The sequence below is a fragment of the Danio rerio genome, chromosome 14, assembly GCF_052040795.2.
Source record: "Danio rerio strain M-AB ecotype USA chromosome 14, GRCz13ab, whole genome shotgun sequence".
NCBI classification, from domain to species: Eukaryota; Metazoa; Chordata; class Actinopteri; order Cypriniformes; family Danionidae; genus Danio; species Danio rerio.
In genome coordinates, this window is record NC_141034.1 from 30,735,384 (window position 1) to 30,865,788 (window position 130,405).

General features: G+C 35.0%; 3 protein-coding genes and 1 long non-coding RNA gene across 7 annotated transcripts; 3 read left to right on the plus strand and 1 right to left on the minus strand.

Moving 5' to 3' along the window:
- Nucleotides 1-4,756: 4,756 nt before the first annotated feature.
- polr2g (RNA polymerase II subunit G) lies at nt 4,757-91,887 on the plus strand. Of its 4 annotated transcripts, XR_015506628.1 has the most exons (12): nt 4,757-5,053; nt 5,649-5,732; nt 7,907-7,984; nt 9,777-9,906; nt 88,711-88,820; nt 88,900-89,059; nt 90,397-90,447; nt 90,548-90,613; nt 90,695-90,766; nt 90,876-90,909; nt 91,045-91,296; nt 91,427-91,887. XR_015506628.1 is itself a non-coding variant. In XM_087280177.1 (11 exons), the coding sequence occupies exons 4-11, from the start codon at nt 9,877-9,879 to the stop codon at nt 91,056-91,058; spliced, it is 537 nt and encodes a 178-aa protein (XP_087136303.1). In that variant the 5' UTR covers nt 4,757-5,053; nt 5,649-5,732; nt 7,907-7,984; nt 9,777-9,876; the 3' UTR covers nt 91,059-91,887.
- Nucleotides 61,874-63,674, plus strand: LOC147833967 (uncharacterized). The gene is made up of 2 exons (XR_015507533.1): nt 61,874-62,986; nt 63,269-63,674. It is a non-coding gene; the product is annotated as an uncharacterized LOC147833967 (long non-coding RNA).
- neurog1 (neurogenin 1) lies at nt 76,168-77,656 on the minus strand. The gene is given in 2 exon segments (NM_131041.1): nt 76,168-77,447; nt 77,554-77,656. A coding segment is annotated over 1 exon segment (627 nt). The 5' UTR covers nt 77,438-77,447; nt 77,554-77,656; the 3' UTR covers nt 76,168-76,810.
- Nucleotides 91,888-92,572: 685 nt separating the features above from the next.
- Nucleotides 92,573-102,122, plus strand: eef1g (eukaryotic translation elongation factor 1 gamma). Its single transcript, NM_173263.1, is given in 10 exon segments — nt 92,573-92,593; nt 93,395-93,553; nt 93,640-93,703; nt 95,651-95,793; nt 95,883-96,026; nt 97,771-97,900; nt 99,335-99,554; nt 99,635-99,807; nt 99,980-100,104; nt 101,831-102,122. Coding segments are annotated over 10 exon segments (1,329 nt in total). The 5' UTR covers nt 92,573-92,581; the 3' UTR covers nt 101,990-102,122.
- Nucleotides 102,123-130,405: the final 28,283 nt, after the last annotated feature.

Genomic DNA, 130,405 nt, shown 5'->3' on the forward strand with positions numbered 1-130,405 from the left:
TTAATTCAGAAAAGGAAGATACTTTATAGAATGTTAGAAACTGCTTGCTATTGATTTCCTTAATGTTTTTTTTTTTCTGCTATGCGAGTCAATGAATGTCTGTCTCCAACATTTTTAGAAAAGATGATGACTTAGAGAATACAGGAAACCACTCAATGCTCTTAACAGGTATTGTGAAAAGTAAAATGTATTTGGTTTCATAATAATAAGATAAAAATGGGTAATAAAAACAATAATAACACATTATGTTTTCAGAAGAGTCATGCGATTAAGGCTAGAATAATGAGACAGAAATAAATGCACAAAGCAGTTATTCTAAATAGAAGACTCACAATATTAATGTTATATTAACATTAGTATATTAATTAAATGTAATATATTTATATGAAAAATATCTATATTAACTCTATATGAATCAAATAAAGAATAAAAATAACGTTTCGAAACTTTTGACTGGCAGTGTATATAATACAACAGTACTGTATACATTGCTGCTGTTTATTAGCCCCCTTTTCATTTTTTATTTATTTTATTTTTTTTACATTTTTGCCTAATGGTGTTTAAGAGAAAAGAAATTTTCACAGTCTCTCTGATAATATTTTTTCTTCTGGAGGAAGTCCTATTTATTTGGCTAGAATAAAAGCAGTTTTGTTTTTTTTTTTAAGCTGTTTTAAGGTCAATATTATTAGCCTTTTTAAGCTATATTTATTTTTTTGATAGTCTACAGAACAAACCATTATTATACAATAACTTACCTAATTACCCTAACCTGCCTAGTTCACCTAATTAACCTAGTTAAGCCTTTAAATGTAACTTTAAGCTGTATAGAAGTGTCTAGAAAAATATCTAGTCAAATAATATTTACTGTCATCATGGCAAAGATAAAATAAATCACTTATTAGAAATGAGCTATTAAAATTATTATGTTTAGAAATGTGTTGAAAAAATCTCTCTCTGTTAAACAGAAATTGGAGGAAAAAATAAACGGGGGCTAATAATTCTGACTTCGACTGTAGATATCCTTGTTTTAATAATAAAATCTATTTCACATGTATAATATATTTGTTACAGTAGAAAGGTTGTGAATGTATTTCCTATTTTGATTCACCTCTTTGTAAGTTTAGTAAGTGTAAAAGTAAATGCAGAGGCATAAAAATCAAGATAACCTGTGTTAAACATCCGCTTCAGGAATGGTAACACAAGCAGTTTGAGCAAAAAAAGATTGTTTTGGTTATGAGTGCAAGAACGCAGGCCTGGCTGAGGATCAGTCAATCAAAAGTGTCCTCTGAGGAGAGTAATCTTATTATCCAGGCTTATAACAGGTCACCTCTGAGGTAACCTTGTCATGAAAAGGATGCCTCTCATTTCCTTTCACATAATCTCTCTCTTCATGTCCAAATCAGCCAAATATTGGCTTCAGTTGTTGCATTAACTACTTGTTTTTTTTCATGAGAAATGAAACAAAAGAACATTACTGTTATCATATACTGTATGAATTATAATGTATTGGAAATCTTTGAAACTTGTATAAATAGTTGACTAGATGACTATTTTTCTGCAGCTTAAAGTTAAAGCTGGATTTTTTTATGGGGTTGTAAGACATTGAAGTCTTTTATGAGAATATTAACAATTAAATGTCACCAGTTTCATAGAAAGTGCTTCTGATATTTGAATTTGGCTCGGTAAATCAAATGCTTGACCAAGATTTGGCACTATATGAAGCCCTTTCTATGACCCGTGTTTTTTTTTTTTTGTTTTGTTCATTTGCAGAAACATGGATGATTTGTTTCTTATGGGAACTGCTGGATATGCCTCTCATGTTAGCAACAATGACAGAATTTTTCATTCATGACAGAGTCTATTCATTTAGGCTTCATTTTCTCTGCCAACTCCAAATTTAACACACAATTACTGATTTAAATACTTATTAAATATTTGCAATTTTATAGCATATTTAAAATTATAAATGTTTGCAATTAAATTAAATTACTGGTGGCTACATGGTGGCTCAGTGGTTAGGACTGCCGATTCACAGCAAGATGTTCGCTGGTTCGAGTCCCAGGTAGGTCAGTTGGCATTTCTATATGGAGTTTGCATGTTCTCCACGTGTTCGCGTGGGTTTCCTCCAGGTGTTCTAGTTTCCCCCACAGTCCAAAAACATGCGTTATAGGCGAATTGGGTAAACTAAATTGTTTGTGCACTCTCAGAAATAAAGGTACTCGAGCTGTCACTGGGGTGGTACCTTTTCAAAAGGTACAAATTTGTACCTAAAATGTCCATATTAGTACCTCAAGGATACATATTAGTATCTTAAAAGTACAAAAGAGTTCCTCTTAAAATGTTTAGGTACTAATATATACTTTTAAGGGACCTATATGTACCCTTTAAGTACAAATTTGTACCTTTTGAAAAGGTACCACCCCAGTGACAGCTCGAGTACCTTTATTTCTGAGAGTGTAGCGTATGTGTGTGAATGCGTGTGCATGTTTCCCAGTAATGAAACATATGCTGGATAAGTTGGCGGTTCATTCCGCTGTGGCGACTTCTGATAAATAAAGGGACTAAGCGGAATAAAATGATTGAATTAATAAATTACTGATTTGATTGTGTTCTAAAAAGTTAAAAAACATGCATTGATTTCAATTTTGATTTGGGAACCATTTAATTATTTTACATCAAAAATGTTAGATTGCAAAGACATTGTACCTAATTATTGCAGTAAATTAATGAATTATTGGTCCATTATATTCATGTTATAGTCATGAAGATAAAAAAAAATTAAAAACTGACTGATAATATTGCTGTTTAACACACTGGTGGATCTCTACATCCTTTATTTTATGCCATTTATGTTTTGTATTTATTTTCAGAGACTTCGCTTCATTTATCTAAATTAACAGAATGTGCTGAGACAGATTTATGATCAAATTCTGTTTCATAAGATTGCATTAATGTATATGTTTTCAAATATATCTGTCTATTTCAATATTGCTTTATCACTATAATATAGTATAGACTGTAATATGGTATCAAAATCATCCAAATGAGTTTAATGATCTACTTTTGCTTTTAGATATAACAGCTGAAAAAAAAACATTGCATTCTTTATAAATTTTTCTGGCATTGCTTTTCTGACATTATCAATTCCAACTTTGACAGAAAAGTTGCAGCTGCTGGTTCATTCCCCTCACAGTTGGCACAAAGCAAAGATATGTACATGATTTTTTCCCCTCCTCTGTGTGCATTCAACAGGCTCAGAGTGGGAGCTCTTGTTTGAGTTGCTTTGTGAGTGCGGGGTCTTTTCTAGGGAAGAAGGGACAGCAAAGACAAGCCCCAACAAGAGCTTAGGGGATTAAGTTCATTCTCACTGCCAATTCGTCACCTTCCCTGTGCCCTCTGCTAGTGCTCTCAATGTGCTGCAGTGTTTTGTGGTGGCTGATTCACTTCAGTGAACAATTATAAGAAACATCAGCTCCTCCAAAAGCAGGAGGAAAAATATCCTCAGGGTTTTAGTCCTTCATCGAGTGCAAAGGGACAAAAAAGCTCTAAATCATGAAGTTGTACGCAAGCTGCTCGGGCTGTAGCTGAACAATGTTACGAGTCTAGAAGATCTTTAGCGAGCCTTTGTTCCAAAGAGGCACTTCTGTACTTTTTTCTGTACAATAAAGCAGATTATATGAGGATTTGATGTCAACTTTGTCAATCTGAAGGTGCGGAAATGTGGGCGAAATCCAAAATCCAAAGTCATGGGAATTTGTCTGATCAGGAGCATGAAAAAGTTCACCAGCCACATTTGTTTGAATACAAATAGAACATCATTAATCTCACAAGAAATCTGAATACGCTGAAATCTGCAGATTTCCACAGGTTATGTTGCCCATCATTGAGTCTTTTTATTTACCTATGTAAATGTCAACATATAGTTCTTCAGTTTTGATATTTATTTCAGTGATAATATGGTATTATTTTGCATAAAAAGTTTGGCCAGGGGAGAAATAGTCGTGCTCAACTGAGTTGAGTTTCTCTTAAGGCTTTTTTTCTGTCACTTTCGTCAATTGGTGAAGTTTTGTTTCTCACCACTGTCCTCAGGACTTGTAGAGCTGTGCATTGATGGACTTACTCTTTAGTGTTTGGTCTTTCAGCAGTGAAAATTAAACCACACTGAACTAAACTAAACTAAACTTCAACTCTGAAAACTGAACTGATAGTTTCAATTTACTAGTCTTCTATGTGAAGCTGCTTTGACACATTCTACATTGTAAAAGCGCTATAGAAATAAACATGAATTGAATTCAATGATTAAAGCACAATAAACTTTAGTGTTTTATATTAGTAGTTACCAAAGACTTATGTTCTTTACAAGACAAGTTCTAATTTGTTAACCTTAACTAAAAGTTTAAAAGTGATTTTTTTATACTATGATTTTTCTCTAAAGAAATAGAAGAAATGTCTACAGATTCTGTCTGGCCCTGGACATCATCATGCATGTTTTTTAAACATTACAAGGTCAACAGAAATGCTGAATAACGTACTGTAAGTAACTCATGTGTGAGGGAAATCTGAAATGTTGTTGTGACAGCACATTAGGTGATAATTCACCACAAAAATAAAAAATTATGGAAATATAACCTCAGCCTAATCCAAGACGTTTTTTTAGCCACATCACCGCTCCCCCATTATTTCTAAATATTTTTAGTTATGGTGACCTGTGACCATATTTCAGCTCTACTTTCAGTGTATAAATAAATAATTTTATATCAAAAAGAATAACGTTACTTTCAAAAATGGCTTTATTTCTGAGCACTGATAAATTAGTGTCCTTTTGCTTTGTCTAATCTGTCTGTAGTAGCCAATCACGTGATAGTGTTTTATGAAGTACAAACTTATTATCCAATCACGATTGAAGATTGAAGTCAGGGAAGGCGGGATCCAGAGTAGAGTATCTGGTTTCAGTTGAGAACACAGAGATCAAGTTCGACGAAAAAGCTATTCGTTTTTGTTATAAACAACAACAACAACAAAAAACAACAACAACAAATATGAACATTATAAGGTATGTTTAAAGTACAAATTTCTGAAATGTATTGTGTCTTATCTATTAATTGTCTCATCTAATCGCTAAAATACACTATCTCACGTAAGAACGGTTTCGTTTAACGTTACCTCACGAAAGCCATTCAGTTACCAAAACCACAAAAACAAACATAAAAATTAAGTTATGCAGAAAGTATTTACCTGAATTTATTGAATTCATACACAATTTGACATATCTATTTCTTATTGATTTACTGAATTGCTCTCATAACATTTCCTACAGCCATAAAAATAACGTTACTAAAACTAACGTTATACTAACGTTAGTTTTTGTAGTTAACGTTAAACCATGGTAGCCATAAATTATGCATATTTTCCCACTCTAACCACAGTTTAACCATGGTATTTGCAGTAAAATCGTAATTATACAACTAGTAATCAGTAGTCCAAAAATATGGTTACCACACATTTACTATAGTAATTCTATGGATTCTAATGGATGTACGTTAAGGTTGGCATTGTTTAATGAAATCTGTCTGTTTATGATAGCCTCCATTTCAGTTTGTGCAAGAAGCTGAACATAAATTTCAACATTATTGCCTTTTGTTTTACAGTCCTGGCACGCAAGCCTGAGCATGTTCACCAACTGGAGTGCCAACTTACTGCCACATGATGTATGAGTGGACACAATCTCACAAGTAAGCTGATGCTGTTTATTTACTTTGAGTTAGAGGATGCTTGTGTTGTAATGTTCATCAAAATGGTACTTGTGCTTATCATGAATATGAGCAAATGTAATATGCTTTTTTATATGGGTAGTTGACAAATAGACTGTAAAAATGTTTTTGTAAGTCTTTTTGAAGAACAAATTGTTATATTTATTTAATTTGAAATCTGATGTTTGAGAAAATATAAGGGGTCACTAACTTTATCGATTTTTTTGGGTGTTTTTGTTTTACGTAACAAGAGGTCCATAGAAGACAGAAGTGTTTAACCACTTGCTGCATTTTAAATGACAATTATGAGCAATTCCATGCAAATGTCAACCTTGCCATGAAAAAAAATAAAGTTTTCCCCAAATTAGCAAAACCGTTTCTGCATTTTGTGTAGGCTTGTATTTCACAGTGCTTTAAAAATACTCAAAAATGTCTCTGTCAGTGTTTTTAAACAATTATATTTGAATTACCCAAGTCACACAAGTTTCATGTCACATCCATAAACATTACATCCATAACAAAGTTTTTCCTCATAATTGCAATAAAATAAAATAAAATCAGTCATGTTTGTTCTATAGTGATCCTACTCCTATCCTTTTGATTAGCATTGTTTCTTTTGGGTTGTACAGTTTAATTCACAGAATTTCTACGAAGTATGTTGTGTACTGTACACTTGCTAACTTTTTTGGCACATCCACAACGCATGATTATTTTCCTCATTTAAAATATAAAAAATGTTTACATATTGGAATTTTTCTGCTCATACAACTCTGTGGCTAGTTGTTTTGAAAAATATAAAGAGATGTTTCAGTATAATGTTAACATATACTTCCTCTGTCAATTTATGTTTTAAGATTTTACTGCAAATGTCAAATCCTTTTCACTTGAATTGCTCTAATTAATATAAATTTTGTCACATGTGACAGTGTAAAAGCAATGTTATGTCAACATCTTGCATACAGTCTTAATCTGGGGTGCGTTTCCGAAAACCATCGTTAACCAACTAAGGTCGCAAACTCCGTCGTTACAAACATACTTCATTGATTAGACCAGGGGTGCTCAATCCTGTTCCTGGAGAGCCACCTTCCTGCAGATTTCAGTTGCTACCTATATCAAACACACCTGAGCCAATTAATTAGGACCTAAACACCACGTGATAATTACAGGCAGGTGTGTTTGATATGGGTAGCAACTGAAATCTGCAGGAAGGTAGATCTCCAGGAACAGGATTGAGCACCCCTGGATTAGACGTTTCCCAAATCCGTCTTTCCAACAAATGTTCACAAAAAACTGTTATGTTAAGTCTCCAAAGCTTGTATATTTTTAGTCATTGCTTCAAAGTTTGTGAAAACAAAAAAACATAGCATACGTTGATGCTTTTATTTTATAGTAGGATATTTATTAAGAAATGTAGCCTACTGTATATGACATGGGCCTATTGGTTAGAACAATTCTGGAGTGGTTTGCATGTGTCAATTTGTAAAAGTAGACTTAAAAAAATAAATAAATAAACAATATCCTACTTAATCATCATCATCATCATCATCATCATTATTATTTTTAATATTATTATTAAAGTAGTTTTTTTTATTTCCTAATAAATAATAAATATTACATTTAATTTCCTTATAAATCGCCTTATTTATTTATTTATTTATATGATTTATATATGAGATTAGAATACATGTTAGCTTTTGTAAGTGATTTTATGTTTTAGAATAGAATATGTAATGTTCTCAAAAATATTTGTAAAGAAAATATAGGCTCCATACATTGCCATTTACATTTATTTCAATTAATTTGAAAAACGAATGCATGGTTTTTACCAAAACTAATATTGTATTTTTTTAATGATTGTGCATGTAAAACTATATAATTTGCACAAAAAAATGATGGGGTTCTTCTCTAAAGAAGTAGTTAGTCCACCCCGTTTAGAGCATCATTATGGGTGTTTTACATTATAACTAACGTGGTTCAAATGATGGATCTGCGACTACCCGTTTTGGGAAACACTCGTCACTACATCGTTCTTTTCCCATACGATGCATAGTACTGTGATAGTTCAGCAGTGAGTTACATCATTGTTTGGGAAACGCACCCCTTCATATTTCACAGATTCCTAATCTTTGATATTATTTGATGTTATTATGTGACAGGGAGCTTCCTGTAGTGCTGCACTTTAGTGTACATGCTCCAGACCGAAAGAAGTCTCCTACGTTTTGGATGACCTAAGGGTAAGAAAATTGGCATTGAATTTTCTTTTTTTTTGTGAACTGTCAATTTATTTGCTAAAGTGACAAAACTCATGTCTAAGAAAGCGATATCTTAGTTCAGACCAACAATAGTTATTAAACCAATGCAACAAGTCATCATTTGAATGCTTCTATAGTCTTTAGTTGTTTCTTTCTCTTTTGGCCTGCGGAATCGCTTTGAAAGCAAGTGTTGAGATGATGGACAGTTGTGGAGTGATGACACTGCTCAGTCTTCTTGCACTGGGCACCCTCTTGTGAGCAAACACTTATTGTTGAGTCTGTCTGGGTATGAGTACCCTGCTCTGAAAGGCTTCATTGAGTCCATGGATGAGTAACCTCGGGCCGCTGGCTCTTCAAAAGGAGCCTCTAGTGTGTCTTTGAAAGCAGACTCCTTCAATGTGAATCTGAAGGGGGACTCTACACCCATTTAGCTGTGATTTTGGAGTAAGCCTCACACTCTGGGTGTCTGACCCAATGGAGAGATAGGAGCTACAAAAAAGGTAAAGAAACCGCAGGCTTACCACAGAACAGGATCTCGTTTCAGTCTTGAGGAGGCGCTGCCTGTTTCCGAGCCCCCATGACAATTGGGTGTAATTGGGACTTTTGTCTGAGTAGCATTTCTTCAAAGGCAAGGGAGCCTCTCGGATAACCACCATTATAGTTGTCCTTTGGCCTGGTAATTAGGATATGAATTGGATGGTCACAAACCAAACCCTTAACACTCGTTTAATATGACCCTGGATGGAGTACAGTCCGACTCGTTTTGGATGACAGTGATCATAACAGTAAAATACTACTACACATACATAAAGCAGCGTTCAAAAGTCTGTTGACAGAGTTGACAAAAATGACATACTAAATATATTTAAATAATGGAGTAAAATTTCTAATTAAAAATCTGATTAAAAATAAATTTTGAATCATAAATTTTCAGGGAAGACCAATGGTCAGGATGAATACCAGTTGTGTTGTTGGCTTACATTGTTTGGTCCAGTCTGGATCCAAAAACTGCCCATGAACACCCCAAATGGACAGCAGCAGACTGAAACAAGAGCACGTGTTCTGCACCTGCGTTAAAGGATGTGATTTTCTCCAACTGCATAGGAAAGTAGTTGTCCAATTTCTTGTTCCACAATGGGAAACTGGAACTTAATAATCCACATTGTTTGCAAATATTTGAGAAATTATAACCGGTTTTAGTGTGTTCCTTCTTAACTTGAATTGTTTTCTTGTGTATGACACTTGTATGACACTCTGTTGTAGTTTTTTTTTAAATCTTGATCTGTAATTCATTGCTGAATAACCAGCCAGATTCTACATGCTGAATCGGTCCAACATGTTCTGATGTTAACCCAACAAGAAGCGATGTGTGGAACTCACCAAACCCACTAGCCTGACTGGCACTGAGCGACGGCCTAGACTGTTCAATGGCTGGTCGTTGGCTCAGTGTGTCTCTCTGTTTTTTCCACTACTTTATATTTTTGCTCTTTTGTGTCCTGCATGAATATGATTGCATATATTTAATTCGACTGAAATATTTGTTGAATTATTTAGCTCATATTATTATATAAAAAAAAAACTAGATGATGAGTATTTTCATGAAGATTAACTCATGTTTATGCTGTTTACATCACTGTTTTAAAGATTACTTGTACATTGTAGAAATGGTGCACAATTAACATAAGCGTGAAATGTTTTAAGTTTTGATATTAGATTTAGATAGTCACCAGGCTAGTTGTGGGTAATTTCTAATTGCCCATTATGCATTTTTTAGCAAACCTGGCTACCTTGGTCTCAAATCATTGGATCATTCTGAATAATAGAGGACATGAGGAGCTTTTGGGCTGCTATGTGAGAGATCCAAAAAAAGAAACATGCTACTCTTTTTGTCAAGACATCATAAGGTATTCCTTTTGAGCATCAGTTGTCATTCAAAACATTATCTAACACTAATTTTTTTGAATACCAATGATAGTCTTTAAAGACTTTAAAGACTTTAATTGTATTTCAGAGGGATTGTGCCAAAATCTGCCTGATATCACATTGTTTAAACCAGCTTCGCAAATTTGTGGAGTAATATACTTTAGTCATTCAAATGAATACGTCATTAATTGTTTCAGTTAATTTTTCATACATTTTATCTTTGCTGCTATTTGATATGCTTTATGCAATTGAATTAAGGTTCAAAAGTTCATACAATGTAAGCTTTTGGACAGACATTTTAGAAAAATGAAGGTCATCTAGGATCTATACTAGAACATTTAGTACTGATGCCATTGTACAAGTGCAGCAGACATAAAAATTTAATTCTCTGATTAAATGTGGATTTAATGACAGGATGAGATTAAGTGAGTACTTTGTTCAACATTGACTAGTCCATACAGGTCATAACAAATATGACTAATCATGTCCAACAAAATATTTCATGTACTTTTCCTTGCAAAGCATGTTTAAACAAGTTTTGTTTTTGCACTGATAGTATAATAAACTCAGTTCAAAAAATTTTTTTAATGTAAATTCTTTATATATGCTTTATTAAACACTTTTTGTTATATTATTCTGCATTCTTATGCAGCATGCAAATTTTAGAGATCAGAAATGCACGCTTATGCATTTTGATGTGTTCCCAAAGTTCAAGTTTGGTGAACCCTGCAAATTTATATTGTGACCTTTTAGCTGAATTTAAAGCATGCAGACTTTTCAATAGCCTCATAGGCAGCAGTCCATCATATAGCTTTGTTGTGCTTTGGGTTTGAGTAAGTAACAGTTCCCAATACTGGTCTTAAGGCAAAAAAAAAACAAACAAAAAAAAAACAATATTAAGGCAAAAAAAAATTGTTTTAAGAAAATGTTCAGTTTTATGGCTCTTTAATGATTAAACAAGTTTATTAGTTGACTATTTTAAGGTGAACTTGAAAAAGTGCACCTGCGCATTTTTCATGATCGCGGCATGCCCACTCACTAATGAGAGTACGATTTGTCTTTAGTTAGACACAACGTCCCCCACAAAACAATTGCATCCTGTTAGATGCCCCAGTTATTTAAAACAACTTGAGCCTGTTTAGATGCGCTTGAGTTATGCAAATCTGCATGGCGATTGCATTGTTGCACACATATATCCCTGGAGGGATGAGCCTGTAAACACCATGGCGGCATTCTTCCCTCTGCCCGAGTTTCCCCCTCAGCACCCAGCCGACAAATAAAGGCAACGTTAAAGGGGTCTAATCCTGGGGATGACCCCGCTTTGTCACGTCACCTCTCCAGAGCTGAAGGGGGACGGGTGGGGAGAAAAATGGGGGAAAACGCTCCACATTAAATCCACAACAGTGCACGTCTAAGCTGTCACCTCTGTAAATGACCTCAGGCCTCGAATAGGGAAGACAGCAGAAAAGGACACACTTTATAACTCGGGCTCAATTCAGCCCTGAAGGCCCCACCTCTTATTTTGGCTGCACAAAGTGTTGTTGCCGGCTTCTCCGTACATTAATCTTCAACCCCCCGCTCGTCTCCCCATCTCCTCTTGGACGGCTCCCTCTATTGTAGCCCGGCTCATTGTAATGTGAGCCTGACTTCATCTCTATGCACCGGCAGGCAGGACTGTCTTTTCCTCTGTCCTGCGCTCCCCCCTCACTTCATACCCTGCCTTAATTGCCTCGGACCACCAGTATGTTGCGGCTGCAGATGTCTCTCTCCTTAATTTGCGTAGGGAGCACAATCAGCCCCATCTGCTGCAGTTTTTCCTTTCCACCGGCGCCCCCTCCCTCCCCGAAGAAATCACCTCTGCTCTCGCTTAAGTCTCTGCGGTAAGCCCCCCTACCCCAGAGCCAAAAAAAGCCACAACTCCTACTCCTCCTAAAGAAAACCTTGTCAGTGGGGCTGGGATTGAAAGCCTATCAAAAAGCTATAGAAGAGTGCTTTGCCTCGGAAGGGCACAATCGAGGGTTGGTGTGAAATGAGGGCCCCCTACCAGTTTACTTTTTTCCAGCGCTACTCCCTGTCAGGCCTCTGAAAGAGGCTCGGGCTACAGAATCGGGGACAGATGGGAGGACTTTAGGGAGGAATAATCAGAACGCACTGCGGCCGATAAAGGTAGTGCGTAGCGCCGTTGTTTATACAAAACAAAATAAAGTACACAAGCATAAATCCTCTCAATGGGCTGTGTGACACTCGGCCAAAGGCAGGCGACGGGCGGCCTCCCCCCAGACTTGCGCCGAGTCTAGCTATTTCCACATTGTAGCGGAGCAAATGCAGATGGCTTTTTTATTTTATTATTCCTTCAGAGATGATATATTCAGAAGTTCTCACAGAGAATGCCATTCAGTTACACTTTCTTTTGGTGCTTCCCTTCAGACATTTTGTTGATCTGTTAAGTATTTTACAACTACAAGACATCTAACTCTTAAAGGTTAGAGCTAGTAGAAATAAATGGTATGCAAAGTTGCTCAGAGTCAGTAAAATATCTGTTGATCAAACATTAGAATAAAGTGTTAGCAAATAAAAAGTTTACTATTATTCTAATGATTTTTGAAGTTGGAAAGAAGCCAACCACAAGAGGACCGTCCAATCAGAAGGTTACCTTTATTACATGCAAAAACAGACAGACAGGGCAATTACTCTTCAAGTGACAGATGAAGAGAACAGGCATTTTGACTGACATCTCCACTCCAAAATGCCCATAGACTGCATTGGAGTGGACACTGAGAGTTGGGAATGATTGATGGTGCATTGGAAGACAAGGGAACTCCCTTTTTTGTGCATTTTCATAATTTTGAGAGACGACTTTTGTTCCGTCAAACAAAGCTTTTTCAATTTTTTTTTTACTTTTTGTCTTTCTGCTAAAATGAGGGTGTGAGATGAGTGAAGCCACTGTCAGCCATGCAAACCCTTATTGTGGAGGGTTCAGTAGGCATTTGTGTCAGTTCATGGGTGCAGATGATCTTCTTTTCTTCGTTTTTATTTAAACTCTAATTTAAAATATATTGAGGATGTTTGCAAAAATTTGTGTTAATGACAGGTGGAATCGTGTCTGCGGTTACAGTCAGCTCTGCTTCTGGGTTTTTGTACAGCTCAGAGTTGGCAGTATGTGTGTAAAGCAAACCTGTTGCACAGCATTCTAGATCAAATGTATTATCTGATTAAATAAATCAGGATATATAAAATATCAGCAATATCACACGAGTAGCGATGTGGCTGCATATCGACACTGTGACGGATTTAAAGACACATCGCACTGGTATGAGTGTGATATTGTGTTTATACAACAGTTTTACGGCATAATCATAAATATAAAAAATAAAATCAAACACTAAGAGTCTCGAAATCCTTTTGTATGAGGAACTTTCTTTCGCCATTGCTTCACATCTGCTGCTAATGTCAGAACAGCAGAAACCTCTGGCTTTTTTCTTTTTTTGCTATATCGAAAACATACCGAACCGTGACACCACTGTGTCGTATCGAACCAAACCGTGATTTTTGTAAACCGTTACACTCCTAATATATATATATATATATATATATATGTGTGTGTGTGTGTGTGTGTGTGTGTGTGTAAATATATGTATATGTAAATGTTTTTAACCACGATCCACTCTTTAGAAACATTATAGCCCTAATTACACTTGGTATTAATAAACATTTTCATTAGTTTGATTACAAGTGGACCACATTGTACCAAAGTACATATTAACTTGAAACTTGCTTGCAGTGATAAATGTTAATGGTGAAAGTTTTGTTTTTTACCTTTTCATTTTTTTTTAATTTTGGTGAACGTTCACCGAGTTAACTTGCTTGGTGTGCAACTGAGACTTGACTTTTACTTGACTGATGGAGGCTGGAGAGAATTGGTTGAATGCTTTACTTGCTCCTACTTCAGGGTGTGATTGTTTTATAGCAAGTTTCTATATGATTGCTAGGGTTTTATCTGTAGGTTTTATCATGTCATTTACTTGGATAGGTCAAAACAGCAATAGTTCTGCCATATACACAAGTTTCCTGTCGCACACAAACTCGGCCCTTCGTCATGGTCCTTTCTAAATAAGGCACAGTTTGTTCTCAATTAAATGCCTTTGTATTAAACTGAATGCCTTTTTTGCAAACTGCATCTCTGCCATCTGTGGAGGGTTTGCATCAGGATAAAAGATGTGGCATTCATTTAATTACATCAATAATCTCCCTTTTTCCCAACTTTGTTCAAACTTTGGCAAATTATCTTTGCACTGGTTCAAAATGTGTTTACACCCTAAATTGGCTCATTAGCTGTTCTTAGCTGTTCTTCAAACATGGCTTTTCATCATGTGGCTCTTTTTTTTGGCATTCATATTTGTGATTTTAGCACTCTGGCACTAGCAGATGGCACAGTTTAATTCCTTGATTTTTATTGGATGATGTAATTGACAAATATAGGCTTCAAAACTACTGCAGCTTTAGTAAACCCCCACAGGTAGCATCATAATCCGTTTAAACAGGGATTTGATAGGACTGATATGATGAAGCTGCCTAAGGCTAGACTAATGATATTTTTGATGAATGCAGTTTTCTGGATGAATGGATGAATGCATATGTAATATACACCATGAAATGAATGCAGTTTGTGATGCTTTATACTTTCTAATAAAATAGCTTCACTGTAATCAGATTCTAGGATAGCACTGTCATATAATACTAACATTGGATAAACTTTGCAGCAGATCAGCTTGACCATATCTGCATGCCTAAATGCATTGAGCTGCTGCCATGGCTTATTTGAATTTTATGTTAACCAGCAGTTGGACAGGTGTACCTAATAAAGTGGCCGGTGAGTGTTTAATCTATAGTATAAGCATGTATAAAATGAATGTAAATGTCGAATGTACTATATCCACTATGTTGTTCTTACATGACCTACAGTATCACTTACAGTATGTTACTTCACTTCAATTTAAAACTCTTCTCCTTTGGTTGCATGGAATAGTAAATTTAGGGGTTAGGGCTGAATGAAAAATCCAAATAAAATTGCTTTTGGAATTTAAAAAACTGTTATTGTCAACTTTTAAGGGTTCTTAAAGACTTCTGTTTTTTATATTTATTTAACAGTATTTTGGGATTTTGGGATAGGACCACAAAGCGACATTCGGTGTAGAGTGCAGTATTCAGTGATTTGCTGGGCAAACACACCTGAGGTCAAGGATTCAGGTAAAGGGGTGCAGAGACAGTAGCTGTTTTGTAGGCAAATGACAGTGACTTAAATTTGATGTGAGCAGTGATTGGTAACCAGTGTAGATTAACAATTATGTGTGAAATGCACTATTTTGATAGACTTGATAGTATTGGATGGGAGGTCAGCCAAGAGTTCATTTTAAGTAGTTTAGCCTGAAGGACAATGGCTTGGAAGAGCAGCTGCGCAGCATGTTCTGGTAAGAGGGGTCTGATTTTCAAAATGTTACAGAGTGAATCTGTTAGATTTGGCAACTGCTGCAATGAGGTCAGTAAATTTCAACTAGTCATCAAGAACCAGTCCTAGGTTTCTTACATCCTGTCAGGAGTGATGGCTGAGGCCAGCTGCATGATTGCTGAGGCAACTCAGTAGCAAGATTTTGTGACTCAGTCCAACCTCTCCAAGACACCCTGAATAATTGATTAGAATTGATTATAAATTAGAAATGTTAGAATTCTAATGAAAAATGTGAATATAAAAAGAAACCTTGCGAAAACGGAAATGCTTGTAGTTTCTGCCAACCCGACTCTACACCATAACTTTTCAATCCAGATGGATGGGGCAACCATTACTGCATCCAAAATGGTGAAAAGCCTTGGAGTAACGATTGATGATCAAATAAACTTCTCTGACCACATTTCTAGAACTGCTTGATCGTGCAGATTTGCACTCTATAACATCAGAAAAGTCCGACTCTTCTTATCTGATCATGCAGCTCAACTCCTTGTTCAAGCTCTTGTTCTCTCCAGACTGGATTACTGCAACTCTCTGCTAGCGGGGCTTCCAGCTAACTCTATCAAGCTTCTTCAGCTGCTCCAGAACGCAGCAGCATGAGTGGTCTTTAATGAACCTAAAAGAGCACATGTCACTCCGCTGCTCATCCGTTTGCACTGGCTGCCAGTTGCTACTCGCTACAAATTCAAAGTTCTGATGTTTGCCTACAAAGCGACCTCTGGCTTTGCTCCTTCTTATCTGCTCTTACTTCTGCAGATTTATGTGCCCTCCAGAAACGTGCGTTCAGTGAATGAACTTCGCCTCATGGTTCCATCCCAAAGAGGGAAGAAATCACTCTCCCGAACTCTCTCATTCAATCTGCCCAGTTGGTGGAATGAACTCCCTAACTGCATCAGAACAGCAGAGTCACTCGCTGTTTTTAAGAAACGATTAAAAACTCAACTATTTAGTCTCCACTTCACTTCCTAATCTGCAATTGCCTCTCTGGTTCTACCACTAACTGTACCCAAAAAATAAAAAATTAAAAAATTACTAATACTTTCCTTCTTAGACTTTACAGACCTGAAACTTGCCTATAGAACTTATTCATTGTTGCTCTTATAGATGTGTAAATTGTTTCCTTATCCTCATTTGTAAGTCGCTTTGGATAAAAGCGTCTGCTAAATTAAAATATAAATATAAAGCCAAATCATTCATTTATCAATTTTCTTTTCGGTTTAGTCCCTTTACTAATCTGGGGTTGCCACAGCAGAATGAACCGCCAACTTATCCAGCATATGTTTTACACAATGGATGCCCTTCCAGCTGCAACCCATTCCTAAGAAAAAGCCAATTCAAAATCTGTATAAAAACTGTCCTTTTAAAATGATGCATTAAAATGTACACTGTAAAAAATATTTTAGCCTTAATTCATTTTTTTGTTGAATCAAATGAACTTTTCTAGTCATCTCAGCTTACATCAATTAAACTGACAAAAATATTAAGTAAAACTTTGTACAACTTGGAAAAATTTAGTTGAAACCTGATTAACGTTTTTAATTAAGTTAAACAATTTTTTTTACAGTGTATGTATTTTTTGTACCTTTTTGTGTTTTAGTAATTTAGTTTTTTTTCCATAAAAACTGTTAGTTTAAACTTGACCTTAAATAAGAACAAATTCAAAATAAACTAAACCTAAAACTAAAATCAAAGGTTCTAAATGTGAAAATTACAAATAGTTGTAATGAAAACTAAAAAACCAACACAGGCTAATTCTGAAAATGTTGTCCCGTTTCTGGAGACTGCGAATTACATAGCCGGAGGTATGTATGGCTGCATTTAATTTTTTTATGTGAACGATATGGGGCGATATGACGCCATGTCTTTTGCCGCTTATTGGCTGACCGCTTACCTCTGTGTGGAGGGCTTTCCCGCCGCAACCAGTTTATCCAGCTAGCTTGTTGTGTACCTCTGTGGATTGGAGGTGTAGAGAGGAGTTGACCACGAAGTTCGAGTCCATGGAAGAGGGGTTCTAGAAATCAGGTCAGACAAAAACAGAATCCAAAAATAAAACGAACGAGTGAACTACATGGTGAGAAAGTGGTAAAATACGAAAACATGGTAAAAATCAAACCAGAGCTTTTCTATTTCTGGACGGCTTTTGTTTAGGCAAGTAAGCAGGCGGGCGGGACAATCGGTGAAATTGGTTGGGTTTAGGGAAGGAGGAGGGTGGGTCAGTCGATTGGTTGGTCACCCAGTCAATCATTCAGTTGGTTGACAGCGGCCTCTTGTGGGTTTACGCAAGAACAGCGCGGGCACGAACAGCACTCACGAGGGGATTTGAGATGTGAAAAAATGCACACAAAGGCCTCTCGTGGATTCACGAAAACAAAAACTGCAAACAAACATACCTCTCGGGACGTATTTCGCGGTCTCCAGAAGCATCCACAGGACCAGTGGTTCCCAACCTTTTTCTTAGGGGCCCCCCCATGAGCAAATACAAACATTGGAGCCCCCCCACCATTAAAATACACACTCACGCACACACACACACACACACACACACACACACACATATATATATATATATACTGTATGTGTGTGTTTGTGTAATATTAATATATAATATGTATAGAAAATATAAATTAATCAGTTTTAACTTGTCTTCGCCTCTAATAAAACCAAAATTTAGGTAGGCTTTGTCATACTGTTTAATCTTTTTCTTCGCCTCTGAAGAATTACTGCATTTACGTCTCTCTGCCGATTTTGTTTTGATTTTGCCTTTACGACACGTTGACAAGCACATTGCGTGAGTGAGCAAAATTTAAATAATTATTTAAAGTTATTTATTTTAATTATTTTTACTATTATGTTGGAATTTTAAGCATGTGTTTTGATATATATATATATATATATATATATATATATATATATATATATATATATATATATATATATATATATATATATATATTTTTTTTTTTTTGGTACTTAAAAATACATATATAATAGTAGGGCTGCTCGATTTTGGAAAAAATCATAATCATGATTATTTTGGTCATAATTGTAATCACGATTATTCAAAATGATTATAAGTTAAAGTCAAAATTATTAGCGCTCCTGAGAATTTTTTTTTATATAAATATTTCCCAAATTATGTTTAACAGAGCATGGAATTTTAACAGTATTTCCTATAATATTTTTTCTTCTAGGCTAATTTGTTTTATTTTAGCTAGAATAAAAGCAGGTTTAAATATTTAATTTAAGGTCAATATTATTAGCCCCCTTAAGCAATAAATATTTTTGATTGTCTGCAGAAGAAACTACTGTTATACAATGACTTGCCTTATTACCCTAATTAAGCCTTTGAACTGCACTTTAATCAGAATGCTTGTATTTTAAAAAATATCTAGTAAAATATTATGTACTGTCATAATAGCAAAAATAAAAGAAATCCGTTATTAGAAATGAGATATTAAAACTATTATGTTCAGAAAAAAAAAACTTCTTTCCATGAAACAGAAATTGGGAGGAAAAGGGTTGCTAATATTTAGGAAGGCTAATAATTCTGACTTCAAGTGTATACATACAGTTATTTTCCACCCTGCACAGGAAAGAGAAATAAATACAATAGAATAAAAATATTAAACAAACTGTGCTTTAAGCATCTTCACTGTAAGAAAAACACTTTAGCTACAGCAGTCCTTCAGTCAAGACTAGTGAGGGATTTTCTAGTTGTTTGATTAATAATCATAGAAACAGGCGGCAGCAGGAATATTTCTCGCTGTCTCTTTGGTTTCTCTTTCACGTGTCTTTTGATTCTCAACTCGTTTGTTTATTACACAAATGAGGGTTAATATAAATAATCACTAAACACTGCGTTTTGACACCTATTTGACCATTAAAGTGCTCACGTTAATGACTTTAGATGTCTGCGCTCCTCTGTTCGTCTCAGAGTGCGAATGAACGAATGCTGACCGGCCGCATGATTCTGACTGAGTGTGCTTGCTGCACACACACATAAGCACGCGCTCGTTCGCGCTTTTAAGAGCAACACATGTACAACTAGAAAGGTGGCGGTATATAATGCAATAATCGTTTATCTCGATTAATGCTTCTTTATAGTCGTTTGAAATCGAAATCGGATTTTCGATTAATTGTACAGCCCTATATTATAGTGGAGCATTTTTATGCCTTTTTCTACCTCAACACTTATCCTCTCCCGCGCCCCCCTTGGTCCCCAGGTTGGGAACCACTGCACAGGACTACGTTTTCAGAATGAGCCTGGGTTGAAAACTACGATTAGGAAAAAAAAAACAGTTCAGCCACTTCTAATCAAACTGTAATAAAACATATAATATTTAAAATATATTTAATAACCACCCAGTTAAAAGACCAGTTTATTAGTAATGAACCACAGTTATCACTTGATATTGATTCTCAGATACAATAAAATGCTTAGATTTTAAACCATATGACTTAAAAACTTTACAATGCTTGTCCAATATGTTAAACAAACAAAAAGCGCTCATTACTGTAAAGTCTAAGGAGTACGACTAGCACATTTTAAGTCTGTATTCCTACAGGTGTTGTTATCGAGGGAGAGAGTAGTGCTAATTGTGCCACTTTCAGACCGGCAGGCGTCTGGCGAGGGACAAATGGGACATACAGCCGCCCTTATAGGTGCGAGTGGCACTGACACTCATAATGGTGGCCCAGTGAAGCCCCACAGAGCCCGCTTTACTGTGAAGCACCGCCTTTTGTTTGCCATTTATTTACCTTGCTTACTCAAGCCATAGTATTGAGAACAATGAGGTCTAGATCAACAGCTCCTTGAATGGCTGCGGCTTCTTTATCCTGCGCCTCTGAACACTGGTTACCTCCGAAAGCCAGTGATTAAGATCCCAACGGGCATCTTCAGTTCAAAAGCACAAAAGAGCTCCACTTATCCAATAAAGAGACCCACATTCTGTATCCGTAGCTTGTTGGAGGTAGATGTTGGTGGCATGAAGGGTCTTTGTACACTTGAAATGCAATTATGTTAAACTTTGATTTGTTTGTGTTTTTTTTTTTATTTGTATAGATTTTTTCCATGAAATATTCACAGAAATATTCAAGAAATTTTTGGAAAGTATGTTCTGAAAGAGTGCAATTATTTGATTTTAAATGCTGTAAAACACACACGCACACAGACACATACATATTAGCTTTTGTAACTTTTTTTTGTAACGTTTTTCTTTTTTATATTTGTTTATTTGTCTTAAACCTTTTACTATAGTTTGAAATGATGTGAAATATCAGAATTTGTTTTGTTAAATTAGCATTTTCCTCTCCCTCCTATATTTATGATCAGTTATTTCACCTTGAGACAAATGCTCATTGTAGAAGTAAGTTTCAGTGAGCACTTCAAGATTTTCACATCTGAACGAATATAGTTTTATGTATATGATTGTGTGTCAGTGCGCTTTTTTATTATTATATACTGGAAAACTGAAGGATAATAAATCATAATGCATTTAGTCTTTATGTTTGTTTCCTGTTTCTATTGATCTTTCTGAGGTTTTGTTAATGCGGTGTAAGTTTTCGTGTGATGTTGTTGGCTGAATATTGGAGGTTGCTTTGGCTGCATGGGGTGGAAGGAGGTTTGGGAACTGGCGGCCTCAACCAGCTGCATGGCAAAACGCCGCCCCTTCCCTGCTCCTCAACAAAAGATGAAAGCGTGTCCTGCTGGGTGGCAAAGACACCAGGTGACTCCAGCAACCTGTAGGTTGTAGCCCAGTGTTCTCCAGTGCTGAAAAAAGCAGGGTCCCATTCTATGGCCACTATTTAAGCAGTTCGCAAAGGGGAGTTGTTTCCCCAGCTTTTAAAACATGACCACATAATCCTTTCCCTCTCTGAACACACAATAGATTGGTAAGAAGGTGGCACCGCTGAAGCCTTGCAGAATAAAACCAAGCATTCTGGACCAATGCACACAGGTCAGGTTTCACTGGAAACCAGGATCACCAGAAATCAGCCAGGACGGCTAAGAAAACGAATGCTTTACAGTTTACATTTGATTAATGTGTTCTAGATATTGCAAGTGAAGCAAAACATAACAAAGCACAAAAAACATATCTAAAAAGAAATATCTAAAAATATTTCATATATCTAAATGTAAATATCATTTAGGGCTGGACGATATGGCAAAATTGTTTTTTTTTTATACAATTTTTTTTTTTTAACAAAAAATTATACTTTTTATTTGTATTAGCCTTTACAAACAAGATATGTGAAATAAACTGTCAAATAACTAAAACTCTTAGACTCAGCTTATTTATTTATATAAATAATATATAGTCATAGTTCATGGAGGTTAGCTTGACCAACAGAAACTTTTATCAGCCTTTTTATTTTTTGTATATGCTGAATATTTAACAATAAAAATAATACAAAAATCTTACAATTATGACATACACATAATAAAAAACATAAAAAATTAATAATTATAATAATAAAAAAATTAAAAAGAGTGTAGGCTACATTAATATTTGCAATAGAAAAGAGTTGTTTGAGTATATTCGTAGTTCTGGTCGGTTTTTATCTTGAACGTCTTTTAAGGGTTGAATCAGACTATTTATATTTGTGTGTAATTACCTAATTAAATTAAAATGTTTAACATAAAATATTTCTTATATTTTATAATCTATTTTTATTATTTTATATGACACATTTTTATTATTTAACAGATTTAATACTTCTATTAATCACATTCTTTCTATTTCATCAGCTTTGCAATAACCAGATTCCTGATAAATATGTTTGTGAATTTTATTTTGTAAGTTTGCACGAGTGCTATATGCCAACATGTAGCAAGTTTGTGTGTGTGTGTTAATTTGGCAGTTTATGCAAGGATCGAGCTATGTATGTGCGTGTATTAATGTGGGAGTTTATGCACAGATCAGGTTATGTATGTGCGTGTGTATGTGGATGTATGCAATATGCATCAAGTTTATATGTATATGCCCATCAAGCTTATATGTAAATGCGCAAGTTTCATACGTTTTGAACATTCAATAGTATAAGTTTATATGCAAGGAATTAATAGGTGTATATGCATGTGTTAAGCGAAGTTTGAGTTAAATCTTACATCGCGTTTTTAGCCATCTGTTTGCTTCATAGGCTTCTCTTCTGACTCCGCTAAATTCAGTGTCGGGAAGGTGGATGGTGGTGAGATGACAGGATGGCTTAAACTTTTATGATGCCTTATCTTCTGACTCCTAGTATGTTCTATCGGGTGGAACAGATTTGATCTGTTCCCACTGCTAGTCAACACTCTCCCGCACATTTTGCTGAGCACCGAAACTATACGTTTATCGAAACTTAAAAAGCCGAACCACTAAGACACCACTGCATTGGTCTTTCCCCTGTTATAAACTAATTCATCTGCATTCTTACTCATTGAAGCTTGTTCATTCACATCTGTATTTAGAGCACACTTGAGGGCAAACTTTCTGCTAAAGAGCTAACCAACTGCTGCGCTGAGGCTGAGCGCTGGCAGCGTGTCTGTTATGTCACTTGTGTGATGATGTACATCACACTCTCTCTGACGGCTGAATACTGACAGTCACTCAGTGACAAATGATACAATGTATAAGATCTTATAAATATAATAAAAAATATATATGCAAATTTATATCGAAATACTGGAAATGAGTTTAAAACTCATCACCGTTATTGAAAAAAAAAAATCTATCACGTTATATATTGAATTATTGTCCAGCCCTAATATCATTATTTTCAAACATTTGAATGATGTTCTTTCAACCTAACTTAGAGCAAAGTTAACTTTTAACCAATGAGATTAAGGCCCAATCCCAATTCTATTTTTGTTAACAACATTAACATTATATATTAAGAGAATTGGGACACCCCTACCCTTTCACAGGAATGCGCAAAACGAGGTATAGGGGTAAGTGGAAGGGCTAAGGGGTAGAATAAGGATTGGGCCTAAATCACTTTTATTTAAATCTAACTTGAAACAGCAGAACTTAATTTGGTCAACCAGAATATTCTGTTAGCTCTTGAAGTTCAAAATTAGCTACTACTTTTCTAATGTTCACATTTAAAGAAAACGCAGCGGTACCATTCACAAAAAAAATAAAATAAAATAAAATAAATGCTCAGCTCAAGAAAACACTTTGGTGGACACGCACCCTAAGTTTTGAATGCTTTTGCTCATCTATGTGTATAATTTCTCCAGGAGTCCCATAGGATTTAACTTAGAAACTTCTATGATTTCACACTCGGGAAATCATGATAATTGGCATCATGATAATTCTCCAATTTTGGTTATTACAACACATTAAAAAAAAAAATTGGAAGCATTTGCCACTTTGTATTTTTGCTATTCCTTTTCACACTTAAAAGATGTTCAGGGTCTGATGACCAAATGATGAAGTGTTTCAGGTGTTATTTTGTTTCATTCTTCCTGAAAAAAAGTCTTAAGTCTTTTTGTTTCCACTGTGTGATGGTCAATGCCAGATGCCTCCAAGGCCAGAGAAGTTGACAACGGTACTGGACACTGTTAACATAGGGCTTTCTTTTGGCATAGTACAGTTCTAACTGGCATTTTTGGATGTAACTATTTATTGTGGTACCTGACAAAGGTTTGGCAAAGTAGTCCTAAACCCATGTGGTGATATTGCTTATGGATGAATGATGATTCCTGATGCAGTGCTGCCTGATGGATCGGAGATCATGGTAGTTCAGCTTAGGCTTGCGCCATTGTCCTTTACGCACTAAAAAGTCCTCCAGATTCCTTGAATCTTTTAATTACGTTATGCGCTGTTGTAGGTGAAATATCCAAATGTCTACCTATCTTTCTTTGAGGAACATTGTTTTTAAACAATCCAATAATTTTCTCACGTATATATATTGGCAAACTGGCGATCCTCTGGACATTTTTGCACGAGATCTTTCTTGGGTGCTGCTTTTGTACCAAATCATAATTCCAATCACCTGTTGATATCACCTGTTTTTAATCACATCATTATTTAACCAATGAACCTGATTACTAGCCCTAAATGGCTCCTGGCTGTCAACTTTTTTTGGAATGTGTCACAGATCTGATTGACTGGAAAGGATGTATATTATCAAATGAAACGAACATATTTTATGTTTATATTGTCTGCAATGAAATACAAGTCAGAGTAAACTTGGAAATCAATACTTACTTTTTTATTGCAATTTCAAAATTGTCCCAACTTTTTCTAATTTAGGGTTGTAGTTGAAGAATAAATTATAGTTTAATTATAGTACTTGTATTGTCTTACACTACTAATTACAATGAATTATGTTGTAACACTTTATACAGTCCTTTTTTGCATTTACATAGTATATTTTTCATACTGTGTAACATTCGGTGACATTCCAGTTTTGAACATCTCATGCTACCGGTGTTGTAGAAATGAATTCAAAACCAAATGAATCAACTAAACCATTTTTAGACATTACATAATATTGGTGTCTCCATGGGATTAGAATAGTTTGTGCTTTGCGTTTACACAGTGGTCCAAATAAAGGGTTCAGAAGTTCAGGAAATAAACCTGACTCGCGAAGGCAGTCCACAATTGTTAGAGAGGGTAAAGGGGAATCATAAATATGACACTTTCCTTTTCTCTACTATATTTCTTTCATGCCGACATATTGACTTTGCCATTTCTGGGCTTTTATAATAAAGAGTATAAGATATAAAAGGATGCAGGCAAACTAAAAATAATTAATTAAATGAAACATTGATAAACTACAAAAGTGCCAGAAAAAAAAACCTAAACATTTTTTCACACTATATTTTTCTATATTGAATAAAGTCCAACTAAAATAAAATTGAAGTAATACAATTATGTGTTAAATATATTACAGTAGATTAGAACCATTAAATTCGGCCCTAAGGGGAAATTAGAACATAATAGATTATAATTAAATAAGCAAAGACACTGATCAGATATTCGTTCAATGCGTAAAGACATTTAATATTGTTATGTGATATTGCAGTCAACATAATAAGCACAACACATAAAAACAGTAATTATTTTATATGCAGTGCTTAGCATATATAAGTCAACCCCTCACAAATCTATCTTTTAAATTTATATTTTTAAAAGGAAGCTATACATTATATTTATGCATATTCATTAGATGAGTCAGTTCTGAAGCCAAACCTGGAGCTTATCTAACAAAGTAACTTACAATAACGGTCCAAAAACTAGTACAGAAAAATTTATATTTTATAGAAAAATATTAAATACAAATTTAAAAAAGGAAAAATCACAAGAAGCAAAAAATTTTTAATAAGGTTGTAAACATTTTTTGTAATATTTTGCTTGATTTTAATTGTATTATTTTTCAATTTGTAAACATGTTCGGTGACTAAAATATTATTTAAATGAATAAATCTGTTTAATAAATCAGTTTTGTTTAAATGCACCAAAATACATTGCCTATATTCACTGAGAAATTGATACAAATATTTATTTTTAAAATGGGGTGTACTCAATAATGCTGAGCACTGTACATGTGTATTTATCTATGTTGTGCTTAGAATACATACACCTTTTTATTGAGTGGAGACATGTACAATTTATTAAAACATAATGCTAAGGAAAAGGTAATGAAACGTTTAGACCCTCAGAATACATTTTCATTCAGATTAAAACAAAAAAAAATAAAGCCATTTACAGAGTTCATCTGGTCATGGAAAACCTGGAAAAGTCATGGTATTTTAACAGCATTTCCAGGCCTGGAACAATTTTGGAAAAACTTACAAAGTTTTAGAAAAGTCATGGAAACTAAACTATATTAAACTATATATATCTCAACATTGCATTTCCTTCAAAGTGACTATTGCGGATGCACACATTGCGATATCGATGCTAAAAACGATATATTGTGCAGCCCTAACTTGAATATAGTTTAGCTGTCTTTACTTAATTTCTGTCCTTCGCCAAAAACTTGCTCCCACATTGTAAGTTGTTTGTAAGCATTATCAAAATTAGTTTTACATATAAAAACTAATTTAAACAAAAATAGATGTTGATATGCTGTAATAAATTTGAACGTCATTGTATTTCTTAATATTTACCATGTATATGTAGACATTACATGAAACAATACATCATGAAAATGTACTTGAAAGTTCTGGAAAAGTCTAGGAAAAGTCATGGAATTTTTTTGTATGAACATTGCATTTAAAAAATCTATAATTTTTTGTATTATTATGATTATTAGTAATGTTATATCTTTGTTTATTCTATGGAATATTTATTTATTTCATTGTGATTTTTACTGATACTATTCAAATTATACAGTCTCTTAAAAAGCATAAAGTAATATTTTTTAAATAAAATACCCATTAACACTGAACAATGCATATGCATATACTGTATTATAATTGCTTTTTGCTCTGATTTATGTAATACCATAGTATAACAATAACAATCCAAACCTTGAGTTCACTCATTAACAGAAAGTTGCTGATCAAAATGGAAGTCGATATGAAACAAATATAAAAGAAGTCAGTTTCAGGCTCTAAATTGACCCTAGAATTTTGAATGTATCATGTAAACCCTCATCTGCAGCCTGTCACAGACAGACTGTGGAAATGATGACTGCTGTCCATTACCCTGTGAATGGGCACTCACAGCTCTAGTTAGTTCAGAAAGGGTTTTTTGGCAGTAGGTTAATCATTCTCCTGACAGAGCACTGGCAGAAACCTATCAAAAGCCCGAGTGTCGAGTCTTCAGGCCCTGTGATGGATGTTCACCCCTCTCTGAGCTTCCACAGGAGACATCAGCATCTCCTCTGCCTTTACAATAATGAGCACAGGAAGCCCCGATTGCAAAAGAAGTGCTACGTCAAGAGCGGAGTGGGATCTCCAGGCTTGAATAAGAAAAAGAGAGGGCGCGATTGATCAGCAGCTTTATTGATCATTTCTCCCACTGCTACTCTAGTCTGAAGGAGTGAGCGGGGCAGATGAGGCGTTACGCCAGCGTCACACCCCGGTGCTGAACTCTTTTACATTATCACTCTGACAGGACGATTAACTACGCTCTTTAGTATGCATTAGACATGCTGATAACTAAAAATTAATGTAAATGAGGAGGCCATAGAATGTTCTCCCCATAGAAAGTTCTCCCCGTGTTTGCATGGGTTTCCTCTGGGTGCTCTGGTTTCCCCTCACAGTCCAAAGACAAGTGGTATAGGTGAATTGGGTAAACTAAAATGTCTGTAGTGTATAAATGAGTGTACATGTATGTTTCCCAGTGATAAGTTGCAGCTGGAAGGGCATCCGCTGTGTAAAACATATGCAGTTCATTCTGCTGTGGCAACCCCAGATTAATAAAGGGACTAAACTGAAAATAAAATAAATAAATGAATGAGTGAGGAGGCAAAAGAATATTTAGATTTGTTTTTAATTTGTTTTTGTGGCAGTTTAAATAAAGCAATTAGTTTTGGGTTTGTGTTAACAAGAAACATCCAAATTTCTAAAAGAATATGCAACAAAAGTGTCAAACAATTCAAACAAGGAAAACACAAATACAAGGCATAGAAAAAATGCATCTAACAAAATATTAAAATAACTGAAGAATAATAATATATATGTGCAACAATAATATTTATTAAAATAATAATTGTATTCAACAGTAATTATAACTGATTATATATCTCATATAAATTATTCTTTCCATGGATTTTAAAGAACCAATAAAATAACATGTATCCTTCAATCTTTCTTTGAACAAACATTTCACAAGGATTTAGCAAAGGATTTAGCAAAGTAATAAACTATTGAAATGGAATTATAGATAATAATGCTGAAGATCCTCACACATGCCACTACCTTACATTGACAGAGACAGATTGTGTATAATTGTCTGAGATCAATATCTAGCTTGTCCTGTAGGATATGGCAGACAGCAGTGATTTAACTGCAAATGGACAGTGTGGAGCTTTACTACATTATTTGTCTGTACATTCTCTTTCCTGTTGCATTATACTAGCATTACATTAAATAGGCTAATTTTGACACATTATGAAATAAATTATATAAATATTTAACGTTTTTGGTTTGGGAAACACACCCGTTCCATCACATCCTAAAGGTGCTATGTTGGATTGAGTTCTAGTTACTGTGGAGTACAGTGAACTCATTGTCATGTTCAAGAAGCTAGTGTGAGAAACTTAAGTATGAGGTGACATGAATGTTTTTTTTGATCAGTTTAGGCCGAAGTGACAAACTGCAAGCTTTAGATGTTTATATCAGTTTTATATTTTCTAAACACAAATTTTATCACTGTTTTGGAGCACACTAGATAAAAGATATCCTTAACATGAAAACACTAAAACAAGCATTTAATAAAAAATGAAAAAATAAAATAAAATAAAATATATATAAATATATATATATATGTGTGTATATGTATATTCATCATATCATTCATGGGACTTTTAATTTTTTTGTGAATGTTGTGTGTTCCCTGATTTGTGAAATGACAGCCCTCTCTGATGATGTACAGTATTGTGGATCAATCCAATTATTTCAACATAGTCTCGTAGTGGATACGTATCCAGGTATACATTTCTGGGGACAGTGAAATATGTAACCGAAGGTACATCTACTTGCAGTTTTTGTTTTTGCAAATCCACCAGAGGCCGCTGTGTATGTTTTTTGATTATCTGATATTTCTATCGTGTGTCCTCTTCTTGCGTAAATCCACCAGAGAGTGCAATATACACTTCAGCCAACCAGGCCATTCTACTGACTAACTGACTGACCCACCCACCCCCTTTCCTAAACCCAACCGATCGTGTTTTCAAAAGCAATCTAGAAAAAGAAAATCCATCGCGGCCACATAATTTCACCATGTTTTCAACCTGTTTTTTATTTCTGTCACTTTTTTGCTTTTGTTTTACCTGGTTTCTGGAAACTTTCTTTGCCAGACTGGAACGTTGTTGTCACGGTTAATTCCGCACCACATCACAAGTCCATCGACGTACAAGGCAAGCTAATGGGCAAACTGGTAACACCGGAAAAGCTGTCCATCAGGAGCTAAGCAGTCAGTGGAAAAGCAAAAAGGAACTGAAACTGTCAGCGACGTCATACCACTCCACAGCGTTCATTTTATAGACCTCTGGGTACATACTACATGGTTTCTCTAAATGTAGACAGCGGTACGTATCCACAACAGGGGCGTTGCTAGAGTCGAAAGGGATAATGGGGCTTTTCTGCATGTCTTCAAATTTGAAAATATGATTTATTTTATTGACCTTATTCTCCGTAGACGAGCGGGCGCTGCCATTTGAATCTTTTTGGCACGAGACTTCCGGTCTCATTCACTTCCATTCATTTTTAGACATTAAAAACTGCTCGTTTCGCTGTTTTATGTTGCAAACTGATATTTCCTTGTTATATTATTCTACTTGGTCTGTATAGTCATGCAAACATTTGTTTGTAGAGCAAGTAGTTTGACCGTTTTTTGCCGTTTATTATTCCTTGTCATTTCTCCCATAGGCGACTCCAACGGAAGTTCTAAGACAATCGCGAAAATAGGCGCACTTCCGCATTTTAGAATAAGGTCAGTAGTTTGAGATGTTATTCAATGTGATACAAAGCTACAAACATGTTCAGTTGGACAGAGTAATTGACTGAGGTGTAGTGTTGTCAAGATACTGGAATTTCTAAATTCAATAACTTGCAAAATATTGTTATTCAATAGGCTAGTATTTTTGACATAATAACAATTTTATCAAAAATAGTACAAAAAATAAAAATAAAGATCTATATGCTAAAAATGTGTTTACTTCAAATTTCTTTTGAGGTAGATTTTTTTCAGTTTTCCTCAAAATAGGGTGATGTGGGCATTGTAGCACTTTAAATGCATGTAATGCTCGTTTCATTCATTCATTGAGCAGAAATGAGCCTCACAAAAGTAGTAGAACAGTCCAGGAAATCCTTAATATGGATGAAGGCATCCAACTATTGCTGTAGTTAAAAGAATGAAAATAAGATCTGAATAAACATAAAAAGGCTTTAACTGATCATTTACACGACTGCGATAATAAATGTTTATTAAGGGTGTCACGATCCTCCAAATCCTTGATTCGATTACATTTTCGATTCTAAAGGCACGATTTGATTAGATTTTCGATTATGAATAATTAATTAATTAATGACCAATTAATTATTCGTAGCCTACCGTTTAAACTACCTGACCTGCATGGTCTTTGTTTTACCCATAAACAAATCATACAGTAAATGAATAAAGGCAAGATACACACATAATTGCCACCTGTCAATCGCTTTTTCTGCGGGACTCGTGAATAGGCAGTGATCTGTGTCGTTATAATGGCGTCGGTAAAAAAAGACGCACAAGCAACAGGAACCAGCCAACAGTATCTGAGGTGTGCGCTAAAATGAAAAGTACAAGTGAGTGAAAGATTGAAGCAGTCCTCTGACTGCCTGGACCTGCTGTCTCGAGCGCATGGCTGTGAGTGCGTCTGTGGCTGTGTGGTCACGTGATGTGCATTTTCAGAGGTAGAAAGAGGACAAATCGTTGTCGTTCTAAAATACCATATAAAACAAAGACAATGTAAACAGGGCCTGAGTGTGTACTTTTCGCGAGCAGATTTGCAACGGGGGCGGGCGGAGGATTGCGATGCCGGTGTTGTCTATCGGACGAACCGTACGTAATACGTACATAGCAGAGCTTACAAAACTGTGTTTTTTTTTTTGTCGACAACACGAACGTTCCAAAATCCAAAATGCTTACACACCGGCGACTTCATTGAAAGAGGAGAGGGTTTAGGTTCTGTCAATGGGTCTCCTACTTCTGCAGTTTAACAAGCACTTCAACAAGCCTGTTTTTTTCCCGCTTGGCAAGCCAAGCTGACGTGACATGGGGGCGTGGCAGCATCGACGATTCTATTTTTTGATTTCATAATCGAAATTGAGCATAAATTTCGACCGATTTCGATTAAAAATCGAAATCGTCACACCCCTAATGTTTATACAGTTGAAGTCAGAATTATTATTCCACTTTGAATTTTATTTTCTTTTTTAAATATTTCCCAAATGATGTTTGACAGAGCAAGGAAATTTCCACTGTATGTCTGAAAAGATTTTTTCTTTTAAATTCTTATTTGTTTTATTTCAGCTAGAATAACAGCAGTTTTACATTTTTAAAAAACCCCTTAAGGGTCAAAATTATTAGCCTCTTTAAGCTAAATTTTTTTCTGATAGTCTACAGAACAAACCATCGTTATACAATAACTTGCCTTATTACCATAACCTGCCTTTAAAGCCTTTAAATTAGGGCTGTAACGATACACGATATAAAATCGAAATCGCGACACTCAGATCTACGATCCTCTGTCGCGGTGTAATAAGGAAGAACCGCGACACACCCACCCCGTGATACCTTTCCAATAACGTCACGCGTGCCTGCAAAAGTTGAGCTAATTAACACTATTTTTCGTTCGACATTACAAGCACTGCTCCGTTTAAGCCCTCACAATATTTAGCCGGGAGAGCTCGCACAGAGCTCTTAGTAAGGGGCCGTCTGAATGTGTCAAGAATATCAAAAACAAAACCAACTTAACCCCGCTTGACAACCGACAACGCCAGAAACATTGCCAATGCTGTCAAAGCGGCCGGATTTTCAGCGCATATACCATGATTTGCTCACACTGTTAATGTGGCTGCGCAGAGAGGGATGGGCATTCACCAGATGTTAGGTAACAGCCAAACTTTTCTGTAACCGTGCAGTGCGCTTTCTGTTTGAACCTTTGGGAGTGCTGACTGACAGGTGCGTGAGGTCAGAAAACACGACGAAGCTTTCAGTTAAAATAAACACAGTTTCTATAGTTATAGCCTACTTTATTTAGAGATAAAGGTATATGGCTCTGCATATAATCACTCTATCTTGCTGGAGTTTATAGCCGTTTCGCTTTACTTCAGGACGCATTAACACCGCTCTGAATGTCTAATCGCTGTTTTAAGTTATCCAGAGCTGTATGAATATACAAATCTTGAATATCACAATAGTATTAAATATTACAATTGCAACAACACAGACAGCAACACTTTTGCACAATCGATACCCAGCTGATTCAGTCGTTTATAAGAGGACAGAGCCTCTTCTTTTTCCTTGTCAACATAAAGGCAGTGAGGTGAGCCTTGTTTTCGGCCACTTGTTTAACTGCAAGGCATACTTAATTTGCGGGATGATAACGTATAACCCGTGCCTACAGACACATTTGCTAAAGAAGCAAAATGGAAGAAGAATATTGCTGTTTGAAACAGACCTGTTGATGCTAAACCAGCGCTTATGTTGACCTGGATCTGCGTAATAAACGCAACAAATAGGCTTTACTTTTTATTTTACAGCTTAAAGCATGTACGCAGATTAATGCAATATCATATTTAAACAAACTGTTTACAAAAAGTCTACATATGTGCGCGTGTTGTTGTCTTTTCATCAGGCAGCGCGCGCACTTGAACCGCAAGGGAGAGAGAGGAAACCATAGGCTATATCAGGACATAATCTTTAAAATAAGGATTTCTATTAAAATGTAAAAGGTTTTGTGATTATAATAATAACAGCGGGGCATTAAATAAATGCATATTTTCTGTGGAGCGAGCAATTTGAGGAAGTCTGCGATTTTTATTTGACGGAAGAAATAAACATATGATTGGAAAAAAAAGCCTATGCCGGTTATTAAAAAGAATCAGTCAGTATTTTCGTTTTGTAAAATAAATTAATTATTTAAGTGAAAATAATTTAGGGCAGTCCTATTTATTTTATTCATTTTATTTAGTTTATTCTGCTCTTCTGTGCTAAACACTGCAGGTGCGTGAAGATGCTCTGTTGTTCTGTTCCGCTATTAATATATAAAAATAAATCAGTATTTTAAAATGCAATATTTAATGTGTCATACACAAAATAGACACGTCTATTTATTTAATATAAAATTAATAGTAATCTGACCAGTTAACCGTTAATAACCGATTAATGAGCGGCAGTTGTCGGTTAGCAAAATTAACGAAATGAGCATCCCTAGCTATTTAATTTACTTTTTCTATGCAAGAGAACTTGATTGAAAAATAATTTTCAACATGCTTGAACCATCTAAACAATAGAGTTTAGTTTGGTTTTTCAACAGTATTTTGTTACAAAGAAAACAGAAGTGATATAGCTTTGGCTATTTATTTTATATATGGCTATTTATATTGGTAATAATTTGCATAGTTAATATTGTTCTTTGATGTTTAGTTTATAAAGATTTTTCAAATGTTATTTAATTAAAAATAAATTTTAAAAATCTTTTTTTTTTTCCCACCCCACACGAAAAAAATAAAATAAAAAATCGTGATACGAATCGAATCGTGGGTCAAAAATCGTGATACGAACCGAATCGTGGGTTTGGTGTATCGTTACAGCCCTACTTTAAATGTAACTTTAAGCTGTATAGAAGTGTCTTGAAAAATGTCTAGGCAAATATTATTTACTGTCATCATGGCAAAGATAAAATAAATCAGTAATTAGAGATGAGTTATTAACACTATTATGATTAGGAATGTGTTTAAAAAGATCTGCTCTCCGTTAAACAGAAATTAGGGAAAAAATAAACAGGGGGCTAATAATTCAACTGGGGCTAATCAGACTGTATGTCTTCTTCCAGCCATCTCAGGTATTTTCATAAGAAAGTCGATTTTTAATCCCCTGCTAACTGACATAGCATGTTACAGTAGAATGTAGCTATACAATATGCTTGATGCATGAGCTCACTGTTATTTAACTATTACAGAAACAGATGTGACTGGCTATATCATATCTAGATAAACATACCTAGATATCTATATCTAGAAAGCTAGAACAATTTACGTTTTTCTGACTAATTCGCATATATGCATTGATATGATTCACATTTTATTGATTACAGTTATTTTATTTCACCAAAACTACACACATTTTATACTGTGGAAACACATGTTCAACTTCATCAGTAGTTAGAACTATTCAGTTTTGCGAAAGAGTTGTATTATTACCTCATCAGCTTTAGCTCTTCAAAATAATGAATAAATGAAGTGCAGTGGCGGAATTTTTTTAAACATCACGTGACAACAGTGCCACTCCCACCTGCCGGTAGATACAGGTACTGCTGAACAGCTGACCCGACACAAACACTGCGTTAGGTGGAATGTGCGTGATGTACGCGGTAATTTTCAGTACTTAGATAACAAATTAAATGTTATACACCATTATATATACTTATATATTATATATACTTGTATATTTATTTAAGTGCAACATATTGCAACATATCAGGGGCTTTTGACAATACATCAGGGGCTTAAGCCCCCAAAGCCCCCCCCTCGCAGTGCCACTGATCCACAATGAGCATGTGTTGAATTATTTTGTCTGCTCAAACTTAACTTTTTTTTTTTTTTTACAATTGACTGCATTTTCATACATTCCTGCCTTTGTGCATGCAACAAATGATTTTTAGGGCCAAGACCCCATCCTGTGTTTTTTCTCTTTTTAATAATCCATTTTAATCTGATATTAATAAGCTTAATCTTTTAATTAATTTCTGCTTCTTTTGTTACATTTTTGACTGTAATTACTGCTACTGAAATTACACTACAATATAGTAAAAATGTACAAATATTGGCTCACTTAAAAGTAATAAGTAGTAATCTCTCCCATTGCAGCAACTCCGCCCACTTTAACTGAAACTGATTAATTGTTTACACTGTTATTCAACAAATCTGTCAGGTCACCACTTCAAAATATCAATAAAAGCAAAAATAATAATCATTAAATGAAATGTTACACTCGCATAGTTTCACTTTGTCAACACAATAGCTAATAAAATTGCTCTGTGAGTCAATATTTGCATGTATGATACAGTGATACATTGAGATATTTAAAAATGAATTCATTAAAGATTGTAATGACATTCTGGTAACATGGTGATACATGTAACAGTATTTCATGTAAAAGTAATGTAACATAAAACACAAAACTTTTGAATTAGAATGTAACATGTCCAGTGCAATTGTTCAATTTTTTTTCCCCTTACATGTCAGTTATGTTTAAAGAAGCATTATTATCCTTTCAGCTTAATTATTTAATTGGCGGTATATATAAATATATATATATATATATATATATATATATATATATATATATATATATATATATATATATATATATATATATATATATATATATATATATATATACTTAATATGGTATTCATATGTCAGGCTCATGGCTTGTTCTTAAAGATGATAGATCAAATTTGTTACTTTTTTTTGATTAAAGGAGTGGTTCACAGTGTATTTTAAGGCTTGATTGTGTTTATAAGATGCAAAGCAACGTGTTCTTATGCTTCACTTGTAAAAAAAAAAGTCACTTATTTTTTTTATATATCTTACAGTGATTATATACTGCTACTCGGCTAACATAAAAACGACTGTCATATATTCTAGTTCCTCTAAAAGGCCTGTCCTCAAGGGGCTCTGATTGGTCAGCTAACATAATGTGCTGTGATTTGCGGATTGTCTCCACGTCACCAGGAAAGGCATCATGCCTTCACATGCACATGCTTTGCATCTGCTGTGTAAATACTGTCAGTCAGAGTAGCAGTTAGTCCTTTTGCTGTGCCAGAATAAGACAGAAAATGACACAGAGGACACAGCTGAACCTCATGCCTGCTCTCTAATATAAAATCTGACAAGTGTCTTTTACATATATTTGGGTTTAAGAACGTGTAAGTAATATAAAACATTTACATATCTTTTGCGAGTTTGTTGTTTGAGATGTAGAACGTATGAAAAGTGGACGTATAGAGTCACTGAAAACGGCTGCATAGAGAGTCGCTGCAGTGCTGGTGAAGATTGGGTGTTTACAGCGATTTGACGGATAAATGAAGCAATTAATAAAATATAGCCTGTATTTCTTTGCGCTTAGCATCTTTTCATTAATAAAGCTTTCCTTTTTAAATTTTACCACGTCATTAAAAAATATAAACACTTATTTGAGGACACAGAACACATTTTGTATTTGCAGTTTTCCCTAATGCGTCTGTAAAGTGGCGCTGCGCAGCTGGATGACAGAAAAAAGGTAGCTTAGTTTCTGCTTTCACTCACGCATAAAATGCTCTGTTTGCATGATTTGATTAATATAATCGTATCCAAATACTTTATAAATAATATTTTAAACCTTCTCCGGTGTTTATTGTTTTTAGAAAATATCTAAAATCTTTTTTTTTTCAGACAGGCCTTTGTAAAATGAAAGTTTAATATGGCTTTAAACAGTTTGATTTGTATATAGCACCTAAATTGTTATAGCTAGCTTTTATTTGTTTTATATTGGTTTATTTATTTAATGTGATTTTATTATATTGATATTTGTAATTCTTTAAATTATTTCAATATAGCTTAGGCTATTTTATCAATATAGACACGATTGTGTTGAGCCTTCAAAAGTGGACATGTAATTTGTAAAGTTTTATGTCTTACTGTTGTATTCATATTGTGTATTATCTTCAAAAGAAAAAAAAAGAAAAAAGAGCTGTGAAGGAAGCACTGTTTTGCTCGGTCTCACATTCACATACAGGCATCTAAACGCACAAACACACCGTTTAAACTTGACAAAAACTCTCGAAAACCTTTACTGTCTGCTGTGTCTTTAATATTGTGTATAGATTATTATCTGTTATTGAAACATCAAGGAGGAAGCAGCAAAGAAAAGTCACTTATAAATTAAAACTACTTTATTATTTTATGCAACAGCCTTGCATTTAAAAGGGAAACATAAGGGCGATCATACGCAAAAAGACCCCTATAGCCTATAAGGCTAGATGTTTTCGTGGCCTTTTTTATTTATTTGTTTATTTGTTTGGTGCATGTACTCGTGTGCGATCGGAAAACTGTGCCCGCCTCTGCTTTCACTCCGCCCCGAAGCCCCAACTGGCCCTCTTTGCCCCAAGGTATTTGGCGGGCCAAAAAAGGCCAGCCGCTGGGCTCAAGAAAGCCCCACTTTGGCCCGATTAGGCCCCGGAAGTGACAGTGGAAACGCGACTGGCCCTGGCTTGCCCTGGCTCGTCCTGGCTTGTTCGCTTTAGGCGCGATAGTGCAAACGCGGCTAATGTCTCTCTGAGCATTGAACTTAAAGCGTCTTACTATCAGAGATGTAGTTTATGTTCACACAGTTACATTACACATCAACTAAAGTTTAAAATATGATATCGTAGTGGACCACCCCTTCCCTTTAACAGTAAAATGTATTGGATTGCCAGATCTGCACTCTAAATGAATCTCCTTATTAAACAGCATGGACATCAGTGTTATGCCAGCGAGTCAAAAACAGCTGTTCTTGCTCCGTGATTAACTAAACTGACAAGGATTTTCTTTAAAAAATGCAACTGTTTTATCTAAGTTTTTAATGCTAGCATGATGGAGCCTGGCTCTTTAGCTTTTTTGTCAGCATGTAATTTGCCCAACATCTGTCCACTAAATTATCCTCTTAAAGGTGCATTTAATGTGATTTGCTTACATTAAAGTGCATTTACATGATGCTTCCATAATTTTGTTCACACCTAACTATAGATAGTTTGCATGGCTGCATGTGTGTTATTTTAAAAATGATTTCTCAATCTTCACAGGGGGAAAAACAAACAAACACATTTTAAATCTCTGATCCATTTGAAGAACGGGGTCTTTATTTGTCTTCTATTAGAACCTTCAACTCAAAGGTTCAGTGTGACAAATCTCCTGAACGCAACAAAGAAAACCGGGCTTGGTCATGATATGTGGTCTCAATTCATTTTCCACTTTTTTAACTGTGGAAAACAGAGATGCCTTTCCAATTTTACCATGTACCGTTTGCCCCCTGCTTCGTGTGGCCTTTTGCCCTGATCTCTCCCTCCTCTCATTATTCCTACCAGCATCACAGAACTTGCAATAATTGCCGATTTCTAACTTCCCCTGGAACTAATGTGATAAAATCTAAGAAAAAGACAAGGTAGACAAAGAGAAAGATGTAGCCCTGGGCAGGATGGCTACAAAGGTCTAAGCCAAGGCAACAAGTGCCTTTGGGACCTAATGGGATTTTCAGGGGCTTGCATTGATCTCCTGCATGCCCATTCACAGAGTCTTTTGGCAGCCGGACGGCACACTTCAGCCCCCCAGCTCTGCCTGGTGCACATCGAGAGGCCCCCCGTGCAAAAGCAGATCAGCGGTTCTCTGAGGTCACAGCTACAGGTGATGCTAATGGACAGAGGACATGTCATTAGTGTTTGAGCACTGAACCACTGCATATGCACAACTCTGTGCAGCTTAGACTGATTAGATAGAATATGCAGGCAGTATATCAGATTTTGCAGATCTACAGTGTTGGGTCACTTAAGGGTATGACTGATGTGTCCTCGTATGCTGCCTAAAGATTTTACAATAACAGGGTGTCAGCAGGGTCTTCAAAACCTATTAAAAGTTGATAAATCAATGTACAGAAATTTAAGTTTAACAAAATGTATTAAAAAATAATTATATCTTAAATGCTATTTTGCTAGGTATTATATCATCAGAAATTATATCAATCCTTTTTGATTATGCAATGTTTGGTCCTATGCTAAAGTTTACCTGAATTAAGTCTGTGAATATCAGGATGCTGTGTAGTTTATGAAATCAATAAAATCCGCAAGATTTGATTTCTTGCTGCCACTGCATGGAATTGAACTAGATTTTGGTAAAAACCCAAACAATACAAACATAAAAATTAAACAAAACAAAACAACAAAAAAAAAATCAGAAAAATGTGTTAAGTGTAGGAACAATGGAATGGCACAATGAGAGCACTGAACTACTAAAACATATTTAGTACTTTTATATAAAAGGCTTTTTGGTGATTGACTCCTCTCATGGAGAATGAAGTCCCGTGCATTTCTTAAGTGTGAATTTCTTCTCAGACGTCAAGAGAGTGTAAAAATCTTGAGGGTTTTGTGGGTCTTGTATCAAATTTGATCTTTAATTTGTATTTTCTATTGGTCTGAAGTCAGGTGATTGGCTGGGTCATTGTACAGCTTGAATTTCTTTCTTTGAAAGTAAGTATTTGAGAGTTTCCTTGGTTGTGTTTTGAATTATTGTCTTGCTAAAATGTTTGCCCTGGTTTCATCTTCATCTACTTGGTAATGAAGCAGCTTGTATTAATTTACAATGACGAAGGGCAGACAGTTGCTGGTCAACTACTGAGAGATTTCAGCTGCTGTCTGGGCTTTCACTGCCTTTCGGCACCTTCCTTTCTTCATGTGTTCAATACTTTTTCACTGCATCATTTCATATTATCACATTTAACTTTATTAGTAAACTAGTTAGATTCCAACATCCGGAGGAAATTTCAATGGCACCTTTAGAAATATGTTTTTTGAGAAATGGTGAAAAGTGCTCTATACTTATTTTCCCTGCAGTAGACAACAATGGTATCAAAAGGATACCCATTCAAATGGATTCACAAAAAGCACATTTAGAAATCTAGAAGAGTATCTAAAGGTGTAGTTCATCACATGATTTGTTTTGAAACAAAAACATTCATACAATTTTAATGGTACATTAAAGGATAGTGCATGGACAAATGCACAAACAGATGCTGAAAGGTAGAAACAGAGAATTCATCATGTTTTTTTTGTCATCAGATCACCCTCTTTAGGCTGGCTGCACACTAAAATAATTTGTAAAGATTTTTCTAAATGACAGTGACCACAAAAATAAGGACAAAAAGTTCTAAAATTCAAAGACAGCAATCTGCACATCAGTAGATTTTGAACCAGTTACAAATGTGAACACTGAAAATCTCTAAAAATCTTTCGAGCCTTGACAAAATACTGTATATGACGGACATTAAGCAGGAAGAAATGATGACAGGGTTTGGAATGATTTTAACAGATAATTCAAGAGAAAAGGAAAGGGTTTGAGTGAAGTCATGGAGACATCAACAAGCTCACCCTCCATCTCTGCTGTCCAAATCCATTTCAGTTTGCGCTGTCGATGCTTGTTATGCTTCTGTCAGCTTGCTTACTGATTGGACATTTTTATTTCATCTTTTTATTTCATCCAGCTCATATGTGCATTTGTCCTCAGATTTCCCTTACAAATCAGGATTTCTGATTGTAAGTATTCAACAAGTTCAACACAATATCAACACACCACAGCAAAATCTGAATATATAATCTTTAGAACCACTAAAGGTAATCAAGACAGCACTTAGGATTTCAAAGCCAGCCGATTATATTGTGCACAGCCTTAGCTTGGCATCTCCTTCATCATCATCTTTTGAATATGCTTATGAATCAGTGCTTGTCAGTTCTTATAATGTTGTGCTTTTGTATCTGGCAACTGTCTGCGTTTGACATCTGTCAGTGTGGTGTGAATGACCTTTACACAACAACAGTGTACTAAAAACTTTAAAGGTTGCATTCAGGCAACAACACTGTCAAAACAATCCATGTTCACTTACATCCCCTAAAACAAAAACTAATACATGCTTTTACATGCCAGGCTAGTGGTTGGTGATGTCACTTTGTACACAAAATGTGAATACACATTGACTAAACATGGCAACATGCATGTTTACCATATTCAAAACACGGCATTTTTGTAGTTTCTTCAGCGATGGTATTGTTTTCAAAAACTATAGGTAGTCATCCCAGTTCTGGTCTAGATTCAGCTTTTTGAAGATTTCAAATCATCCCCAATGAGGACTTTGAGCATTACAAAACCTTTGATCAATATACAAAATGACATTTTGCATACTGTAAAAGAATAAACAAGCTGTTTCTGTTTAATTGTATATTACACACCGATAAAGGGTCATGAAACCCCCCCTCTTTCAGTTCAAGTCTACATCCAAATTTTTTCCAAAATGCTCCAAGATAGGTGTGGAATGCTGCGATAAGAGGGAGGAGTGGGTGCAGCTAGCATAGCGGGGGAAAAAAGGGCTTTTGTCAGTTGGCTCACCAGCTCAAGATAATTAAAAAATCCAATAAAATGTGAGGAGACCCATGATTTTATAATTTACAAAGTTAAAATGCGAAGACAGTAAGTAACTTAATGCCAGTTACATATACTATAGGCTATTTGTAATTTCAAATAATATATAACCACAATTTGTTGTATCATTATAGATATATTCAAATATTACAATCATGTTTAATTAAACAATATAAATGAGGAGGACTTGAATCCAGATTAGACCTGGATCCTGGGTCTGAATGCAAACAACTATAGCAGTACAGCAGGTCTCTTTCCTCTTCTATTTCAACCATAAGCCCTGCCAATAATCTGATTTTAAACATGTGCGAACATGGCAGCACAGCGATGTGTTTCAATGGTAAAGAACTCAACTAATAAAAGACAAAGTACGCCATTTTCCAATTCTCGTACAGCTTTCCTGACAAAAATGCTTGCTGCACACGAACATGTTAGCTGTATCAGCTTGGACAGCATCACAGAGAAAGCAATGCAACAAACTATGTTGATCGTAGAAGCAAACACATACAAGCCTTCATGAATGACTAAAAACTGCTTGTCATGCGCGGACACAGTCTCGCAGCTTGGCAGGTTTGTGGTCTGTCCATATTAGTGTGTTATCGGAAAGCACATGCACTCATGAATAATTAAGAAGCAGGGTCTTCTTATAGCATAATAACAATGACAAATCGATGCGTCATCACTCTACTAGCAGATGCGCACTACGTCATCGAATTTGATCCCGCCCCAATAATGAATTTAAACCCGGAAGATAAAATTAGCTGACAGAAGCTCCAAATGATCCATTTTTTCCCCCACAATTTAAGCTAGCAGGTGCTAACACTGTCTTAAATGATGCTCAACACAAATTAAAATCTAAAAAACAAGTACTTCAGGGTGTCTTGAACCTTTAAAGGGGTAGTTCACAAAAAAATTAAAACTACCTCACCATTTACTCTCACTCATTTCAAAACATCATTTCAACCTTGATCTTTTAAAAATGTTTGTTAATGGTACCAATTAGTTGATTTCTGATAACACTTTCTACTCTTGATTGTAACAAAGAAACATGCAATTTAAAAAAAAAAATCTGCTCTAAAAGAATACTAATTGTGAAAAGTGAAAACCACTTTTCAGTGTTTTTTTGTTTTAAGGCTGGGGCAACATGGTGGCTCTGTGGTTAGCACTGCCAACTCACAGCAAGAAGGTTGCTGGTTCGAGTCCTGGCTGGGTCAGTTGGCATTTTTGTGTATAGTTCACATGTTCTCCCCGTGTTGGCATGGGTTTCTTCTGGGTGCTTCGGTTTTCCCCATAGTCTAAAGACATACACTATAGGTGTATTGGGTAAGCTAAATTGGCCATAGTGCATGTGAGAGTATGTAGGTGTTTCCCAGTACTGGGTTGCAGCTGGAAATGCATCTGCTGTGTAAAACGTATGCTGGATAATTTGGTGGTTCTTTCTGCTGTGGCGACCCCTGATGAATAAAGCGACTAAAAGCCGAAGGAAAATAAATGAATGAATGTTTTAAGGCCCCTAGTTTTTTATTTTGTTTATTTTTTTATTTTTAGTAGAAAACATTGTCAGTGAATTATTTCAAGAAAGCATCCAGTAAACATTTAACAATATTAATTATAGTAAGTTGATTTTATTTGAATGAAATAGTGAAAGTGACTCATGCACACCCGAAGAAGCATTTGATAAAATTACAGAATAATGAATTGAATTTGTTTGTTGGTTGTGTGCTGGCATTCACATTGGAACAGGGCAATTACCTCAAGCCATTCTCCGCCATTGCTGAAAATGTTACCATAACAAGAGCGCGAACACTTGTTCATTCATCAGTCCTGCCACGTCTGTTGTTACAGCATGTACTGTATATAGACAAGTGGCTTCATTCTTCGCAGCGAGGGCTTCTTTTGTATCACTGACGGCCAAAGAGAGAGCTCCAGGGCTTGATCTGAGGGTGGGCAAATCTGACAGCCCACACTTTCAGATGGCAGGGGGGAAGGGAGCAGCAGCTCTGTCAGGCAATCTTCAAGTGGCAAAGCTTTTCAAAGCTTTGTTATCCACTTTGGGATGCCCCCTCTGACCTCACTGTGGACATGCTTAGCCCTTCAAGGAAATGGAGAGGGATCTTGGGCGTTCTGTATTGTCGTCCGAGGGAAGCAAGGTTCAGACTCGCATGACCGCCATTCCCCAAGGAGCGGTCGGGGTGAAGACCCGGCACAAAGGTGAACCAGGGGAGTTGTCATCGGACACATGAGAGAAGCAGAGCAGCAGAAAGATTTAATGTCCACAAGGCGACCTCCTTGTTTTGCAAGCTCTAATACACAGTGCCTATTCTCTCTTTGTCTTACTTTTCCTTGTGCAACTGTGTCATGCCTCTATATCCTTCTCTTATATTAATGAAAAGAGTTTCAGTCAATTCAGTGTGGATTGTGAGTGTTTGCATTCTGAGCTTGTGTTCTATATTTCACTGAATTTTTCATTTTTCGCATCATACAATGTTTCAAATCAGGTTTGCTGGTGCTATGCATAGAATGTCTAAGATTCAACTCATTTTTGATATTGAATTTAACCCACATTCTCAATTTAAAGGAGCTGTGTGTGAGCATGATCACATATTTAATGCTGCTTTATTGTCAGAACTTGAGTAATAGTGGTGAAACTTTAAAAACAGATTTGCTCGGTCATCTATGAAAGAATGTGGACTGATTTTCATGTAAAGGATGGATTTGGCAGAAAAATTAAAAGGATGTAAAGTTTAACTTGACAAATCACGTACAGTACCATACATAATATAATCAGGACCTTAAAGGGGCAACAAAAACAGCTATGCCACACTTAAGCTGAATGTTCACACACCAGACACATTAGCCACCAAGCTGCGAAAACATTAAAATAGTTGTTACGTTGTGAAGCTCTTGTCTCGCATGATGTTATGTATTATTTTTCACTGCTTGTATGTGTTGGGTTGTTAAAGGTAGTTTATAATCCAGTCAAACATGTCAGCAATTGTCCTATTCAAATGTTGTGCACTGATACCCCCACTCATGTTCTCCATGTATATTAATTGGGACTTAATCAAGTATAATAATTTTATGTACGTTTTAGCCCAGATTAAAATGGTTAAATGAAACCAATTGTTTAAAAATAAGGGTCTTTCTTGTTGCTTGATGGCTATATGATCACTTGTAAAATCTGAGAAGCGCTGTCAGAAACAGAAGCTCCCTGATGTCAAAGACTGGATTCACATTTGCACACTCGTGCACACTCACGCACACTCACACACTACGGACAATTTAGCTTACCCAATTCACCTGTACTAATGTCTTTGGACTGTGGGGGAAACCGGAGCACCCGGAGGAAACCCACGTGATCACAGGGAGAACATGCAAACTCCACACAGTAACGAACCAGCGACTTTCTTGCTGTGAAGAGGTTGTGCTACTCACTGTGCCATCATGCTGCCCCATCTAAAGCAAACAATATTATTAAAACATTCTTTTGGACAACAGAATTGGAACTCTTTTTGTAAACTACAAAGTTTTTATTTTGAGTGTGCATTGACATGTTTAGCCTTCCTGTCGTTTTCTGGTTACATCTGACCGATTTACAACTTAAATCACTCATAAATATTGTGTTTTACATCTGATTGCCTCACGGCCTTATGATACCCTCCACACTGTGCATTTGAACATTTAAAAGTGATGATAACCTCTTTCATTGAATTTTGAGTGTTTTAATCAACCTTGTTACACCTGTGGTGTCAGAACTTTATTTTATCAAAAGTGACCGAAATAGGAAATGAATGGGTATCCAGACTTTATTCATTTATCAGACAGAAAACATTCCCACACACACACACACACACACACACACACACACACACACACACACACACACACACACACACACACACACACACACACACACACACACACACACACACACACACACACACACACACACACACTACCCCAACTCACTCACTAACTCACTCACTAACTCACTTACTAACTCACTTACTCACTCACTCACTCACTCACTCACTCACTCACTCACTCACTCACTCACTCACTCACTCACTCACTCACTCACTCACTTACTCACTCAGTAATGAAACAAAGTATTTTAATTTCAGTCATCTATTGTTCATTTTGTAATATATTTTCAATGCCTATTTAACTATTTTTACGTTTTGTGAATTTAGTGGCTAATTCATATTAGTTTAGTTGTACAAAATTGTAACATTTAAAGGAGGTGTGGCACCCAACCCCACCTCTAAACCCTATCGCTATTGGGAATAAGCAAATTATACAAAACTGTATGAATGAGATTGTACAAATTCATATGGATTAGGTACTAAACCAGGGGTGGGCAAACTCGGTCCTGGAGGGCTGGTGTACTGCATAGTTTAGCTGCAACACTAATCAAACACACCTTAACATGCTAATCAGAGGCTGTTTCTCAATTCCAAGAACGCAGAGAACGGACTTGTGTTCTTGTGGAGACCGGTCTTGCCAGGTGTCCTCGGAAGAACAAACTCAGGAGACCGTGAGGGCAGAGAACGCGTCCTTTGAGAATTGAGATGCTGCGTTCTTCCTGATGGTCACATGACCTTCACGCATTTTAAATGGTAAATTATTTAAACATTACAGCCTTCATAAAACGATTTATTGTTTTTCCCCTTTTCAAAATATATACTTTGCATAAAAACATTATAAATATATGTTGCACAATATAAATGAAACAGATTTTAATACGAATTTCAGCAAACAAACACCCTTAATGTGTTTATTCCTTTACTAAGATGTCCATGGTAATGTTTACTTTCACCGTTTCATTTAGGGAAACTCCTGAGGTAAATAATTCATATCTATGAACTTTAATAATAAATCTAGATAAAATGCTGCACTTCCCACCTCCAGTCGCAATGACTTCTGGGACTTCCAGAGCGAGTTCGGTGCTCAAGTCTGCATCGGTGCGTCCTCGATATCAAGAACACATCCGGGAAGTTTCACGCGTCCTCCGTACTTGCGGTCTTGAGTATTGGAACTGAACTTAGGCAGCTGATGATGACGTTTCACGAGAACACGAGGACGCAAGACCGCTGAAGAATGCATATTGAGAAACAGCCAGAGTCTTCAAGATCACTAGAAATCTATAAGCAGGTGTGTGTGATTAGAGCTGGAGCTAAATTGTGCAGGACACCGACCCTCCAGGACCGAGTTTGTCCACCCCTGTACTAAACCAATAAGTTATGAACTGCCATGAAAGTGTTGGATTCTCCAACGTGAATCAACTTCCGCATAAAAGTTTATTATATCTTTCTTTCTTTCTTTCTTTCTTTCTTTCTTTCTTTCTTTCTTTCTTTCTTTCTTTCTTTCTTTCTTTCTTTCTTTCTTTCTTTCTTTCTTTCTTTCTTTCTTTCTTTCTTTCTTTCTGCCAGCCAATCTCCTAATCTAGCAGGAGCACTTTTAGCTTGGCTTAGCAACAATTATGTTAACAATGAAAAGTATAACTGTTGCTAGTTCTGTGTCCATGCTTACCGTATATAACCTCAGTCACTATTCCCTATATTAGTACACTTGAAGGACTGAAAATTCGATCACTCAGAGCAAAGGAAATGATAGCATTTTGTTTGTGCTTTACTGGTTGATAAATCATTCAAATGGATCAAAATTTCAATTTCTTTGGTCAGACCCTGGGATAGTTATTTTATCAAGCTGTCTACTAGTAATGAAAAAAAAATATTTTGATTTGAGTCATCTATTGTTTATTTTGTAATATATTTTCAGTGCCTATTTTCATTTTCATTGTAGTTATTTTAGGTCTAAGTGTGTAAATTCTTGTTAAACACTACTTTGAGACATTATTCACAGCTAAAGAATGTCGAATAAAAATTTGGTGGAGAAAAATGATTTTTGTGTTAATATAAGAGCAGTTAAAACAGACCGGTCAATTTTGACCAGGAACACTTAAGTAAAGGGCAGGATGTGAACACGAGGGTTAGTCATGTTAGTCATGTTAGTGTGATTACCTGACAACCAAAACAACAGTGGCAAACCACAGGAATGTATGTTTGCAGGTGTGTTTTGTTCTTTAAAATTGACATTTCCAAATACTGGTCTGACCAGGAAGAATACAGCAGTCTTTATTTTGCTAATCTTGTGTGAATGGGAATTGTTTAGACACCTTTTTTTCTGTTCATGAAACTTTTAAAAATGCAAAGGAAAACGTTTTTCACACATTGTTTTCATGTAAACATGCATGTGGAGTGACCATGCTGTGAGTCTCAGTGGTTTGAGGAAGGATTGTGACCGAAGCAGGTGTCACACACTTCTCCATTATGAGCCACATCAAAAAAGCCACCAACCCCTGACATCAGCCGCAACACGCAGTAACAAATGTGCAACAGTTGGCTCTTCCTAAATCCAAAAGCCCAAACTAAACCCATCATTGTGTCTCATTCAGCAGCAAGGTGAAGACTAAAAAGTTGTGCTTGGTCTCCTTTGATTTAACCCTTGCTTTGAGATTCTGCCCAGTCTTGGCTCATCCCTGGCACACCAATAGCTCCACACAAAATGCAATTAAAAGAGGCTGCCTTCTCATTCTCCGTTCCAGACACTTTCACTCAGAGCTTAATCCATCCCCCAGCTTTAAGACCCTTATGTGATCTGGGACACACGGTTCCCATTCACACCGCTTCATCCTGCTCTTTTGTGTTCTTAATCGTTCCTCAGTATTAAGCAGCCTTGGCAGGCCAATCCCCTTACTAACACACAGGCCTGGCGCTTTGTTAGACACAGGCGCATCACCCCCATCCTCTGGGCTGCGTGCTGCCCCTCTCCTGCCTGAGAGGCCCTCCTTCACGGACAGAGGCTTATCCCATGTTGCTTCACGTGCCAGTTGTGTACCCGCAGACAGAGAAAGAGGGCTCATCACGACCAACAAATAGTCAAATCTTATCCAACTTTGTGGATGGTCAACAAGCACATGCAAAATGCTGCAATTTAAAAACTCTAATGCGACTCTGCACATATCTGTGCACTCAGTGCCCAAATGTTTATGCTTTTTATGAATTAAGAATGAAAAAGTTTGCTTGGTTGGCAATAAATCGTCATTTATTTACTGTTTAATACTGGCAGATGATGATCGTGTATAGTTTATGTCCATTGCAAACATTTAATAACAAAAATTACTAATGAAACTAATGATTGGGTAAACGTTTTGATTTTATTTTAATTCATTAAGTAAATGAGTAAATGACTGATAAAATTAAACAAATTTAAGACAGGCTTTAAAAAGATTTTGAAATACAGCAAAAACTGCAATTGTTAAAATGAACTATTTGAATTGTTTGTTTTCTATTTTAATGCATTTCATTCATTCATTCATTTTCTTTTCAGCTTAGTCCTTTTATAGTTCAGGGGTCACACAGCGGAATGAAACGCCAACTTATCTAGCACATGTTTTACGCAGCGGATACCCTTCCAGCTGCAACCCATTACTGGGAAACACCCATAGACTCTCATTCACACACATACACTATGGACAATTTAGCTTACCTAATTTGCCTGTACCACATGTCCTTGGACTGTGGGGAAAGCAGAGCACCCGGAGGAAACCACGCCAACATGGGGAGAACATGCAAACTCTACACATGCCAACTGACCCAGCCGAGGCTCGAACCAGCGACCTTCTTGCTGTGAAGCGACAGTGCTACCCACTTAAATGCATTTATAAAATGTAATTTATTCCAGGCAAATTCATCTGTCATTGTTCAGTCACAAAAATTATAATACATCAAGTAATATTTTTAATGGAACATGATTTTTAGGATTTGCTGAACACAACACAGGTTAAAAAGAAGAACTTTTGTTTGAAATAGCAGTTTGTTTGTAAAAATAGGACTGTCATTACAATCAATTTTCTGATAAAAAGTTATTTTTTTTAAGTTACAATTTTATTTTAAATTAGAAGATTCAAGTATTTAAATATATGATTTTGTCAAACTGAGCAGCTAAAATAAGGCTCATAATCAAATCATGTTTTCAGTCCCTAAAATAACAGTTTTCTTTTTTTTTATATAACTTTCATTCTTGTATTATATACATTTTGTAAGTAACTCTGCTCTCACAAACTTAAAATATTGTGATTGAATACTGGCATTTTCACTGCATTTCTTTTTCAGTGCAAAATTGGGATTTTCAGTGATTTTTACTTTCCTCATCCAATCTTTTTATCGCCTTGCCTTAAAAAAATTCTCCTTACACCAAACTACTAAAACCAACTAAAAACAATGTGCGATACAAGCCAGACCAGTATGTGGCACAGTATGTGCATAAACATTGCATGCTCTATGCATAAATATGCTTTTTAATAAACATTAAGCTTCTGCAGAATTAATGTTTTTGTTGCTCTTAAATGATGTAGCGTTTCCTGACTATGATTCATATGTTGGCTTTTGACATCATAGTTTACAATATAAAATTAAAGTCAGAATTATTACCCCTCCTTTTAATTTCTTTTCTTTTTTTATATTTTCCAAATGATGTTTAACAGAGCAAGGAAATTTTCACAGTATGCCTCATAATATTTTGTTCTTCTGGAGAAAGTCTTGTTTGTTTTATTTTGGCTAGAATGAAAGCATTTTTTAAAACCATTTTAAGGTCAAAATTATTAGCCTCTTTCAGCTATATATTTTTGGATAGTCTACAAAATAAACTGGTTAATAATTGCCTAATTACCCTAACCTGCCAACTGTAGTTAACCAAATTAATGTAGACAAGCCTTTAAATGCCACTTTAAGCTGTATAGAAGTGTCTTGAAAAATATCCAGTCAAATATTATTTACTGTCATCATGGCAAAGATAAAATAAATAAGTTATTAGAGATGAGTTATTAAAATGTTTTGAAATGTGTTAAAAAAATATTCTCTTCGTTAAACAAAATTTGGAGGAAAAAATAAACAGGGGGGCTAATAATATGGAGTGCTAAGAATTCTAATTTCAATGTACGGATTAGCTGTTTACACGAAAATGCTATGGCGTCATTTTCAGATTTATCTGGTCTGGTTACCAGTTACAAAAAATAGAAGTTGGATTTGTTTCGACAAAATGGATATATAATAGAAAAAACTGCATATACAGCTAAACGTCTGTATGTGAGGAAAGGGCCTTTCTTGCATCAGACAGTGGACCGTGCTTTCCTTCTCACCACAATAGGCCTAATTTTCCGATCCAATTCCATTTCAAAGCACTTCTGTTTCTGAGCGCCATTAACTTCAATGAGCAAGAAAAACAGCATAGAGCATTGTGAAGCCATTAAAAGAATATTTTGCCCCTGTCATTGTTTTTATTTCCTCTGTCTCTCTCCAAGTGCTTCTCCACACAACTCTCAGGCGCACAAACAAATGCAAATCAGTGCGAAAACTTTACATAATGTAACTCTGAGCTCTATTTTAGAACAGGCTTGAATGGCTCTTAAAGGGGGCCTAATTAATCTAAGTATAGAGGCAATGGGCCCTCTTGGAATTTTTTCTCTATGCAGAAAGAAAAGAATGGGATCAGGCCTCCCCTTTCTGTCCAGAGAGGAGTCCGCCTCATTCAGCCATTTATGTTAACATTGCCGAATGTTATACCCTGTGGGTGAGCAGAATCAATCACTCCAACTCTGTCCTCATTCCTTTTTAACTGTTGTAAAATGTGCAGCGGTGCAAAGGCCTCCAAAGATATATAGCAATATTCGCAGTTGTTTTGGCCTGCACGTTTTAAGCCTGGTGCTAGAGTTGTCAGGTGCTGGGGTGACCGGAGAGAACAATGGGAGAAGAGAAGCAGAAGGCTCGAGATGAATGCTTTTGGTAAATCAGTAATAGAGCTAAAGGGCATAGCCTGTGGGGAATTTGCTGGCTTATAAAAGAGCTTTAAGAGGCCTTCATTCATATGGACCCAAAGAGATTTGAATTGCCCCCTTCACAATCACTTGAAAGGCAGAGCTCAGGGTGTTCCGAAACAAAGTGGAAATCACGCTGCCTTTCAATGGCTCTAATAAGCTTTTAACTATTTTACATTATGGCGTTACCCTCTTCATCTCCTCTCCACGAGGCATTGTTTTGCCATGTAGCAGGCCAACTTAAATGTCTGATTTATACTTTTCTCCATGGTGCATTTCAACAAAAACACAATTTCAGAAACCAGACGCACGGTGCTGATGAATGGAGTGATTCAGCTTTATTTTATATGCTAGAAAATGGCCTTCATTATTAACCCACTCGGCTGGCTGAAAAAAAAATGTCTGGTTTTCATTTTTCATTTGAAGTAAGCGTTTCTGCTATGAAAAACATTATGCATGTCAGGCTTGCACTTTATTTTTACAGAAGTAATGACTTGATTATATTAGATAATTACAATGAATGAGGTTTAATTTTGGGATAGTACTTTTTTAGTTTATATAATGGCTAAATACATTGTACGTTCACAACAGAATTGTAAAATAAAGTTCTAAACAATTCTTTATACTTATGCTATTGTGCAATTCTTAAGTGAAGGAGCTTTAAATAGTTTTGTTGTGCAAATAAGTCAAATATTTGTTTAAAAAACACATATTTGTGAACTTTTTGCTTCCAAAATTAATTAATAAAGAAATGAATGACAGACTAAACATAAAGAATAACCAAAATGTAATGTTTTCATTTGACAGAACACATTTCTGTCAGGATTTTCAGCTAAAATAAAAATCACAAATGCTAATGTGCATTTGGTTATGAAAAAAAATCCTCTCTACGGATATCAAGCAGTCCTAAAGGCCATGAGTCACAGACAGCATCTCTGTTGCCATGGAGGGTTTTATTGCCCTGGAAATTGCTGCTCTCCACAGTCTGCAGGGGTCATGGGTTCAGCTGGAGCCCGACTGCACCTTCAACTTCTGCACCGCATCAGGGCAGAGCGAGAGACGCACAGCCAGAGCCCTCGCCCTCTAGATGACACTCTCAGATTCGGGGATCTCTCCACTGTGTGGACATTAAGAATTTCATGGTAATTGTTGAAGACAAGGAGGAGGGCTTGACCTCCAATGCCCTGATTGAGTTCTCATAAAAAGCCTATAGCCAGAGCCCATTGATACTATCAGACAGTAAAAAAAAGTGGTCATGAAGGGGATCTGTGTCTGACCCTTTTTCTTTTTTACATTTCTGTATAATATATCATTATTTACAGACATATCTCTGTATGTGTGTGTCTATCTACATCTTTCTGTGGACTTTATTTTAAAAAGCACAGATGCATTTGAGGGTTAACGAAATGGATTTAACATATATAAGTTAATATAAATCAAATTATTATTGACTCACCTGCAAGAGCTTTCAGACTTTTATAGGTTACTTTGCTTTGTTTTCTATTGCATACATAAAATATTTTGAAAAATGATGAACAATAGTAGCCAGTGACTTCCATAGTATTCTTTAATATATGTGTGACCCTGCATCACAAAAAGCAGTCTTAAGTTGGACGGGTATAATTGTGGGAATAGCCAACAATACATTATAGATTAACATGATAGATTTTTTTCTTATTTAATAAAATAATGTGGTAATTTTGGATTTGCAGGCTTATTAAACACAGTTTTGATTTGATTAGTAATCAGATATTTAATGAATAGTATGCTTTGAACTTTTTATTCTTGGAGTGTATTGTTCAGTCAACATGTTTTTGGAAATAAATGTGTTGTCCATTATGAACTCTTTGTGTTAATGTGAGCATTTCAGACCCATGGTTTCAATGTATTTTAGATCTGTCTGTGCAAAATTATGGTTAAAATGCTTATTTTTGTACATTAATGCTTTTAGTTGGGCAGAATTTATGGTATATTATTTGTTATATTATATTAGGGCCGTCACGGTGGTGCAGTAGGTAGCATGATCGCCTCACAGCATGAAGGTCGCTGGTTCAGTCAGTTGGCATTTCTGTGTGGAGTTTGCATGTTCTCCTTGTGTTCGCATGGGTGTCCTCCAGGTGGTCCGGTTTCCCCCACAGTCCAACGACATGCTCTATAGGTAAGCTAAATTGTCTGTAGTGTATGTGTGTGAATGCAGGAGTGTTTGGGTGTTTCCCAAAGATGCATTGCGGCCGAAAGGGCGTCCGCTGCGTAAAACAAGCTGGATAAGTTGGCGGTTCATTCCGCTGTGGCGAGCCCTGATTAATAAATGGACTAAGCCAAAAAGAAAATTTATATTATATTATATTATATTATATTATATTATATTATATTATATTATATTATATTATATTATATTATATTATATTATTGTATTTATCTATGTGAATGGTTGGATGGATTGTTATATATTTATTGCTTAGCCAATGCAGTGTTATGGCAATTTGTATCTGTTTGATTTAGTGGCTAATTCATATTAATTTGAACGATCTAATTCTACATTTCAATACAATTTGCCCATCCCCCAATGAGGGGTAGGGGTGGGCTTTGGGGCTCATGCCTACTTTTAAAAACCGTACATTTTCATATGAATGAAATATTATAAATCTGTAAGAATTAAAGACTTTTCTGACAATACATGAAATATTTACATTTCCTTTTGAAATCCCGCTGTCAATGTCCAATGTTAGCAGTTTGAAATTTAAATACAATGAACGTATTTGCTACCTGTTGACTTGTGTTTATTTATTTATTTACAACATTACTATTATTGTTGTTGTTATTATTAATATTGTCATTATTATTATGGTGAACTTATATTACAGGGCATCAAACATTTGCAAATGAATTAATACATAAAAAAATTTAAATACATTTTTATTAAAAGTAAATTAATGTTAAACCAAAAGATAATGATTCATATGTAAAAAGTATGAATGAACAATAGCATAACCGCAAATCAAGTTCTCATAGAAAGTTATAACCTTGAATTTGACTAGCATTAAAGCCACCATCATGTGATTTAAGCTTGCCTCCTTAATATTGCATCACTCACAACTGTCAAGTGATACAGCCAAAATAGCCAGTAGTTGGCACTAAATTGATTAATTGGATGGTTATCAGCGATTGGAGGTCAAGAGAGAGCAGAGCAAGGCATCAGTCTTGCTGCAGGTGCAGGGTCAGACGGGGGAAAGAGGTTATCAGCTGTAGAAAAAATCACATCTGTTTATCCAAAGCTGTGGCTTGGATTGAATTTCCCTGATTTTTATCTGCAGTCTCGGAGGAGCTGCTCCAGCAGTGGGAGTGGGGTGAAAAAGCCATCTATTTAGCTCGGAATCAAAGTTTGCATTCGCGCAGCTGCATGGCTTCCCTTTTGATTGACACTTTCCTGTCGGCCGTGGGTTGGAGTGGCATCGGGTTGTCCCTCCTGGGCCTAAAGGCAGATCTAGTGGGGGCAGGTGAGACGCAGGTGACGGTGCGTGGCGTCGCTGGCAGGAGCTGCTCCTCCTCTATAGGCTCTCCAGTCTCATCAGACTCACTTAACACAGTCTGCAGCACTTGTAACCTGCTGCCCTCTACTTCACAGCCACTTGGAGATGCATCCGTGTCAAGCACGCTGATGGTGTATTGAAAAGAGGACACGTTATGATGAGATGGTGTGGATGACTGCTGGAGGAGGCCAGTGTTGTTGTGAGCTTAAGCCTTTGAAATTGATACAAAATGGATATTATTTTAAAAAGTCATAAGATTGTACAGTACAAAAAAAAATTCCAGACTCTATCAAAATTACCCAATTTTTGGTTAGATATGGGTAAACCCAACCTTTGAGTTAAATCCATAAGTAGTTTTGAATTACATTTTTAACCCAACTTTTGGGTCTGCGCAAACTTAAAGGTATAATTCACACACACACAAAAAAAATATCTTCATAATTTACTCACTTTCAAGTGGTTCTAAAGTTTTATACATTTCTTTCTTCTGTTAAACACAAAACAATATATTCTGAAGAATGTTGGAAAAAAAGCAGCCGTTAATATCCAAATTAAACCTGTAAGTTCAGTCAGGGTGTTCGTGGAGTCTTAAAAAGTTCAGTATTTTCAAAAGCCAAATTTACGGCCTTACAAAGTTTTAAATTCACTGTATTATTGTGTTGTAGGTCTTAAATCATTTTACACAGGTCTTAATTTATTTCCAGGTAAAGCTACCCTATTGGGCCGACACATGATACAACTTTTTTAGATATGTTTTTGATATGTTTAGATATGAAAATGCAATTCAAAACGGCTGTTAAGACATGTTTAACAGAAATTCTCCAAATAAATTCCCTAATCAAGGAAAAAAAAACTAAAGCAACACACCCCATTACATAATCTTCTAATAATACAAAACTTATTCACTGACATAACTGGGCCATTAGAAAAAATCCTCAGTGTTTAGCCCTGTATAAGTCTAAAAGTTCATTCATATTGGTCTTAAAAGAGTTAAAAAATCTTAAACTGTTTTTAAGAAACATGCAGAAACCCTGTTTTTATTTGGACTTTTTTTAATAATTTTTTTATTTTATTGCTCTCTAATAAGATGGTGTTTATACATTTGTTTTACTGTTAGGTAATATATTTAATAATTTTGATTGATGACTTTGAAATGTATTTTTTTTTACAATTGATCTACAAACATTTTTACTCAGAAATTGCAACATTTTTGAACACTGGGTAAATTAGAAATTTTGTTTTTGAAAAGTTTTTAAAGAACTTTGAAAAGTAAATTTTTTTTGTTAAAATGTACTCTACTGATCTTTTTTTTTAAACCTCCATTTGATTTTATCTTTTCATCCAAAAAAATCAGTTAATATCAGCATAACTGTTTTCAACCTACAATAATAATACATTTAAACATCAAGTTATAATATTAGCTTGATTACTGAAGGACCATGACACTGAAGATTGCTGGAATAAATTGGAAAATTTATCTTTGCCAACTTGAGAGTAATATATTTCAAATGATATATTAAAATATATAAAATTTGAATAATATTTCAACACAAAACAAATGTATTAATTTAACTTTAAGTGGATTGATCATGAAACAATTAAGTCAACCCCCCAAAAAACATATGAATTGTGTTTTAGCATTTTAGCAACATAGAGTTGTTGAGTGTACTAAAAATTACATTTTTTTTTTACATGCAGACAATCTCCATTCACACAGATCTATATAAACAACAACATAACTGCTTTATTATACATGCCAGCAGTAGTTGGCATTGTTTCTTAGACAAAAACAATAATATCATGCTCCATGTCCTGAAATGTAAAGACATCATTTATAATGCAAATATTTTACCCAGCAGTTAGATTTGTCCACATTTTACCAACATTTGGGTTGAAATGACCTCCTGTTTTTAACATTAAATGAAACCTGTAATTTTGAAGAAAGAAGGGTTCAGTCATTTTTATTTTGACTTACTTTTTTATTCAAGTGCACTCTTAAAAATGGTAATTGTTTTAGTCATATGTAATTAAAAATTTTGATTTATGAAATCTTGATTTTTAAAATATTTACATGGTGTGCTAAAAACATTGATCTTCTTCAAACATTTTTACTCAGAACTTGCAACATTTTAGAACACTGGGTAAAATTTTATATTTTGAAGACCTTTGAAAAGTTTTTTTTTTGGTAAAATGTACCCTACAGATCTTTGTTTTGTTTTTTTGTGATCTTTTGATAAAAATAAAATCAGTTGAGCAGCATAATTGTTTTCAACTGACAATAATAATACTTTTAAACATCAAAACCTTGAATACATAAGGACCATGACACTAAAGATTCCTGGAATAATTTGGATAATGTAGCCTTCACATCTTGGGAATAATATATTTCAAACTATATAATAAAATATATACAATTTTATTAATATATCAAAATGTGCAAAGTTCAAAAAGCTTAAGATTATGGATTAATAATATACATCAAAACATTTTATGATTATAAAAATTAATATTTAAGAAAACCAATTTAGGTTATAATCTCAGTTGATGAAGTGATCTAGTTTCCACTAATGCTTATGACATCACCTCAACTTTTGTTCCCTAATGCAAACGTCTTTTCATACGGTTGCACACCAAAAAGCTACAAACGAGGTTGTTTGCATGTATGCATGTGTGTTGAGAGGCGGAGGTAAGAGTGTAGGTGTGTGTCAGTGGCTTTCCATTACAAATGAAGACAAGGTATCTTTACATACTGAGAGCAGTCGCTCGGAACCGGCAGGCCTCAGGCAAGGGCCCTCAGTGTCTTTGTCTGCCTCTGTTTTTAAAGTGGACTCCTCAAGCCTCTTCCTCAGGTTATGGGTGACATATGCTTAATCTACCATAGAGGAACATCTGCACTCACTGCTTCGGTACAGGTGGAGCCGCTTCTCAAATGACTAAAGCAATGAGGCGATTGCGGCGCCAATGCTTTACTGATACACAAAATATACAATCACTTTGCATTAGTGAGTGGCCACTTGAGATACAAGAGCACAGATGCTTTGTAAAGTTCAGCTCTGCTTTTGAAAATTGAAGGGGTTCGTAGGTGGTTGAGCAGTAAAGTGGTTTGGATTGTTGTTGGTTTGTTTGTGATAAGATAGACAGATAAATTAAAATTGTTTTTATATTAAATATTTTTATATTTTCCATTTTAAATTATAATTTGTGTTAAAATATTTTGTTTTGCTAATATTGTAAGGTCCGTATAGTTACATTTTTAAAGGTATTCATTTATATTACAGTTTTATTTATGCTCTTTGTTAAATTAAATGGGAAATGCTGCTCTTTAAAGCCGTTGTTTTATTTTATTGAACGTTTATTCTATTTTAAATAAAAAAAAAAAGTATAACCATGTTATAATGTGATTTAATACATTGCAATATTTGAATCTAATCTTGATAGATAGGCTTTAGGTTTTAAATAAATAAACACAAAACTGACTATAGCTGTACATTTACACGGCAATGTACACTGAAAAAATGTGTTCATAGTAAAATATGATACCCCTGGACTTTTTTTTTTAAATAAGTGGTTGTAAACAATTTATTTGGGCTGAATTTAAATAAAAAAATTACATTTTACATTACTAAATTTAATTTGTTTAAATGCAACCCATATAACTTGCAACAATTTAGCAAAGATTGAATTGTGTTGTTTCAACTCATTTTAGCAACAAAAGTAGTTTTTGAGTGCACTAAAAATGTAAATAATTTTAAAGTGCGTTCTTTTTTTTTTTTTTTTTAACATACAGACAATCTCCATTCACAGAGGTCTATAAAAACAACAACATAACTGCTTTGATATACATGCCAGTCCAGTAGTCGGCATTGTCCCTTTGACAATAATAATATCACACTCCATGTCCTAAAACCTGCAATTAAAATTTTGTTCAAACTACTTATTTAAAATGAGCTGAAATAACTCTTCTTGAAAACGTAATTGTTTAATGTTCAGTACACTTAAATGTATAAAAACAAATCAGTTCACTTATTTCTTTCATGTTATCTCAACACAAATCGATTGTGTGGAATCTAGCATTTTTTACAGTGTGGCTGCATTGTTGATTTGGTTGTCAAGTATTCACACATCACTATACTGTAGCTGTCACCGCTTTTACAAATCAAACTGTTGTTGTTTACAGGGAGATGATACTAGTTTATCTTTTTAATAATGTGCTCTTTCAAATAATTTTTTGAAGCACTTTTTTATTTTATTGAACGTTTGTTCTATTTTGAACGACATGGTGGCATGGTGGTTGCTGGTTCGAGCCTCGGCTGGGTCAGTTGGCATTTCTGTGTGGCGTTTGCATGTTCTGCCCGTGTTCGCGTTGGTTTCCTCCAGGTACTCCGGTTTCTCCCACAAGTCCAAAGACATGCGGTACAGATGAATTGGGTAAGCTAAAATTGTCTGTAGTGCATGTGTGTAAATAAGAGTGTATGGGTGTTTCCCAGTGATAGGTTGCAGCTGGAAGGCCATCCACTGCGTAAAAACGTGCTGGATAAGTTGGCGGTTCATTCCACTGTGGCGACCCCTGATTAATAAAAGGACTAAGCTGAAAAGAAAATCAATGAATGAATGAATTAATAGTTCTATTTTAAATATTGAAACATTTTTAAATAATCTTTAATAACCATGTTCATTCTTTTTTTTTTCTTTTCGGCTTAGTCCCTTTATTAATCAGGGGTCGCCACAGCGGAATGAATTGCCAACTTATCCAGCATATGTTTTACGCAGCGAATGCCCTTCCAGCTGCAACCCATCACTGGTAAACACACACACACACACACACACACACACACACACACACACACACACACAATTTAGTTTACCCAATTCAACTGTACCACATGTTTTGGACTTGTGATAGAAACCAGAGCACCCGGAGGAAACCCACACGAACACCGGGAGAACATGCAAACTCCACACAGAAACGCCAACTGTCTCAGCCGAAGCTCGAACCAGTGAACTTCTTGCTGTGAGGCGACCATGCAGCCTATACCCATGTTATTATGTGTTTGAATACATTTTAAATATTTGAATCTAATCTTACTAGATAGGCTTTAGTTTTTTTCAAAAATAAACACAAAACTGACTCTTAAGAGGGTCACACACCAGAAGTGCCGCTCGGCATCGCACCACGCAGTGCGTTTCTAAACATATTCTATACATAGGTTTCTATCAGGGTACACACATTGGTGCCACAAGTCAGCGGCTGTCTGCGGCACCCAGCCATGACTCGGGGGACTGTTCATATTTTCGCCAGGCCACAGAGCAGCATCTGAATAGTTGGATTTTTAATTATCATGCGAATGTGCACGTCTAGTGTGCGATACTTTCAACTGTCATGTGCGCATCGTGTCGCGCCTCTGAGCAGCACATCTGGTGTGTGACGCCCGTAACTGTACATTTACACAGCAAAAATGTACACTGTAAAAATTTCTGAGATACACACATTATAGGTCGTCTTAACACAAATTGATTAAGCTAACTTCGTTTAAGTTGATTGAACATAAAACAATGAAGTCGACCCCCCAAAAACTTATAAATTGAGTTGTTTCATCGTTCATTGTTTAGTGCACTAAAATAGAAATAATTTTCCATTTCATAATTTTTTTACATACAATCTCCGTTCACAGAGGTCTATAAAACAATAACATAACTGCTTTATTTTACCTGCCAGCCCAGTAGCATTGTCCCTTTGACCCAAATAATATCACGCTCCATATTCTGAAATCTGCACGTAAAAATAAATTTGCTGTTTGTTCAAACTACTTTTTTTAAATGAGCTAAAATAACACAATTCTTGACTATTTTGGGGGAACAACTTTATTGTTTTATGTTCAGTACACTTAAGTGTGTAAAAACTAATCGGTTCACTTATTTCTTTCATGTTATCCCAACACAAATCGATTATGTGGAATCTAGCAATTTTTACAGTGTGGCTGCATTGTTGATTTGGTTGTCAAGTACTCAAACATCACTATAGCTGTCACCGCTTTTACAAATCACACTGTTGTTGTTTACAGGGAGATGATACTAGTTTATCTTTTTTAAAAATGTGCTCTTTCAATGTGTTTTTAAAAGTTAAATACCATTGTTGTTTAAATCAATGCGGTTTTAGAGGGGTCAAAGAATAAAACATTTTATTTCTTCCAACATAAATCGCTCTTATCTTCAGTGTTTGTCAAAGCTCAAGCTCAGTTTGCTTTTCTTTCGAATTTGCAAATCAAAGCCATGACCTGTTGGCATTAGCATCCCAAAAAGCGAGTGTGGATTTGATGAAAGGTTTGCGTGCTTTAGGCTACATTCACCATTATGAAACATCCATGAGAAAGCAGCTCTTGCTCCTAGCTAGAAATAAAGCACTAATGGACTCATTTCCACCTTCATAAAGTCTAGAGAAAGCACAAAGAGAGAGGGCGTTCAGGATGAGCAGCAGCAGCCTGTGGCAGAATACAGTCGGCTGAGTTTGAATTCTCCATCAGGCCAAGAGGTCTTTTGACTTTTGACACTCCGGGCACACGGTGGTTCCTCTCCACGCACAAAACAAAGGTCAAACTGTCGTAAAGCTGACTGTAGGAGGATTCGGAGGGAGGGTCTGGAGAAGTGGGCCTTTAGTTCCAGCAGACAAAGCATATAAAGTGGGTTTACAAATTGAGAACAATGTTCAGGAATTTACAGTGAGATCAATACTACCCCATTGTGCCCACTGAAAGAGCCACTGAAAGCCCACTCGGATGCTGAAGTGTTTTGAGTGGAATGTGGACACACTAAATCTACCTGCAGATTTGAAATATATACCCAAAATCTGCACTGACATTTATGTAAATCTACAGCCCTCTGTTTTTTTTCTAATAATTAATTCAATGTCCCATGATTCTTTGCATGAGTTATGGGAATTATGTTTGTAAATGGGATAGACCACAAAAAAAAATAAAAAAAAATAAATGAAAATTGAAAATTTGGTCATAATTTACTTATTCCAAGCTGGTTTGAGTTTCTTTCTTCTGTTGAACACAAAAGAACATTTGCTGAAGAATGATGGAAAAGCAGCAATTGACATCTATACTGGGAACAAGAACAAAAAAACACTAAGGAAGTCAATCGCTGCTTTTTTCCAATATTCTTCAGCGATTAGTATCACTGAGAAATGTAACTATTACGTTTCTTTGTCACAATGTTTTTAGCAAAATGAGAAATTAACAAGTGGCCTTTTATTATTTCTTAAATGCTGCACATTTCTTTATAAAATAAAATAAATAAATAGAAATTGCAATTTTAATTTAAAGGGGTCGTGACCTGAGATCTCAACTTTAAACTGAGCGTTTGTTATATAAGAGGCCTTCATACTAAAAGAATATCCTTTAAGTTTCAGAGCTGAAAATGTCCTGATTATTAAATAGCAGCTTTTATTGGCACTATAGGCCCAGAAAACACCAGATATTGCAAGGTACCTGTTTATGACATCATAGGTAGGTTAAACACCCCCTCCACCAAACAATATAAAAGCCTGATTCTGTAGCTCCCCGCCCACCAATTTGAGCAGGGCATAGTCAGATAAAGCTACAGACGCGTTCAGTTTCTCACATAAACATAAGCTGGAGTTGAATACTAATTTACTATGTAAAACTGCACATTCTCTGAGAAGGCCTCAATACTTGTGAAGGAAAAAGATTACTAATTGTATTATTAATTGATTTTGATATTTTCAATTAAATTGACATAAACATTATAACGTGAACCTCAGACATTAGAATAAAACAATAAAAAAACAATAACCCTTTTAATCTAAGACTTTGCCTTTTTTAGCTTGCATTTTAAAAATGTTTTTTTTTTTAAATGTTTTTAATATGCCTTTGTTTTTACATCAGCATATGCACAAAAACACATTAATTATAATTATATGAGTCAAAAATTAAAAGCGCAAAATAAATTTGGTAAATGTTCAAATTTTTTCCATAATTTTCAACTTGATGCTTTTTAATACTAGTCATGGGGTGACACGGTGGCTCGGTGGGTATCACTGTGGCCTATAAGCAAGAACGTTGCTGGTTCGAGTCCCAACCAGTTTGCATTTCTGTGTGGAGTCTGCATGTTCTCCTAGCGTTAGCATTGGCTTCCTCTGGGTGCTCCGGTGGTGTTATAGGTCAATTGGGTAAGCTAAATTGACCGTAGTGTATGTGTGTGTGTGAGAGATGGAATGTGTTTGGGTGTTTCACAGTACTGGGTAGCAGCTGTAAGGGCATTCCCGGTGTAAAACATATGCTCAAATAGTTGGCGGTTTATTCCGGTGTGGTGACCTCTGAAATAGAGGCTAAGCCGAAAGAAATAGAATGAATGAATGATACACGTCTTGTTTACTGTCATTGATAAGATTAAACTTGTGGAAAAAAAAACAGCAGAGATGATAATACACTAAAGTGTAGATCATTCCTCAGATGCGAGAGAGCAGACGTGTGCATCTGTGGAGTTGTCTCCCCTTCTGTGTGCAATCATCTTCGCCGGTTTGATTACAAGTGAGTTAAATCATATTATCAATGACATCAAACAAACATAAAACGTAAAGAAAAGTCTTTTATGGACCAGCACTGCTCTGATTTAAATGAGATTGAATCTTCCTCAATATCAACATCCACATTCGCCATCACTTTACACTATTTATTACAACTTCATCTGGACTAATGTGCATGTTAAGCTAGTTTGCAATAAACATCTACTGTTTAAAATGTGAATCTTGATTCTTTTAACAACCTCTCAATTTTCAACTGGCTCACTGTGAAATGTTTAGGACTGCCACTAAAGACTATTTTATATTGATGCATTTATCAACTATATCAATAATTGAGCTGATCTAAACAATAATCATTATTTTAACCATTGCTTTTATATTGTTAAACAATAATTTGAGAAATTCCTAATTTGAGAAATTGCCATTAATTTGTTTCAGACGCATTTTGGGATATTGTATTAGAAAAAAAACACACCACACAAACACCTAAGTTTACAGTAAAAACTACATTATAATTTAGTTTTAATGGAAAAGGGAAGTTGCGGTAACACTTTATAATAACTACAAACTGAATCATTTATTAAGCATTATCTGTTTTACTTTATAACAGCAGTTAATAATGCTCTATTCTTAACTTCAGAGCACATATATAATGTGCTTAATAATTGTGTTTTCATATTTTGTTAATGTTTTGTTTTTCATGGCTAAATTCACTATTTGCTAATGCTTAATAAATGATTCATAGTGTAAAGTTATAAGAAAGTGTTACCGAAGTTGCTTAATTTTTTAAAAATAAAATAGCTATAATATTTTTGCAAACAAAACAAATGAATATTGCATTGTCAGAAGTGTAAAATAATCAGCATCTTAAGTCTTTCTGCATTAATATTACAGACATGTTGAATGTTACTTTAAAACACAGTAAACTCAAACTTCGATATGCTCAACTAGTGTGACATACCTCTCACACAGTTTTTATCATGTATATTATTTATAGCACAACATTTAAAGTAATTTGTTTCAGTTCTCTTGAAAGGAAATGTCCAATGCGGAAGTATTTCAATGCAGTCGCCACATGTAAAAAAAAAAGGGTGAATAAAAGTTATAAAGAAAATAGTAGAACTGCTTTTAGGAGTAGATGGCCAGTAAAGAACCGTCTGTGACTTCGGTCTCTCAAATGAGACTTAAAATAATCCTCTATTTTCCAAACAAACCATTAGCTTCCCTAATGATCCTGTGCTGCTGTTCTCAGAGACTCTTTGAGCTCCATCAGTGGTTTCTGTTTAGGTGCTAAAGGGAAGGATTGCACTGATCTAAAGGTGAGTTTTGCGGAGGGCAGGACCATGCAATTTTCAGCACTCATCTGTTAATCTCTGTTTAGGAAAAGGCCTCAAACAGAATTAGTCACAGATCTCCAGGGTTCAGGAGAGCAAACAACCCAAAACAAGCAATCAGGTGCTGCCTGAGGTTTCTGCTACATCTGCTGCATTAGGAAGGATATTACATTTCCTCATTAAGATATCTTTTTTAAGGCAATCATTATATATGGTAGGGTTGTGGCGATACCATTAATTCATCTTATGATACTATACCAGCTACAACTACTATACCGATACTGTATTCATAATTACCTCTAATAAAGAAAATTGTCAGAAATTATTGAGTTATTTTATTATATTAGTATATTATATTATATAACATTATATTGAGTTATTATATAACGATTGTTTGTTCTGTGGACTATCGAAAAAAATAGCTTAAAGGGGCTAATAATTAAAAAAAATTAAATATAAAAAAATGGTGTTTAAAAAATAAAATACTGCTTTTATTCTAGCCAAAATAAATCAAATAAGACTTTCTCCAAAAGTAAAAATATCAGACATACTGTGAACATTTTCTTGCTTTGTAAAACATAATTTAGGAAATATTTAAAAAAGAAAAAAAAAATTCAAAGGGGGGCTAATAATTTTGACTTCAACTGTAGGTATATATATATATATATATATATATATATATATATATATATATATATATATATATATATATATATATATATATATATATATACCATCTCAATCTCATAGCAATTTGTAACTTTTTGATTTAGTGGCTAATTCGTATGAATTAGTACGATCTAATTCGTACAATTTAGTACGATTTGCTCATCACCCAATGATGGTTGGGGTTAGGGGTGGGGTTGGGTGCCACGCCTCCTTTTTAAAATTGTACATTTTTGTACGACTGAACTCGTATGAAATTGTACGAATTAGCCGCTAAACTGACAAAACATAAAATACTTGTGTTTCCTCATGAGATCAGGCTGATATATATATATATATATATATATATATATATATATATATATATATATATATATATATATATTATATATAACAAAATTTATTTTGTTTTTTTTCCCCTTCCTTTTCGCTTTATACCAGCTACTACTACTATACCGGTACTGTAATTTATAACTCAAATAATAAAAAAAATGTCTAAAGTACTATAATTTACATTTTATCATTGGAAATTCATAAATCCCTTATTATTGAAAAAAAGGCTTATTTGCACGTCACTTCACCTAAAAATTATTTATTCTTTTTGTTTATTTTGTAGATAACTTACTAACAAAAATACATTTTAATAAAGATACAAATTTCACCAAATGAAATGTGTTACAAAAATAGCATTTAAAAAAAAAATTAGGCTTTATGAAGAATGAACAAAAATAGTTTATTTTGGGTTTATCTATTGTTTTTTCTTTCTGTCTTATTAGGTAACAATCCAAAGTAATTAAAAAAATTCACCTTGTGAGTCGTTCTTTTTAAGAGATTGTCACGGTTGTTATAGCTCTAAATTATATTGAGATGAACAGAAATGAACCGATTCAGATGTGTGTTTGAAACATCAGAAAATTTCGGAAAACTTGCAACCTTAAAGGGCTCCACAGACTATTAAAATAAAATAGTTTATTGTTGCACAAATGTGTGAACATTTTAGTGACTTTTCCACATGCAACATTTTGTAGATAAAAAGGCTTAACTAGGTTAATTAGGTTAACTAGGCAGGTTAGTGTAATTAGCCAAGTTATTATATAACGATGGTTTGTTCTGAGGAAATTGCAAATGCTTTTGGACATGCAGCAAGTATGTTCAAAAGTCATTACATACACAAAATTTGTTGTCAAAATCTGTCAAGCAAATTTTATAAACATTTTTTAAATCTTTCTTTTTTTCCTGAAAATTTCTTCTAAATTTAACAATTTCATAATTGATTTACAGACCTATGTATGTTATAAGTTCAGTTCCAATACAGTATGTACTGCAATATTGTTTATAGTTGTGCACAGCTCTACCTAAAGGAAGTTTCTGTTTGTTGTAAATAAGGCTGTATTTATTCTTATGCACAATGCTGTGAATAAATTAGAATTACAAAGAGCAAATGCAGTAAAAATGTAAAACATACATATTCATTGTCTTGTACTCAGACACCTCACTAAATGCAGTGATGTTTAACTTTACTGTAGTTTTCAAATGGCTGTGCAAATAGTATTAGTGCTGTCTTGAGCATTTTGTCATCAAAATCTGACTTTTTTGAATTGGAAAAAAATGTAGAGAGTAAACTGTCAAAATGAAACCATGACAAAGCCATTTGACTATCTTGTACATAAACAATGGTGTCAGGACTTTTCCTCTGTATGACACTGACACTGTCATTGACATGAATACTTGCTTTTGAGGAATGAGCTATCCATTTTGAGCAAGTGATACGCTTTTGCAGGTTATCAGCTAGGTTTTGCAGTTTGTACTAATTGTTTTGAGAAATGCATGAACTGTTGTGCAAATGTAAATAGTGTTGTGGGAAAAGCACTGAGAAAAAACTGTAAGTAAGGATGCATTTATTCTTTTGCACAATGCTTTGAATAAATTAGAATTGTAAAGAGCAAATGCAGTAAAAATTTAAACATTCATATTCAATGTATTGTACTCATATACCTCACTAAATGCAGTGATGTCTAACTTTACTGTAGTTTTCAAATGGCTGTGCAAATATTGAGCCTTCATCTGTAAAACAAACAATTATAATATACAGTTGAAGTCAGAATTGTTTGCCCCCCTGAATTTTTAGCACCCCTGTTTAATTTTTCCCTCAATTTCTGTTTAATAGAGAGAAGATTTTTTTCAACTAATTTCTAAACATATTAGTTTTAAAAACGCATTCCTAATAACTGATTTATTTTATCTTCGCCATGATGACAGTAAATAATATTTTACCAGATAATATTCAAGACACTTCTATAAAGCTTAAAGTGACATTTAAAGGCTTAACTAGGGTAACTAGGTTAACTAGGCAGGTTAGAGTAATTAGGCAAGTTATTGGATAATGATGGTTTGTTCTGTAGACAATTGAAAAAAAAAAGCTTAAAGGTGCTAATAGGTTTGTCCCTAAAATGGTGTAAAAAAATAAAAACTGCTTTTATTCTAGCCGGAGTAAAACAAATAAGACTTTCTCCAGAAGAAAAAATATTATCAGACATACTTTGAAAATTTCCTTGCTCTGTTAAACATCATTTAGGAAATATTTAAAAAAAGAAAAGAAATTCAAAGGGGGCTAATAATTCTAACTTCAGCTGTATCTATAAATATTTAATACAATTCTATTGCTGTTTATTTCAATACTAATACGCCACTCTCCTCAGCTCAGATTTCTTTTTTTTTTCGTTTTATTGAAACTGAAAATTGACAATCTGAGTTTTCGATAATAGCTTATGTTGATCTTTCCAATCTTGTGTCCCTAGACTGTCTTTACTCTCCTTCCCCTCTCCTCTGCCTTCTGTTTGTCATTAACTGGCAGTTATAGTTTAATTGGCCCTTGTATTGAGCTTTTTGTGTTTTCATATGTCTCTCCGGGGCCTCTGGTTAAGTTTTCACCAAAGAACCTCGTCAATCTTCTGCTGAATCTCTCTTGTCCTGCTGTGCCATGCCACTTTTCCCCTTTTGGCGATATGCTTGATCACTCTTGATCCTTATTGACAAAAAGTCTGCACGCATCCCTCTAAAACATGAAACGGTTATAATAAATGTTTTCCTTAATGTAAATGAACCACTAGTGAAAAACAATTGCTGGTCAGTTTCACAGCATATTGTACTAAAAAGGAAATACATAGAGGCAAATATTGTTTTACACAAACATTTTATGGGCTTAGTAATTTTAAATCTTTCTCTCCAGTCAGCTTTGTTACTGAGAAAGTGTTGCATGTTATAACATTTAATGGACTGATTTTAAAGACAAATTGATAATTCAACCCCTTAATGCTGTGTTCACACCAGACGCGGAACGCGCGGATAAATCGCGCTATTCGTGTGTAAATAGCCGCGTGAACATTTGAGTTTACTCGCTTCATTCTTGCGTCAAACCCTACTTCATTTGTGCGTCAAATCCGCTTCATTCGTGTGTCAAATTTACTACAGAACAGACGCGGATTCGCGTAATTGGCAGGGCTTCTGTCTGCCTGGTGACTCTAGCTTCATAGCTAAATGGCTAACATAGATTTTATAAAGAAAATAACAGTGCTTATGTGCTTTATGAAGGCTGAAAAACAGCATTGATACGTTTATGGTCGTGTCAGAGTCCACTACATCCTTTCAGAGGTGCACCCAGCTCTGTGAGCTCATAAACTCTTCCAGAAACTGAATCTGGATGACGGAGGCTTTCAGCGTTGCTTCTGACTGAGCCAAGCCCAGTTTGATGAACTGGAGGATTTTCCCCCGGAACACCGACAACAGGCGATACGTCACAATCACGCCCCCACAAGAGCAAGATCCTAATTGGTTAACGTGGCGCAAATGTCCGCTGAAGTTCAGATTTTCAAACTTGAGTGATTCGCGCAATAAGCGCGTTAAACGTGCAAATCGCTCAATTCACGCCACGCCATTCGCGTGTATCACGCCATTCGCACTGCGCCATTCACGCAGTTCGCGTCATTCTCACCGCGCCATTCGCGCGTATCGCGTCGCAGGATGTCTATTCGCACGTTTGCATTGACTTAACATGTAAATCACTCGCGCTTGATGCGAGTTCCGCATCTGGTGTTAACGCAGCATAACACTTCACTCTTAAAATATAAAACAGCATTGCCAATCTTCAATGCTTTGCATTTTGTGGTGCATGGTCTAACAGGGTTGAGCTTATTCTCTTAATGAGTTATAAGTGTGATTTGAAAATAAACCAATTAGAGTCTTATCTCCCATTCTCTTTAAGAGTCAGTTGTGTCGTGCCATGGCGCATTTGCTATTTACATAGTGGGCTTTCCAAGTGGAAAAACTGAATGCTTCACTAGAGAGAAAACATCTACAGCGTGAGATGAGCCTCCTCATTCTTTACTTTCACTTTTCACTGTTGTGAAGAGTTCTAATTTCCAGCAAACAAATAAATGAACAATAATAACGAAGTGTGGTCAAAAACCTGAGTTATATCCAAATACACATGCTATGCCTCATATGATCTAAAACCTGACAGGTGGACAACCCTAAGCTTGTAAACAAATATAAATATGGATATAGTAAATAATACTGCTAATAATAATAACAACATTATACAAAAGCAAATTGTCATGAATAAACTAAAAAAAGCCCCCTGAGATGAAGAAGGCATGGAGGCGGTGGTTTTATATTTATGTAGGCTTGAAAATAATAATTTTTGTAATATTTTAATCCTTTAATTCTAATAAAAAAATTTAATTTAATAAAAAAACAACAATTGTGTCACGCCTTTCGTCGCATTGTGCCGGGTGTATGATGGGGCCCTAAATCTAAAAAAAAAAAGCTTTCAGGAAGATTTTGTTTTGGCGTACTATCATCATCACCACCTGACGCTGTCCAATTTTCATGACGTCCCCTATTTATGTGTATGTTTTGAGCCATATGAACCTAGTGAAACTAGTGAGCAGTTGCCAATGTCAGTTTTTTCCAATGTCATGCAGCCATAATCATCTATAAAACTAGAAATTTTCAGCTTTCAAATAATATATCATTTGTCATGATTGCTGTCACCGACTCGGTCCCAGTCATTCCCCTCGCTGGCCAGCAGAGGTCACCATCCCCAGACTATTAACTATTACGTCATCCACTTACACTGATAGCCTACACACCTGAAGCGCATCCACTTGATCACCCTCGCTCACGCTTATAAGCAGCACACTAACATTCACTCATTGTGAAGTCTTGTTCTGCCCAGGCTAACACTACTGAGCGTTTCTCTACACTGCCTGCTTTCCCGTTGCTTACCTTGCCTTGTTCCTCGACCTTGTCCTGCCAGCCGCCTGCCTTGTACCTCTGCCTGATTACCGACTTTGATCCAAAGTCTTTTGTCTTTTGATTTTTTGCCTTGAACTCTAGCCTGTACACTGACCTTGATATTCGCCGCCTGCCTCAGACCCATGCCTGAACATTCATACTGTGGTTACCTACCTTCAACCCTGCTACGTAACACTTGTGTTTGATGTGAGTTCGCACACGCAATACATCTGTGTGCTTGTCTGTATTAAACTGTGTTTAATAAATATACTGCAAATGGATCCCTCTGTGTCAGCCCCTTCGTTACTTGCTTCATGTTTAGACAAAAAAAATGTAAGCACAAACAATCCACAAGTTTTGGTCTAGCACTCCTGTATAAGAAAATTTTGAGAAAAATCTGTAAAATATGTATTCAGAAGTCATAGACTTTTAAAATGATAAATAGTTTGTCATGATTAAATTAGTATTCAATGGCAATATACTGAAGTAAGAAGTAACAATCAACATCTGTCAAAGAGCATTTTTAAAGGACAGGTATCAAATTTTGCCTTACAAACTAAAGCCCTTGCTGCTAGACTTTTGATATCTATAAAAAGCATTAGTGCTTGTGGCCTTTTCAGATGTGCTGGTGTTTGATGAATTCTCTTCTACTCACTGATTGTTTTCTGTACAGCATCATGTGTATTGTACTGCTTCTGCACTAATTCTCCTATTAAACAATTGTTTTAAAAACCAAAAATATTGCATGAATTATATTGTTTTCAGTAGACACTACTGGATATTATAAAACAAAGATAAAACCATAGTTCTCCATTTAATCAATCACAGTAAACAAGATTATGTAATGCTTGAATGTGCAAATTAGGTATATCTGATTAAAAACGCATTATTTATATTTCTAGAATAAAAATCTGAACACTGTGTTCTTGTTTCATTTTGTTGACATGCAGTTGGTTTTTACTAAATTAGTTCAGTGACCACCTTTCATTGCATGTAGGTTGTGGTAGGGGAAAAAGTAAACAAGTAAACATTACTTTGAAAATGGATATGTATCTATTTATTAAAACAAATAAAGGGCAACAAAATGACATACTTGTATGCAAATGTTTTACATTTCATGGACGCAAAATGGCATATTTTTTACCTTTATTTTTGAGAGTACTCTCAAAAAATATTTTTGCTGCTTGTTTATACAAATTTAAAATGAGCTGAACTACCACAATTCTCAATTTTTTGGGGGGACAACTTAAATGTTTTATATTCGATCCATTAAATTAGCAAAAACAATTAAGCCAAATTGATTGATTTGTGTTGGGACAACATGAATGGATTGTGTGGAAACCTGCCTTTTTACAGTGGCTATTAAGCAATCAGACTAAATGGGATAGTTCATCCAAAAATGAAAATTCTTTCATCATTTTCTGACACATTTATGAGTTTCTTTTTTCTTTAAACACAAAAGAAGATATTTTGAAGACATTGGCTTGCATAATAATTGTTTTTTCTACTATGGAGGTCAATGGCTAGAGATTGTCAGCTTTTTTCGGAATATCTTTGGATCTACTTGATGGTGAGTAAACAGTATGTAAATGTTCATTTTTGGGTGAGCTGCCGCTTTTAAACTTTTATTCTCATTGTGGTTTATGAAATGTTCATAATCTTTGTCAGTCTTGGGTTCCCCGACTTTATCTCATCTATGATAAACATTCATAAACGTTCCTTTTCAGTAAGATGGAACAATCTCAAAAACACTTGGTTGACACAACCTTAAATTGATTTAAAGATAGGCAAACACTTTATTCTTCAATAAAACAAAAGTTTCAACTCAATGGTCGGTTTATTTGACCCAACACTGTTAAAACAACCTGCTGTTTTAATCAGCGGTGGAAATAGTACTGAAAACTCGTACTCAAGTATAAGTACCATTACTTACCTAAAAGTGTAGTGCAAGTAGAGTAAAAGTATTTGTAGTGAATAGTATACTGTGAAAAGCTGATACGTGCACATGCAATCTGTGCATGAGTGTATAAATGTAACATTTTGTAGTGCATTAGTAATTAAGACTATTTGGTGCTTTGAGCCATCATACAGTAAACATCCATAACCTTCTCATCTTTTCAGAAACTGTTAAAGCTTTTATGGTTTGCTGCATTTATAAAGTGTCCTTGTCTTGAGGTAGTTCAGTATGATGAAATTTAATTTTGATTGGACTTTTGATTCGATTTGATTGGACAGGAAATGCAGAACTGATTTTTTTACTCAGCCAATCCCATAAACAAGAAAAAAGTAGCAACTGCAGGTTGAAGGAAAATAATGGAGTAAACGTACCAACACAGCACTAAAAATGTATTCAAGGGAAAGTAAAAGTACACACTTTTAAAACTCATTTAAAAAAAGTTCATCTGTGTGGAGTTTGCATGTTCTCCCTGCCTTTGCGTGGGTTTCCTCCGGGTGTTTCAGTTTCCCCCACAGTCCAAAGACATGCAGTACAGGTGAATTGGGTAGGCTAAATTGTCCGTAGTGTATGAGTGTGTGTGAATGTGTGAGTGGATGTTTTCCCAGAGATGGGTTGCGGCTGGAAGGACATCCGCTGCGTAAAAACTTGCTGGATAAGTTGGCGGTTCATTTCGCTGTGGCGACCCCGGATTAATAAAGGGACTAAGCCGACAAGAAAATGAATGAATGAAAAAAAAGTTAATTTTTAAAATTTACTTAGTAAATTACAATTCCTGACATAAACTAATTAATTACAGTAATTTGAGTATTTGTAATGGATCATTTTACACCACTGATTTTAACCCAGTTTATAATTTCACTTCATTTAATGCATTAATCAAAATGACAATAATAATAATTTTTAAAAATTTGCTCAGCTTGTGTTATCAAAGGGATAGTTCATCCTAAACTGAAAAATCTGTCATGAATTGTTCAACCTTCATCTGTTCCAAACCTGTTTGACTTTCTTTCTTGAACCTAAAGGAAGATATACTGAAGATTCCTGGGAAAAAACAGCATCACGTTTTTTCCTATGGATGTCAAAATTTTTTGTTTTGTTTTCAATACTGTCACTTTAACTAACAGAGTTTAAAACTACTCAAATGCATTAAAAATAAATCTGTTTACACTTTTTTGATCAGGCAATGGAATCTGATAAGAATGTATCAAACACTGCTTTTAGACTATTATGTTTCCACCCGAAGTACCAACATTTCCACTCACATTTCACAAGTGATACAAGTGATATTTCTGACAGAAGTGAGGTCAAGTATATGTACCTCCCAGGGCATGATGGCCCCCGCAGCCTTGTCTCTGAAGGGCTGCGATGTAGCTGTGTGCAAATGGCTGTACAAACATGAAGGCTGTTTTGATGTTTTTGTGCTCGTTGACATGGGAGGCCGTCTCCTTGGGAGGTGAGGGGTCTTCTGCCCTTGAGTGACCTGTGACCTGAGAGAGCCCTTCTGCACTGATACAGCCTTTCAGCCCTAAGGGAAGGAGGAGAGAGAGAGAGAGAGCGCATTCATCCGTATGCCTCTTTATTTATACTTTAATTATTTAATCAGATTATGGGGAATAATATAAATCAGAAACTTGCACTTTTATAAATGCTGGATTGTTTTGAGTCAGATATGGACAAACTCAACCGTTGGGTTAAATATGTGAATTAAAAGTTTAGGTTTGTTTATTTGGCCCAAATTTTTTTTTATAACAAGTCAGCATTTTTAAGCTATAGAGAAAAGTGTCACAAACAACATAAACTTTTTATTTATTAATATACATGAAAGTACTTTATTTTATAATTAAACTGAATAAATATATAAAAATGTACTCTTGCAGGTGCATTTCGGAGAGCAGCATTGTGAACAAAGAGATAGTCATGTCAGAGAAGACATAAATTGTGCTGCACTTTGAAGCTGATTATTACTTTTGTGAATGTGCCACACGACTTGCCTTGGATGTTTGATGTGCTGTAAAATGAACTTCTTGAGAGGGTGATAAACGTGATGTCTGTGCCCCCTTTTCTCGTTTCAGCTGGCATGCGCCCTTCCCTGAGGCTTTCAGCACGCGCTATTATACTTCTCTATCCCCGACACGTGCAGATACAAGAGCCTTGGCTGGACCTCATGCGGAACTCCCAAATAGAGGATTTAACCTGAACCCCTTCAGAATCAACTTATCCACACACAGCGCGCCTAGAGTAATAATAATAATAATAATAATGATAATGATGATGATGATGATGACGCCTAGTCTGCAGCTTGATTTTTTTTTTTTAATTTTTAATAATTTTTAGACTCATTTAAAATTTTTGCATATTAATTGTATCAAAAATTTAATGGAGAATGGTCTGGGTATAATTACATTTTGCGCGTTGTGATAAGAAAAATAAAGTAAAAAACGATTAAAGATTAAAATTGGTTAATTTGCTGTTACCTTACCATTTACTTGTATGGGAAAATATAGGCTATCGTATTTTATGTCAATTATATTGTTTAACTTTTTCAGTGAGAAAGTTTAACCGCGAAATAGTTATATTTTAAGCCTACGTGAAAAAAAAAACGTTTAACCTATCATATAATTTAGCCTATTATTTGTATTATTAAATCGGTAACACTTTAAATATAGTCCGTTAATAAACATTGGTTAATGAATAAAATGTAGGCCTAAGCTATGCAAGATTATTCGTTAACCTTTGTTAACGTTATCTAATAAGCATGATTAAGTCATGAGTAAAACTAGGCTATTATGGGTTAGCCAGGTGTCATGTTAATGATGTTTATTAATTTTGACTACAGTTTGAGGCCAGTTTTGATGCTTTAGATTATCCTCCTATTATCTTTCCTATCACGTGGCCTGAGCCTTATTAAGCTTAATTGTCCTCTCGTCTTTTTTTTATAAATGCATTAATTAAAAGTTGGTGCACTGAAAAAAGGTTAATTTGTTTAATTATTGTTTAACATCAGCCAAACACGCCAATTCAGCAAGACTAATTTAGGTTAATGGCTATGGTTCAAATCAGGTTAAAATAGTTCCTTGTGGTGTCAGTTGCTAGTCAGCACTTTTTTGTTAGTGTATTGTATATAATTTAATCGAATGCAAACGGGTTGTAAAATAGCCACCAAAACGCGCCGTGCATGCAAAAAGTATAGTATTAAAATTCATCCTAAGGGTTTTACATGATTGAGTGCAATCGTGTATTAAATGTGGACGAGCAGTTTGTCTGACAGATTAGATGACGCTCGGCTATCTCCGATCTGCATCCTCATGCACCTGCTGCATAACCGTTATTTCATGCGCTGTGACCCAGAGTGACGCTTCAATGGCTGGGCTCATTACAATGATGCCCATTATCATGGCAGAGTTGTTTATGCATAGTAATTTATATTAGATTCAGATTATGAAGCACACAAGCATGCACAGATATTTAGTAGAAAACGTATATTTATTCGTACAAACATGTTTGCACCAGATTTATATTCTGAGGTAAATACATAATAGAATAAATCTCTTTATATACAATAAAAATACAATAGCATAAAGAAGCAACAGGTTGAATAAATAAAAAAAAGAAAAGTGGTGGGAAAGCCGTCATGAGAGCTGGTTAACTGTACGGATCAGTTGGACAGATGAGGGTTTCTTCGGGTCAAAATACATAATGCATAAGGCCAGATCTTTGTCTTGTCCTTTCAGTCTATTGTCACAGCGTTGAAACTGATTTTTCACGCTCGTTTTTCAGCTTTATCGCTCTACAAATTGTAATATTGACTTTTCACCTTGGACAGCAAAGGCCAATCTGCCTTGCTTTTTAAATTATAATTTTCTCTAACGGGGTTCTGGTCACGCTCCAAGGAATGCAAAAAGTGCAAAGGTATTGGAAAAAAGCATCAACATCAACATCAATATCAAAACGTACAAAAATAAAACATTCTCATTTGCAGACTGTCATTAAGGCAAACAGTGAATACCTAACGTTGTGCTCTTGGTTCTAATAGAAAAGTAACAGTGGTCTTACACTACTACATACTTCTGGAGATTCTATACCGACATGAGAACGCTTAAAGTCACATTAATAGATGCTAGGCACGAAGTTGCGGTAGCTGTACACTACGTCGGTTTGCAAGTATCCAAAATCGTCCATGGCTGCGGGGCTGCCCGGGTCTGAGTTGCAGTAAGACGGTGATGAAGACGACGAGGATGCCCCCGACGGCCAGGAGCAAGAGTCACTGCCGGGGCTGGGTGCATCTGCCATGCAGCTTAGTCCGGGGAGCAGCAGCGGACCGTCTCTTGACTTGCCCTGCTTCTGGTCTGCGATCCGGATGGTCTCCGAAAGTGCCCAGATGTAGTTGTGAGCGAAGCGCAGAGTCTCAATTTTGGTCAGCTTTGTGTCGTCAGGAAACGCAGGCAGGACGCTTCTCAAAGCATCCAATGCGTCGTTAAGGTTGTGCATCCTGTTCCTCTCGCGGTCGTTGGCCTTCAGCCTGCGGTTCTTCTTCACGACGTGCACAGTGGTTTCGTTCCTCGCGCGCCCCCTGCGCCTTTTCTTCTGCTGGAGCCCGGCTGGAGACGCAGGTGGTTTTCCGCAGGAGGACGCGGGGGACGCGGGGTGGAGGCTGCTGCGCGAGTCCTCATCATCCGTGTGCGAAAAGGAGTAGTCACAGCTTGAGGTTTCCATATCGGAGTATACGATCTCCATTGTTGATAACCTGGAGAAATTTACAAAATCAGGTTAGGAATACGCCAGAAAAGAAACAAAAAACAACATCAGTCGTGCAAAGTCCTTTCAAGTTATCTGCGTGACGCAATACGCACCTTATTGGTGGGCTGGGAGATGCTTGAGGTTTTGCAGAATCCTGCAGATAGTTTGTGTTGAAGATAATGGCACGCGTCTGTCTTGCTCTTAACCCTCAATCAGCTCGTGTGAGCTTGTGAGCTTGGCACACGACTGGCCTCACCTACCTTATATACCCTGATGGGACAATGGACATACCCCCCTCGCTTTGGCATTTTTGTGAAGGATGAATGAATGGTTTGCATCAGGTCTGCCCCGTGCCGCACGACCATCTCATTAGCATAATTTATGCCTGTTGTTTGTTCGCCCTCTGAAGCGTGCCTGTAATCACCGCTGGCCAATCAGAGAGCAGGAGAACTGTCCGGCCACGCGAGCGGAGCTGTTGCTGTCTGTCCTGCATGCAACAAGCCCACTTTAACTTAAATCTCAAGAGGAAATCGAAAAGAATGGACTTCAGCAAAAGTGGCCTGAGGCTGCAAGACACATTTTGCACATTTTTCTAATGTATTTTGTTATATCACATCATATCTGTCAAATATTATTTAAGGCCAAATTGTTTTGGTTTGTTGCAGAATTCTAAATGTTATATATGTTATAAATATTTTTCTATGATATATATATATATATATATATATATATATATATATATATATATATATATATATATATATATATATATATATAAAGTTTGCGGGCTACTTTGATCTCAAGCTATTTTGCAAAATGTAAAAAAAAAAGTATTTTACTAAATGCATGTTACTTCACAAAAGTGATTCTGCAAGACCTCACACGTTTTTCATATAGGCTAAAATGCATATATGCATCAGATCTATGTTTTAATTTGAAGCTCGCAATAATTTGGCAAAACAAAACTACATAAAATAAGAGCAGAATAATGGTTAGGCTAAAACAACAACAACAACAACAACAACGCGGTAGCCTACATTACTGCACAAATAATCCATCCTTTCTCCAAACCTCCAATAGTAGCATATATGCGTTGGTTAACGGAAAATAAAACACTTTCAAAGTTTTGCATTTTCAATGCACATTTTAGACCGTTAGCCTTCACATTAAACGTTTTTTTCTGGTACATTGCCTTTTTACCATACATAACCTATATTTCACGTCCACATCAAAATGACGCGTTTACAGAAGTGATATTTTACTTTATTTCACGGTGTCTGCAGCAGCATTTTGAGTTATAACAGACAGGGTGAAAGATGCAGTTCAATCAAACTTGCTCCAATGAGCCCAGTGGCTTAAGTTTTATTTAAAGACATCTTTATGAGACAGCCGTACAATTGTTCATTAATTATTCAATTTATTCAATTGCAAGCAACTCGCCCCTCTTTGGAAAAAAATGAAGGGGGCACTATTTAGAAATAGTTTGGCGAGAGACCTGCGGCGCTTTTCTCCGTGCGGTATTATGGCGATAGGGGCACAGTCATTTATAAATAATTACACAATGTTTAGAGTCTTCAGGCATGTATGATATATCAAAGCGATTATAAGGTGAATTGTTCCATTGTGCGCCTCTCCTCTCTCTTCTTTTCAGCTCTATACGGCTTGTCCCCCGTCCAAATTCTGCGCCTCTGAGCTTTTGTCACTCATTTTTCTCGGCCTGCGACACTCCAATAGCATTATTCTTATTCAAATAGTCCCAGCGTGAACAAAAAACACCCCGCTTCTGAGACACGTTTGTGCTTTCGCTGGCATCAAGTGAAGCACAAGTGGACTGGATGCATAATTTCAGACAACCTAATATGAACTCATAAAGATGTAGGGAACTTCTGAGATGTTTTTTTTTCACTGCAATGAATAGCCATTTCAAAACAATATAATGTACTATATTATCTTATATTATATTATTATTATTATTATTATATTATTTTTTCAAGTCACGCATTACAATTTGGAGACAAAAGTTAGCTCAAACGTAATCTAAAAGTAATTTAAAAGTTGCAATACAAAACCTAAAACAAATAATAAGAAAATAAGCAGGTAGCCTACGTGAAGTGTTCTTAATGTAACAAATGATCTAATGTGGCCTAAGTAATTTAGAATAAATAGTTATTTTAGTTTTTCTTTAATTAGTTGCGGACCACAATTAGCAAGTGATCTAAGTTTTTTTTTTTTTTTTTAACGATTTTAGATTTTATGGCGAACGCACTGGTTTTAAAGCCCCTCTGATGCCTCCGTGGAGGTCCAGACCGGGGTGATGGGGGGAGATCGATTTTACTATTACAACACCAACCTGTCAGTAATAACTTCAAAGACGGAAAACAGCTTGAACGACTATTTTGCTTCCAGTCAGAACATTAGCGATCTGGCCCGGACCGTGCACTTATTGCTCTTATAAAGTCATAAAAAAGTTATTGTTTTACAATGTTACTTAACATTACTTATTTCGACAAAAGTGATGGATGTGTCAGAGTTTTCTCTCTCTTTCTCTCGCTCTCTTTTCCTGAAAGGGGCGGCGGGGAGGAAGAAGGGCTTTGCCCACAGCTGAGAGATGTTGCCAAGGAGATTCTGACAGGATTAGCCACAAGTGCACGAGACCTGATTGCATTTCAATAGCAGAAACACGTGAGAAAATGAAACAACTGAATTACTTAAAGAGGGTCTGATCTGAACCCCAAAACAATCATGCACGCTGCACTTTTTAAAAAGAAAGCAATGCAACGCACGTGGTCTGCTGTCCGCGAGCACAGGCTCAAATTAAATATACGGCCTGAATAGAAGTGATATTTCAATGCACAATGCCTATTGCAACATTAAAAAAGGGAAGAAGAAAAAGAGCAGTATTAAAACGCCAAAGATTTGCTTGGCAGGTGTGGAAACGGTGTGTGAAAGGTGCATTGGAGTTGTTCGACCCGTGGCTTCTGTTTTGGATTGGCATGTGACGTGTGAAGAGCAGAACTCTCTTTATTCTCCGGCAGAATGGCCTTTTAATTTATTTTATATCTATTTATGCAATTCGAATTAAAATTCAATTTTGCATTCGGCCCAGCATTAATCCCCGGGTATTAACGCGATTACTCTTCGCAAAAGATCTTTGAGTCAGAAAGTCTGATAGAAGTTTTCACATGGTAATCCCCGGAATAATCCTTTCCCCTGGCGCTGCGGCAGGATCGGGGCCAGAGGACCTTTTCTCTCCTTGTTCAGAATTCAAGCAGGGCAGAATAGGGCCATTACTTTTGAATGATAATTAATTCCTTACTCCAGTGCTTCAATTGTACGCGGACACCACACCCCAAATAAGAGAATCACCCCCACACAGCCCTCCCTCCCTCGCTTACAAACCGAAAAGAAACGCTATAGGGTTACAATGTTTAAAGACTGCAGCAACTTTGTCACACCCTGCTGGAAGATTCTAGAGCTTTAATAAAGTCACGGCTTTGTTCACATCAATATTTGAACGACTTGCTGTATATTTTGCCGAATAAAATAGACTTTTATTGGGATTGGAAAAAAGTTATGAAATCTTGCGTTATACACCTGTTTTCAGGGGCGAGTTTTTTTAATTTGGGGGCTCTAACTAAGCAATTCCAGCCATAGGGTCCAAATGTTCTAAAATACACCTCTTGTACTTTAATTTATTTTTATCTATTTTGCAGTTGTTTTGCTGTCCTTTCTACATTTTATCTTAATGCAAAATAATAATACCATGTAAAGCATCTTGCAACACCTTGCAAAACTTTTGAAATGACTTGTTTTCTTAAGATGGATTCACAACTAAAAATAATAAATGAACTGTTTCGTTTTCAAAACTAAACCTTTACTGATTAGAATGCTAGATTTGGACTGATCTTTCTTTTTTTCTTTCTCTCTTCCTTCCTTCCTTCCTTCACAGATTTAAAGTTATGTAAACATTCATTCTTCCATAACTGTTTTACATAAAGCACCACAATTATGTACCATAATAAACAAAATCCAGAAATCTGTAATTGTGCATTACATTTGATATTCATTCAATCAGTTTCTTTCTTTCTTTCTTTCTTTCTTTCTTTCTTTCTTTCTTTCTTTCTTTCTTTCTTTCTTTCTTTCTTTCTTTCTTATGTAAATCTAATCTAATCCTATTTTTATTTTTATACTATTTTTTGTCTTTGCAATGTGTTGTCAAGAACATGTTAAATGTAAAATAATATTATTTAATTTACTTAAAGTGTTTTAATAGTTTGTGAAATGTAAATATAACATAATTACACTTAAAATAATTATTTATATACAGTTGTAGTTAGAATTATTAGACCCCCATTGATTTTTTTTCTTTTGTACATATTTCCTAAATGATGTTTAACAAAGCAAAGAAATTTTCACAGTATGTCTGATAATATGTTTTTCTTCTGGAGAAAGTCTTATTTGTTTTATTTAGGCTAGAATAAAAGCAGTTTTTAATAAAAAAATAAAAACATTTTAAGGTCAAAATTATTAGCTCCTTTAAGCTATATATTTTTTCATTAGAAAACAAACCATCGTTATACATTTACTTGCCTAAATACCCTATCCTGCCTAGTTAACCTAATTAACCTAGTTAAGCCTTTAAATATCACTTTAGGATGTAAAGAAATGTCTTGAAAAATATCTAGTAAAATATTATTTACTGTCATCAAATCTTCTCTCCTTTAAACAAAAATTGGGGAAAAAATGTACAGGGCGGCTAATAATTCAGGGGGGCTAATAAATCTGACTATATATGTGTGTGTGTGTGTGTTTATTTATTTTTTTATATAATGAAAATCATTTTATATATTATTTATTTTACCATATGGTACTGTTTACTATCGGCACTGCTCTCAAATGGATTCCTGTAACTTGAAATCTACATTTCATAATCATTAAATTTCATTATTTAAATGTTTCCCACTTTTGGAAATGGATTATAAGTTTGTGTATATTTACTTGATTTCAGAACAGGTGCTATTATCAAAATGCAATGGAATCTCATTACAAGTGATGTGAATGTAAATTCTCAGCTCTCTTTGTGAGCCCGACACATAATGTACCAGTTCGTGAACCTAGTACTATCAATCAGATGTCCAAGTCTAAATACAAACCCTACGGTGGGGCATTCACTTGTCTTGGTGTGTTTGTGCAAGTGCATAATTTACCTCTAGTTTACCCTGCATCAGTGCTAACAATGAAAGCTGTGTCTCTAAAGACTTTATATTTGAAAGTAACCCAGGCAACTCCTCACTAAAATGAGAAGAAGCTTTGCACAAGCTACATCAGCGTAAAAGGGAGGAAGTATAACAGCGATTCTCTGACTAATGATAAGTTCATACACCTGACCTCACCAGACCGTTGCATGTGTTAGACGTTTTGCAGAGTTGCTTTTCTTTTGGGCTTTCCAGCTTTTTGTTTTTGCAGCAAATATTTGTTGATGCACCGTGTCTGTTTACTCTAAAACAAAGATTTTTAAATCGCTTGTTTAATAGGAGCTCAAACTAGAGAATTCAAGATTTTGTTTTTTACTTTTATTATATTCAGTCCACTTAAATTTCAAAACAAATAAGTTAACTAAATAATTTTGGGTTGGGACTACACACTTTTTGACAATAATGTTGAGAAAAGTGTAATCTTAAAGGGAGAGTTCACTCAAAAAAATGTAGAACTCTGCCGTCATTTACTCATTCTTCACTTGTTCCAAACCCTGTTTGACTTTCTTTCTTCTAATGAACACAAAAGAAGAAAAATGCTGGCACCTCCATTGACTTTCACTGTATTTTTTCCACTATGAAAGTTAATACCAGCAATAAGATTTTTTTCTGAATGTATTTTGTTGTATTTAATAGAAGAAAGCTGCTAATACAGATTTAAAACCATGTGATGAGGTAGTTTTCATTTTCGCATGAACCATCCTTTCAATTGTTTTAAATACAGAAGAATACTTGTTGGACTTTTATCGACACTTCTTTTTTAATTTAGAGGAAATTAAAGTTTTTATTATGCTTAGGATGTTTTCTCCAAGTGTGTTGCTTCACCTATTGAGTAATAATAACTGTGCTAATTCTAGTTCTGAGTCTCTGTTTACTTGTCCAGTTCATATGACGAGTAAAAGACTTTTCTTTTTTAATAAAGTAGTTTTTCTCAATTGTTCAAAGTGATTTGTTTATGCAACAGTAAACTGTGTTCAAGTTAAAACAATTTAAATGAGTGTTTTTTATTTTGTTTATGGGTTCTGTTTGACTAAATTAAGTTAAAAGAACGTAATTCAGATGTTTGAGTCCAATGACTCCAATGATTTCTTTTTTTTTGACTCATTTATTCTTGAAGTGAAACAGGTTGGGGTGATGGCATCACTTGGTGCACTAGGTGTTCGAATCAGCCATATGGTTTTGAGTGCAATAACTCGAATCTCTTGCCAACAATGGAGTAATTGAGAAGGGAAAGAAGTCTGAGCTTGACTCGACAAAGCTGCAAAAACTGCTTCTTTCACTCTAATGAAGCTGTTGTCTGGAGATTCGGCGTGGGGTTGGGAGGGTGGTGGTGGACGTGATTTGTCATACAATCTGAATCTTTAGGAGGGCTGGAGAAAGACCTCCTCTCCATATGTCTGCTTATTTTGCATCTGAAAGCTACCTTTGGCGAGAGCAGGGAGAGGGGGAAGGAAAGTAGTGAGCCGGAGCTCAGGAACAGGGCTTTTCTTTGCAGGAGCTCGGAGAGCACTCACATCAACACCGGACAAGGGCTTTGCTCTCAAAAAAACAAAAGCCGCACCAGAGAAATATATCTGAACACAGTGTGCTGGTCCAAACAAAATGCTGCACAATGAAAGGTGAATAAACCACTACTGTGGTAGGTTTGCTTACATATGTTCACTTTCTTTCACGTCGTGGTTAACAAAACTGTCACTTCCTATGAGTAATTGCAGAATCAAGAAAATTATACACACACACACACACACACACACATACACACACTCTCCACATATAAGTACACCCATTACAAATCATTTTTTTATTAATATTTTTAATAGGAAGCTATACAATCATACATTTGTGCATATACATTAGATTAGTAAGTACTGAAGCCAAAGCTGGAGCTTATCCCACAACTTACGATAACAGTCCAAAAACTAGTACATCCAAATTTATATGTTATAGAAAATTATTAAATACAAATTTTAAAAAAAGAGGAAAAATCAAGAGAAGTAAAAAAATAAATGTTTGACATTTTGTAGGTTGTAATTTTTTTGCTTTCAATATTTTGCTTGAATTTAATTGTATTATCTTTTAATTTCTAAATATTTTGGTGACTAAAACATTAGAAATACTAATACTGGTAAATGGATAAAATATTCAAAGTATTAAATATTAATATATTTTCCAAATGGAGTGTACACTGATTGCTTAACTCATCTTAATATCCATATATATTAAACATATCTTTTAAAAATCCTTCAAACAACTAGTTTTTTTTATAAGTTTGTAAACAGTGCACTTTATTTTATTGCAGTACCTTTCTAATTCAATGATTATATTGTTGTTTATATGTATAAAATACAGGTTAGAATAAGTGTTTCATCTTTACACACACTGGCTAACAATATTATTAAATTTTGTTTGTATAATACCAGTATTATCAAATAGTGCTTACTTTTATAATTATTGTTGTATAGTAAAATTCTATATATTATATATAATATAATCATTTACAAACTATCAATACTAGATCAAACTAAACTACATTTATTACAAGAAATGAAAGGTCAGCCAGTAACATTTGCTGCATTTGATGTTTACTCTTGGAAATCAAGTTCAATATTCTCTCAATTTCTACATGATTTAGTTTTTTGCAAGGCCTTGTGCTTTTGTATTATACATTTGTATTGATCTTGGCCAAACAAATATATTTTAAGTGCATAAATTATCCAAATAAATAGAATCTGCACTCTGTGTCATCCACAGCAGCGATTTAAAAGTGAGAAATTGCTGTAAGTTGATCCAGCAGTGAGGTCTGATCAAATGACGGCACTGTATCCACAACATGAAGGCCATGAACTTGTGACTGTGAAGACATCTGCACTCATTCTCTCCTCCGCCCTTTATAATATCAAGGTTAATGCGATGAGTGAATTCCTGCTCTTTGCAAGAATGTGCTGCAGACAGAATGAAGAAATCCCCGAGGAGCGGCCTGGATATGCATGATGCAAAGCTCATCCAGCATGCTCAGATATGTGTGTGGACATCTGCCCTGCTCATCAACATGCATGGCTTTAGTCCTGGGGTTTCTGACCTGCCTCTGCAACAATAGAGGGACAGTCTGATCTATAGCACTGCACTGCATTTGCTTTTATTTGTCCGTGAAAGAGAAGCGTTTAAAACTTGCTATTAAAGCTACAAAACAGCAGCCAAACTGGAAGGAAACGTTTCAGAGATCTTTTCCTGTATAAACGTTTTATGCATCACTTAACATTTAGTGCAAAGGACCTCCTAATTCTTAAATACATCATGTTTCATTGCTGGCTCATTATAGGGAGTGTAATGATTTGCTGGTGTTAATAATTAAGTAATAATTTTAGTGATATATTATAATGATGTATTTTATTAAATAGATATTATTGGGCTAGTTAGATTTTTTTTTTTTTTTTTGATGATGAATTTTATTTATTTTTGTTGGCAAAACTACACTGTTTTTATATTTATTTATTTATTTAGTTAGTTAGTTATTTGTTTATTTATTTAGTTAGTTATTTAGTTATTTGTTTGTTTTTTGTTTATTTATTTGTTTGTTATTTAGTTATTTGTTTGCTTATTTATTTATTCATTTATTTATTTAGCTAGTTAGTTAGTTAGTTAGTTAGTTAGTTAGTTATTAATTTAGTATTTAGTTATTTGTTTGCTTATTTATTTATTTATTTATTTAGCTAGTTAGTTAGTTAGTTAGTTAGTTAGTTAGTTATTAATTTAGTATTTAGTTATTTGTTTGCTTATTTATTTATTTATTTATTTAGCTAGTTAGCTAGTTAGTTAGTTAGTTAGTTAGTTAGTTAGTTAGTTAGTTAGTTAGTTATTAATTTAGTAAGTTTGTCAGTTAGTTATTTGTTTATTTGTTTAGTTAGTGATTTGTTCATTTATTTATTTAGTTAGTTATTTAGTTATTTGTTTATTTATTTATTTAGATTATTTAGTTATTAGTTTTTTTTTACTTAGTTAGTCAGTTGGTTATTTGTTCATTTATTTATTTAGGTAGTTAGTTATTTAGTTATTTGTTTATTTATTTAGTTATTTGTTTGAAGATCACACACACACACACACACACACACACAAAGATATATGTATGTATGTATATATAGACTATGTATGTATGTATATATAGACAATAATATAATTTAGGTTTACATAGTTGCTAGTTGTCAAGATACCTCTGGATTATTGAGAAATAGACATTTTATTCGTCACTTGGATTCAACAGCACTAAAACTTTAATGTAAGATATTGGTGCAAATATCACTCGCTGCTTCGATAGAAAATGCTTTTTTAAACAACAAATACAGAAATGTACAATAATATACAAAAATATATGCCAGAGTGTACATAAAAAACCTTCAGTAATTAAAAATCGTATATTCATCTAGAAAATGCTTTCAAGTTCCTATATCTGGGGAATGATGACCTCACAATGCAAAAGTTTAGAGTTATAGTGACCTCTTGTGTTCGTGTGTTGTTTTGCAGGCTGTGTGTAAACGCTGAACACGGGTCAGCAAACAAAGTGGTGCGTTTACAATTGACTGAGTAAAATCGGATTTAGTGGAAACAACGATGATGTTATTGCTGGTTATTGGTTCAAATTAAATTACCATAATCTTAAGACAACATCGAAATTGATATCACTGTGTGTTCAATGTTTTAAAAACACAAATAAAATCGTTCGAATCTCATTTCACTAGTTATAGACCATTTCAGTGTGGTCATGTCTTTGGCCCATGAACATTTCCTGCTTGTTATCAAACTATTTTATAACTGTATCAAGAAGCAATTCAATCATAACTTAATATTAAAACAGCTATCATAACATTATTTATTAATATGTGTCTCTTTTTAGATTCTTAGAAGCTATAGAAATGTAAAACAGGAAATACGTTGGGACCATTGTTTTTGTTCACATCCCTCAAAATGGTCTATAGGCAACCATTCAGTTTGGAAAAGAACATGTTTTCTATTGTAAATAAGTTCTGCATTATTGATATTCATTCATTCATTCATTCATTCATTTGTTGCTTGCTTGATTGAAAAATCTCAAATTATTAAAAAATGCATGTTACAAATATTTATATTCTTTTAAAATGTATTTAATTATGTTTTATTTGCATGGCTATTAAAATTTAAGGACATTAAAAACGTATACAACATTGGGTCATAGCAAAAAATCATGCAAGTTGGGTTATTAACTGTTTATTTTATTTTTATTTTTTTTGTTACGTGACAATCTTAAAAGTTAAAACAGAAGCAAATGTGAACAACAAGATATCTGAATTTACTGTGTGGTTTTTAAAAGCTTTATTGTGTCCACGCCAATAGCCAATATATTTTGAACATTTAGCCTACTATTAGCATTTAAGCAGCACATACTCAAAACTTGCATATTCTCATTTTTAAAGAAAATGTTTTGAAAGAAATATACATTTTGGGCCTGACTTCAAAGGTTTTGATTTTCGAGGTAAAATGTCTGCAAATAAATAAATATCACACATAGCATTAAAAATCATAATGTAATAATCACTCATCTGGTGAAGTAGCTGCTAATAAATATGAATTCATTTATTTTTCATCTGCAGTGTCTTACCTTAATAGGGAATCTTATAGACAAAAACAGTTGAAGTGTCTACATTTGTATAAAAATAAAATTCTGAATCCAGAATCAACGCACACTAAACTAGCAGGGACTTTATTTCTAGGGAATCTTAGGGCTTTTAATTTGCAGTCGTTTTCACCCGGAAACATTCGCGTGCTCGCGCTGTCGAGATTCGGCGCCTGAACGCACTGACATAGAAAGTCGTGGCTGTAGAGTTTTAATTCAAGACTTTTGGAAGCTAAAATACAATAAGAGATGTTTTACCACGTAAGTCAGTGGGTGTTTTAGTTTTACGTGATAAGTGAGTTGCAGCACTTATAAATGTCCGTCAATGTTTTCTGTGCTCACTGTTGTTTACACGTTGTTTGTCACAATAGATCTCTCTGGAGCATGAAATTCTCCTCCATCCAAGATATTTTGGACCCAACCTTTTGAACACAGTCAAACAGAAACTGTTCACTGAGGTTGAAGGAACATGTACTGGAAAGTAAGTTAACGTTACTTCATCAATAAATGAATGAACGTTATGAGATCTGACTCTCTAATGCTCGTGTGTTGTTTCCCAGGTATGGCTTTGTTATTGCAGTAACCACAATCGATAATATTGGAGCAGGGGTTATACAGCCGGGCAGAGGTTTTGTGTTGTATCCCGTCAAATACAAAGCCATCGTCTTCCGTCCCTTCAAAGGAGAAGTTGTGGATGCTGTTGTCACTCAGGTTAACAAAGTACGGTTTGTGTTTTTATTTTCATACAACAGTTACAAAAATATAAATATAAAACATACATTATATAGAACATCAGTACGGGATAATTAATACTTATTAAAACAATAATGCTCAAACAAGGTGTTGTGTACATAATGTTTTATTATTTTCTAATTGTTCAATAAACTGGAGACTATTATTGTGCTTATACTATGGTTACTAGACATAAATGTTCAGGTCAGATGATTTAAATCGAGACATTTTTCAGATTTCTGTCCTCAGACAGCTCACGTGTGTAATACTTATGTAGTGTCATAATTATCTTAGCCAAAGCCTTTAGTTTTGATTTTTAAATGTGAAATAACTGTAACCATTCATCGTAGTGATGTGGAACTAATGCAGTCAAGACCTGCCTGGAACTGCGAAAGCAGTGTGCTTATTTAAAAATAATTGAACACCTTAAGTTTCACCAGCCAATCAAAATCAAGCCCTGTAGTATAATTACCTTTGTTTCAGACCCTTGGCAAATGGTCCTCAGAGCTTTTATATAGGCATAAGGTGTTATCAGATTTTCTAGTTGTGATAATTACTGAAGCTTTTATCACAATCTATGGCATTCTCAAAATATTGACTTAAGCAGTTACAAATTAGTTTTAATAACAAATAAACACTACATTTTGTGTATTGCACTTAAATGTTCACAGTTGACAGATTTTCCTAGCAAAATAAACTGTAAAAGTATTTCAAAGTGCCATGGGTAACACTTTACTAAACAATTTCATTTGTTTTAAATGTCAGTGTTAGTCTTGAACAATATAACTGAATGTTATTAGTTAATTATTATTCGTTAAGAATTTTACTTAACCTAGGAATAAAGAATAGGAAACGAGTTGAACCAATGGTAATGAACAATAGGTCTGTAAATAATCTAAACATTTTCAGTCGATGTCATTGGCCAGATTCATGTAAAAAATGTTTGCTTGCAAATAAATAGTCTATTAAATTGTCATGTTATTGACACCACTACCGATACAATAATCTGCTTAAACTAAAATGTTTTCTAATACTATACAGAAATAATAATTCAATGTAATTTTGAAGTGTCCATGATACCAATTTTAGGATTGTTCATTATCAGGATATATTGCAGGGAACCTGGCACATGTTTAACCGGCACTTCTAAGAGTAAAAAAAAAGCCTGCACTGGCAAAACAAAATGAACACTCGAATTGCGGCTCCTGACAATACATTTGTCTTACAAAGTGAAAGCTCAATCTCTACATGACACTGAACATTAATTTTTCTCTGCTACAGATTTTTCCAGTGTTCAATGCATTTTTTATTTCTTTTTTTCCCAGGTTGGACTCTTTACAGAAATTGGCCCCATGTCTTGTTTCATTTCTCGACATGTAGGTTTTCATGGTAAAATATATTCGTGTATTGGTAAAAGACATGTGTAATTGTCTTAAATCTGTGTGTGTGTGTTTTTTTTTGTGTGTGTGAATCTAGTCTATTCCCTCTGAGATGGAGTTTGATCCAAACTCAAATCCTCCATGCTACAAGACAGTGGATGAGGTAGGATTGAATGCTTTTTGTTTTGAAAGTTGTTCTTTTTCAACAGTTTTAAACACAATTTTTATTTTTTTTTTTTAACAGGACGTTGTGATTCAACAAGATGATGAAATTCGACTGAAGATTGTGGGAACTCGTGTGGACAAGAATGATATTGTAAGTAAATGCCAGTTTTCTCGAATATGTCGATGATATAAATCATTTTTTCAATGTTTATTAACAGTTTTTAATGACTTGTTTTGTCCTTTTATTTATTTTTTATTAGTTTGCCATTGGATCTTTAATGGATGACTACCTGGGTATATGTTTTCTACGATTTAAGCTTGAAACTATACTTATTAAATTGATAACAGAACGTTTTAATTAAGTCTTCTTTAAATAATTTCTGGTGATGATATCAAGCTTTTGTCTGAACATGTCTCTTATTCTTCTAGGTCTTGTGAGCTGATTCCTCTGCCGTGAATATGGGAAATTTGAGAGTTGTTGCTGTGGTGGTGATGATACTTAGTTTGTGTATATACTGTAATTATTTCCCTATTCATTTAGATTAGTTTTTCTTTTTTTCCATTTTCTGTTTTTATTGTCTCCTTTTATTAAAATGTTGGTAGTACAGTTTCAAGTTCAAATTTGAAACCAGATGAAGTCGAATGGGAACAAAGAGTAGCTCAGCAGTGGCTCTACATCACGTGTCGAACTCTGTTTCTGGAGGGCCGCAGCTCTGCACAGTGTGGTTCCAATTCTGATTAAACACACCTGATCCAACTAATTGAGTCCTTCAGGTAAATGTGTTGAAGCAGGGTTGGAACTAAACTGCAGTGCTGCGGTCCTCCAGTAACTGAATTTGACACCCCTGCTCTACATGATGGAAAATCCAGGGGTGTCCAAACTTAGTCCTGGAGGACAGGTGTCACTGCAACTTCCTCCAACTAACTGGCCTGGATGTCTAATATACCTAGAGCATACTTGGCTGGTTCATATGCATTTAAATGGGGTATGAACCAAAATATGGAGTACACTGTACCTCCAGGACCGAGTTTGGACACTCCTGACTTATTCTACAGCGAGGCAACAGAGAACATGGTATAATAAATATGCCTGTTGAAAAATGTTGAGCAGATTGACATGTATGTTTTGTAAGGACTGTAATTATTCATTACATTGTTTTTAGAGTTTTACAGTCTCCTTATATAAAGAGAATTTTTATATTTTTTTTTTGTAAATTCCTGTCTGTACCTATGTACTGCTCATTTGTAATACAGTACTCACAAAATTTTGAACACGTCTTTGTCTTGTGTCTTTTTTAAAGAAATGTGTATAAGTTGCTGATTTTTGCTACTCTTGTAATGTCTGATAACACATCAAAGAAAACAACTCTGACAAGAAAATGCATACAGATGGAACCTCCCAAGCATTGCCCAAGTAAAAAGATAACCCACTGCTTTTTACATTTTATTTTAAATGATTAAATAACGTTTTATTTTTCAGCAATTTTGTAAAAACTTGTAGATTTTTTTTAAAATTCTGAATTTATATTTTATAATTGCAAGATTATATTCCATTAAGATATTTTGTAAATTTTCTACTGAAAATATATCTAAAGTTTCTGGACACAAACAATATGTAAATTAACAATGAAACCAAACAAATTCGTTTTAAACTTGAATGAATTCACTGGAACGCAAAAGCTTTTGTCGGGCAGGGACAAATCTGTTTTCAAAATACTTTTTATAGTAGGGAAAAAACATTTAAAATATAATGTGTTTATTATTGGTTGAGACCATTGTAAACAAAGGTTAAGCAATTTTAATATTTATCCATGTTTTATAGGCAATTTCGCTGATGCTCCCAAATAAATTAAGTGGAGCACGTCCAGCTCTCACTTTGACACCCTTACTGCGTTTTATTTCTGCGACCGAACAGGCCTATACGTCACCAGCGCGCCGCTCGTTCTTCCTTTCTCTCGTCCTGAAGATGGCGGCAGGGGTGAGTAAGATGGGAGAAAACCCTCTGACGCCTGATATCAGCTCATCTCCATCTGCAATCACCCCATAATCACCCCAATCCTTATATCTACACATGTTTTCTCCGTTTAGAATGATTTAGTGGTCTTTTTTGTAGCTGTTGTGATGATTATTTCTGTTGTAAATACTCCCCACACCCCTTTATAAGGTGGTTAGAGTGATGACGGGCAGAAACAGCGCTACGCTCTTTGTGCCACGTTTCTTGTTTTTCTTACCCCTTTATGACGCTCATGTTTTGCTTTTTTATTTTCTAGATGACAAGAGGTCACGGTATTTGTTGTTAGCTTTTAATTTAGGAAAGTACAGCGCGTATATTGGCTGACTGAAAAGCGATTTGAGTTGATTAACGAGCGGTTCTCATTAATAAGACAAACAAGATTTTGTAGTTTAGTTAAAAGCACCTACTTGTGAATTTTCTTAGTGTCAAAACACTTAGAGATTTTGTTAGAAATTAAGTTTTTAAAGCTTGGTGCCACCCGTAGATTCATAAATAAATAGCAATTTCAGCCCTTCAGTGTCTTCTGGCAATATTGATTCTCTATTTAAATATGCAAACACTGTTTACACGCTGAGTGAGAAGTAATTTATTGCAGGGCAGTTTGCTGTCAGCTGTGTCTGGCTGAGGGAAAGTGCTGTGTAATGCTCTATGAGTGGTCTTAATGATGGGGCAGCTTCTGTTGGCACTGAGTTTGTGTTACAGAGGGCTGATGCCAAACAAGCAGCATCAGTTTCAGCAATTCAATCTTAAACCATGTTTCCGTAGACTCTCTACACATACCCAGAGAACTGGAGGGCCTTTAAGGCTCAGATTGCTGCCCAGTACAGTGGGGCTCGTCTGAAGATTGCGAGTGCCCCCCCTGCCTTCACCTTTGGGCAGACAAACCGATCCCCTGCTTTCCTTGGAAACTTCCCCTTGGGCAAGGTCAGTATTCTTTTCCTTTTCCCTGCATCTGTTTATATGCATTTTTGCAGAATGATTATATGATATTTTTATGCTCATTCATTTAGGTTCCAGCTTACCAGGGTGATGATGGCTTCTGTCTGTTTGAGAGCAATGCCATTGCTCACTACTGTAAGTAATCTTTATTAGAGCCTGTTTGCTATTGATCATTTAACAGGTTTTCTTGTTTAGTTATCTGATTTGATTAAATGGTATTATTTAAACATGGTCCCTCTTTCCATCTGCTACCAGTATGTTGTCATTGAAATTACAATTTTTAAATTACAAAAAAAAAAAAAACATTACTATGACTTATTTTAAATTTACCAACAAAATACATTAATCCTTTGTCTACTTCAATGGTTCATTGTTGACGATGTGGGTACCTCACACTAAATAAGATTTTAATGCTTGTATACTCTGAGTGTCTGCGGGGTCTTAAAGTATTAAAAGTTGATAAAACAATCATGAGAAAATGAAGCCCTTTAAAAATTATTCAAGTTATAATTGCGTTTTCGCAAGGTCTTAAATGTTGTGCAAAGTGTTTGACTTCAAAAAAGCATAAATACATTATTTTCCTCCTAGTATTAACAACGGCGTGCTGGATCCATGGTTTTGGTTTGGGCTGGGTTGCAACCGGCCAAGCTCTTTCGTCCGGGTTATGTCACGTAAATTACGACAAACGCGGGAATGTGATGTGATGCTCTCCACTTGTATCAAAATCATAAAGTAAAACCGATGTCAAAATGGGAAATTGCAAGTTTGCATACTCCTGGTTGAAGAAAGACTAGTTTAAACAGTGGCTGAAACCTGTCACTGAAAACAACCGCGCAATTTATTCCTACAAGCTTAGTTTTTTCAGAGCTTATCTGAGTTCTGTTGTGTTTGTGCGCCATTGATTTATTTAACTACAACTGTTTAATAAGGTGAAGGTTCGATACTGATTAGAACTTGAAGTGGTGATGAGGTCCTAAATTATTTCGAGAAGGTCTTTTATATGCACATTAAAATTCTCTTTAGGATTCCTATCTTCCGTGATGGTGTAAGTCTGGCTCACGCTGCATTTTTGGTCTTGATTTTGTTTGAGACGATTTGTAAATTTAAAAAGATCCTTGGCTAAAGTCTGTGCTCCTTGATCGCTCGTTTGACAGAATTTCATCGGAAGGATTTTATTGATTTTTTTTAATTTATTTTTTTTATTATTTTGTTGTCTGTTTTCAAAATTTCAGTTATTTTCCTGCAGTGTGAAATCTTTTACAACAAGCTATAATCATAAAGGATTATTGAAGTGTGAGCTATACATGGCCATGAGCTGAATGAGCAATATCTGGGACCTGCAGACTACACTTGTATACTTGCGTTTTTTTTTTTTTTTTTTTTTTTTTTTTTTTGCATCTACTGTGTTTTTGTGCCTTAAGGATACACATTAATAACCTCTATTTAAATTTCCATTGAGGAGTATTGTAATAAACCAATAACAATTTCCCAAATCATTTAATGCATCGCTGGCATCTCCTGGTGCAGTACCATTTCCATCTAGTTCATTCATTCATTTTCTTTTCGGCTAAGTCCCTTTATTAATCTAGGGTTGCCAAAGCGGAATGAATCGCCAACTTATCCAGCATTTGTTTTAGACTGCGGGTGGCCTTCCAGCTGCAACCCATTACTGGGAAACGCCTACTCATTCACATACACTGCAGACAATTTAGCTTACCCAATTCACCTGTACTGCATGTCTTTGGACTGTGTGGGCAACTGGAGAAAACCCACATGAATGCAGGGAGAATATACAAATGTCAACTAAGCCAGCTGAGGCTCGAACCAGCAACCTTATTGCTGTGAGGTGACAGCACCAGCAACTGCGCCACTGCATGGCCCCATCTAAAGTTAACAGCCTCAAATACATCTCCCATCAAAAAAAAAAATTGAAGGTTTTTATTTACATCATTTGTTTTTTAGAAACTTGACTTGAGGCAGATTGAATTGCTATATGCATAACTGTTAATGGTGTCTTAAAAAGGGTTTCTCTTATATGCAACATTAAATCAACATTAAAACATTGACTTTTCCTCCCCTTAGTGAGCAATGATGTCCTTCGTGGCAGCACTCCACAGGCCAGTGCCCAGGTGCTGCAGTGGGTCAGTTTTGCTGACTCTGAGGTCATCCCTCCAGCTAGTGCATGGGTGTTCCCCACTTTGGGAATCATGCAGTTCAACAAGCAGGTTCGCATTGAATGCCTGTTAATACAATGGCTTTTGCTGTCTGCAGCTGCATTGAAAGCTTTGTGAGACTGTACTCTGTCTGCATGTAGGCCACAGAACAGGCTAAGGAAGAGGTGAAACGAGTCCTTGCAGTCCTGAATCAGCACTTGAACACTCGCACTTTCCTGGTTGGAGAAAGAATCAGTCTGGCTGACATCACTGTTGTCTGCTCTCTGCTCTGGCTCTACAAGCAGGTCAGTCTGCAGTGTTTCTCAAATCTTAGCTAGGCCTGGATAATGATATCGATTAGTATTTTAGTAACTTAAACCTATTTGAGTGAATTACTTTTCACTCATGCAACGCTCTCTAGGTTCACGTAGTTCCTCTTGAGTTTGTCATAGAGAAACAGAACAGTGAACAAATGTTGTGTTGTATGAAAAAAAAAAAATCACAAGCATACCCTTCAAAAAAAAAAGGCATAATTAAGGGCTGTCACGCATTCACTATGAATGACACATTTGAACCGGCTCATGTGCCACACCTTGTATTTCTAAAGTGTGAAAAGTAATTAGACTATTAATAGACGAGATGCACATATGAAAGGAATTTAATGTCTAATGTTGATGGTCAATGTTACTCTGCTCTCTGTATAAATTGACCCATTACTAGGTACTGCAAAAATCAACATTGACAACTCGCTCAGTACACCAGTCTACCAGATGCAGATAAATAAAATATTAATTAATTTTGTTTGTATTTATTTTGTAGGGGAAAACGATTTGTTTCTCCCAGCCATAATCTCAGCTCTAATCGTGTGTAAAGGCTAATACTATATGCAATTAAGCACATAACCAGTGCTTGAGTGTCACTTGGGCTCTGTTAGTAGCCATTACAAGGTGGATGTGGTACAAAATTTGGAAGTGGCCACCTCATAGTTCTCTATGCATGAAACAAAATACAACTGATGAAGCTAAAAGCTATTAAACACATGAACCCTACATTAGTAACACCTCATTTGATTTGCTTTGTCATGCACAGCAGACCAATTGCACTAAATTACTTGCATTTTTTTATTTGCATTTATTATTATTATTATTATTATTATTGGCTTTCAAATCTGTGTGAATATATAATGTACTTTTCAAAATTCCTATTGTCAGTGATTTGTTGTCATGTGAACGCTATGTGTTTTTGTGAAGCAAAATATGAAAAACTATAACCTTTAATCCTAATTTCACTTCATTTGAAGGCTACTGTTCTATTGAGCTCAGTCTTATTTCTCAGTAACTCTGATGCACTCGTTAGGTCAGAAAGCCGTGTGTGTGTGTAGACTATTAAACGCAAAGGTCGGTAATAGTTTGCAATTACAGCGGATCTTTCAGTCCATAAAATTGTAGTGATATTAACAAACTAATTGACTTAGAAATTATTTTAACTAAGGTCTGTCTTTAAACACTGAAAGAGTACTGCTGACGATTTGAACTAACTTTGCCAACTGAATGAACAAAGAAAGGGCACTGATCATACACACTTACCAAATCTGTAGAGACGAGACAATCAACACATACTGGAGCTGCATCTTTTTTAAAATTTTTTTTTTTATTTAACGGAGATGAGCAGCAAATCTGGATTTCACAATTTCCAGATGCGAAAAGCTCTTGAGTAAAAACAAAAAGTTCAGTACAAACTTATTTCTGCTGCGTATTGCGTGCACTGATTCACACGTGAGTCCAGTTGTGCTCTCAATGAGGGAAAATGAAAACAAAACCGTCACTGCAGCACATTATAAAAGCAACACTCAATACAATCAATTTTCACTTTTTAGTGAAATATATTTTCCTAATAGTGGTTTTAGCAGGGTGGGACACGTATACGACTGTCAAAAACTCCAAGTCCTCTAATTTAGTGCAGTTTGAACAGCTGATGTAACTACCCTGGTGATCAATTGAGTCTGTAATCTGTGCATGTTTACCAATATTAATATTGTTTATTTTCCAGGTTCTTGAGCCTGCTTTCCGTCAGCCCTACCCCAATGTCACTCGCTGGTTTGTGACCTGCGTCAACCAGCCTCAGTTTAAGACTGTTTTGGGAGAAGTCAAGCTCTGTGAGAAAATGGCTCAGTTTGATGGTAAGTTCTTTTTGTTTTGGCTCCATCTTCCTGTAAATAAAATCAGTTTTGATATTAGCACAGCGCCATTGAGCACAAGCAAATATTAAATGCATATGTATAGGAGCAATCTACCATAATTGTGGCAAATCTTTAAATAAAATCTTTTTTTTTTTTTTTTTCAAACTAACTTTGAATGCATTCAAAATATTAAGATTTAGAAGTGCTTTCCACTCCATTTTCACCCTAGACCCTTACAGTAGTTATGTTTTGTTTGTATCTTGTGATCATGCATGTTAAACTGATAATGAAGAATGGTAACCGTTGTACATTAGGACTTTACTGACTCGTACACAAGTCACAAATCACCTGGGTTGTTATTTGCAAGTTTGTCCTCTGAAATTAATGACAAAATAAAAATAATAGTGTTTAGCTGATGTGGTTAATGCAGTGGGGTCTGAACTGTGAGTGAATTAATAAAGAAATGGTCTGATTTAAAGGTACAATTTTGTAGAGTCTAATTTAGGTGCAAATAGCACACCCTCGTTGGAATGAACTAGAGTGATTTGTTGTGAGACAACAAAACTAAAGAGCATGGCAAACAGCAGTGTGAGTGGTGTAGCTCGTAAAGCGCACGGCAACATGCTTGACGCGTTCGGTCATGAACTTTGTTTAAATCCAGTGTCTGAGATCATTCTTTTTTTCCCCCACTACATATCAGATTTTGCCCACTCTTCATTGCAAGCAAGACAAGTAGGAGTCATTTATAAGTGTGTGTATTATGTTAAGCGCATTTGAGGATCACATTATTTGCACATTTATTGAATGGAAAGTTTCTGATTCACGTATGCAAATTTGTCTTTAGATGGTGCCTTTATAGCAGTTGATCGCTCCGATTAGATTGGGAAAACCGGCGATCGCTGCAAATTGCACTTTAATGTTTGGCTGGTCAACTGCACTGTATGGAAACCTTTTATACCTGCTAGACATGCGGATGATCCCGTCCCATACAGCTGCCACTGCACGGCTAAAAGATACTTTGTAGTGTACAGTTTAACATAATTGCCTCTAGGAGTCACCGATAGAAATAAACACAAGAAATGCACGTATGCCAGGCATGAAGTTGGCGTGGACCAACACATTCTCGCGCTCATTTGATTTTTAGTTAATTCAAACGCGAGCATGAAATCTGGTGTCCAATGCTGGCTTAGGTTTTCACTTTTTCGTGTTTAATAATTTTTCAGTTAATTAATTAATTTATTTTTTCCCTCCCCCTCTCTAAAGCAATATTTAGCAGTTTCTTTTTTTTGGTTTATTTTTTTCCCCAGAGGACAACTCAAAACAAATCTCACATAGTATGCTTTAATACAGATGTTTCCTCTAGGAAAACATTCAGTGCTACAGTTCCTGTCCTTTAATGTTAGAGTTTCAGTATATCTTTGCTTGTTTTTGTAGCTAAGAAGTTTGCTGAGATGCAGCCGAAGAAGGAGGCTCCTATCAAGAAGGAGAAGGGTGGCAAGGAAGGAGGCAAGCAGCAACCACAGCAGCAGGAGAAAAAAGAGAAGAAAAAGGAGGAAAAGAAAGCCGCCCCTGCTGAGGAAGAGATGGATGAATGTGAGGCTGCATTGGCTTCTGAGCCAAAAGCAAAGGATCCATTTGCTCACCTTCCAAAAAGGTACTTAATACACCTTCACTTTAGAGCTTGAGAGTGTCTTGGCGCTCTCATCACTTTGCCTTTTGTCCTCCTGCTGCTAGTTCTTTTGTCATGGATGAGTTTAAGAGGAAATACTCCAACGAGGACACCATGACCGTGGCATTGCCTTACTTCTGGGATCACTTTGATCGCGAGGGCTTCTCAATCTGGTATGCTGAGTACCGCTTCCCTGAAGAGCTGACAATGGCCTTCATGAGCTGTAATCTTATCACAGGTACGCTTGGGTCACATTGACTGCACTCATTTTTGTTTGATGTATTTTGAAATATAAAGTGCCAGGAATGTTCTCAGGTTATATCGAATTCAGCATGTGCTACTTGCGCAAGAGTTTCTCACTACATAGTTTTTCACTGAATGTACGTGTACTTTCTTGCTCTTCTCCTCAGGAATGTTCCAGCGACTCGATAAACTGCGCAAGAATGCGTTTGCTAGTGTCATCCTCTTTGGTGCAAACAACGACAGTTGCATCTCTGGTATCTGGGTCTTCAGAGGCCAGGATCTTGCGTTTCCTGTGAGTAGTTTTACCAACAACTGTTAAAACAGCTACATGTGTTTCTAGTTCGCTTCAAGGGAAAGTTTCTTATTTGAGCTGATAAAAACTTTAAATTTTGTTGTGGGTCAGACTGACACATTGGGTTTAGTTCAAACCTAATTTTGCTGAAAACACACTAAAAAGCCAATTGGGTGAAACCTGTAAAATGTAATGTTCACGTGCATATTTTCATTGTAGAGTTACATTTTGATGCTCATTTTTAGGCTAAATGCTTTTGGATGAAGAATCAACCAAATGTTAATGTAAAGGTCAACAAAACATAGTTGGAACCTGACACACTTTTTGGGATTGTGTGGAAGTGCTGCTAGCCAGAACATTGCAGATTAAGTCTGCCTATGACCATCATAGAAACAAATTTTATGCAAATTCCACAATAGCACATGATGCCAGAATCCTGCAGGGATGCTCATGGACCTAAACCAGAATTGATTTAAAATGGCTTTAATTATCTAGGATTTAACTACTTTTTTTTTTTTTTTCCTTTGTTTAGGTCAAAATGCCTAAGGTTTCTTTTTTTTTCTTTCTTTTATTATTATTATTATTATTGCACAACTCTAAAGTAAACTTGGGCCTATTTAAGTTGATGAGCAAAACATAATTTAATTATTAATTGCAATTATTTGCTTAAGTCACAAATTTAATATTTGTTCTTTTAACAAGGTCTATTAAAAACATTGGATACTGAGGAAATCATCTTTAGGACACTGGAGCTTGATTCATAAGTTTTGACAGTTCTAGAGGTGAATGTATCTGGTGTCGTATTTTGAAGAGAGAAGTGTAAAAGATATGCACATTTTGCTGCGAGTGTTATCCACACTTATTCTGTAGCATTTTTTTTTTTCTCATGAAATTGAATGCTAACTTGAAACAAACATGAGACCATTTCAGTCTCTCTTGTTTAATTTTAAAAAAAATATATAAATCCAAGGCACATGGTCCATGTTTAACTCGTGGCTTGCATCATGTTTATAAAAAGCACAGAATAAAAGGAACATTGGCTGTTTTGAGATTTTGTCCAGTTGTGACCAATAACCAAACAATCTCTTCCTCCCAACACAACTGGTGTGATCAAACTGCAGCAATAACAAATGCAGCAGGGCTCCAGGAGTAAACAACTTTAATATTCAAAGTCTTGAATGTTTCACAGAAAGAGAAAGTGTTGTTAGATAAAAACCAGCGCATCACAGATTTTCTTTGAAATTTCTGTCTCTCTTGTTGATGCCAATTCAATCTAAATGGTTAAGATAACATGTTAAGTCATTCCTGTTTAACGATCCTTAAATCCACAAATGTTGTACAGTACGTCATGCTTTTATTTTGTAATTTAAACCAGATTATAAAGGTGCTTTTAAAACATGCACTGTCAAACAATGTTTACCTTAATCACACTAGCTGCTTTTAAAAAGTGTATTACATTGATTGGCAGATTTGTTCAGTGTTGTGCATGCAAATTCTTAGTTTAAGAACACAAAACCAATGATTTAACTCTGAGTTTAAACTGCATTTAGTGGATAACTAATTTAGTACATAACTGTATCCAGAGATGCTTGAATTCATTGACCTTTTTTGCATCTGTACATAATGGATCAGAAAATAAATGTAGAAAAATAGCTCTTAATGCTTTGAAACAAGTTGAGCATTTATAGCCATCCCTTGAATTTTATTAATTTTCTTCTCTTCACAGCTGAGTGACGATTGGCAGATTGACTACGAGTCCTACACTTGGCGCAAGTTGGATGTGGACAGCGAGGAGTGCAAGACCATGGTGAAGGAGTACTTTGCATGGGAGGGTGAATTCAAACATGTAGGCAAACCTTTCAACCAGGGCAAGATTTTCAAGTGAACACCCTATGCCTAATATTTATCAACGTCAGCATCAATGGACATGAAATCTGTTTGAGAATCCCATGTACAAGGCTTTGAACTGTGGTGGGAGGAAGACTTAAGTTGAGAAAAATAAACTTTTTTTTCCACAATCCCACTCTGTTGTCTTTTTGTTTGAAGGAGGGCATGTAAAACTCAAATCTTGGTTTGTTGCCAGATCTTCCTTAAGCCACTCGCAGTTTGATGGTGCTAAATTGTTTTATAAACGTTTACAGTAGTTTTTAGAGTGGACTGGTAAGCATTGAACAAGGTTGAAAGTATAAAATTAGCTTTTAATTAGGCAGTGCTGGTTTTAATGTTCCCAGAAAGTATTTTTTCCCCACAATGCCGAATTCTCTCCTGGGATCTGAGATTGAGAGTTTATAAATTATGATACACCAAGTCTGGAAATCATTGGAGCTTAGGAAACAAAATGGCGTCTCAGCCATTTAATTAAGGGAATGCTTGCATATTTTGACTCCAGCTTTTGGAAAAATTGGTAAAACTGAAATCCACCAGAGGGAGCCTAAGGTCACGCTTTAATGCCTCTAGTGTGGTCCCAAGTTAAAGGTGCTGAAGTATTTTATAGATAATTATACTTTAGTTTTTTGTATCGAAAGTTTGACTATCCTTGAATTACATTTTCTTGCAAACTAATTTGCATTTTAATTGCTTTTGAAGTTAAATAAATTAATATAATTCAATGTTTCCCAAGGAAGTTAGTCATAGCTTGTTTTATTTAAAATGACTGACTTGTAAAGGCTGAGATGCGTTCATACACCCTTTAATGAAATGTACCTAGTTTGTCATTGTTATTTTGAAAGCAAATGCTAGCAAGCTACAAGCATTGAAGATCAAGTTCAGACGTTAGATTGGGGGGGGGGGGGGGGGGGGGGGGACACACATTTGAACTGAAGTCTTTTATTTATTTTTTGGCATAGGAATGCCTGATTTGTAGTTAAACTTATAAAAGTTTGTGACTTGTCTGTATACATTCTCAATGCAAGGTATTGGTATTATTAATTCTAGCTGTTATCTAAGGTGAACAAAGTTCTGGCTGCAAGGGTCAGTTGTAACAACTTTTGGTTAGTTGTAACCAGTGAAACCCCAAGCAAATGTAGCCATGTATGTGTTTTGATTTCAGTACATTTATATAGGCTTATGTCTTGGAAGATCAATATCTCAAAGCCAAAGAAGTTTGAAATCAGCAGAAGCCTGCAAGAACATTGTTCAGTTGTAGAAGCTGATGCACATTTACCTGTTTTACAGCTTTTTAAAACTGAGACCAGGGGCGGAGTGGAAAAGCATTTTCCACCAGGCCAATGTTACAATCAGGACCCGTCCGATGCAAACTAGAAAGTGAAAAGCGGTGGGTGGGGGGTTAATGGGGCGCAGGCCAGACTCGTGGTGGCAGGTCATCGCGAAATCTCCCGGTGCTCCCTATGGCCAGTTCGCCCCTGACCGACACCCACTTTACTGAAAACAGCTTTTAAATCTGTTTTAATTATTATTTCTTTATTGTGTTACAGCTTACCCTGGTGTAAATCATGTAACATCTTACTCCAGGGTGTGTTAACCCAGACTGGGCTGAATGGTAATATCACTTCGGTTTTAAACTAAATTGAGCATATGTTTGTGCTGCAAAAAATATCAGTCATTTAATAGACTTTTGTGGGTAGTTTGAATCACATTTTGAACACACGTGGCTTAAAAGATTTTATTTAAAAGACCCGGTCTCCCCTGCTATATGTAGGTAAGGTTTTCCACATTGCATTTATAATGCTATTTAAAAGCAACTTGCCATATGCAAAGCTTCAAGTTACGAAATTGACAAATGCACGCATGGACTGTTTGTTCACACATGTCTGCATTTTTATTCACTAATTTTTTCCTTTTAATCTGCCAGCAAGACAACTCACTTACTTGCTAAAATCCACACACTTCTGAGCATTTGAGTATGCTTAGGTTGTCGTGTTGGTTGACACACCTGAGGTAAGACTGTGTAAACTTCACGAAAAAGCCACACCCTGGCCGCGGGCGTAACCGGTAACTTATACTTTTATTTTGTTTCCAACGCTTCATTGATTTAATGTGCTGGAATCTGAGCGCTAATCTCATATATGAAACAAAGGAACACAAACTTCATCCGTGTGGGAGAAGTAAACAATTCCGAAATGCGCTTAAACTAGCTACATTAAACACACACAAGGGAAAATAATCAGAACCGTCAGTTCTGAAAAAAAGAAAGGGTTTCTACTCGAAGAAAAGATGTGTTTGCTTCAGTGCTAAAAGGGATAATTTGAAACAAATGAATGACAGAATTTTCATATTTGCGTGAGGTGAGCTATCTGCTGAAGTGAGTTGCAGTGATCAAATTCCTGCTGAAGAGCTCAGTGTTGCTCAATGGTGGAGTTACACAGGGTGTGTCCTCAATGCTGCTGCTGGCCTCACTTAACCTTACACTCCTGTGTGTGTGTGTGTGTGTGTGTGTGTGTGTGTGTGTGTGTGTGTAGGACATTTGCTTGCAGGCCTTTGAAGAGTAAAGACATTGATTTTATGCACATGATTGTTATATTAAATGGCCTTGTGGGCTCTCATTTGAAGTTTTGTATGACCTGAAGGCTGCTGGGTTTTACAACTCTAAACAAAAGGGGGTTTCAAGCATCACAAATGTTAAATTGGGTTACAGCTTGTATTTTTTATTTTGGAATGACTGCTCTTGGCAAATGAACTAGTTATTACCATACTTCATCAGTAACATGAACATTGGATGAAGACAGGTTTAATAATTTTTGTGATATTTTGGAGTCAATGGATTAGAGAATATTGGGAATAATTTTATCCCTCCTTATGCCTGGAATAATAAAATACTGCAAACAGCCAGAAAGATGTTTATAGAATAAAATACTATAAACATCCACCAAATCCTTCAGAATTTAAGTATGAAGGAAACAAGTTTGATGCAAGTGCTGCTGAAGTGGAGATTTAGGATTCCGTACAGGAGAAGAAAAAAATAATGTAGAGAAAACAACCTTTAAAAGTATGCAGTCTCATTGAAATCTATTGACAAAATTAATTGTGTTATAAAAGAAATAATCCAAATATTTTAAAGGTTTTTTTTGTCCATCAGACTGAAAAAACACAATATCCAAATCTCAAAATTGATAAGTGCATCTCATTTGAATTGTCTTCATATATATATATATATATATATATATATATATATATATATATATATATATATATATATATATATATATATACATACATACATACATACATACATACATACATACATACATACATATATATATATATATATATTAGTTGAAGTCTGAATTATTAGCCCCCCTGTTTATTTTTTCCAAAATGAAGGAAGATATTTTTCAAGACACTTATATGCAGCTTAGTGACATTTAAAGCAAGTGATTGTATAATGATGGTTTGTTCTGTAGACTATTGAAAAAAATAAAGCTTAAAGGGCTAATAATATTGTCCCTAAAATGTTTTTAAAAAAATAAAAAATTGCTTTTATTCTAGCAATAAAACAAAATAAGACTTTCTCCAGAAAAAAAGTATTATCAGACATAATATGAAAATTTCCTTGCTCTGTTAAACATAATTTTGGGAAATATGAAAAAAAAAATCAAATGGGGTCTAATAATTCTGACTTCAACTGTATATATATATACATACACACACACACACACACACACACACACACACACACACATCATTCCGCATAAATAAAGCACAACATATTTCTCATTTTTAAATTAATAATTTCTATGAGATTTATGACAACTGTAATGGTTGTACAAATCTGGTTGTTTTTTTCAATGGATTAGACAGTAACATGCAAAGGTACAGCTATCTATATTAGAAATGATTTGACTAATAATTTCACTGAAGAAATAAACACAATTTGTTAAGAGAAAACCAAATAAAAGTCTAAGGATAAGTCATGGCTCATGGGCCATACAGAATAATAATATAACAATAATATGTCACGCATGTTTTGACTTTTTATTTCTAGCAAGGCATTTTGAAACATTACAATTGTCATTGTAATCCAATATGCTTTTGTACATAAAATTAAGTATTATTTTAGAAAATGGAATTGGTTGTGAACACCACAAAACCACTTCTTGTCTTCAACCACCAATGCTGCTCTTAATTTCTTAATAATAAAGTAAGAACATTATAAAATATAAGATCAAATTTATTAAAGTGTTTTGAGCAACACTTTACAATATAGTTATTTGTTAACATTAGTAATCTGCATTACTAACACAAATTAACCAATTTCCACCATTTGAATTTACGCAAACTTACACTGAATAGTTGCATTTAAAAATTTTATTAGCGTTTGTTATTAATTTTGTCAATATTAACACGAACAACTAATTAAAGCATACTTTTGAACTGTAATTACTCTGGTCATCATTATATGATGGTTTGGGGCCTACAGAAACACTATTATTGCTATTATAATTATTTGTGCTGCTTATTATTAGATTATGCTTAATCTACTTAACCTTTTTATTACTAATAAAATCTGTTTAAAAATATAATGTATTTGTATGCTGAGTTGAAAAGTAAAATCATTAATTCCTTTAATAAATCATCAAATAAATAAATAAAAGTTCTGTTGCAATATTGTAACTCGATAAATAAAATCACTAGATCTTTCTTTGTAATCCTTTAAATCTCTCTTTCCAGCGAGTGAAAATCGTATCAGTGTTAGGAAACGCAGAGGGATGTGAAAGTCTGCAACTGGAATGTTTGCCAGAAAACCTCCTCTTCCTTTGTATTGGTTCAGAGACTGGGGAGCTAAAAGGGTCAAACTAAACCAGATTGAAGAACAATAAGTGCTGTAATGCCAACAGCAACACTAAACTAGCTCTGCCAGCTCCCCCTGAAGTTCCCCAGCGCTTCCTCGCTCTTCTGCTGTTATTCCCGAGCTCCTGTCACACACACAACTCCTTCCGGATTCATTTTATTACCCTCATCAAATGCGTCTTACAGTGACCCAAACTCTGCGTGCTGTACATTGAGTCGAGGAGGAAAATCTGCCATAGGCCTGTGTTAGGAATCTGTTCCACACATCTGGAAAGAGTGAGGTTTAGCAGCGGTTAGGAAAGCAGTCGGCTTCGAGAAGTATTTAGAAGAGCTCATATTCTGGAGATCGCACTGGTAACTCTAGAGCATTGTTACAAAAGCAGCGTTTCCTTATATGGGTCAAAGATGAGTCCAGGCCCATTTTGGCATCTGCCTTAAATTAGGTTTACAAAGGGATTTTATACATACGTTGAAAGCAACTGTTCTTACACTGAATAACATTTTGGTGCGTGTCTTCTATAAATCATGGTTAGTGTGCTCGGTGTAAAAAAAAAACAATCAATGTGTTGTCAATACCTTCTCTTCACAAATTCTTTTTGAGAGGTTTGTAAAGTAGAAGAGCCTTAAAATTCTTAGTGATCAAGGCCATAATCTTCACAAGTATGCTTTTCATTCTAAACACTGCTGTTAATTCTGGGTAACAACACAATTCACATATAGAATATAAGTTTTTTTTTTTTTTTTTTTTTACCCAGGGTTATCCAGAGTAGGGTTAACACTGCATTTCTGCAGGTAACCCCAAATTGCAGTCCTAAGTTTTACAGTTTGAAATTGAACAAAGCAAAAAGTCAAAGCAGCTTAACATAAAAGTTCTAGTAAATTGAAACTGTGTCAGTCCAGTTTTCAGAGCTGAAGTTCAGGTCAGTTCAGTTCAGTTCAGTGTGGTTTAAATTTCACTGCTGAAAGTCCAAACACTGAAGAGCAAATCCATCAATGCACAGCTACACAAGTCCCAAACCAAGCAAGCAAGTGGCGACAGAAGCGAGAAACAAACTTCAGCAATTGACAAAAGTGAAGGAAAAAACCTTAAGAGCATGACCATTTCTCCTCTGCCCAAAATTCTTGTGCAGAGCTGCAGTCTAGTTGTCAGAGGCTGAAGAACACTGGGCATCCATCGTGGAGAACTGCAGGTGTGAGTAGGTCACAGACGGGTGTTCAGATCGGTGCACGGGATCAATGCTGAGACTGTCACTGTGGTCTTTCTGGAATCAGTCTCATGCTCTCTGTTCCTCCATGACTGTCATAGCATCAGCTTGGGATACTGCCTGGTCTAGGATTATGAATATCTTGGCATCAATTCTTCTCAGGTCGATAGCACTGCATAATCTCTAGGTGAATCTAGGTGAAAATAAAGAAAATAAGTGGAGCAGCTGCTGTTTATAGTGTATTTAAATGCAAAAAAGTGTTATAAATGAAAAGAGTAGTCATGAACAAACATAGAAACAACCATGTAAAGCATATGACCCAGATAGCATACGAAAATGGGCCACTTTAGACAGTGGCCCAACTGTGCAATGGCAAAGGGGGGCCAAAGATTCTAATTCATAAATGGTCCATTTAAGGCAAAGATTTGGCACTTATGGCAAAATGTAATCTGAAGGTGAGCCTAATGGGGCCCATGTGGCAAATGATAAATTTATCCCAAATGATGGAGGACAAATCTGGGCCACAGTTGGCAGAAATGTGGCATAGTCATTAAAAGGTAATCTGAGTCTAAACCTAAAGTGGCTCACAAGTGTAAGTGCAAATGTGGCCCAGTTATCTCAAGACAAACGTGGGCCACTTTTGGCAAATATTTGGCACAGTAAGCTCTGGCTATTACAATTATAAGCCTAATGTGGCCCAGAGAAGATGTGGCAAATGTGGCCCAGTTATTTTAAAACATATATGGGCCACTTTTGGCAAATATTTTGCACATTAAGCTCTGGCTAATGTGGATTTGAGCCTATAGTTGCCCAGATATGATATGGCAAATGTGGCACAGTTATCCTAAAACAAATGTGGGCCACTTTTGGCAAATATTTGGCACCGTTAGCTCTGGCTAATGTGGCTGGGAGCCTAAAGCGGCTCAAAGAAGATATAGCAAATGTGGCCCAGTTATCTTAAAAATTCATGGACCACATAGACTAAAGTTACCATCATGGAGAAAAGTGTTTGCTTTAGTTGGGCTCATAGCATTTAAACTCTTAATAAAAATGTTATTTTGCGCTGCTGTAACTTTTAAGTACTTTGCTTGAAAAGTTTATTCATTACAGCAAACAAGCCAAAAAATAAAAATAAATAAAAATAAAATAAAATAAAACAATAAAATTAAGTGAGGCACAACCTATGATCAAATAATTTAAACTGATGTTAACCAATGTTCTAATCCATTATTAAAAGTAACATGATAACATACTTGCACATGCCACAGAATTTTGAAGGTTTATAAACTAAAAAAAGTCTATGGTTCAACTTCTGCTTACAGAGACATCAATAATCAGCGTATACACCTCAACAACGGTGACAATTAACTAAATGAACAAAACTTACAAACATTACAAACAGGACACTAAAAGTGACAAAATAAACAGCAGAGTCAACAGCAGATAATGAAAACTGGAGCATCAATAAGCTATAGAATGTATTCATACTGCAATGCATGCTGGGAATTTTTTTTACTTTGCCACAGTCAGCAAGTGTAAGGTGTAGGCCCAATCTGGGCCAGAATAAAAGCAAAATGTGGCCCAGAATAGACTCAGTTCTGGTTCATTTGGTTGAATTCTGGCTGACATGTGGAATGTCTATGGCTTAATTGTGGCCCATATCTGGCAAACAAGAGTGGACCGCCCTATTGCCATCATTCCATGCGGTGTGTGAGCTGGATTTAAGTGTCTGGTGTGGGCCAGATTTGTGCCACATAAATTTTGCCATCTGGGGAATATTTCTAACAAAATGTCTGATGCATTATGACAGGAGTAGTATGTTCTACAGGTGGTTTGTCAAGCCAGCTCACCTGCGTGGAGCACACTCATGCATCATACTGTTATGTAATACATTGTGTGTATGCTTTACTAAAAACATAGTTCTTTAATCTAGTTTTGAACTGAAAGAGTGTGTCTGAACCTCGGACATTATCAGGAAGGCTATTCCTGAGTTTAGGAGCCATAAATGAGGAGGCTTGACCTCCGTTAGTAGACTTTGCTATTGTAGGTACTACCAGAAATCCTGAGTTTTGAGTTCTTAAAGAGTGTGTTGGATGGTAGCGAGACAGAAGTTTGAACAGTGATTGTTTGTTGATGCATCAAACACTCACTATCCTTTGGCTTAGTCCCTGATTCATCATGAGTTGCCACAGCGGAATGAATCACCAATTACTCTGGCATATGTTTTTTGTGCAGCAGACAGTCTCACACACACACACACACACACACACACACACACACACACACACACACACACACACACACACACACACACACACACACACACACACACACACACATTCATTCACTGTCGCCATTTTTTATGTGACAGTGCTGAGCTCCCACTGAGCCACCATGCTGCTCCCGGCAACAAAAACAGCCAATCAGAAATTGAGGAATGAGGTTTACATCACATCACATCACGAAATGCATGTGGTGTAAACCAACAAGTGAGAGGTAACAATAGGTAAAAACTTCAAAATGAGAAAATGTCAAATGATGGCTGCCTGCTGTTTGGCCAATCAGTGACAGTGGCACTGCAAATATTTGAATAGGAATGTTAACCTGGGGTTTAGGAATGTATATTAAAAGTCTCTTAATGAGTACCATTTGTTTACCTGAATTAGCAGTGTGAAACTTCATTACAGATAAGGTTGATTTATCCGGGGTTTAGGATAACCAAGGGTTAACAGTTTCATGTGTGGAAAGCTGTGTGAGTATGAGCTGCTTTCAGGGAGGAGATACAAGGTACCAACTTGTAAAATAAATGTGCAAATCATAAAGGATAATTAATATTAGGAAAAAGTGTTTGGGTGGAACATGTAAGGTATTGTGAAATGTATAATGTAAGTGGAATATTCATATTTTGTGTTGTAATTTATTATGTGCGGGTAAACAGTTTTGTAATGTAAATCTACTCTCTCGATTGCTCAAGAAAAATGTCTCTTGGGGAATTTAAGGCAATTTAAAAAATATTTTTGTTGAAGAAATAAACATAAATCTATTAAAATAAGATGCGGTTGTCACTTTTGATTAAAATACCAGGCTTTGCTGAATACAATAATTAATTCCTTTTAAAAAGTCTTTTGCAATATGATTACGCTTTGTAAAAATACTATTTACTGTGCTTAGCCTGAAAAGCAATGCAAGTGAATGATAGAAAACATATTAAATCCAAGTTTCTATATTAATATTTGAAACCACTTTTGTGGAAAAAAATATGTAAAGATGAAGGACCATATTCTGACCTGTACTTTATAAAGTAGTGATCATGCTATGTTTTATTATTTGTTAAATGATAAAACAATTGTATTGCTAATGCTGACAGATTTGTAAAACCTAATGGTTTTAAGGACAGTGGCAGAGTATAAGACGTTCAAATGAATTAGTATTTTGTGTCTGCACGGTTGTCCTACTTTTATTATGTCATTAAATGAGTCTCGTTCCAAATATTCCTGACAAGATTTATTTACTTTTACCTTTTTTTTTAAGATTTACTTTTTATGTAAATCTTGATTAAAAATGTTTGACTGTCTTTTAAGCTAAATGAAATGCCTTTAACACAATCTGATGGACAGAAGAAAAACCTTTTGGTCACACTTCATTTTGATGATCCGTTTGTTACATTGCACCTACATGTCAACTAATTCTCAGTAGATTTTAAGTAGACTGTTAGGTTTGGGGTTAGGGTTTGTGTAAGTTGAAATACAAAGTTTCTTATAGTCAATTAAATGTCTGTTGACGGGGTATGAACAGATATAAAGCAGATAGTCTACTAATACTCAAACGGACCCTCAAACCAAAGTGATTCCAAACTTTTAATTGTTTTGCCGTGTGGTTGTCTTGATGCTTGACAACCCGCTTCTGGTATTTGACCCACAGCTTGTACAAATAGTATCATGGCAACAATGAGTCAGTAACGAAAGCTTAATTTTAGATGAGGAATAGAAGAACAGAAACCAGGCTGTGAAAGCATATCTCTGGTTTGTGCTCCGTTGTGCTGATATGCGATTTTTCCCCTGGAGTCAGTCGCCACGCTCTTTCTGCCAGGAAAAAAATAACCACCAGACTCACCAGAACTCAACACAGAAATTCTCTAGCATTTTTACGCTGAAATACATCAAAAAGTGTTTACAAGAAGTGCAATTCGGCTTTTTATCCCTGTGTGGACATTTGGACGCCAAAAACAAAGTCTTTATTGTTTTGCTAAAAGAAAAAAATCTCTCATTGAGAACAAACCATTGGAAAACAAGCCAGTTTTATATAATACAATTTTTGTTAAATATATGTGTGCCACATTTATTTACACCCCTCTAAATTCACATGTCATGAATACACTATATTACCAATAGTGTTGGGACAAATCACTGAATTCAGGCGTTCCTTTCGCATGACCACGGGTGTAAAAAAATCAAACACCTTGGCAATCAGATAGCTACGACAAACATTTGTGAAAGATTGTATCACTTTCACAAGCTTACTGGTTGCCACCAGTTTAGTTCCATTCAGGAAATTTCCTCCCTAATAAATATTCCACACTCAGCTGTTATTACAACAAAGTGAAAGAGATTGATAACAACAGCACCTCAGCTGATGCTGAGACGCACAGTGCTGAGACACAGTGTGCAAAAGTTACCAACATTTTGCAATAGCTACATACCTCATGTGGCACTCAGATTATCTCAAGAACAGTGTGTAGAGCTTTATAGAATGGCCTGCCCAGAGTCCTGACCTCAACCCAACTGAACACCTTTGGTATGGATAAGAGCTAACACTGTGAGCCAAGCGTTTTCATCTAACATCAGTGCCTCGTAAATGACCAAAAATTCCCTTTCAACTCAATTCAATTCAATTTAAATTCATGTTTATTTGTGTAGCACTTTTACAATGTAGATTGTGTCAAAGCAGCTTCACATAGAAGATTATAGTAAATTGAAACAGTGTAGTTCAGTTTTCAGTGTTGAAGTTCAGTTTAGTTCAGTTCAGTGTGGTTTAATATTCACTGCTGAGAGTTCAAACACTAAAAAGCAAATCCATCGATGCGCAGCTCCACGGGTCCCAAACCATGCAAGCCAGTAGCGAAAGCAGCAAGGAAAAAACTTACTCAGTGATTCATCAAAAATGTGATTTTTGGCTTCACTAAAATGAGAAGTAGCTGTAAAAAAAAAGTCAAGAACACTGAAAATGCCTTTTCCACCACCAGGGCAATAATTAAGCAACTGAAGGTGTCATCAATTAGCCTGAAAGAGAACAACAACTGGAGAATTGCAGAAGTTAATTGGGTCTTGGGGTCAGAAAGTTTCCAAAACTGTTCAGCATTACCTACATCTCCGCAAATTAACCAAACCCAAACTCAAGGCATTGACCTCCATTGTATTTTTTCCCTGCTATGAAAGCCAATTGTGATTAACAGTTTATTCAGTGGATATTAACATTTCTTATACCAACATTTTTCTAAATATTTTTTGTGTGTTCAACAGGTTTGGAACACACACAGGGTGAATTGTGAACTACTCATTGAGCAAAAGGTCATATTTCTGCTTATATTTACCAAGGGTGGCCGTATCATTGGAAGGACTGTATGAATCTCTAATGATGGCCTACATCTTTTTCTCTTCTGTAGCTGCGTAAGAAGGAATTTTTGTCATTCCAGTGAAGGGGTTGAAGGTCAAAAGGTGCCAAAAGGAAGAATTTGGATGGTGCTGTCAATCACTGTGAACCACCACAAAAGTTCATTAGCACGACATCTGGAGATTTACACTCCACACATCCCTTTCTTTGCTTTCAGAAGTTTTAAAGCAGACCAACGCCTCTCGCTGTGTTTGGATAAGAGAGCAACAGGGTGATTTTCGTGCATGGCATTGCAGAAATAAGAGGGGAGAGTGAAAACACACAGCCCCTGCATTTTTGGACATGAGACCCCATGCAATAACTGTGCGGGCTCAGATTTCCATTGGGGGAGGAGGAGCGAAGACACTGCTTTCATCCACAGCTCCATTACAATGCTCGCAAATGCCACGCAAAACTATTCTTTAAGCATGCAGATAGTTTAAGCTGGAAGTTTGTTGTATTTCTGCATGTGTTTATTTCAAGACGAACATGTCAATTGTAAAAACAAGAAGTGGTCTTACATACAGTTGAAGTCAGAATTATCAGCCCCCCTGTTTATTTTTTCCCCAGTTTCTGTTTAAAAGGAAAGATTATTTCAACACATTTCTAATCATAATAGTTTTAATTACTCATTGTATTTTACTAATAACTGATTATTTTATCTTTGTCATGATGACAGTAAATAATATTTTACCAGATAATTTTCAAGATACTTCTATACAGCTTTAAGTAAAATTTAAATGCTTAAGTAGGATAATTCGGTTAACTAGGCAGGTTAGAGTAATTAGTCAAGTTATTGTATAACAATGGTTTGTTCTGTAGACTAATGAAAAACGTTTTTTTTTCTTAAGGTCAAAATTATTAGCCCCTTTAAACTAGATTTTTCTTGAAAAATATCTAGAAAAATATTGTTTACTGTCATCATGGCAAAGATAAAATAAATCAGTTATTAGAAATGAGTTATTAAAACTATTATGTTTAGAAATGTGTTAAAAAAATAATCTCTTCTTTAAATAGAAATTGGGAGAAAATAAATGGGGACATAATTCAGGGAAATTATAATATAAAATTATAAAAAATACAAATATATAATTTAGAAACTCTCTCTCTCTCTCTCTCTCTCTCTCTCTCTCTATATATATATATATATATATATATATATATATATATATATATATATTAAATTAAATAGTGTTTAACTATTGTCAGGTCATATTTAAACAACAATCATTTGATTATAAAGCATCGCAAACAATATAAATGTTTATATTTTTATACTTGATCCTTTCGACCACAAGGTTTTACTTATTTACCAGCAATTTTTACATTTATTCAAAATACAATGAAATTTATAAAGATCAATTTTTCTTTAAAATTTTAAACACAGGTCAGAATAAATATTATGTTTTTTCTTTCTAAATATGTGTACCTCTATAATAACATGAACCATTATTTTACCTATATTTTTTATTTTATGTTCAAACAGACATTGGAAACATTAAATGTGATATTTAATACACTGCCTATGTTTATAAAATCACTTTTATAATTTTCATCTGATGCAGACCCCGAAATGGAACGTCTATTGTTAGCCTTTAGTCAAATCATAATATTTATTTTTTCTTATGGTTTCTCCATTTTTTTTTTCTTTTTTAATAAAACAAAGTAAACAACTTGCATAAAGGGTTCTGAGACCACTATGGAAATGTTTGCATTACAAAATATTTGATACAATTTGTATATCATTTTGTACAACAATGAAAGTCTTTTGTTATTCAGAGGAAGAGCATCTGACTGTATAAATGATTTCACATGATCAACTTAAATGAGTTTATTCCATTACTTACTCAGAAATAGTGCCAAATCTTATTTTTGTTTTAGTAAGCTTAGTGTCATCTCTTATGTATCAGAGGATTTCAATTCAAAACCTTTTCTTTTCAGCTTTTTAGCTCCAGGTTTAATGGAGATTCAGTTGCAGAACTTTTGTCAGGGTACATAAAAAATAAATGAAATAAAATAATAAGTTATACTGACACACACAAAAAGCTAATTAACTAACTAACTAACTAACTAACTAACTAACTAACTAACTAACTAACTAACTAACTAACTAACTAACTAACTAATTATTAAAAAAAGTTTATAAGGATATTAGATATTAAAATTAGTTGTTCAGCTTATTCTGGCTAGTACTGCAATATAATTTAAATGTAATCTTTACTTTTATTTTGTCTTTATAATGTTAAATGTCTTGCAAAGTATGTAAAGAGCTTGTAAAAAAGCCATAAACAGATAATGAAAGGATTATGATCAATCATACTGCTGCCAGTAGATGTCAGTTTATTATATTGCTGGCTATATAGATGTAAAACTGCTATACTGCAGTCTTTATGGGTTTTTAATTATTATTTTATTGCCGCAGAGTGTGATTTGCAGATATTTGATTGATGAAATCAAACTGACCTCAGAGGAATCATGACTCCCGCTCTGACACCTGATGTTTGTACTATTTGTCCTCAATATGTTGTGTACATTTTAGGATTGTCTCGGTTAAATGTGTTTGTGTTTCGCTGGTTTAAAGCAGCAATAACCATAAAACCACAGGAATTCTGGTGTGCCAACAAAAATAAGCGTTAACACGTTTTGTAAGGTAAGGTGACACTCTTTACTTAAATACATATACTGCTTGTTGTTAGTTGATAATTCTGAATGTTTGTAAATTCAAATAAAATCTTTTCAGCACATTTTGTAATCATATTTTTTGCTGTAATAAAAACCTGCACATGGAACTACAATTTTTTACAGTGGAAAAATAATTTGAAAACATTTATTAATAATGCCAAAAGGTGCTGCATAATTAAAAAAATAAAGTTGTAATAGATGATATTATTTAATGTAGACAAACTAACAATAAGCAGCTCAGTTTTTATTATCTGCAGTGTTATAACCAATTGTATTGTATTGTAAATGTATTATGTGTTTTACTCGTATGTTCAGTTAGCTAACAAATATACTAATATATTTTGGTTTAGATTAGATTTTTTTTTCATTCATTCATTCATTCATTCATTCATTCATTCATTCATTCATTCACTTTCCTATGGCTTAGTCACTTTATTCTTCAGAGGTTGCCACAGCCAAATGAAACATCATTGTATTATCAAATATGTATACCTTTTTGACTGTGTACCTGTCTATCTGTGCAAACATATGTGCAATGTGTGGTTTTCTTTATGGCATTTATTGTCTTTCGTGATTACTGTCAACATTGCTAATAGTATATTGTTTTGTTTTTTGGAGCATTTTGCACTGTCTGGAGACAGCATGTTGTTGATAATGTGACAATAAAAGTTATTTGATATACATTTGTCATATTTTTTTATTTGATTTGATATAGTTTTTTATATTTTTGATTTGATTTGATATACTTTTTTCTATTTTTGGTTTGATTTAATATAATTTAAAAATATTTTTGATTTGATTTGATATAATTTTTTATATATTTGATTTGATATATACATTTTTTATATTTTTGATTTCATATAATATAAAAAAATGTTTTTGATTTGATGTGATATAATTTTTTATATTTTTGTTATAATTTGATATATTTTTTTATATTTTTTTGATTTGATATATTTTTAAATTGATTTGCTATTTGATATTTATCTTTTAATTTTGTATTCATATTTAGTATTTTGTATATTTTTTAATTAAGTTTTAGATTTAAAAAGAAAAAGTAATTATACAATGAAACTAAATTCAAAAATACTGCCTTGACAGCTAGTCGAAATACAATTATAGAATGTTTAAAAGAATTACACAGAAACATCCGGTAGTGCACAAACCAGAATATTAAATTCTGAAGTTGAAAATCAGGCACATTTATGTAAAGACACTCCAGTAATCTCTGAATTCTGAAAAAAACTGTCAAAACAAACAGTACAGTATAAATCTACTTCTCAAAAATGGGAGGTTTATTTCTCATTCCTCTCAATTATGTTATGAGACATACTGTTAATGTACACATTGTTCTGTTGGCTAAAGATTGCTTGTCAGTCATGTATTAACATGTGCGTGAGGTTTGAAACTCGCACTGTAAAAGACTGTGCTGTCGAAACACTTCACAACTATGAGAGGAATGTAATGATCATAGGTTGCCTATGTGTCTAAAAACCAGACGAAAGGGTAGAGTCAAGTGAACATAAACAGTACTGGCTTTTCACTCTTTCCTTTTCTTCTTTCATATGTAAATATAGCTTGAGGCTGAAATAATAAGACCTGTCAATAATTAGAGCACAATTTTTTCTCAAGGAACAAAATCATGTTTGGCTGTACGCTGCTGCAGTAAAAAAACTTATTGTAGATTTATATGTAATGGCATAATTTGCATGTGTAAGAGCAGGTAGAAGAATTAAGAGCACTCTTGCAAATTCTCAGTTTCTATGGATTTAGTAGATATGTGTTTGAGTAAAATGTTATAATAAAAATGTTTTATTCCACAAAGCATAACATTTCCTTCAAAATTTCAAATACAAACTCAGAATATCTCTGAAAATGACAATTGGTCAGAATAACAATTTATTTCATTTGTTGTAATTGAAACGTAAGGATTATTTCACACTGACAAAAAAAAAAAAAGATTTATTGGACTTACAATTTTTTTTTCAAAGATAACCGGATGTAAACAGTTTATATGAGCTGAATTTAAACAAACAAATGAAGTTGAAAATTACTACATTTTATTTAAGCCATGGCTTGCTTGGTTTAAGACTTCGATGGATTTGCTCTTTAATGTTTGTACTTTCAGCAGTGAAAATTAAACCACACTAAACTGAACTAAACTCTGAGAAATGGACTGGCCCAGGTTCAGTTTATTAGATCTTCTATGTTGAGCTGATAAAGATGAATTGAATTGAATTATTTGTTTAAATTCAGCCCACATAAATTGTTTACAACCAGTTACCTTGAAAAAAGTAAATCCAATAAATGATTTTTTTCAGTGCACTAAAATTGATTTCTTAACTTAAGTAAAAGCATGGAATGTGCTCTATGCACAGCTACAGTTTTAAAGCTAACGATGAACTACCGGTGAAAGCTTAAAGTAACTATTTTTAATTTCACAATGTTGTTTTTACAGCATCAATGTTGTAATGTAATTACAATACATTCAGTTAAATAGACTTAAGCATTCACGTAGTTGTTCAAGCGTAAAACAAGATGAAAGACCGTTGTAACTAAACTAGCGCTGTCAGTAGCAAAAGGCTAGCGCAGAAATTCCATTAAAAATACTGGGGAAAATAAACTGGGGTGAACTGCTTCTTGTCCGATCTGAGACCCACTTCATATCAAATATCTAACAGACAGTGAAGAGCGCTGATTTTTAAAGAAAGCATATCTTAAACTTGACAATTTAGTAATGGAAAGACAGTTCACCTAACGCCCTTGGGCTGCCTGGCTGAAAATTAAAAGTCTGTGTGCATTTAGCCCATTGTATTGCCTAAAATATATATATTTTTTCTGGTCTACATGAAAACATTTGTATTAAATATTTAGAGCCCTAGTTTGCAGAACAAAACCACAGTTGTATTATACTCAAATGCATCATTTTAAATAATCCATTTACATTGTTTAATTCTAAGAAATGTTAAGTGGTCTCCTAATTTGTCCCGTAGCTCTGCTGAAAAATCGATGTCTGCAAAATTGTTGCAAACAATTTATATGGGTTGAATTTAATCAAACAAATACAATTTTGTAATGCTTAACTTAATTAGTTTGTTTAGATACAGCCCAAATAAACTGTTTACAACAACTTAACTTATTTTGTAAATCCAAGGAATCAGCTTTGAATTTTTTTAGTGTACATTTCTGGACATTTCACCAATGACAGTATGGTTTATAAGAAAATGAAACTGTAAATGGCTTAAAAATTGTCAATGAAAATGGCTCTAAAGCATTCACACAATACTTTAACCTGTATATTTTTGGCTGCCTTGCCATACTGGCCTTAACGTGTGAAGTGAAAACAATGTACATGTAAATACAAACCATTCATCCAGGCAAATTTAGCAGGATTTAAAGGAGTGTAAAGTATGTCGTCTTTGCTCACATGACTTTATGACGCTGCTCTCCAGCAACTTACTACTTTCCAAACATTTTGACATTCCATATTTATATACACAAGGAGATCGCCATGGAAACATCCCTGCAATAACCTTCCCCCCTTGCTTATTATGTTGCTATGGCAGCCATCCCAGAATAGTCCTTTTCAGTTTGTCCCTCCCTCGTGTTTATGACTCACGACCTGCAGGGGAAACCACAATTCAGGCTGTATCTTATGATGTTCCTCCCCAGCGCTTGTACTAGAACATATTGGATCTCAAAGAGGGGAACTCCATGAAAATACTGAAAAAATGTGTCTGTGGAGAGCACTATGATCAGAACCATCCGGACGGGGGATGGGCATCATTTTTCATCAGACTTTTTACTGTTGCATGGTAGCGTTTACAAATAGTATATATAACAAGGAAATAAACATTATTAAATGGGGAGCATGTATCATATCAGGAACAGTTCTAGGGTTTCATCCTTTTTATTGTGCCTTCACTACTGTTACTAATAAATAGATATATGAATATCCACCTTTTTCCAAATGTGACTGTTTAATTTAAGGGTTGCACTTCCGGTTTGGGGAACTTTCATATAAAAGAACTGAAACAAATGATTTACAATAATAAGTTTGTACCACAAACAATTCATATCCCTAAAAACTGAATCAAAGCTATTTTTATGTCTTTGTGCTTCATGAAAATGGCATCATTCTATCATTTATAACATTTAATGTGCCGTTTTTATCAGCATATTGGTGGCAGAAGCAAATTTGAGTTCACTGTTGTTTTTCCTGATGAACTCTTTTTGATAGTGTGTATTTTATGCTATTTTATTATATCATTTGTCCATAATATTGCTGAAGAAAGTCTAGAGGTTTTGGGTTATTTTTATGGCAGCTTTCTCTCGCAGCTTCCCTTATGGTTGATTAGTGCAATATTGAGGTAAGGTTGGTTTATATTCGCACATTCGTTCAGTGACAACTTGTGACATGCTCCCTATATCGTTTACTATGTTACTTTGAACATTTGGTCTGAAATCACAAGCAAGTATGACTTGAAACAACATTAGCAATTTGTGGATGTGTGTAAATGTAACATTCTGTAGTGCATTTAGTTATTGCCCAGCAGGCACACAACGACATTAGACATAAATATTAGGTTAGATTTAGGTCGTGACGTCCGATGATTCCAAAATTCCCAAAAATGTCTAGCCAGCGTCTAAGGTGAGCATTATTTTGATGACCAACAACAACGTCAAATGACGTTAGAAACCAAGACTAAGAAGAATGCCACATGATTGTACACAGTATTTTAAATACTTCACTGACTGTTTACAGTTTAACGAATGTAACTTCTTTTTTGCAATAGCATCATGGTGTATAGGAAAAAGTGGATCACAGTAAAGTCTTGTAAAAAAACTACATATTATATTAATTTTAAATTAAAAATTATTTGTCTATTTTTGAAGGCACTAACTTCCTGTAGATCCATAGATTATTTATTCAATTAAATCATATACTTTTGAATTTTTGTCATGACATTAAGCAAGACATTTAATTATCAATTTGAGGTTTTTTGTCCCAAAATTATAATTAGTTCATTTTCCTTCAGCTTGTTCTCTTTATTCATCAGTGATCACCACAGCGGAATGAGCTGCCAACTTATTATTATTATTAAACTTAAATTATTATTTGTTTTACACAGTAGATGCCCTTCTAGCCGCAACCCAGTGCTGGGAAACACCCATACACACTTATTCACACACATACACTAAGGCCAATTTAGTTTATTCAATTCACCTATACCACATGTCTTTGGACTGTGGGGAAATTGGATTACCTGGTGGAAACCCACGTGAACAAGGGGGAAGACATGCAAACTCCACATACAGTAGAAATGCCGACTGATCCAGCTCGAACTTGAACCATAGATCTTCTTACTGTGAGGCCAGGCCACCGTGTCGCCTCCCAAAATCATTATCAATTTATTCAAATTATTTTAATACCTTTTCTAGTGCCATTTAACTCTAGAATTACATATTTGAAGCTTTAAATTTTTAAATTTTAGTAACCTTAACTATTCAGAAATGTGTGTACATTTCCTGCTATTGCTATTTAAAAATTATCATGTGGTCAAATTGACTGTATGCAGTGTAATGTCTGATACTTTTTATTGTAACTTTTTTTGCAATGAAAAGCATAAGTTCACTTCAGACATGTATTTCAAGCGGTCTAAAACAACATTTTTGCTGCTGTGAAAAAACCTTTGCTCTCCCGTTTGCCAGACAAATTGAGGTATGCACCTTCGGGACAGTCTAGAAGTATAATTATATAAGCTACAAAAATGTATTTTTATGACAACCGTGTCATAAAATATGATGACAGACATTCAAAGCTTAATTTTAAAAGCTAGTTAAAAGTTTTAAATGCCAATATGACCAATAAAAATGCAATTGGTAAAGCTGTTATTTTACCAGTTTCAGTGATAAGGGGTTGTGATTTTTTTATGGTCTATTTCATCTGTCCAAAACCTTTACCTTTTGGTCACCAACATCTTTGAAAGCTCTAATTATTTGTGTAATGATCATCTTTACATGGGTTGTAAGTCAACACAATTCCTTAGCACAGACCAATCTAATGTTTGGAGGAGTTTGTGAGGCTGCCATGATTGCACCAGTGTGGGTAATTTACTTTGAAATCATAGATTTTACATCTTGGATGCACTGTAGAACCCAAAAATAAGAATTGGAAAATTTATTTCACTTCAATTGAAATCAATTCATATTTATTTTTATAGCGCTTTTTACAATGTAGATCAGTTTAGAAGTGTACAAGTTCAGTTTAGTTTAGTTTAGTTTGGTTTAAATTTCATTGCTGAAAAATCAAACACTGTACAGCAAATCCACCAAAGCACAGCTCCACAAGTCCTGATCCAAGCAAGCCAGTGGTAACAGTGGCGAGAAAAAAAAAAAAAACATTATCAATTGACAAAGTGAAAGGGGAAAAAACCTCGAGAGAGAATGGGCTCTGTTGGCCACGACCCTTATTCTTCTGGCCAAACTTCCTGTTTGGAGCTGCAGTCTAGGTGCCGAATGCTGGATATTTGCTAAAAGCATTACAAAACTTGTTTTGTTTTTAATATTTATCATGATATAACATCAATAAAGTAATAAAGGTGTTCATTTGTTAATAAATGAAGATGGGCGGCATGGTGGTCAGTGGTTAGCCTCACAGCAAGAAGGTTACTGATTCTAGTCCCAGCTGGGTCAGTTGACATTTCTGTGTGGTGTTTGCATGTTCTCCACGTGTTCACGTGGATTTCTTCTGCGCGCTTCGCTTCCCTCCACAGTTTAAAGATATGCGCTAGGTGAATTGAATGAACTAAATTGGCCGCAGTGAATGAGCGTGTGTGTGAATGTGAGAGTGTGTGGGTTGCAGCTAGGAGAACATCTGCTGTGTAAAACATATTCTGGAATAGTTGGCGGTTCATTCCGCTGTGGCGATCCCTGATAAATTAGGGACTAAATAAATAAATCAAGCCTGGAGTTATCAATTTTGTATCATATTGAATACTTGATGTGGTGCATTTTCTCAGAGGGTTGCTTTTGTTTGTTTTTTGTAGCATTATCTGGCAACACTGCACTGCTGGCACTTGAATTGACACAGTGATCATCATCTGTACACAATTCTGTCAAATGCTATCAAAACAGTAACACAATGACCCCCTAAAAACACTTTGAAATAATTATTTAGAGAAAAATTATACAAATATTAAAAACCCTTTACAACATTAAAAAAGTCCCTCCCTACAAAAAGCAGTGTAGCAAAATATCCCTTTGTTCATACAGTTCTGAAAACTCTCCCATCCTCCATACTAACTAGAGAAAAGCAGATGTACCAACTGTAATAATAATAATTGCAGTCTTCAGAAGTAACCTACATTCACAGGTAGCACACGCCCTAGCTCTGCAGCAAGCCCTCCCATAAAGAACAGGATGAACCTATTGAAAAACTGCACAGCTCGTCTTTGTTTGTAGTGTACTCATGATACAATAACATATATGTCTGTTATGCCTCAGCAGCGTTACTAAACACCTGGCACTTTGTGTGGATTTAATTTACATTATCTAAATAAATAAGCTCATCTGGGTGTTAAAAGGGATTGTTTTCAAGTGCAGACAGAAAGAAAAATAGATTTGTTTTCTACGTGGCATGTTGGAAAATGACAAATATCACTCAGACAGTTAGTATATACAATTGAAGTCAGAATTATTGAACCACCTGAATTATTAGCCCCTCTTTTTCCGCCAATTTCTGTTTAACAGAGAGAAGATTTTTTTTCAACACATTTCTAAACATAATAGTTTTAATAACTCATTTCTAATAACTGGTTTATTTTATATTTGCCATGATGACTGTAAATAATACTTGACTAGATATTTTTCAAGAAGACAGAATTCAGCTTAAAGAACTGAATTCTTAACTAGGTTCTTAACTAGGTTTATTAGATTACCTGGGCAGGTTAGGGTAATTAGGCAAGATATTGTATAATAATGGTTTGTTCTGTAGACTATTGAAAAAATATATAGCTTAAGGAGCTAATAATTTTGACCTTAAATATATATATATTTTTAATTTAAAACTGCTTTTGTTCTAGACGAAATAAAACAGATACATTTTTCTCCAGAAGAAAAAAATACTATCAGACATACTGTCAAAATTTCTTTGCTCTGTTAAACATAATTTGGGAAATATTTCACAATAAAAAAATTAAATTAAAACAAACTAAAACTAAAAATTGCAGATAAGTAAATATAATTTTTTTCAATAAATTGTACATTATAAATAAATGTAAAATATCTCTTTTATACCTAGCATGTTTGACCAGGACATGACTAAACCTGTCAGGAAGTATCATATCACTCAATCACTGAAAGTAAAGGTTAACTTTGTTTATGAACATATATATGTGTATATTAGGGGTGTAACGGTTTACAAAATTGATGTCATGGTTCAATACAGCAAAAGAAAGAATTTAGTTGAAAAATGTCAGTTCTTTCAAATTTAGTTTTAATTCATTTAAAAAAATTATAAAAATTTAATTAACAATAATGAATAAATAAATAAATAAATAAATAAATAAATAAATAAATAAATAAATAAATAAATAAATAAATAAATAAATAAATAAATAAGGCGAGGCAGTGGCGCAGTAGGTAGTGCTTTCGCCTCACAGCAAGAAGGTTGCTGGGTCGCTGGTTCGGACCTCAGCTCAGTTGGTGTTTCTGTGTGGAGTTTGCATGTTCTCCCTGCCTTTGCGTGGGTTTCCTCCGGGTGCTCCGGTTTCTCCCACAGTCCAAAGACATGTGGTACAGTTGAATTGGGCAGGCTAAATTGTCAGTAGTGTATGAGTGTGTGTGTGAATGTTTGTGTTAATGTTTCCCAGAGATGGGTTGCGGCTGGAAAGGCATCCGCTGCGTAAAAACTTGCTAGATAAGTTGGTGGTTCATTCCGCTGTGGCAACCCCGGATTAATAAAGGGAATAAAGTGACAAGAAAATGAATGAATGAATGAATAAATAAATGAATAAATAATAAATGTTTTAGCTACAACATTTGCATTTAGGAAACAAAGACTATATGTTAACTGATCACTTAAAACAAGTGTATACTTTAACAATGCAACTATTATTGTTTGTCTGGACAGGACTATCATTTATGGCTATTGTGCGGCTGTGGTAAGCATCAATGAAAGCTTTCAAACTTTATATTAGAGACTACACGTCCTCCTTGCAGCACAACTAGCTGTTCTCTGATTTACAAGTACAAACACTAGCGAGAGTGCACATTTGAGATCACTTTGTTCTGCACTGTTTTCTTTAAACTTCAAATAAAGTGGCTCCTCGTATCCTCTAAAGTTGATCCCAGGACACACCCAATAAATTCATCCCCTCTGCCCCTCCTTTCTTCTTTTCCCTTCCTTCTCTTCTTGGTACAGCACGGCGTGTATTGTAGTCATACGGGATGACTCACCCTGACACACCAACACTGACTGCTGTTATTCACACTAGTTCATACAGGCAGACACACCTATGAGCCGCTCACCAGGAAACACCCGTTCCCACATATCCTAGAATTGAACTATATTAACCAATGTTTCATGACTACTCCGGCATCGTTGCTAACTCACTTTATCCAAATGAAAAGCATGAGATCCTCTTGTTTATATTACAGTGACTAATCTCTCAAATATGCATCTGCCTCAAACTACAGAGCTTTGTTGCATTTGCTGCGGCCATTTCATGTCTTTTTTCAGTTTTTTTCCTCCCCTCACATGGTTTTGGAGCTTTGCAGAAAAGCATGACTGTTTTGTTCCTTGACATTCTTCGCCTGTTTGTGATCCAAAAGTTTTTATTGCATCGGGGAGACAAAACTCCTACACCAAGACAGCTACAAGAGAACATACGCACATTGTTCCAGTTGTTTGTTTTTTAGTTTTTTCAACTCAAACTGTATTTCCAAAAGTTTGTTAGGATCATGAGGCTTTCAGTCATGACTACTGAACATTAGAACTTACAAAATTGCTATTCTGTCATCATTTACTCAGTCCCTTTAATTTTTTTCAAACCTTTGTGGGTTACTTAAAGAAGCTATTTCGAAGAAAGCTGGAAACCTGTAACCATTGACAGCTATGAATGTCAGTGGTGACAGGTTACCAGCTTTCTTCAAAATAACTGCTTTTTATCTTCAAGAGAATGAAGAATGTCAGAAAGAGCCACTTGAGGGTGTGTAATTTTCATGATTTAAGTCCATTTTCATTTTTGGTTGAACTATCTCTTTAAAGAAAGAGCGAGAAGCATTAAATGAATTTATTTGTTTTTATTATAAAGTAATTTAATTGTCTCATAATTCTTTGAATGCTTTTACTCAAAGCGACTTGCCACTCCTTTCACTTCTTCACAAGACAGAAAGTAAAATGTTGTTCTCATTTGGAGAATGCATCTCCTGTTCACCATTGCGCAGCTCTGAATATGGGTGTGACACATGGATTTGTTCAGCAAGCGCCTCGGGCTTCTCTCTCTGCCTGCCTGCCTGCCTGCCTGTCTTTCTATCTCTCTGTTAGCCTCAAAACCAATGAACCACCCTCCCACCCCACAACCGCATACACACACCTACGCTGTTTACCTGCATTTCATGGTGTGAGCAATATCTGAGGCAGCTGTAACAGCCCTTTAAATGAAGCAACCAAAGATGTCTTACTTAATCTAATGTGAGTTAAACATTGTGAAACCTTTTTTGAAAGATTAGGGCAGGTTAAAACGAAGCAGAAGCATTGGAAAGGGTACAGTGAAGGGTTTAGGGGAACATGTGAGATGCTTCAGGCTGTTTTAGTCAGGGACGAATGATTGATTTAGTGGCTGCAGGGCAAGACTTGCAGCAACAGGAACCTTTACAGCACATAGAATAGAAACTATCAATGGCAGGGTAGAGATGGAAAGTCGGATTAGTATTCCAGGCCTTCCAGGTATCTCATCCGCCATGCAAATTTAGTGAAGTTCAGTTGTTGCTTCGGGTTAGGGATACATTTCACTTCACTTTTCTCTTAGGCTTGCTTGGTTGGGTGTGACAATCCCCCAGTCTGATCTCACAAGAAAAATTACTACACCAAAGTAGCTTACTCGTACACTGTAAAACCAAAAAAGTTCAGGTAACTCAAACGGTTTGAGGAAACCGATTGCAACAAGTTCAAAAACTCTTCCTAATGAGTATGTGAACTTAATCCATTTGAGTAAACGAAGAAATTTGAGCACAGTAAAACCCAATAAATGAAGAGAACTCAAACCAACTTAGTACTGTAAAAGCCAATAAGTTAATTTGTCTCAAACTGTTTGAGTAAACTAATTGCTACAAACCATTTAAGTTAAAAAACTAATCTATATGAGTACTGCAAACTTACTTCATTTAAGTTAAAGTAATGAGGTATTTATTAACACTGAGTTGAAAACTCTTTTTAAATGAGTAGAATTAACTGTCAGTACATTTTGAGTTACCTACACTCATTTCATATGATAAGGTCAACTGTTGAGCTTTACAGTGTACAAATCCATATAATTTCATAAAAAAAAAAAAACAATTGAAGTTGGACGTGCTTCCCAAACCACAACCCTAACCCTCATTGAGACATGAGCACAACATACTAAAATGTGGAATTGAGATTATACTGAGTAAAATCAATTAGCCATCAAATCAAAATGCTACTATTTATGATGAAATCTCAGTGTCTGATATTAAGATTGTCCATTCAGCACCAACAAATCAGTCATGTTCAAGGTCAATTTAATTATATTTATTCTTATTCTAAGGCTCCTTTCTTTCTCATTCTTATCCAATCAACTTACTTAAATGTATTGAGTTGCTGCTATTTTATCGAATGATTAGATAATTGGGTGAACAAGTAGTTAGTTCAAGTAAAAATCTGTCATTATTTACTCCACTTGCACCAAACTTCTTTGAGTTTCTTTCATCTCGTATGGATGCCAGTGAATACTGATTTCCAAAACTATTCAAAATTGCACCTGTTTAACAGAAATAAAAAACAAACTCATAAAACTTTAGAGCCTCTTGTGTTTGAGTAAATTCGTCATCTTAGAATTATAAGGTTCTATCTGACATTTTTGTCAAAATTGAGTTATTGACATATTCTTATTAAATGACAACTTATTTACATTATGGGATTTTTTTTATAAGTAATTTATATTTTAAGACTTTTTATTTAAAAAATAAATACACACATACTGTTTACAATGGAACGCAAAATCTTTGAAGCTCAATATCTCAAAATCATTCAGAACGCAGATAGAGCCTTATAATTCCAAGCTGACGAATTTTCATTTTTGGTTGAAACTTTTAAACCTAATAAAAAGTCAGTTGAGTGAATACTTTAATTAGATACTAGGACGACTAAGACAAAAATGAAGACTTTTGAGATAAACATGCAAAGGCCATCACATATTATCTCTTCACAGTTTTGTATAATGCAACAGTCTTTTGGTCGCTTGATAAACGCGATGCATCTTGAAAGGCCTGTGCTCCAGACTGCACATTACTTGTCCTAATGAACTGTCCCAACTTATCCTAATTTAATTGCATATGGGTTTATAATGTTCACAACCTTTATTATATGAGTTAATTACGTCCATTGCTCTATTTTATTTCTTAATAGTCTCTTTCATTGTGAGTGTCTGTAATTTGAGTCTGTTTTCTTACTAATAATTTTGCTTTCTCATTTGTTTATTCACAATAGTAAATATGCTAAATATAAAATATGAGCAGCTGATAGCATGGTTTAACAGCAACGTTTACTCTATAAGTTTTCTGTGGCACCTTGGTCAGCATTGGCTATTTAAATAGAAATAACCATGCCTTTTTGTAACAAACCTTTGTGACTTCATTCTGACTAGTCTAACTTAAGGCTACAGTGTACCATTTTGCAGCGACAGTGCTGTTATGTCATTTAGGCCCTGTTTGTTGGTTTCAATTCTTCTTTCAAATGGCAAATGGAGTATTCTTTTAGTAGTCTAATTTAGTAAATCAAAAAAGAGCTAACTGGATTGAATTGGTGGTTTCTTTTCTTGTTTAAAATGAAAGAATTTTCACTTATTATTTAGAAAGGGGATCAACAAATCATTTAACTGCATGTTTCATTATTTAAATAGTTAAGGAATATGAATAAAATACTCATTAGAGATTTACACTGGATTTTCTGTTATGAAAATGGCATGGAAATTATGTTGAAGTGTCTCAAAGACAGCACTATGCATGCTAACAGACACAATGAACGCATTATCAAATACAAGAAGTAATTCTTCAAATGTCAACAAATATTTGACATTTGTCAAAACATCTGCCACAGATATCTCTGAAACGAATTAGAAATTAGGCCTCTATTTAAAAACAAAACAAACAAAACACACATCTCTGATTTAAAACTGCTCTGAATGTGCCGTGTCTGTGGCAGACATGCTTTCTAGCAGGTCCTGGTTCTACATTTACATAAGTCTACAAATGAAGTTGTGCAAAATGACAATTATACAGCTAGTTGTCACATGCTAGTCACAAGAACTATATCTCAGTAAGATTTAAAGTCAAGCTACACAAATATGTGTTTAGCTGGGAGGATTTTGTTTGAACATCTAGTTCAGAATTCACCATCATCCAGAATTCTGTTCTGCAAAGTTTCAGCATCTTTGTGTTTTGCTGTCTTTTGGTTAATCAACTGAGAACAATAAAAGCAGACTAGCATCAACAGTAAAATATGTAATGAAAAACTAGTTTTGACAGGATTATCAGGATTATATTATATTATATTATATTATATTATATTATATTATATTATATTATATTATATTATATTATATTATATTATATTATATCATAATTCAGAACCTTAAGGGTCAATTTTCTAAATTAAGATATTTACATAATCTGAAAGCTAATTAAATAAGCTTTTTCATTGATGTATTAGAATAGAAACCTTTTTGTTTTGTCTGGAATCTCAGGGTTAGGTTTATAAAGTGCTTAATATACATAAC

What these genes read in the sequence shown, in the direction of transcription:
- polr2g (XM_087280177.1), top strand. Translation starts at nt 9,877, where the DNA reads ATGCTACTCTTTTTGTCAAGACATCATAAG. An exon ending in TTTTGTCAAGACATCATAAG is followed by an intron (nt 9,907 to 88,710) that starts GTATTCCTTTTG and finishes TTGTCACAATAG; the next exon opens with ATCTCTCTGGAGCATGAAAT. An exon ending in GTGTGGACAAGAATGATATT is followed by an intron (nt 90,767 to 90,875) that starts GTAAGTAAATGC and finishes ATTTTTTATTAG; the next exon opens with TTTGCCATTGGATCTTTAAT.